Raw genomic sequence first — 140,996 nt, forward strand, 5'->3', positions numbered from 1 at the left:
TTTCACTTTTCACTGTCCCTGCCTACTATACTTTTACTTTCACTACATAATTTGCATATATAAAATAACAAATGGTGCATGCCAACCCTCTTTATTATGATATTATGATGCATGCCAACCCTCTTTATTAATTTGCTTTATCACTTCTTGTGACAATGATGGTTCATCATATATTTGAAGTGTAATTATAAATGGTCCCCTTTTTTTTTTTTCTTTTTCTTTTTCAAAGGTAGATAAATGGCCCCTTTCTTACTTTTGCTTTTCTTCTTCTTCTTTTATTTCTTTTATTTTTTAATTTTTTTTTAATTTTTTTTTTATCACTAGCAGTTATCTCCTTGATGGTCGGCAGGTTGTTGGGTAGGTGCATTATAGTGTCACTTAACACACCAGTTCATAATGCTATGATGCTTTGCTATTAGGGCACACTAAAAAAAACTCATTTCCAGATGAAATAACTTTGTTAGACTAAATACATGTCCGTCGCCTCTTATTTTTCCGGCAACATTTCGTTAGACAAAAGTTATCATGCAAAACTTGTCGCTCAATTATTTGCCTAACGAATAATAAACATTCATCAGACAAGTAGAGTTGGCCTGACGAAATAAAGTCTTTGGGTAAAAGAGCATTGACTGACTTGACCTGATGAAAGAAACTTGCTTGATGACATTACTTCATCGAGTTTTCTAAAAATATAATAATTAAAAACATTTTGCCCAACGAAATATTCATCGGGCCATTATTTGAAAGAAAAAAAAAAACAAGAAATACCTGCTCAACGAAATTGTTCGTTGCGCAAAGTATTTAAACATTTTTCCAAAAAATCAAAATTTAAAAATTTAAATTAGAATTAATTAATTAACTAATTCTAATTATATTAATCTAAAAAGCTAAAATAAATCACAATATTAAAGAAATTTATTTAATTATATTAAAATAAAATATTTATAACAAATGTACGTAAAAATACTAAACTTAGTACAACTACTAGGTGACTGCTGAGGTGGCTGGTTGGATGGTTGCTGAAGGTTCAGAAGATCAGGCTGACATTGATTGGTCTATCCCAACAATGTACCGCATAATGCCCTCCTCTCGCTAGCGTGCATCTTCTCTAACTTCTTCGTCTCGCTGGCGTAGGACCACTAACTCCATCTCCAACTGCTATAGTCTGGAAGACGTCCCGCTTATAGTCTAACAGCTAGATGAAGAAGATCACCGAGGTCTCGAATCCGATGCGCTCCTAGGCTGGGAAGTTCTTTGCTTTTAGTTGGCCAACCCCGTCCATCCACAATTGTAGAGATACCTCTGGATCAGGTGTCAACTCCTCCATTGATGTGTCCGGTTATTGTTGGGTGAGATACTCGTCCTTCTTCTGCAATATAGAAGCCAAAAAAAAAAAAAAAAAGGAGTAATCAATTAAGATTATCAATCATAATTTTAAAAATTTTAAGCCAATGAAGTTTGAAATTAAAATTTGAACGGAATACGTTCATGAATGTTGTTTCCATATTTGGCATGCGTATCTCCCAAGCCTCGACTTCCGGGAAAAGCAAACTCTTATCACGATATTCCTCAACCTGAAAAATGAACGGCTGAGAACTAGATTGATCATGGTGCAGCTTTGCTTCCCGATTAGCCTTATTTGCTGCCAATTTTTTATGTGAATTAAAAAAAAAAATTAATTAAACTTAAAAAAATAAACAGAAATATAAAAAACAGAAATTGAAAATTAAAATTAAAAAAAAAAACATACCAAAAATGTCGGGCTCTAAAAATGACTGCACAACCACTCCCACTGCCCAATCCTCTCCTTAGATTATGGGGGTCGATTTGTAAGAGTCCATCTGGAGATGCACAAGTCTTGTAATAACTTCCACTACTTACACCGCTCAACCCACACCTAATGTATGTACTCATTTGTATCCAACTGCTTCATGTTGATGGAGAAGTTGGTCCGAAATAGACAAAAGAAACAAGTGTATTAGATTAAAAAGTACATTAAATAAGTAAAAGTAAAAGAACTAATTAATTAACGAAACTCCACACACTGAAATCTATCTCATCATGTGCCATGCACCTAATGCACCTAGGGAAGGGTAAGCATCTTCCGTGAAGGGCGACCATGGGGCATTTCGTACAGATGTAGGCACCCATATCGTAAGTCAACAAACTGTTGACTTTCGTGCTCGCTTGATAATGGTGTGAGCTATAATTGACCACGATTCGATTTTGCGAAAAGCGAGTGATCTGGTTGGAGGCCAAGCTTCTATAGATTCCCCGCACTTTGTCTTCCTTCGGGGTTAGGAGTTCTCCATCTCCCTTCGGATCCACGACTGCTTAATCGAGGTCCGCAACGTCAACAGGGTGGACTAGGGCTGGCACATGCTCATGTTATCTCCAACTATGAACATGTTTGACAGATTGTGGCACCCGCCCTGATGCATCAGAAGTATTGAGGCTGGCTGCCGACTCGACAGTGGCCGACTGGATGCCATTGGGTATCTCTACCACTAGGTCACTCTGACCCGAAGCAAAGGCAAAGCGGTGGCCGCTAGTGATCAACCATGATGACATCTATGAAAAGAAAAAAAACAATAATTTGTACAATTTTCAAAATGTCACAATCATGCAACCTTACAAAAAAAAAAAAAAAAAAAACAAAATTAGAAAAAGAGTTAGAGAGACCTTTATAAGAGATGAGAGAGTAGAATGAGACATTAGAGGGAGGGAGTGAGAGAGATAAAGTTTAGGACGTGCCGCGAGGAGGAAGAAGAAAAAGCTTCTCGGTGTTGTAACATATCAGACCTTTCTGTCGGGCAAGGGTTTAAAAGTATGACACGTGTTCCTAAACTCTAAAACATAAAATACACATTCGTACGACAAATTTTTCCCTTAGCACGAAACCTTAACCTGACGAAGGACACTTTGCTTGTCCAACTTATTTCGCCAGGCAAAAGCCTCTAAAGAGACCAAAACATTGATTGTATTTGCCTGACAACAATTTGTATTCCTTCAAGTAAGGACTATTTGCTCGACGAATTACCTTTTATCGGGCAAATAGTAATTTCTGATAGTAGCGTGTTTACTTATGTTTTTTTTTTCTTTTTTTTTATTTCATATAAAAAGAAATTAGTATGAGAAGGAATGATATATGATAAGCAATTCCCTATATTAATGGGATACCTTCATTTTTAATATCTATCACACCCAAAACTTATGGGGCCACCTATTTCTTCATTTATCTGGTTGTTAACTAGTGAATACATGACTGAGAATGATACTCATTCTTTCGAATTTCATTTCTTGCAAGTAAATATGCCATTAAGTTACATGGTTTACTATTCTTGGCCAAGAATAACAATAAATTTATTGTTATATATATATATATATATATATATATATATATATAAACAATGCTTTTATTAGACAGTTTAATATAGGATAGTGTTATTCGAACACCTATTTTTACCTCCCAAACACCCTTGTTAATTTTGTCATTGATCTTCTTCAATTCATTCAATTTGATACCGAAAATTGAGAGGGGTATGTGAGGAGTAAAAATAGGTGTGGATAACACTACCCTTAATATATTGTTTGTTATCTAAGTTGACTCAAATTCTTTTTAATTTTGGATGTTTATTAGACATAATAAGTTTTATTGTGTGATACTCCTGGAACATAGCATGTACAAAATATTTAGCAAGACAGTATTATTCGAATTACAAAATTAAATTGTTAATGATACTCAAAAAGTGTCTCGCCTTTTCAATTTTTTAAGCCTACAAAAGTATGCATTCACGAGACTTGGTTTATGATTACACTTGTTTTATATATAATAACGATTCAAAGGAATCTTAATGACTCCTAATTGAGAGCTTCTTACTTATTCAATCATTCAGTCATTTTGTGCCTTTTAATTGAGAGTTTCTTGCAATGTTCACATCCACCTTCATTCATTCCAACGTACGTCCTTGACGACGATAGTGATTGTGATTACACACACACACACACACACACACACACACACACACACACACACACACACACACATATCGCATACTGGCACACACGAAGGACATGAACTCAATAATATCATTTCAGTTAACATTTTTTGTGTGGCTTAATTAGGTTTTTTGTTCATGCACCGTAGGCTAGATAATTGAGACCGACCAGGCTTCGATGATACAATTCTCAAAGGCTCAAAGTTTTTTTTTTTTTTTTTTCTTCGTCTGGCCGTCCTTATACAGATACATAGAAGAGGAAGATTTACTACGGTTCTTGAAGAGTGATGAAATTCACACCATATTTCCTCTCTTTGAAGGAGCTATTGAAACGGGAAAAATTACAAAGTCGTCCTTTAAAAATTGGGTGGTGAGTTTCAACATAATTCACATTTAGCAATTTCCTCACTCAGCAATATAGCTGTTGTTACCAAAACTTAAAGAAAGAGACATGAAACTGAATCGAATCAAAACGGCACACATTGACCAATTTAGATATCCAAAGCTAATTTTATATATAGCACTACTCGTTTCCTAATAATTTTATAAAATTGGTTGACGGGTTTTATAGGTGCATGCCTATATTGAGCGTAAAGCATTGGCTCACTCCTTGAATGACACCAAGACTGCTGTCCATCAACTTCACAAGTTGGCGAGTGCAATCGTAATTGTGATTATAACTGTGGTGACTCTTTTGGTGATGGGTCTGGCCACAATTAAGGTGATCTTTGTTGTTACTTCTCAACTGCTGCTTGTGGGATTCATGTTCCAGAACATGTGCAAAACTGTGTTCGAGTCTATCATCTTTGTGTTTGTGATGCATCCATTTGATGTTGGTGATCGTTGTGTGGTGGATGGAGTTCAGGTCAGAGATATTATATACTCTACTTTTCGGATTACCTCCGTCAGGAAATTATTCTAATTAATAACCCAAACCTTTTTTCTTTAGTCATCTCCTAAGAAATTTTCTTTTATCATGCGTTCCCTAATTTGGAATTTAGGGGCTCATTTGTTGACGAATGGCCCAATTGAATACATAGGTACGTAAAGAAGATTTTGGGGAATAATTTTGTAATTGGACCGACTGAAAATTTGACCAAAAAAAGCTAGAAAACTTATGGCGATCGAGAACTTTATAGGGTGTAAATACAATATAGTATGTTGATAATCACCTAAAAAAAAGGTTTTATGAGTAGGGGATGGAAAAGAAGCTAATATGAGTATTTCAAAGTTGTAAGATTTTTAAATGACATATTTCAAGTAATTATTTGAAAATTCTTCGCATATGCCTATTGATTAGTTCATGTAGGCCATTCGTAATTCCTCATATCTAACTTTTTATGATCTATTTGTTCATTGCTATGCCTAAATCCGTTGAAATTTACCCCTTAGTGAACAAATTAAGTAGCCCTAGCAATACTAACATATTGCATAAGGAGTATTGCTATTCGTCTTGTTATTTATTCCTCTTGGATGAAATAATAACGTTCAATGCTTATTTTTATGCAGATGGTTGTAGAAGAGATGAACATTTTGTCAACCGTTTTCTTAAGATACGACAATGAAAAAATATTCTACCCCAATTCTGTGCTTCTTACAAAGCCTATTAGTAATTTCAGAAGGAGTCCAGATATGGCTGACAGTATTGATTTCACAATTGATGTCTCTACTCCTGTTGATGATGTTTCTGCACTCAAGAAGGCCATACAATTGTAAGCAACCCGCCTCATCCACCTTTCATATTTCCATTTTTGACTTGTTAAATTGCTTGTATAACCATGAAATGATCAAGCTAATAAAATACAACTGATTATAAAAGCTATTTCTAGTGATACCAATTTTTTTTTTTTTTGAAAAGAAGCTTAGAGTGTTTCATTACTAAGAACATCTAATTCAAACACAATAAGTGCCATGTGGATCGTTTTTATAATAATTGCTTATGTATTGTGTATACCCTTCACTATTAATGAGAATTCCTCTATCCCATGGACGTAGCCAAATATAGGATAAACCACGTACTTTTATGTTTGCTTTCTTGTCTCTATCTCTTTACATATTATCCTCAATGGGTGACCGGAGCAACCAAACTTGACACTTTAGGTTATTCCAAAGTTTCATTGATTTTGTACATCAACAATGATAGATTAGTAATTTTCTCTATATAAAAATATTAGAAAAAAATTAATCTCTTTCACATTTCTTGCTAAATTCTCTCTTCCATATTTTTTTTTTTCACATGTGCAATTGCTACTATTTCCAGCGAAAAGTTACATTATAACACTTGGCACACACTGATAGGTGGCAATAATACTACAATATCACTACATTTTAATATATGTTGAGGAATTATTTTTTGGTTACAAATGCTGCATGGAATTTGTGCAGATATATTGACAGCAAGCCAAAGTATTGGTCCTCAAAACACTCAGTCATAGTGAAGGAGATTGAGAATGTGGACAAGATGAAAATGATGCTGTGTGTTCAACACACTATGAACCATCAAAATTATGGGGAAAAGAGTGCTCGAAGATCAGAGCTCGTGTTTGAACTGAAGAAGATTTTCCAAAATCTTGGCATAAAGTACCATCTTCTTCCTCAAGAAGTAAACCTCCCGCAATTCAACGCAAGCAATGAGAGGTTAACCATACCTTCTTAATCACTACCACTTTCCATGAGGAGCCTGTAAATTTACCGGCACTTCACTATGCTAGATTTGCATGTCGTTTGTATGACAAACTGAATCAAGCAAACATGAGAGATGCAACTAATGGGGTTTTCAAGCGGTTGAAGTTTTAATGTAAAAATTATTTGAATGTTTTTAATATAAAAGGAAGAAGTTGTGTTTTCATTGCACTACAGTAATGCTTATTAATACCATCATGAGGTTGGGAGTTCAGTTTCTTGTGAAGCACACTATGAAGTTGCTGGTGGATATTTATGGTAGTAGGAGATGGTAATTTAGCTACGAGGAGGAGGGATTGGGCTTGATGAAGTTGGCAAATTGGCAAACAAGAGTTGGTGATCAAGTATCAACATAGTAGCAAATGAAAGACAAAACGCAATCCTGTCACCGCCATCCTGGAGTCAAGAAGAACAGAAATTGCTGACTACGAAGATGGATACTACCGGTATTGGAAACAAAGGCTAATGCGCATTATTGGAAACGAAGGCTAATGCGCATATATAGTGCACCAAAATGGTGTGCTGTTGCCCTAGATGCTGACGAAGAAGAAGACCGCTGTACAAAGCCTACATGTTGGATAAGAAGGCTGCACTAACGTGCAAACTGCACAAAAAACGGTGCAATTGTTGTTCGAGTCGTTAACAAACTCACTTAATAAAATGACTGCAAAATTAGTTCAAGCCCCGTACATGGGTCACAGCTAGGGGCCAAATAAATTGCGTACAAGAAACTAGGAGAGCAACGGCAGAAGATGTAAAACAACAGAGAATGTTGCAGAGTATAGACCGTAAGTTTGAGAGATTCGGAGAGAGAAAGAGAGCCTGAGGAAGAAGAAAGAAGTTTCTATATTTCTGTAATGATTTCTTACATATACAATTGAGATATATATCTTTAGACTTGCTTAATGACTAAGCAAACACTCAACTCAACAACCTTATCTACAACTTAACAACCTTATCATTACAAAGTCCCTAATCTATTGCCACACGACACTTAATACAACCATTGATTCCATATTGTTATCATCCCCTCTCAAGCTTAGGAGAGGAAGGTCCAAGTTTGAGATTGCAGCAGTGAGTATGAAACAATGGGGATGAAAAACTTTTAGTCAATATGTCAGCAAACTGTTGATTAGATGAAACAAACTGCATATGCAGAAGCTGTTTAGCCACTATTTCTCTAACAAAGTGCACATCAATCTCAATGTGTTTAGTCCTTTGATGCATGACTGGATAACAAGCAAGAGTAATAACAGACAAATTATCACAAAACAATGTAGAGGGAGTAGGTACAAAGATATGCAAGAAGGCAAAGCTATTGCCTAATCCAATCAATTTCAGCAACAGTAGAAGCAATGACTCTATATTTTGCTTTAGTAGAAAACCTAAAGGCTGTGTCCTGTTTCTTGGAGGACTATGAAGTAGGATTAGACCCCAAAAAACTACCAATTCAGTTGTTGACCTTCTGTCATTAGGGTCCCAAGGACCCTAGCCTAGCCAACATCACTAAATGCATGTCCATCGAAAGCACCTTTAACAAATTGAATACCATAAGTCTGTATACTTTTCAAATGCATAAGGATTCTTTTGATAGCAAGAAAATAAGATTCCAAAGGACAATGCATAAACTAACAGACTTGGTGAACTGAGAATGCAATACATGGCCTGGTGAATATAAGATATTAAAGAACCCCTACAATACTTCTCTACAACTCTTAATTGTTAAAAGGTTTCCCATCATCATTTAACAACCTATTGTATGGCAAACAAGGAGTAGCACATGGATTTGATAGTTTCATTTCAGTCTTTACAAGCAACTTAGAAACATATTTGGCTTGAGAAAGAAACAAATCATCAGAATTCTGAGTAATCTGAATCCTAAGAAAGTAATACAATGGTTCCAAGTCTTTAATATCAGATTCCTTGGTTAGAGCACTAATAACCTCAGTGACTGCAACAATGGCACTACTTGTGATGATAATATCAATGATCAGAACAAACTGTCAAACATATTTCTCAAATAAAGATGAGTTTGCATAAAAGGAAAGAAAGCCCAGAGAAGAAAGAAAGCTAGTAAACCTCTCATTTCAAACCCTTGAGGCTTGTTTTAAACCATAAAAAGACTTATGTAACTTGCAAATATAAGTAGACTTCTGAGAAACCACAAAGCCTAGTGGTTGTCCTATATAAACCTCATTTTGTAATATTCCACGAAGGAACGCATTGATAGTGATTGGCAGAATTTGTACTCCTAAAATTGTGCCCAGGATGCTCATCGGAGTGTGTGCCCAACCGTGAATGCACACTTGCCAGTGGACCTAGGTGGGAGTGAAAGCTTCTCTACGCGCTGAGATGAGAGAAAACAGTATCTCAGGTCCTAGGCGGGAGTGAACACTGCCAGAACGGTCGGTTTGTGGCTAGTTGAGTTGCTACTTATTGGGAGGCTGCTGGAAAGAAACGTAGTCGCCTGCCCTCGTCCTACTTTGGGACCTTTTCAGAGTGCTCTAATTCTTGATGTTCTACAATAGCTGATTCACCAAAGTTATCTGTTACGCAAGGGCGCTTGCCAAATCTGGACCTATCGAGACAGGTTTAGTTCACCATTCGGATGGAAGAGCTTGGATGGCAAGCGTCTCCATGAGTAGTGGAAGTGTAATGGACTCTAGGTGCAAAATTCTTGCCAAGATAGGTTAAATATGTGAAAAAACATGTAGGGTCTATCCAGCCTTAGCCATTCTGGGAACCTAAAATTAGGTTGGTTGAACCGGTCTAGGAAACTGGAACTGGATCAGTTGAACCATTCTGGGAACGGTCTAAAGTGATAACTAGGCAGTTAGAACGGGTCAAGGTGTGGGTATGGGTCAACCCGCCTAGTTGACTATTAGGCTGGGTGCCACGAGCTGGGCCATGTGTCAGTTAGGCCCGTTTAGCCCGTGGGATGGTCCACCTCTCTCCTAGGCTTATGTTGTCTGTGGTGTACTATGGGCCTTGCATGAGGCTCAAGTTTGGGCTGCCTCTCGTGCCTGGGCATTCAGCTTATGGGCTGCAGCTATTGTTGTTTCTCCATCGTGGGTTGCTGGCCTTGGTTTACTACTTAGGCAGTCCTTGTAGCCACTGGATCCACACCCTGAGCAACTGTAGTGGCGGTGTTCCGTGGTGGTAAAGTTGTTGTGTTAAGCCTCACAGAAGGATAGTGTGGGGCCACATTATGATCTCCATTGTCTAGTCTATATCCTTGAACGTAGGATGTTCTATTCGTTGTGGTCTTAATCTTATCTTTGATGACTCATAAGCAAGGAGTTTTTAGCAGTTGTAATCTGCTACTTCCAAGGATGCTGAGCTATGCGTGGGAATATTTGTGTGCTCTGCCAATTTAATGAAGCCAATCTTGTCTTCTTCGGGATAAAGTACACATGTCATCTCTAGGATTTTTGAGATTATTTTTGGCTCCACACCAGTGAATACTTGACAAGTTATCCATTTTTATTTGTTATATTTATCTTTTATTATTTTTATATATCTTTACAAGGCGATTGTACTAGGATTGATGGTCTAAATTGGAAGGAGAGCACATATGTTTTGAGTTTGATTTTTTATTTTTTAAATAAAGATAAATTTACATGGTGAATTTGGTTTATGAATGTAGTTTAGATGGTAAATTTAAGTTTAAAGAAATGTAGATTTTAATTAAAAATAGTACGAGTGAAATGGATAAATTGGATATAGAGCGATGCTATATGGATTCAAATAAAAAAAATTTCTTTTCAAAATGTAAAGAAAAAAAATTGTACATAAAATCACTTTCCTAGTAGAAAAATAAATAAATGAACAAATGACTCTTGAGATTTTGTTTAAATATTATTAAACTTGGATTATTGATCTACCGAGTTCAACTCCAGGAAGCGAAAAATCTTCTTTCTTTTTCTTTTTTCTTTTTTTTTTTTTTTTTTATTTTATATTTTTTTTTTTTTTTTTTTTGAATTTATTGTTCGAAATAGCTCAACAAAACTCCAAGCAGCTCATTTCTGGAAAATCCAAAACCATCCTGACTTAAATTCTCGTTTTTTTTTTTTTTGGCAACTTGGTCCTCTCACTCTGCAGCGACGCCGCCATGGCCGACGCTCTCTCACCGTAACCCGTACCATACACACCACAACTGCACCAAAACAATCCAAACAGTCCAAGCAAACGGAACAGTTGCAAAAGGAAGTCCACCGACGATGACGAAGCTCACGCCGGAGTTCCTCCCAGGTTCAAAATCTCCTGAAGCGCTGAGCAAGCCATCCTGCATCCCGAGCCGAGCACCGCCCCGGCTTACCAAGTGCGTGCGCAAGCTCGTCAAACAACGCAACTGGTTGAAGCCAACGAAGTCCTGAGCGTGTGCTGGAAAGCAGCCGGAAAGACAGGTTGCTGGTGAACAACTGATGTAGCAAACCAAGACTTGGAATTAGATTATGGTTTAAATATTATTTTGGATTAAGTACCTAAAACTCTCCAACTTTTTAGTGTTATTTCAAATTGGTCTCAACAGTTTTAAATATTCCAAATTAATACCCAACTTATTGAAAATGTCACAGCCATTAAGCCCTAGTTAATTTTTCAAACATAGTTTATATTCAAAACTCACCAACAAGGTATATCATGGTCAACATTAATATTAGTTGACTCAAAATCTAAATTTCAAACATAGATTATATAATAAGGAACCCAATGATCAAACGGTATTGAACTGAATAAAAAATGAACTCAAATTGAAGTTACGTCAGGGGACAATCTCCTAACAAAGAAGAGGGTTAAAAATTCATATAGATCTTCAAGGAGCTTGTTTATGCTCATGTGATTTCCTCATTTGCTGATTTTCGGTCGTAAAGCTTTGAGTTCTTCTATGCGGGCATGGCAATCTATACCATTTCCGCAACATCCATGACATTTCTACAACTTTCATGACATTCTTCTTAATGTTGGCTGCTTGAGCTGTAGGGTGGAGTTGTTGGTCTTGCATTGGGTTTGGAGGTGATGACCTGATGGTGGTGGTGGTTGTGGTGATGTTAATTGGTGGAGGCCATGCTTCCATGATCTTCAATTGTTTTTTGAGACATAGTAATCTCTAGTTAATTTAACAAATTTTTAACTGGGGCTTAACGAATGTGACATTTTCAATAGATTGGCTACTTGTTTGAAATGTTTTAAAAAATTGAGACTAATTTGAAATGACACTAAAAAGTTGGGAAGTTTTAGGTACTCAATCCTATAATTCTTAGGGTGAAGTGCCGATTTAGTCCCTGAACTATCACGTCAATGAAAATTAGGTCCCTGAATTATTTTTTTGGTAAAATAAGTACCTAAATTCATTAAAATTGCTAATTTCATCCCTACTATTATATTCAAAGCTATTTTATCCAATTTTTCATCGACTTAAGTCACTTGACACACTTTAGAATGTAATAACATCATTTTCCACCTATAAGCCCTTAACATTTTATATAGGTTGTGAATCTAACGTCTAATTTACCCTCTAAATTGACTCCATACACTATTTCTTTTTGAAAAATTACCAATCTACCCACCAATGTGTATCACATGCAAGTAACGTGACTTAAATTGACGAAAAATTGAATATAGTATCTTCAAATCTAATATTAGGGACGTAATTGACATATTTTTATAGTTCAAGAACTAATTTTTCTAAAAAAGTAATTTAATAACCTAATTTTTACTCATATGATAATTCAAGAATTAAATTAGCAATTCACTCTAATTTTTTTATTACAATCAACATCACTCCTCGTCGGTGTAGCAAACCAAAACTAGGAATTAAGGTATGCTTTGACTTCTGGGTTCGAGTTATATAAAATTGAAATCACAATACAACTTATAAAATTTAAACTGAACTACTCTTTTGGCACGCTTGCGTCGAATTGATTTTTTTTTTTTTATTATTATTGGTAAAACTGTTTTCGTCTCTAATTAAAATTTAAAAACTATTTATATTGATATATAAAAGAAAATAATGAGAAATACAATTTTTTTTTCTTTAATTATACGTAGTGTTTATTGATATGAAAAATTAATAGATCATCGTCTCTTCGCTCTTACTTTTCGTTTATTTTTATTTGATGTTGAATTATTGATGTGACATTGTAGTCACCGTAATAATCATTATCTTTTCGCCCAAACACACAATTAACAAAAGGTTTTGTATCCAGTTATCACATTCGATATGTGGGTGAACCAGGAAGCCATGGAAGATGTCAAATTGTGTCAGGATTGAGTTTAGTCAGTATGACACTTTGGGTTTAGCCGATGCAGTGATATGACTTTCAGATGTCCACAAGATGTGGAGCGTGACATAATTTATCCTTTTATTTTGTTTCTGTTTAATAATTTCCAAGAATTGTCATGGAGTTTGGTTTGATTTCTCTCTATAGGAGAGTGCATAATTTAAATTTTCGTTTTGGTGTGCTAGCTCTTCAGGATCATGGCAGTGATTAGGTGATGCGATCGACCCATGGGCATCGTACTCCTTGTAACACGAAATTTAACAGTTTTATTGATCTGTGTAATCTTGCGATTCCCGATAAGCTCGGACAAGTGCTTGAAGTTTGCTCATTACTCTATGATTAGTGATGCTTTATTGTTATATTTTTAGATCTAGCTTGCAAAGACCCTTTTAGGACCGAGTTTTTCATAATATGTACTTGTAATGCCTTTTTATCAATGAATGACATACCGTAATTTTCTTCACAAAAAAAAAAAAAAAAAAAAAAATTGAAAAAAAAATTTTCATAGCTGTGCAAATTAAATATAACAGTTAAAACATTCATAATACATAATTATTCTTTAGTATCGGAGCATGGTAACTTAATAATTATTTTTTAAATTTACAAGTGCCCACGAGTGCTTGGCAAGTTATCTATCTTTATTTATTGTATTTATTTTTTAATATTTTGTCTTAATAATTACGCTGCCTGACAACGTCAATTACGCTGCTTGGCGAGTTATCTATCTTTATTTGTTGTACTTATCATCCAACCCAAGCGCAAAAAGCTCTGTACTGAGCTCACTGCTGCGCCATGGGACAGGTCCTCGACAGGTTGCGAGGTACCTCTCTGTTCCTTCGACATCGTTAATGTTATTTTCTGTTGGGTTCTAGTTTCGATGGCTTCTCCGTCGCTCCACACTTGTAGAATCTGCAAATGACTTTTAGTTGTGGACTGTAGTCATCTATTAGTTGCTTGGGCGATGGGTTTTCTCAGATGCAGCAGAAAGTTACCGTTTTGAATACGCATGTTTCCATTTATCTTGTTCTTGTACTGGATTTTATGTATGAATTTATAGTATGATATCGTCAGTTTGATATTTCTCGATGCGACATCAAAAAATAGCATTATTATCCATAAGTTTGTAGATATCCATCGGTACAGACAGTCTCACATGTTATGTTACATTACTGGACATGAAGCAACCGTTAATTACATACACGTTTATAAGGTATCTGATAATTTTCTGGATTGCAGATAAGCAATGGAGGCGAAAGCAAATACGCAGGATTACAGATGAGGTGTTTGATCTTTATTTTAAAAGTGACACAGGAAGCGTTAACTTGAATTTTGAAGAACTGTACATCGGTGTACTACTTGTGTTCAAGTGAGGAGCTTTTCGTGGTAAACGTATTCCCATTTTTTTTAACTGATTGACAAATCATGCTGCTAATTTTAACTGATTGTTGTTTAATCTTCCTGTTCTAGTGAACTCAATAAGCGTTTACCCGGCCCGCATATTGATCCACCCTCCAAAGATATTGTCTTAGATATGATGAAGGTACTCTAGTTGTTTAATAAAACATAAGGATGAATTAGAATCAGAATCAGTTTTCTGATACAGGGATTTTCTCGTTGGATACAATCAAACGGTTGAAATGAAATTTGGTAGACTCAAACCATCTACAAGTAAGATAATATCTTTTGAAATTTCAACAGTATATACCCAATAACATCTGTTACGTTTCTTGTGTTGAGGTGTTGTACTGCAAAAGTCAAGTTGTCGTACCAAGTATTAGGCAAATAAGATTTGTGATCCAATTTTTGTTTTAGGTTACGGAAAGCTCGTTATCTGCTCATATTCTTATAAGTTTTTCAATCGAATAGAGTACAATTAGTAATTGGTAATTACTCTCACAAGCGACCTAGCTTTTATTCGTATCTTTGTTGTGTAAATTGCAATTTTAAACTTCAGACTGTTAGATCAATACAACATACTCTTTCTCTTATGCATGGAAAATGATTTGAACATGTTTAGTTGCCGTGATAAAAAAGAAGCAACTTTTTGTCCTTCTTTATGTAGTCTGGTTTAGCAGGATGTGACAGAGTACCGGTTTGTTTGAGGTTCTACATAAATGACCAATTTTTCCTGCTCAGTTTAGACTTCTATGTTTCTTCGTGTTCCGATTACCTAAGTTCACTTTTGTTCCGATTAAGCACTAAAATGTTAGAAATTTTGAAGACAAGTTCATTTGACTGCAAAATTCATCATCATGTTTCAGTAGGCCTATTGGCCGAGGCACTAAATAAAGTCTTCGCCTGGCTAGTTATGTGAAAAGATGGCACCTCTTTCATAAACTGATTCTAATGTCTGCACTCTACTTATATGTAAAATTTCCGTCGAGATATCATCCTGAAAGCATGAGATGATGAGAAGGTCTATTGTTGTTTGTGACTTGTATGTCAGGTCGCAGTTTAGTATCATTCATCTCTTCGACTGACTAAAACAGAACCAAGTCTCTAATTCAGGATTGAAAATGTGTGTGTCAATTTTGTATGTTCAAGTTTCTGCTGTTTGTTGAATACTGTTGTTGCTGCTGTTTGTTAGGTAAGAATCCATGTTGAGAATCTAAGATTCCCGTTCAGAAAACGTAAAGAAACTGTTTGGATATGAGCTCATTATTCTCTTCTAGAAATGTTGAATCAAGGATTTATCTTCAGCGAAACTCGTTTGATTTTTCTAATAATGTTTACCCCTAATATTTGTAGGAAAACGATCTCAATCTTGATGGAGAAATTGACCGCGAAGAGTTTGCAAACTTCATCAAGCAGTTGACAGCGGACACATTCGTTATTGTCAGTCAAGGACTGATCATCACACTGGTTGCAGCACCGGCGTTTGCAATGGCGACAAAGAGGGCTACCGAGGGTGTACCGGGGGTTGGAAAGGTCGTGCAAAGGTTACCCAATTCAGTTTATGCATCCCTTCTGACTTTCACTGTTGTGCTGTTTCAACAAGCGCGTCATGAGTTCAATTAGCCGCAAGTTTGTTCTCAGTTCAAGCCTTCGATGGTCTATTTAAAAGACTTGATTATTTGTGGCTGCACAATAAGATACAAGGAGAATGGTGTTTGAACTTATCGTATATAAATTGTTGTCTTTTGGAAGTTAATCACTTTAGTTCATCCTTGTAGTTCCACTAAATTTCCTTAACACTACTTGACTCGTTCCTCATAGGGTCGGACGATGACAGAGTCATTTCTCTTTACTCGCAACTCATAGTACGATGCATAAAAGAAAAACACACACAACAAAATATTTGCACACATGATTTATCCAGGACAGGGAGGAATGCACCTTATTTGCACACATGATTTATCCAGGACCGGGAGGAATGCACCTTAAAGGGATGGATTGGAGCAAAACCGTTTCCTTAACCCCAAACTCTGCAAGCTCGAGTCTTTTGGCATTGGTCTCATAGCTAGTCAAGCAATCGATTAGTGTTTCAGTTAATTTGTTGCAACCAGATAGCTCAACCAGATAGCTCCTTACCTATTAGAATTTTGGTTAAACCTATGAGAGGAATACTAAGATTTAGGAGGAAACAAACATAGAGAGAAACAATAAATGTTAGGTATAGCTTTCATTTAAACAAATAATATATATGTTGTGATGTTCATAGAAAACAAAATTTTGAAATATTATTAAAACGTCACAGCCAAAACTCCTACAAATAGATGGAATTTTTTTTATTTCAAAATTTGCAATAAACCAGTTGGACAACAAGATATACTTAAATCACAAAACAATGTTTACTCGATGCAGAGCTAGTTTCATATACACGATGAGTGATGTATCCAAGTTACAAGGACTTCCCCTTGTATCCATTTGAGACACTTAAACCTCCTATTACTATCTTCTTGTACGTATGCTCCTTGTGATTCTCTATATTATATTGAGGAACTACAATTTATGATAATTCCATAACTACAGATTATACCCAATTTCTCTTTTTTCAAAACATAACATTTCTTGCATGGAGTTTGTTGCTCAGTTAGTTAAGAACATTTACCCATGCACCCACAATTCTCAGTTCAATTCCCCCCACCCCAATATCTGTTATACCCTAGAGAACAACATAGCACTTCCTATTTTCCGAAGCCAAGTCATATCAAGAAGAATTCAGCTTTCATAGTCTTGCCTTAGGCAAATCAATTTGTTCTGCACAATTGTTTGGATTCAATTTTACACTATCGGCCCGAGCAATCGAGACTGTTGAATAAGCAAAATTTTAGACCATTGAAGGACAAAATGGTTGAAATCATTTTTAATTATTATTGAGAAGTAATATTGTGATTTTAATCATGATATTATCTCTTAGTAATATTTTAAATTATTTAAACCTCATATTTGTCTAAATCCCAATTAATTTGAATGATGGTGGACTATTGGGATATGCATGGCGTCAGATAATGAAGCAAGTAGAACAATCCAGTTTAATTTGGATTTGTTAGCAGTGTACCGTGTGGATTAGAGCAACTCGGCTTGAATTCTGATCAAGTGGCATAGCATGGGATTTGCAAGGCTTGGATAATGGTGAGATAGGAGACCTAAGTAGGCTAGGTTGTTTATGGATGTTGTCAGATGAATTGGATTGATGATGGACTTGGCCTACATGCCTTGTGAAAGGCTATCAATTATATATATATATATATATATATATATATATTTATATAGATAATTGGTGGTTGTCGTATAAGTCTGCATGCCATGTGAAATAGTGAAAGGCAAACTATATATATATATATATAATTAGTGGTTGTTTGGATGAACGTTATTTGTTCAAATCCAAGCCTGCAGATTATTTTGGGATTCGATGTGATAAAACTAAACACAAGGATCGAATTTGGTTGCATTTTTTACTAAGTTCAGAGACTTGGGTGTAGTAAGGCTTATCCGAAGATCAAGTTAGTGGAAGAGTTTTAATAGCTTTGGAGTCTTTATCAGCTTATCAACCAGCACGTACTCGTCCCTATAAATACAAGACGCCTTACAATATTTCAGAGGACCTTCAATTCAACACACAACTGCCCTGTGCAAAACTTGTCAAACATCTTGAGATTTTTTATTTTCTTTTTCTCGCCGACACATCTTCAGTTTGGATAAACAACACTGTGAAGGCAACCAGCGAACACCTTCAGTTTGGATAAACAGCATTGTCGCCGTAAAATCAGCCAACCGAGGAGCACCTTCAGTTTGAATAAACAGCACTGTGTCGAGGCCGACTGGTTACCTATCCAAGTCTCGGTCGAGAAGATTTTTCGAATCCTTATTGACAGAGGTCATCTTATTAGCCTTCTCGGCAAAGTAAGGTGTTACGAGTTACGATTTTTGGCACATTGAACGCCGAATGATTTTATGATTGGATACTCACAAGTGAGTTTTAGAGTTCGGCATTCTGACAGCCGAACCACATTCACCATCAAGACATACATCACCTTTGAATACTTGTGTCCGTACAGTCTGGTGTCCATTCGACATGCTTATACTCTCACGAATATAATCACCATGACCGAATCTGGCGCCGACGATTTGTGAACTTCGTAGAACTATCAGCCTTGTCTTCAGGCTCGAGAATCCAAAGGCCGAGATTTGTTCCTTCCTCAACTGCAGTCGCAAGATAAAGAAGTCAACAACGTGCTCAATGCAACGTCAACAAATTTTACTCCTCGGTCGAGCTCGTCCGACGAGTTGGCACACCTCGCATTCAACCGAAGGACGTAGGTTTTGTAATTTTTAGGGTCAACATTTTGGCACGCCCAGTGGGACTCAGTGCTAAAACTACGAAGTTCATATGATATATCAAGATTCCAATCCGGCTCCACGTAGCCGATTGTACGAGCTCCTAGAGGAATTGAAAAAAGACAACGAGGAGCGAAAAAGATCTTTGGAAGTGGAAAAAATTCTTCATGGCCATACAAAGATGCAAAAGTCATTCGTTTACATGTTGAGAATAAAAGCTCATGTTACCCTGCAAGAGCAATGGGTAAATGAAGACAGGGCTTGATTTAATACCTGGCTCGATGGAAAATATTTTCCTTACGTTTTCGACTACAAATCGATTCCATTTGAGGAATGGTTGATTGAAATGGCCGGGGGGCAATTTTCCGCTTAGGCCGTCATCAGACATCGGCCTAAGAAAATTGTTACTTTGGCCGAAGAATAAAGGCCACCTATTTTTTTGGTCGAGGCTGAAAGTGTGGTAGGCCTAGAAGAAAATGTTCAAATTTCTGTGCCAAAAACTGACTCAGAAAATAATTCGACAGAAAAGTGTTCCAATGATGAACAAGACCAATTCATGGTTTCAGTTGAACAAACCACGCCAATCGATATGATTATTGGTGATAAAGCAGATATGGAGCAATCCCGTTCGGCTCAGTTGTTCGGGTTAAAAGCCGAAATTGGCGAAATTATTATGCCTGGGGGGCATAATAATTGTCCAACACGTTCGGCGGCCGGAAATGAAAAATATTCCGCCGAGTCAACAATATTTGGAGAAAATTATTTTCGGGGCCTAGAGCGAAATCAATTTGAGAATTTTGATGTAAAAAGATCTCGGCTCGGAATAAAACATCGTTGGCCTCCTCCACTTTATGGTTCGGCCACTTTTATTTTCGTTTGCTAATATATATATATATAATGAATAAATTATTTTCTTAACCATCTGGCTATTTGAGCCGATGGTGTATAAGAAAATAGAGGGCAACGATTGATCCATATTTCGTACCTTGTACAAAAATGTCATTGCCAAAGGAATGGAAGATGGAAGCTTTTGGCCCAAAAAAAAAAACAAAAAAACCTTGGTGCAGTGTGCAGTCAGCCGCAGGCCGATGCATGTGCTTATGCATAAGGATCCGGCCAAGATAAACCATTAGGCCGAAGTCGAGGGTAGGTCGAGAAGGCCGAGAAAATTTTAAAAAGTGGATGTCATGATTCCACTTTCCTTGGACGTCATGATTCCATTGTCCCTGACATGGTTCCACTTTCCCTTTATTTTATAATAGTTGAAAGGTGGGCATTGATTTGGTGAAGCAAAAAGATTTGATGTGACTCAAATATGGTACTATCATGACCCATATATATATATATATGTCTTGGTTTTAACAAAGCCATTTGGGAAAAGCTACCTTTATTAGGTGGTAGGCCTTCACGTGGTTCCAATATTTCCATGAGGTTTTATATATAGCTTGCTTCAAAGTGTGATGTGATTTCTGGACAAGAATGGCAGTAGGCTTCACTCTATGGCCATACGGTTGCAGGAGGGGAATCATGATTTGCTTTCAAGTTATGTCAGAATACCATTGGGGAAGAGACAAAAGTTTTAATACTTCGCCGAGAAGGCTAATAAGATGACCTCTGTCAATATGGATTCGAAAACCTTTCTCGACCGAGACTTGGATAGGTAACCAGTCGACCTCGACGCAATGCTGTTTATCCAAACTGAAGGTACTCCTCGGTCAGCTGATTCTACGGCGACAGTGCTGTTTATCCAAACTGAAGGTGTTTGCCGGTTGCCTTCACAATGTTGTTTATCCAAACTGAAGATGTGTCGGCGAGAAAAAGAAAATAAAAAATATCAAGATGTTTGAGAGTTTTTGCGCAGGGCAGTTGTGTGTTGAATTGAAGGTCCTTTGAAATATTGCACGGTGTCTTGTATTTATAAGGACGAGTACGCGTTGGTTGATAAGCTATTAAAACTCTTCCACTGACTTGATCCTCGGATAAGCCTTAAAAAAAACACCCAAGTCTCTGAACTTAGTAAAAAATACAACCAAATTTGATCCTTGTGTTTTGTCTTTTTCACATCGAATACCAAAATAATCTGCAGGCTTGGATTTGAACAAATAACGTTCATCTAAACAACCACCAATTATATATATATATATATATATATATATATATATATATATATATATAGTTTGCCTTTCACTATTTCACATGGCATGCAGACTTATACGGCAACCACCAATTATCTATATATATATATATATAATTGATAGCCTTTCACACGGCATGCAGGCCAAGTCCATCATCAATCCAATTCATCTAACAACATCCATAAACAATCTAGCCTACTTAGGTCTCTTATCTCACCATTATCCAAGCCTTGCAAATCCCATGCTATGCCACGTGATTAGAATCCAAGCCGAGTTGCTCTAATCCACACGGTACACTGCTAACAAATCCAAATTAAATTGGACTGTTCTGCCTGCTTCATTATCTGACGCCGTGCATATCCCAATAGTCCACCATCATTCAAATTAATTGGGAATTAGACAAATATGAGGTTTAAATAATTTAAAATATTACGAAGAGATAATATCATGATTAAAATCACAATATTATTTCTCAATAGTAATTAAAAATTATTTCAACCATTTTGTCCTTCAATGATCTAAAACTATGCTCATTCAACGGCCTCGATTGTTCGGGCAGATACTGTAAAATCGGGTCCAAACATTGCCCCCCAGTTTCCTTGAGCTTCGGCTCGTAAGCCGAATGGTTAAGGAAATTAGTCATCAAATATCCTTCCTCGACAACGCTTAAAAATAAATAGGCCTCATTCCCAGCTTGGCAATTTGCTGAGTATCCGTCATCAACCAACCACCTTGGCTAGCATGTGTACGGACACAACTAATAAAAGTGGCTGAGGAACAACATCGTGGCCGAGGACATCATGGGGTCTTATAGTAGCCGAGGAACATGTAGTTAGCTATATATGTTTGATGGGCATATATATTACTTGGAAAGTATACCTCAACGAGTTGGCCGAGCTGTCTTAAATACGCTAAAGTCATAAGCAAGTTGGTCGAGTTGGAAAGTATATTAATTGCATCCCATCTCATAAGCGCATCTAAAGTCATTTAATTAAGTTTGTTAACCTTACAAACTTACATCTTTGAGTCCATTTAATTTCAACCCATCTCATAAGCCCATCTAAAATCTTTGATTAAGTTTGTTAACCTTATAATTTTGAGCATTAATAGGTCTAACTGTCTTAAATACGATAAATTTTTAGTAGTGCCAGTGGTGTTGCCACTAGTGGAAATCTAACACTTAGATATTTTTTACCTTTTTCTTTTCTTGTCTTTTCTATTTTCTTTGTTTTTTTTTTTTTTTTTTTTTGAATAAACGATATTTACCTACACTAGAGGATGGAGAGTTAGCAAAGTCTCACAATGAACAAGTAATAATGTGGTTCAAATTTGCCTTAAACGAGAATCGAACCTAAGACCTCTCACTTAAGTAGCTTCTTTACTTTATTGTCAATTAACTAAATTTAAGTGTTAAATTTCCACGGATAAAGAACATCCCCTAGCTCAAGTGCCAGAACACTTAAAATTTCTCCTTAAATACAGTGGATCGTGTCTTAATGATTACGCTGCCTGACAATGTGAAAAGAATGCTACAATACCAAAGATCCTCCCTCCTCTTACTCTTATTCTTAACTTATCATCCAATCCAAATCGCAAAAAGCTCTGTAGCTCACTACTGCGCCATGGGACAAGTCCTCGACAGGTTACAAGGTATCCCTATATTCCTTCGACATCGTTAATGTTGTTTTCTTCCCAGTTCTGAATTTTCCCTGTTTTCTGTTGGGCTTTAGTCTGATATGTTATGTTAGATTACCGGACATGAAGCAACCGTTAATTACATATATGTTTATAAGGTATCTGATAAGTTTCTGGATTGCAGGTAAGCAATGGAGGCGAAAGCAAATAAAAAGGATTTCAGAGAAGTTGTTTGAACAATTTAGAAATGATAGAAGAACGGATAACTTGAAAATCAATGATCTGTACATCGGTGTACTACTTGTGTACAAGTGAGGAGCTTTTCATGCTAAACGTATTCCCTTTTTTCAAACTGATTGACAAATCATGCTGCTAATTTTAGCTGATTGTTGTTTAATCTTCCTGTTCTAGTGATATCAATAAGCATTTATCCGGCAAGCATTTTGATCCACCCTCGAAAGATCATGTCAGAGAAATGATGAAGGTACTCTAGTTGTTTAATAAGACATGAAACCATTCACAAGCAAGATAATGTCTCATGAAATTTCAACAGTATATATGCAATTTAGCAGGGGATTTCATATAACATCTGTTATGCTTATTGAGTTAAGGTGCTGTGCTGCAAAAGTCAAGTTGTCGTACCACATATTAGGCAAATAAGATTTGTTATCCAATTTTCGTTTTGCATTAGGGAAAGCTCGTTATCCACACATCAATGATCAATCTAATACAGTTGGTAATTACTCTCACAAGCAACGCAGTTTTGATTCGTATTTTTGGTGTGTAAATTTCAATTTTAAATTTCAGACAGATCAGTAAACCTGCTCTCTCTCTCTCTCTCTCTCTCTTATGCATGGAAAATGAACTGAAACACGTTTAAGATGCTGTGGTCAGAGAGAAGTAAGTCTTTGTCCTTTATGTAGTCTGGTTTAGCAAGATGTGACCAGTTTGTTTGAGGTTCTATATACATGACCAATTTATTCTGCTCCGTGTAGACTTTTAAGTTTCTTCGTCTTCTGCTTACCTATGTTGAAATTTCTGCTGTTTGTTATACAAAGAAATACTGTTGTTGTAGCTGTTTGGTAGGTAAGAATCCTTGTTGAGAATCCGTCCGTGGTGTCCCGTTCAGAAAACCTTGATTCAATCATTTGCCTTCAGCGAAACTCGTTTGATTCGTTTAATAATGTTAACCCTTAATATTTGCAGGAAAGCGATTTAAATCTTGATGGAGAAATTGACCGCGAAGAGTTTGCAAAGTTCATTGAGTACTTGACAGCGGACAATTTGGTTGTTCTCGATCAACTGATCCTCACACTGATTGCAGCACCGGCGGTTGCAATGGCGACAAAGAGGGTTACTGAGGGTGTACCGGGGATCGGAAAGGTCGTGCAAAGGTTACCCGATTCAGTTTATGCATCCCTTGTGACTCTTACTGTTGTGCTATTTCAACAAGCGCACCAAGAGTTCGGTTAGCCACAAGTTTGTTTTAAGCTGAATACTTCTAGGTAGGTCTAGTTTGGTATTGCTGTATTTTAAAAAAAATTATTTTATATTGTGCTGTGAGAATACAAAGATCTAAAATAAAATTATTTAATGTTTGACAAATGATTAAAAATAATATGGTGTTAAATCTAATATGATAAATGTATAGGCAAAGGTTGTACTTTTGTAATATATGTGAGAGTGGACTTGTTATTTAAAAATTTCATTAAATGACAAGTCCACCCTCGCATATATTACAAAACACCTGCATTTTTTAAAGAAACGTAGTAGACCTTACTTCTGTTTTTCTATGCTTTTCTACTAAAAATAACAACATTTTAAAAATAAAAATAAAAACATTTTCTTTTTTATTTTACCAAAGGCATTTGATGTACCAGATTTTATGATAAGCTATTTCTTTTTTCTAAAGCACCGTAACTCCAAACTAGCTCTTAAAAGACTACGTTTTGGGTTAAAAAGTTAGCCTCGTCAGTTGGGTAATTGTAGCTGCACAATAATGTACAAGGAGATTGGTGTTTGAACTTATCATATACAAATAGTTGTCTTTTGGAAGTTAAACCATTTTAGTTCATCGTTGTTACTGCCACTAAATTTTCTTAAAAACACTACTTGACTCCTTCCTCGTAATGTCGGACTATGACGAAGTGGGAGGGGGAGGGAGTGGGTTTAGGGCTGGTTTGAGATTATTGTGTTTTTTTTTTTTTTTTTTTAAAAAGAACTACTTATTAAAAAATCTCGAATGTTAAATGTATTTGGTAAAACAAAAAAAAATGTTTTTTCAAAAAACTATTGTTAACAACAATAGAAAAGCATAAAAAAAAATAAAAATAAAAAAATATAAAAAAATATAAAAAAAAAAAGCAGAAGCATGGTTTACCATAATTTATAAAACAAAATCCCAAAGCATAATAATCGGTGCTTATTTAATAAAATTTTCAAATAACAAGTATACTTCCATATGTTTTACAAAATTAGAATTTTTGCCCCTACATTATTGTATTTGACAATTATTATATTACATTAAATATCATATCATTTTTAATCATTTAACATATTCAAAGCAATTTATATAGCACTTTTACAACAAAAAAAAAATAATATCAATAAATTTAGAACACTTAACAACTTTATTTTACAGCTATTTATTCTCACAACAAAGCAGAAATAGTTTTTTTTTTTTTAAAGCACAGTAATACCAAAATAGCCTTTAGCCTCGTAATTGGATATCAATAATGTGGTTTACATTTTCATGGGAGGATCAAACGACCTCTTTCTTACAAATAAAAGGAAAACTCCTAAATCATAGTATTAAAAATAATTTTTTTTTTTATAAAAAAAAACCTACTAATCCTTCTGGTTGCTTTGTACTGCTTCTGGGTTGGTACAATTGCAGTGCCCTTTTCCTTGATTTTCTCGTGGCAAATCATGGCGTCTGTGTCTCTTCCTCACTCGCTTCCTAACTCGCCGCCGCTCCTCCCTTCAAACCAACCAAGAATTATCGCTCCCTCATTCAATCGATTCCCTCTCCTTCGATGCTCCGCCAATCTCAGAAACTCCAAAAATCACCAAAATTCCAGAGCCAATGGTCGCTTCACTACCACTCGCCTCCCAGGTTCTAATTTTACTGATTCAATTTACTGTTGACTGTCTCAAGTAAGAAAATTTTTAGCTTCTCCTTTCAAAATTTAGTGCAGAAAACACAGAGGTTCGCTTTTTATTTTTCGAAATATAGAAATTTATTTACTTGTTAGGGTTCTATGTTGAATTGTGAGTCTAAATTGATGCATACGGTTTCGAGGACATGAAATATGTTGTATGAATTGGTTTTTTAGGTTTGAAGTGCATGACTGTGACTTTTTTGAATTTGAATTTTCTTAATTTTTCAAGCGTTAATGAATTGGGTTTTGAAAGGTCTTCAAAACCATGCATAGTTCCACTGAAATTTCTACTTGTAGCGGGTTGTCGAGAGCGGATGAGTTGGTTTGTAGAAAATGGCTGTATTTCGGAAAAAGATAACCTTCACGTCATGTCTGCAGTGCTGCACACAGGCGCATGCATATGGAGAAGAGATGCTAGTTGAGTTATATGTGTTCTCAAAGTAGTTATAATCGGATTACAATTTCAGGAATTGAGCACTTTCGGAGACAAGAATTGGGGTTAGGAGTGCTTATGTAAAAAACATTTCTGATCATATGTGCTTCTGTTAGAAGCATGTCAGAATTTAATTAACATCCAGTTGATTCCTGAAAATGCACTTGAAAGCGTTTTGTGAAGAAGCACTGTTGACTGTTTCAAACATAGTCAAAAGTGCTTGTAGCCCTTCTGGAACACTTACTTACCCTGCATTGTGTTGACTGTTTGAAACATAGTCAAAAGTGCTTGTAGCCCTTCTGGAACACTTACTTACCCTGCATTGTGTATCAATAAGACTATAAGGATAGCTCGAAGGTGGGAAAAAAAAAGAAGCTAGATTTTAAGGATATTGTTTTACTTTTCATCAGAAGTGCTAATGTATCTGGCTGATTCTATGACGCCGTATTTCATATGATCTCCTGGTTGTGCAAGTTTTCAATATAGTTGTACTTACATGGGTTATTTTTCTGATACTATTGTAGCAAAGTTAGAAGTGGAATGTTTTGCAAGCATTTCTTCTTCAAGTACCCAAGAAACATCTTCAATTGGTGTCAACCCACAAATCTCAATACCTCCCCCATCCTCAAATGTGTAATGATTTGTTTTCGTCACTTTCTCAGTTTTTATTTATTTTTATAACTAATAATATATTTTATGAGCTTTTGTGGTTGCTTTTTCTTTCGTCCTTGTGCCCAAATGCTCATAACCATTTCATTTTTACACCTTCATTTTTCCTATTATGTTCTAGAGGGTCGCCTCTGTTTTGCATTGGCATTGGTGTTGGGCTTTCAGCACTGTTTTCATTGGTGAGAACATGGATTGTTGCTTGCTCTTTGTTTGATAAAATGAACTTTTATTAGACCATTTCACCTTTGTTGCATGTTTAACAAGTTAATTTTGATGACAGGTGGCTATGAGATTAAAGGTGCGTTCTTTCATGCTACAGTTTATGATCTTTTTTTTTGTTTTTGAATTACTGGATTTTAATATCGTAGGGTGTGTATAAAAGGACAATATTAAGACAATATTTGAGTTGAGTGCCCTTAACATTTTAATGTTTGGGAAAGAACATTTTCAAATTGCATTCCTCAAATGTGCATGCAAGTAATATATATGGGTATATAAGTCATGAGATAGTGATTTGTGGGTACAAACTTGATACATATTCCGTGAACAATAAAATAGGGAATGAATAATCTTGTTTTAACAAATAAAATAAAATTGAATGAGATAATCTTGTTGATTAGCTAGGAATAAGTCATTCAAAATTAAAAAAAAAAAGCGTATCAAAAATAATTTTCCAACAGCCAAGGGTATAAAATAGGGAATAAATAGGTGCTATTTTTAAATACCAAATAAAAATTGCTGACATGTAAAATATTTATTATAAAAGTCTGACGTGGAAATAGTCAAGAGACTAACACCCCCCCCTAAGGTTTATCGCGTTTTCACAAAACCCCTTCGTGTTTGAAACATTACACTAACTACCCTTCAAGTTTTAATTCTCTTTCATATAATCCCTTGAGTCAAAAATATGTTTATAAATTTACTAATTTATTCTAAGTGTCTCAAATATAGTGGATCGTGTCTTAATGATTACGCTGCCTGACAAAGTCAATAGAATGCTCCAATCCTCCTTCCTCTTACTCTCTTATTCTTAATTTATCATCCAATCCAACTCGCAAAAAGCTCTGTTCTGAGCTCACTACTGCGCCATTGGACAGGTCCTCGATAGGTTACAAGGTATCTCTCTATTCCTTTCACATCGCTAATGTTGTTTTCTTCCGGTTCTGAATTTTCCCTGTTTTCTGTTGGGTTTTAGTTTCGATGGCTTCTCCATCCTTCCACACTTATAGGATCTATAAGTAAATTATACATATTCACTGGCACAGATAGTCTGACATGTTATGTTAAATTACCAGAGATGAAACATAACCGTTAATTACATGTATGTTTATAAGGTGTCTGATAATTTTCCGGATTGCAGGTAAGCAATGGAGGCGAAAGCAAATAAGCAGGATTACAGATAAGGTGTTTGATCATTTTAAAAATGAGAGAGGAAGGGCTAACTTGAATTTTGAGGATCTGTATATCGGTGTACTACTTGTGTACAAGTGAGGAGCTTTTCATGCTAAACGTATTCCCTTTTTTTTTTAACTGATTGACAAATCATGCTGCTAATTTTAGCTGATTGTTTTTTAATCTTCCTGTTCTAGTGATATCAATAAGCATTTACCCGGCCGGCATTTTGATCCACCCTCCAAAGATACTGTCAGAGCTATGATGAAGGTACTCTAGTCGTTTAATGAGACATGAGGATGAATTAGAATCACGATCAGTTTTCTAATACAGGGATTTTTTCGTTGGATACAATCAAACGGTTGAAATGAAGTTTGTTAGACTCGAGCCATTTACAAGAAAGATAATATCTTTTGAAATTTCAACGGTATATATCCAATTTAGCAGGGGATTTCATATGACATCTGCTATGTTTCTTGAGTTAAGGTGTTGTGCTGCAAAAGTCAAGTTGTCGTACCAAGTATTAGGCAAATAAGATTTGTTATCCAATTTTCGTTCTAGGTTAGGGAAAGCTCGTTATCCACACATATTAAGTTTTTCAATCTAATAGAGTACAGTAAGTTATTACTCTCACAAGCTATGTACAGTTAGTAATTACTCTCACAAGCTGTGTAGCTTTGATTCATATCTTTGGTGTGTAAATTTCAATTTTGAACTTCAGACGGTTAGATCAATAAACCATACTCTCTCTTATGCATGGAAAATGAACTGAAGCATGTTTAAGTTGCTGTGGTCAGATAGAAGCTACTCTTTGTCCTTCTTTATGTACTCTGGTTTAGCAAGATATGACAGTTTGTTTGAGGTTCTATATACATGACCAATTTATTCTGGTCCGTAGACTTTTAAGTTTCTTCGTCTTCTGATTACCTAAGTTCATTTTTGTTCTGATTAAGCACCTAAATGTTAGAAATTTTGAAGATAAGTCCGTTTGACTGCAAAATTCATCATCTTGTTTCAGTAGGCCTATTGTGCCGGCACTGAAGAAAGTCTTCACCTGGCCAGTTCTCTGAAAAGATTGGCACCTCTTTCATAAACTGATTCTAATGTCTGTAGTCTACTTTATGTATAATTTCCGTTGAGATATCTTCCTGAAGGCATGAGATGATGAGAATGTCTATATTGCATTTGTGACTTGTATGTCAGGTCGGATGTTATAAAATTTTGTGAGTTTACTTTCATTCATGTCTCTTTGTCAACTTTGTATGTTCAAGTTTCTTCTGTTTGTTATATAAAGAATACTGTCATTGCTGCTGTTTGGTAGGTAAGAATCCATGTTGAGAATTTGTCTAAGGTTTCCCGTTTAGAAAACCTATAGAAACCGTTTGGATATGAGCTCGTTATTCTCTTTTAGAAAATGTTGAATCAATGACTTGTCTTCAGCGAAACTCGTTTGATTCATTTAATAACGTTTACCCCTAATATTTGCAGGAAAACGATCTCAATCTTGATGAAGAGATTGACAGTGAAGAGTTTGCAAAGTTCATCAAGCAGTTGACAGCGGAGACATTCGTTTTAGTCAGTCAAGGACTGATCCTCACGCTGGTTGCAGCACCGGTGTTTGCAATGGTGACAAAGAGGGCTACCGAGGGTTTACCAGGTGTTGGAAAGGTTGTGCAGAGATTACCCAATTCAGTTTATGCATCCCTTCTGACTCTTACGGTTCTGTTGTTTCAACAAGTGCGCCAGGAGTTTGATTAGCTGCAAGTTTGTTCTCTATTCAATCCTTCTATGGTTTATTTAAAAGACTTGATTATATATATGTTTTGGGTTAATATATTAGTCCCTTCAGTTGGGTAATTATGGCTGCATAATAATGTACAGGGAGAATGGTGTTTGAACTTATCATATACAAATAGTTGTCTTTTGGAAGTTAACCATTTTAGTTCATCCTTGTCACTGACACTAAACTTTCTTAACACTACTTGGCTCCTTCCTCATAAGGTCGGACTATGAAGGAGTCATTCATGACTCACAACTCATAGTCCGATGCATAAATGAAAAGCACATAAAGAAAATTGTTTGCACACATGATTTATCCGGTAACGGTAGGAATGCCCCCTTAAAGGGATGGATTGGAGCAAAGCCGTTTCCTTAACCCAAAACTCTGCAAGCTTTTTGGCAGTTGGTCCTCTTAGCACTTCCTATTTTCCGCAACCCAAGTCATATCAAGAATTCAGCTTTCCCAGTCTTGCCTTAGCCAAATCAATTTGTTCTGTGTCATTTAGTACTACGGTCTACAGATATTCCTCTTTTAATTGTTGGTGAGAGGTCTTAGTTTTGATTCTCGCCAAAAGTAAATTTGGATCACATTATTGTTAGCTCATTGTGAGGCTCAGTCCATCTTCTTCCACTTTAATGTAGAAAATATCGTTTGTTCAAAAAAAAAAAAAAAATCAATTTGTCCTGCACAATGTTAGCAATGAAAGAGCACTGAGTTCTACAATTGCAACTTTGTGGCTTGTATCTGCTTCACAAGCATCAAGTCTCCTGCACGACGATGGAGGAACGGCTGCCATCTCTAAATCTCTTTTGGGTTTCTTTAATCTTCTTCGCCACTGATCAGTAAAGAGAAGCTGTGTGATGTTCGCATACGTTTGGGGCATGAAGTTGGTTTGGGCTCAGAGACTTGATTGTATTTTGACTTGATTGTATTTCGGTTCATTTAGTAGGCCTTTAAAAAGGCACACTCAATGGCCCTAAACTAGAGGTGTTCGTAAGTGCGTGAGAAATGATAAACTGACACACACAGGCTTTTTAGTCTCTCGTGTATTTTTGTTTACTAATGCGGGATAATTTTGTTTTATTTATTTAATTCGATAACTAAAAATAAAAAAGGAGTATGTGAGAAGATAATAAAAGTGTTAGAAAATCATTTTTGTAAGTGTAATTGTGGTAGTTTACACACATGCATTCAGGGTTCGAAAATTTCCATTTTCTAAATTACTGTAATAATTTCAAACTCTCATCTCCTTCATAATAATATACATTTTGACACACGGGGTTCCTCAAATAAAATTATTTGATCAGTTGTCAAGTGGAATCAAAACAAAATAGTTTAGCAGAAAGAATCATTTAAGGCCACTTCACGACAAAATCTCATAACAAGGGGCATCTCTACACAGCCGGCACCTTGGACCAAAACATGTCACAACTTGGAAGAAAACCAACAGAACCTTCTCTCCTTTGCTTACATCACTGAACCCAATCATCATTTAATTTCACACAAAAACCCTTTACTTTTTCTCTCCACTCACTTTGTCCCCCATTTTTTTCCAAATTCCACACTGAAAGTTGAGCATAAAAGGCCTGCCTAGCACAAGATGGCCCAAACTACCAGCAAAAATGGCAGAAGTGAAACTCCTTAGGACATGGTCAAGCCCTTTTGGCCTGAGAATCGTTTGGGCGCTGCAACTTAAAGGCATCCCTTACGAAACAATCTACGAAGATCTTTCAAACAAAAGCCCTTTACTTCTTCAGTCTAACCCTATTCATAAGAAAATTCCAGTGCTATTGCACAATGGAAATGCAGTTGTTGAGTCACTCATAATTCTTGAATACGTCGACGACACATGGAAGGAGAATCCCTTACTGCCGGAAGATCCTCTTGACCGAGCCACTGCACGCTTTTGGGCCAGATATGGTGATGAGAAGGTAATCTGAACTAGCCTTTCATAATCAGATAGTTTCTTGCACAATAAGTATACGCATCGAGTGAGAGTGCATCAGATAGCTGAACTGAACCATCATTATTTACCTGAAATAGTAAGAAAATGAGCTGTCTGATCAATTTGCAAATTTCCGTAGTAAATTGCAGATATTTGGCTGCATTTTTTCGTTCAGTGGTGTATTATGTACATGACCTTACTCTACTTGCTCATGCCTGAAGCAAATTAAAAGAAAATTGTAGTTCATATCATAATTTAGTTTCGATATTTGATTATTCGGTTTGGTTTGTGATTTTTTATGAAGGTTTTCGCATCTATTTGGGAATCCTTTACCAAGGAAGGGAAAGAGCAAGAGGAAGGTATTGTAAAAGCCAAGGAGAACTTGAAGTACTTGGAAGAAGAGCTAAAGGGAAAGAAATTCTTTGGCGGAGAGAGAGTTGGATTTGCGGATATTGCACTTGGATGGCTTGCATACTATGAGAGTTTGTTGGAAGACATAGCAGGAATGAAAGTGGTAACCAAAGAAGAGTTTCCATTGTTATCAGCATGGGCGTCGACTTTTGCAGATGCTCCTATCATCAAAGATAATTGGCCGTCTAAAGACAAACTTATTGCAAAGCTTCAGGCTATCCGTGACAGTATCTTAAAAGAATGAAATGATCTGGTCGGTGATCATTTCATGAATGGACAATCTATCGGAACCATTTTTAATAAATCCTGCCAAAGTTATTGGTGAGTTTACATAAATATAGCATCAAGAATATACGTAGGGATCGTCCAGAGATCATAGAAAACTAAATGCTTAACAATTGTTTAAGGGCCACAGTAACAGAGTCATTTTATCAAACAGTTAGTAGGCAAACCTGGAATATGAAAACTCAGACTGTCAGACAGTGAGACAGAGCCATCAAAGCGTGAAATACTTCCCAACACCAAAAGATCCTCAATCTGCATTCCAATTGACGCAAACTGGGTGTGGAAGAAGAAAAAAATAAAAAAGAAACAGGAAAAAGCTTCAAAATCCATTCAATTTAATGGGAAAAAATTTGGACAATTTCTCGATTTATGTGTCATCCTTGCGCAGGAGCGCTGCTAATCTTGTTCAGTTCCAATTTTATTGACGCCCCGGGAAGGATAAGCTTTTTTGTGCAGTTTCTGTATATAAAGGACTGACGAGCAGCGCTCTTTGCCGGTGTGGGATAATTGCATCCCCTTATCAGCAGTGGTCTTTTTCACCTCTTTTTTTTTTTTTTTTTTTTTTTAATAAAACGGATCAAATATAATATAATTTATTTATGTTATTAAAAAAAATTACTTCCAAAATCGTTCTCCACCGATTGCTACTCGTATACAACAAATTTAATGATATCACTATTGACGAAAGTTGAGATTCCATCATACACCTATTGGCAATATAGCGAGTAATCCAACTTACTTATAAGCTTATGCAAGGTTTCTCTAACCATCAATGTAAGATTCATTCTCAACAACTTTGAATTGACAATGATACTTTTAAATACAAAACCAAAATGCCTACCGAATACACTAGGATAGATCGATGTAGATGGAGATTGAGATGGAAGGAATTTTAGAGGATGAAATTGAGAGAAAATGAGGGAGGGGCGCCGGATTGAAGGAAGTCAATGGGGGAGAAGGGTGCAGAGCGAAACTGTTGTAATTTCTACAATTGTTGCATTTGTAGCTGAGCAATCTGTTTATAAACATTTGTTGTGCAAAGTTTTTCCCTTCGAAATCTTGCGCGACGATTACCACATTTATCGCGAAGTTCATCCCTAAAAACTTTTTGAGAGGACAATTCATCATGCAAGTTTTAATTATTTTTTAAATTTAATTCGTATTCCTTTGAAATTTATTCAAATAAATACTTAAACCAATTTGTAACCAAATAAATAATTAAACTCAAAATTAAATCCACATACGAATTAAACAAATATTTAAAAATATTGTCCACAAATACATTTACTTAAAAAAAAATTATTATTCGTCCATAACTGAAAAACAAGATAATAACACTCATATTCCGTTGGTTTTTCAGGATTTTGCTGTAGTTCTACATCTCGCTTGACGTCATACTTCCACTCCCAAAAGTGCTATTTGAAGATGTTATCGATGAACTTTAACAGCTTTGAATCAGTTTCATCAATATCCTAATAACCTAGTTATGCAAAAAATAATAAATTAGTAATCACCCTAATGTACTATTTAACAAAAATAATTATTAATTCACTAATTCGAATTTACAAATAACTCTTGCACCATATACTTCTTCAACTCATCCGACACCATTTTCCAAGATGCCCACTCCGTAGAACAATTGGTCCACACTAGCACCGCAATGTCATGTCGCAACATGGCGTGTGACTCCGACACTCCATATCCCGTTAAATCATCATAGGTGATTCGCTTATAGCGGCAATCAACCCCCATGCGCACCTGCACCCCAGCTCTCTTGGTTTTTTTGTCTACTAAAAAATATATAAGTAATTCATCCAAAATTTCTTTTCAACAAAAAATAAAAAATAAACAATTAAATTCCACATAAAATTAAGTATTACCTTTCTGAGAGCCTTCTCCCTCACATCCTTTAGTTGGAAGAGGAGCGGAATCGGCCATCGTCTTCAAAATTAAAACAAGAACTTGGGGTATGAGAGCGTTTGGGGAAAAAGAAAATGGGGGAAAATTTACCAATGTGAGAAAAAGTGAAAGTGAAACAATGCTTTTAAAGAACCTGAAGGACTTTGCACGACAAAGTTTTGTTTGCACAACCTTGTGCTACGACACCTTTGTCATGTAAACTATGCAACAAATACGACGACACTAACCTTTTTAGAGTCCTTTTGCGTGAGGAAATCTGCGTTTTCTTATGGGACTTTGCGCGTTGAATGGTTTGATTCGTCGAGCAAAGATCCCTTTCGACAAAATCTTTTGCCGCATAAAGTTTTTAACATTTTTGGTAGGCAACACGTTTGTGTGCGATGGATTCCATTTTTGTTATGCAAACACACTTTAAGCCACGAAATTTTCGTTGTTGGGCAAAAGTGTCGTCCCACATTTTCTTTGTGTGAAGTCAAGACTTTTAGGTTTAGCTTTCCTTATCAAATATTGTAATTGAACCACACACATACTCAATCTAGTTATAGCTTTCCGCATATTGTAACAGGGAGATCCCTTTAAAGTTATAATAATTATAACCGTTGGATGAAAATTCAACGGCCCACGATGGTTGGTCAGGAGGATCCTCTCCATTGGCTCACGAGAGTATCCAAATCCCTTTAAAAAGCCACATAAATGATAGTTATTCAAGAAGTATTTTTAAAACTATAAAAGAAGTGTGTGGATATCACACCCCTTTAAGATTTTGTCGTGAAGTGGGCTTAAACAATTCCTTCTGCTAACAATGGGCATCTCAACACAGCCGGCACCTTGGACCAAAACAAACGTCCAAACTTGGAAGAAAACCAACAGAACTTTGTCTTCTTTGGTTACATCACAGCTTACATCACTGAACCCAATCGTCATTTAATTTCGGGTATATTATCAATTTCCCCCCTGAACTTGTGACCATTGGCCAATTTCCCCCCTAAACTTTAATTTTGGCCAATTTCCCCCCTCAACTCTCATAATTAGTCAATTCCCCCCCTGAACTTTAATTTGGCCAATTTCCCCCCTCAACTCTCAAAATTAGTCAATTTGCACCCTACTGTTAATTTTTTTTTTTTTTTAATTTTCCATCTATTCTTTTCTTAATTTTCAATCTTTCTAATAGCTTCCAACAAAGTACTAAAATTAACATAAACTCACCTGCATAATATAGGGTAAAATGTACAAAAACATAATACAGTTAGTATGTGACATGGGTTGATTATAAGAAAAAGTTATGAATCGGGTTTAAAGCATGTAGAAGAAGAAATAATAACAAAAAGTAATAATAATCCTAAACTCATGGATCAAACCTATTTCAATAAAATGGGTTATTCTTAATAAGGAGTCGAAAATTATGAATAGACTAGCCATTTTTTTACTAAAGCTCGATTCTCCGCAATTTACTTGAACTTAGCTTTCACTTTTATAAAGAAAATTGTATTCACATACAAAAATTTACACATCAATCCTTTTTGTTATCAATTTTGTATAGTCAAAAATCAAATAAAATTACTCCATACTGATTTATTATGACTAATAATACTATCTATGATAAATTGTAAAATTCTAAATTTTAATCTATTTGTAATAGGATAAAGATATAGGAACATGATTAACATACATCTTATTTAGTTTCTTACACACACTTGTTTAATTATGATCAAATTAAAAATTTAATAGTAGGGTGCAAATTGACTAATTATAAGAGTTGAGGGGGGAAATTGGCTAAATTAAAGTTGAGGGGGGAAATTGACTAATCATGAGAGTTCAGGGGGGAAATTGGCCAAAATTAAAGTTGAGGGGGGAAATTGGCTAATGGTCACAAGTTCAGGGGGGAAATTGATAATATACCCTTTAATTTCACACAAAAACCCTTTACTTTTTCTCTCCACTCACTTTCTCACCCATTTTTTTTCCAAATTCCATACTTTCTCTCTCCCCCAAAGCAACCATATCATTTGTCTTTTGTTTGAGTTTGATTTATTTAATTCAATAACTAAAATAAAGATTGTGTCATAGACACAAAAATAGCGTGTCTTATCATTTCTAAACATTAAACTAACTAGAGTTTGATTTTTTAGAGAAAATTAATTGAAAATGAAAAATCATGTAAAATTACGTGGCAACGAGTGATATATATCATCGACAGGGGAGCAATTCAAATTTTACAATATATAAGGCTTCAATAATAAATACAATGAAGTCTAAGGAGACCATGCGAAATTCCACACTAAAAGTTAAGCATAAAAGGCCTGCCTAGCAGAAGATAGCTCAAACTACCAGCAAAAATGGCAGAAGTTAAACTCCTTAGGACATGGTCAAGCCCTTTTCCTCTGAGAATCGTTTGGGCGCTGCAACTTAAAGGCGTCCCTTACGAAACAATCTACGAAGATCTTTCGAACAAAAGCCCTTTACTTCTTCAGTCTAACCCTGTTCATAAGAAAGTTCCAGTGCTCCTGCACAATGGAAATGCAGTTGTTGAGTCACTCATAATTCTGGAATATGTTGACGAAACATGGAAGGAGAATCCCTTACTGCCGGAAGATCCTCTTGACCGAGCCACTGCACGCTTTTGGGCCAGATATATAGATGATAAGGTAATCTGAACTAGCCCTTCGTAATCAGATAGTTTCTTGCACAACAAGTATACCCATCGAGTGAAAGTGCATCAGATAGCTGAACTGAACCATTATTATTTACCTGAAATAGTAAGAAAATGCGCTGTTGGATCAGTTTGCAAATTTCCGCAGTAAATTGCAAATATTTGGCTGCACTTTTTCGTTCAGTGGTGTATAGCAAATTAAAAGAAAATTGTAGTTCATATCATAATTTAGTTTCGATATTTGATTATTCGGTTTGGTTTGTGATTTTTTATGAAGGTTTTGCCATCTATTTGGGAATCCTTTAGCAAGGAAGGGAAAGAGCAAGAGGAAGGCTTGCATACTATGAGAGTTTGTTTGAAGACATAGCGGGAATGAAAGTGGTAACCAAAGAAGAGTTTCCATTGTTATCAGCATGGGCGGCGACTTTTGCAGATGTTCCTATCATCAAAGACAATTGGCCGTCTAGAGACAAACTTATTGCCAAGTTTCAGGCTATCCGTGACAGTATCTTAAAAGAATGAAATGATCTGGTCTATGATCATTTCATGAATGGATATGTGGGAAAGAGTTAGGTACGGAATGTGGACAATCTATCGGAACCATTTTTAATAAATCCTGCCAAAGTTATTGGTGAGTTTACATAAATATAGCATCAAGAATATACGTAGGGATCGTCCAGAGATCATAGAAAACTAAATGCTTAACAATTGTTTAAGGGCCACATTAACAGAGTCATTTTATCAAACAGTTAGTAGGCAAACCTGGAATATGAAAACTCAGACTGTCAGACGGTGAGATAGAGCCATCAAAGCGTGAAATACTTCCCAACACCAAAAGATCCTCAATCTGCATTCCAATTGACGCAAACTGGGTGTGGAAAAAGAAAAAAATAAAAGAGAAACAGGAAAAAGCTTCAAAATCCATTCAATTTAATGGGAAAAAATTTGAACAATTTCTCGATTTATGTGTCATCCTTGCGCAGGAGCGCTGCTAATCTTGTCAGTTCCAATTTTATCGATGTCCCCGGAAGGATAAGCTTTGCTGTGCAGTTTCTGTATATAAAAGACTGACGAGCAAGCGCTCTTTGCCGGTGTGGGACAATTGCATCCCCTTCTCAGCAGTGGTCTTTTTCACCCTTTTTTTTCTTTTTTTCTTTTTTCTTTTTTTTTTTAAACGGATCAAATATAATATAATATATTTATGTTATTAAAAAAAAAAGTTACTTCCAAAATCGTTCTCCACCGATTACTACTCGTATACAACAAATTTAATGATATCACTATTGACGAAAGTTGAGATTCCATCATACACCTATTGTCAATATAGCGAGTAATCCAACTTACTTATAAGCTTATGCAAGGTTTCTCTAACCATCAATGTAAGATTCATTATCAACAACTTTGAATTGACAATGATACTTTTAAATACAAAACCAAAATGTCTACCGAATACACTAGGATAGATCGATGTAGATGGAGATTGAGATGGAAGGAATATTAGAGGATGAAATTGAGAGAAAATGAGGGAGGGGCGCCGGATTGAAGGAAGTCAATGGGGGAGAAGGGTGCAGAGCGAACTGTTGTAATTTCTACAATTGTTGCATTTGTAGCTGAGCAATCTGTTTATAAACATTTGTTGTGCAAAGTTTTTCCCTTCGAAATCTTGCGCAACGATTACCACATTTATCGCTAAGTTCATCCTTAAAAACTTTTTGAGAGGACAATTCATCATGCAAGTTTTAATTATTTTTTAAATTTAATTCGTATTCCTTTGAAATTTATTCAAATAAATACTTAAACCAATTTGTAACCAAATAAATAATTAAACTCAAAATTAAATCCACATACGAATTAAACAAATATTTAAAAATATTGTCCACAAATACATTTACTTAAAAAAAAATTATTATTCGTCCATAACTGAAAAACAAGATAATAACACTCATATTCCGTTGGTTTTTCAGGATTTTGCTGTAGTTCTACATCTCGCTTGACGTCATACTTCCACTCCCAAAAGTGCTATTTGAAGATGTTATCGATGAACTTTAACAGCTTTGAATCAGTTTCATCAATATCCTAATAACCCAGTTATTTAAAAAATAATAAATTAGTAATCAACCTAATGTACTATTTAACAAAAACAATTATTAATTCACTAATTCGAATTTACAAATAACTCTTGCACCATATACTTCTTCAACTCATCCGACACCATTTTCCAAGATGCCCACTCCGTAGAACAATTGATCCACACTAGCACCGCAATGTCATGTCGCAACATAGCGTGTGACTCCGACACGCCATATCCCGTTAAATCATCATAGGTGATTCGCTTATAGCGGCAATCAACCCCCATGCTTCTACCGGCACCTTGGACCAAAACAAGTCACAACTTGGAAGAAACCCAACGGAACCTTCTCTCCTTTGCTTACATCACAACTTACATCACTGAACCCAATCATCATTTAATTTCACACAAATTCCACACTTTGTCCCCCATTTTTTTCCAAATTCCACACTGAAAGTTAAGCATAAAAGGCCTGCCTAGCAGAAGATAGCTCAAACTACCAGCAAAAATGGCAGAAGTTAAACTCCTTAGGACATGGTCAAGCCCTTTTCCTCTGAGAATCGTTTGGGCGCTGCAACTTAAAGGCGTCCCTTACGAAACAATCTACGAAGATCTTTCGAACAAAAGCCCTTTACTTCTTCAGTCTAACCCTGTTCATAAGAAAGTTCCAGTGCTCCTGCACAATGGAAATGCAATTGTTGAGTCACTCATAATTCTCGAATATGTTGATGAAACATGGAAGGAGAATCCCTTACTGCCGGAAGATCCTCTTGAGCGAGCCACTGCACGCTTTTGGGCCAGATATATAGATGATAAGGTAATCTGAACTAGCCTTTCGTAATCAGATAGTTTCTTGCACAAAAGTATACCCATCGAGTGAAAGTGCATCAGATAGCTGAACTGAGCCATCATTATTTACCTGAAATAGTAAGAAAATGCGCTGTCGGATCAGTTTGCAAATTTCCGCAGTAAATTGCAGATATTTGGCTGCACTTTTTCGTTCAGTGGTGTATTATGTATATGACCTTACTCTACTTGCGCATGCCTGAAACAAATTAAAAGAAAATTGTAGTTCATATCATAATTTAGTTTCGATATTTGATTATTCGGTTTGGTTTGTGATTTTTTATGAAGGTTTCGCCATCTATTTGGGAATCCTTTACCAAGGAAGGGAAAGAGCAAGAGGAAGGTATTGTAAAAGCCAAGGAGAACTTGAAGTACTTGGAAGAAGAGCTAAAGGGAAAGAAATTCTTTGGCGGAGAGAAAGTTGGATTTGTGGATATTGCACTTGGATGGCTTGCAGACTATGAGAGTTTGTTTGAAGACATAGCAGGAATGAAAGTGGTAACCAAAGAAGAATTTCCATTGTTATCAGCATGGGCGGTGACTTTTGCAGATCTTCCCATCATCAAAGACAATAGGCCGTCTAGAGACAAACTTATTGCCAAGTTTCAGGCTATCCGTGACAGTATCTTAAAAGAATGAAATGATCTGGTCTGTGATCATTTCATGAATGGATATGAGGGGAAGAGTTAGGTACGGAATGTGGACAATCTATCAAAACCATTTTTAATAAATCCTGCAAAAGTTATTGGTGAGTTTATATAACTGTAGTATCAAGAATTACAGAGATGATCATGGCTTTTGGAAAAATAAGTAATGTCCGGTTAAAATATATATATCAAAGTGTTTTCTGGGAGATTCTAAAGTAAATGTTTCATGTTTACACGAAACAGAAGCATTACCAAACGAGTCGTAACTACAAGTACTTCGATTAAGCATTTACCAAATAAGTAGAGGAGTCACTGAAGAGAAAAGGAACAAAACAACAGCAATGCTTACCAGATTCCTGCTTAGTAGAAATAAAGGTGAAACTCAAAACGCTGGAATCAAATCTATGGCTAGGAATCGATCTAGCAATCAAATCTATGGTGTCTTGGCTAAAAGAAAAAAAAAAATGTGAGCGAGTTGAAAAATATTGTAAAATATAATCTACTACCTCAACTTTACTAGAGATTTGAGAAATACATTCATTTGTATTCCCAACTATGTACTTGCAAATCTGGAACTAGAAACTCAATGAGATTCGTATACGACATACATTACCTGCAATCGCAATGCATACATCATCTTCTTTGGAGAAATTTTCTATCCTAAATGACTACGACTGTGATTTACAAATGTCTCAAACAACCAAAATGAAAGCTCAAAACTTTAACACCCACGTTACGTAAACTAACTAAAAGAAACATATCTTGGATTTGTTATTGAACTAAAACAAGCAAAACCTAAATGGAGCCTTTCAAGAGCTTCAACCAAGTGAAACTGGTACACAAATACAATGTGCACACGCCCGCACACATATATAAACACAACATATATGTATATGTATATATATATAGAGGGATCGTCCAGAGATCATAGAAAACTAAATGCTTAAGCTTAACAATCGTTTAAGGGCCACAGTAACAAAGTCATTTTATCAAACGGTTAGTAGGCAAACCTGGAATATGAAAACTCAGACTGTCAAACAGTGAGACAGAGCCACCAAAGCGTGAAATACTTCCCAACACCAAAAGATCCTCAATCTGCATTCCAATTGACCCAAACTGGGTGGAAAAAAATACAGAAGGAAAAAGCTTCAAAATCCATTCAATTTCATGGAAAAAATTTGAACCATTTCTCGATTTATGCGTGTCATCCTTGCGCAGGAGCCATGCTAATCTTCTCTGTATCGTTCCAATTTTCTCGGAGGTCCCGAAGGGACATTCTTCGTTGCGCAGTTAGGACTAATAACCAGCGCTGTACCTGGTGTGGGACAATTCTATCCCCCTTCTCAGCAGTCGAGTCAAGTTTACTTCTTTTTGTAATAAAACTGATCCCGGCCCAATCTCCATACAAATAAATTAAATGACAACATAATATACATATAATTTAATTTATTTATGTTATTAGAAAAAATAAAAATAATACCTCCAAAATCTTTACCCACCGATTCCTACTCGTATACAACAGCGCTATAGACAACAAAATCAATGGTGTTAATTTTTACACCTTCATTTTTACACCTCCAAAATAATTTAATTTATTTATGTTATTAGAAAAAATAAAAATAATACCTCCAAAATAATGCTCATAACCATTTGATTTTTACACCTTCATTTTTCCTATTATGTTCTAGAGGGTCGCCTCTGTTTTGCATTGGCATTGGTGTTGGGCTTTCAGCACTGTTTTCATTGGTGAGAACATGGATTGTTGCTTGCTCTTTGTTTGATAAAATGAACTTTTATTAGACCATTTCACCTTTGTTGCATGTTTAACAAGTTAATTTTGATGACAGGTGGCTATGAGATTAAAGGTGCGTTCTTTCATGCTACAGTTTATGATCTTTTTTTTTGTTTTTGAATTACTGGATTTTAATATCGTAGTGTGTGTATAAAAGGACAATATTAAGACAATATTTGAGTTGAGTGCCCTTAACATTTTAATGTTTTGGAAAGAACATTTTCAAATTGCCATCCCCAAATGTGCATGCAAGTAATATATATGGGTATATAAGTCATGAGATAGTGATTTGTGGGTACAAACTTGATACATATTCCGTGAACAATAAAATAGGGAATGAATAATCTTGTTTTAACAAAAATAAAATAAAATTGAATGAGATAATCTTGTTGATTAGCTAGGAATAAGTCATTCAAAATTAAAAAAAAAAAAGCTTATCAAAAATAATTTTCCAACAGCCAAGGCTATAAAATAGGGAATAAATGGATACTATTTTTAAATACCAAATAAAAATTGCTGACATGTAAAATATTTATTATAAAAGTCTGATTTGGAAATAGTCAAGAGACTAACACCCCCCTAAGGTTTATCGCGTTTTCACAAAACCCCCTCATATTTGAAGCATTACACTAACTACCCTTCAAGTTTTAATTCTCTTTCATATAATCCCTTGAGTCAAAAATATGTTTATAAATTTACTAATTTATTCTAAGTGTCTCAAATATAGTGGATCGTGTCTTAATGATTACGCTGCCTGACAAAGTCAATAGAATGCTCCAATCCTCCTTCCTCTTACTCTCTTATTCTTAATTTATCATCCAATCCAACTCGCAAAAAGCTCTGTTCTGAGCTCACTACTGCGCCATTGGACAGGTCCTCGATAGGTTACAAGGTATCTCTCTATTCCTTTCACATCGCTAATGTTGTTTTCTTTCCGGTTCTGAATTTTCCCTGTTTTCTGTTGGGTTTTAGTTTCGATGGCTTCTCCATCCTTCCACACTTATAGGATCTATAAGTAAATTATACATATTCACTGGCACAGATAGTCTGACATGTTATGTTAAATTACCAGAGATGAAACATAACCGTTAATTACATGTATGTTTATAAGGTGTCTGATAATTTTCCGGATTGCAGGTAAGCAATGGAGGCGAAAGCAAATAAGCAGGATTACAGATAAGGTGTTTGTTCATTTTAAAAATGAGAGAGGAAGGGCTAACTTGAATTTTGAGGATCTGTATATCGGTGTACTACTTGTGTACAAGTGAGGAGCTTTTCATGCTAAACGTATTCCCTTTTTTTTAACTGATTGACAAATCATGCTGCTAATTTTAGCTGATTGTTTTTTAATCTTCCTGTTCTAGTGATATCAATAAGCGTTTACCCGGCCGGCATTTTGATCCACCCTCCAAAGATTCTGTCAGAGCTATGATGAAGGTACTCTAGTCGTTTAATAAGACATGAGGATGAATAAGTTTGTTCTCTGTTCAATCCTTCTATGGTTTATTTAAAAGACTTGATTATATATATGTTTTGGGTTAAAAAATTAGTCCCTTCAGTTGGGTAATTATGGCTGCATAATAATGTACAAGGAGAATGGTGTTTGAACTTATCATATATAAATAGTTGTCTTTTGGAAGTTAACCGTTTTAGTTCATCCTTGTCACTGACACTAAACTTTCTTAACACTACTTGGCTCCTTCCTCATAAGGTCGGACTATGAAAGGAGTCATTCATGACTCACAACTCATAGTCCGATGCATAAATGAAAAGCACATAAAGAAAATTGTTTGCACACATGATTTATCCGGTAACGGGAGGAATGCCCCCTTAAAGGGATGGATTGGAGCAAAGCCGTTTCCTTGACCCAAAACTCTGCAAGCTTTTTGGCAGTTGGTCCTCATAGCACTTCCTATTTTCCGCAAGCCAAGTCATATCAAGAATTCAGCTTTCCCAGTCATGCCTTATAGCCAAATCAATTTGTTCTGTGTCATTTAATACTACGGTCTAGAGGTATTCCTCTTTTACTTGTTGGTAAGAGGTCTTAGTTTCGATTCTCGCCGAAAGCAAATTTGGATCACATTATTGTTAGCTCATTGTGAGGCTCAGTCCATCTTCTTCCCTTTAATGTAGAAAATATCGTTTGTTCAAAAAAGAAAAAAAAAAATCAATTTGTCCTGCACAATGTTAGCAATGAAAGAGCACTGAGTTCTACAATTGCAACTTTGTGGCTTGTATCTGCTACACAAGGCCGAGTTTAGCGCCCGCCGCCGTGGGAGAGCACATATTTTCCTTAAACGACGATGGAGGAACGGCTGCCATCTCTAAATCTCTTTTGGGTTTCTTTAATCTTCTTCGCCACTGATCAGTAAAGAGAAGCTGTGTGATGTTCGCATACGTTTGGGCCATGAAGTTGGTTTGGGCTCACAGACTTGATTATATTTTGGCTCGTTTAGTAGGCCTTTAAAAAGGCACACTCAATGGCTCGTTTGGGAATCCTTTACCAAGGAAGGGAAAGAGCAAGAGGAAGGTATTGTAAAAGCCAAGGAGAACTTGAAATACTTGGAAGAAGAGCTAAAGGGAAAGAAATTCTTTGGCGGAGAGAAAGTTGGATTTGTGGATATTGCACTTGGATGGCTTGCATACTTTGAGAGTTTGTTTGAAGACATAGCGGGAATGAAAGTGGTAACCAAAGAAGAGTTTCCATTGTTATCAGCATGGGCGGCGACTTTTGCAGATGTTCCTATCATCAAAGACAATTTGCCGTCTAGAGACAAACTTATTGCCAGGTATCAGGCTATGCGTGACAGTATCTTAAAAGAATGAAATGATCTGGTCTGTGATCATTTCATGAATGCATATGAGGGGAAGAGTTAGGTACGGAATGTGGACAATCTATCGGAACCATTTTTAATAAATCCTGCCAAAGTTATTGGTGAGTTTACATAAATATAGCATCAAGAATATACGTAGGGATCGTCCAGAGATCATAGAAAACTAAAAATTTGGACAATTTCTGGATTTATGTGTCATCCTTGCGCAGGAGCGCTGCTAATCTTGTCAGTTCCAATTTTATCGATGCCCCCGGAAGGATAAGCTTTGCTGTGCAGTTTCTGTATATAAAGGACTGACGAGCAAGCGCTCTTTGCCGGTGTGGGACAATTGCATCCCCTTCTCAGCAGTGGTCTTTTTCACCTTTTTTTTTTTTTTTTTTTTTTTTTTTTTTTTAATAAAACGGATCAAATATAATATAATATATTTATGTTATTAAAAAAAAAATTACTTCCAAAATCGTTCTCCACCGATTGCTACTCGTATACAACAAATTTAATGATATCACTATTGACGAAAGTTGAGATTCCATCATATACCTATTGGCACTATAGCGAGTAATCCAACTTACTTATAAGCTTATGCAAGGTTTCTCTAACCATCAATGTAAGATTCATTCTCAACAACTTTGAATTGACAATGATACTTTTAAATACAAAACCAAAATGCCTACCGAATACACTAGGATAGATCGATGTAGATGGAGATTGAGATTGAGATGGAAGGAATATTAGAGGATGAAATTGAGAGAAAATGAGGGAGGGGCGCCGGATTGAAGGAACTCAATGGGGGAGAAGGGTGCAGAGCGAACTGTTGTAATTTCTACAATTGCTGCATTTGTAGCTGAGCAATTTGTTTATAAACATTTGTTGTGCAAAGTTTTTTCCTTCGAAATCTTGCGCGACGATTACCACATTTATCGCGAAGTTCATCCCTAAAAACTTTTTGAGAGGACAATTCATCATGCAAGTTTTAATTATTTTTTAAATTTAATTCGTATTCCTTTGAAATTTATTCAAATAAATACTTAAACCAATTTGTAACCAAATAAATAATTAAACTCAAAATTAAATCCACATACGAATTAAACAAATATTTAAAAATATTGTCCACAAATACATTTACTTAAAAAAAAATTATTATTCGTCCATAACTGAAAAACAAGATAATAACACTCATATTCCGTTGGTTTTTCAGGATTTTGCTGTAGTTCTACATCTCGCTTGACGTCATACTTCCACTCCCAAAAGTGTTATTTGAAGATGTTATCGATAAACTTTAACAGCTTTGAATCAGTTTCATCAATATCCTAATAACCCAGTTATGCAAAAAATAATAAATTAGTAATCACCCTAATGTACTATTTAACAAAAACAATTATTAATTCACTAATTCGAATTTACAAATAACTCTTGCACCATATACTTCTTCAACTCATCCGACACCATTTTCCAAGATGCCCACTCCGTAGAACAATTGGTCCACACTAGCACCGCAATGTCATGTCGCAACATGGCGTGTGACTCCGACACGCCATATCCCGTTAAATCATCATAGGTGATTCGCTTATAGCGGCAATCAACCCCCATGCGCACCTGCACCCCAGCTCTCTTGGTTTTTTTGTCTACTAAAAAATATATAAGTAATTCATCCAAAATTTCTTTTCAACAAAAAATAAAAAATAAACAATTAAATTCCACATAAAATTTAGTATTACCTTTCTGAGAGCCTTCTCCCTCACATCCTTTAGTTGGAAGAGGAGCGGAATCGGCCATCGTCTCGAAAATTAAAACAAGAACTTGGGGTATGAGAGCGTTTGGGGAAAAAGAAAATGGGGGAAAATTTACCAAAGTGAGAAAAAGTGAAAGTGAAACAATGCTTTTAAAGAACCTGAAGGACTTTGCACGACAAAGTTTTGTTTGCACAACCTTGTGCGACGACACCTTTGTCATGTAAACTACGCAACAAATACGACGACACTAACCTTTTTAGAGTCCTTTTGCGTGACGAAATCTGCATTTTCTTATGGGACTTTGCGCGTTGAATGGTTTGATTCGTCGAGCAAAGATCCCTTTTGACAAAATCTTTTGCTGCATAAAGTTTTTAACATTTTTGGTAGGCAACACGTTTGTGCGCGATGGATTCCATTTTTGTTATGCAAACACACTTTAAGCGACGAAATTTTCGTTGTTGGGCAAAAGTGTCGTCCCACAAGCTATTTTCCGTACTAATGTTGAAACCCTCCGTACTAGAAATACTTGACCAAGGATGTCAGACTCCAGCGGTGGACTGGGTTGTATTGTCCCACGTCGAGGTACAACATAATGACCACTAACATTCTAGAGCATTGAATAGGTTGCTCAAATAGGCTAGTCCGCTTCCTTTAGCTTGGTTGGTTAATTACATCAGGGGCACAATGCAACATTAGTACCATGCATGCACGGCGATTTGTGGCTAAGACCAGTACATCACAACTAACATTGAACTACGTGCAGGAAATCATTACAGAACTAATAACGAAAGCTCTAGGCTCATTGTTTGCCCAGTAAGTAATATGCATTCCGAGGTACATGACCGGTGAGTATAATGGTGAAGTCAACATGGAGACAGAGACTTGCTCCTGCAGACAATATCAACTGAATGGTATTCTCTGTAGGGATGCGTTCGATGTTTGCCCACAAAATGGGCGGAACATGATCCAAATATACTCTCGATATTACACTAGAGCAACCTTGCTGGATGCGTACTGGTAGCCAATTTGTCATGTTAGGCCTCTAGGAGGGAAAGTCTCAAGCCAATAAAGTAATTCCCTGGTTTTTGAGCTGCTAGTATCGAATTATAAAGTTTATTCATGGTGAAATTGTTACGCATGTGGAGAATATTACAAAATTTCATGCTAAATATGAACTATGTTGGAATTCATTAACGTAGTAGACTGATTAATTTGAATTTCTTAATGTTTTAGTTTATGTTATTTTTGTTTCACACAAAGGGGGACACCTAGTGGTAAGCCACAGTTATCCACCCCTTCTGGGCCTGGAGAGACTATGGGGAATTTCACTTTGTCCATGGCTAGGTCAAGCAAACTCATCAACTCGAAGCATCAAACCCGAAACCTTCCACATTTTCTTTGTGTGAAGTCAAGACTTTTAGGTTTAACTTTCCTTATCAAATATTGTAATTGAACCACACACATGCTGAATCTAGTTTTGGCTTTCCGCATATTGTAACAGGGAGATCCCTTTAAAGTTATAATAATTATAACCGTTGGATGAAAATTCAACGGCCCACGATGGTTGGTCAGGAGGATCCTCTCCATTGGCTCAGGAGAGTATCCAAATCCCTTTAAAAAGCCACATAAATGATAGTTATTCTAGAAGTATTTTTAAAACTATAAAACGCCACTTAATACTATGGTCTAGTAATATTCTTCTTCACTTTTTAGTGAAAGGTCTTAGGTTCGATTCTTGCCAAAGGCGAATTTGAACCACATTATTGCTAGCTTATGGTAAGGCTGAGCTCATCCCCTCCCCTTTAGTGTAGAAAATATCATTTGTTGAAAAAAAAATCAATTTGTTCTGCACAATGTTAGCAATGAAAAAGCATTGAGTTCTGCAATTGCAACTTCGTGGCTCGTATTTGCTTCACAAGGCTGAGTTTGGGGCCTGCCATTGTGAAAGAGCACGTATTTTCCTTAAGGTACCATTTGGTACATGGGACGGGATGGAACAGAGTAGGACAAGACTTTCCGTTCCACGTTTGGTGCGCCTAAAACGGGTAGAACGAGCTGTTCTACGGGACGAGTTTTGGGTGAATTTTTGTTCCACCTCACCCCCCTGGAACGACTCATTTCACATCCGTGGAACACAAAATTATAACCTCTCTGTCTCCTTCTTCTTCCTCCTTGTTTCCATCCGAGGGCATCTTTGCTCCCGCTCCGTTCCGTTCCGTCCTGTCCCTTCCCGTCCCGTCTCATTCCATTCCGTCCCGTCCCGTTTGCATACCAAACGATACCTAAACGACGACAGAGGAACGGCTGCATCTCTGAATCTCTTTTGGGTTTCTTTAATCTTCTTTGCCACTGATCGGTAAAGAGAAGCTGTGTGATGTTCGAATTCATTTGGGCCATGAAGTTGGTTTGGGCTCTCAAACTTGATTGTATTTCAACTCGTTTAATAGGCCTTTAAAAAGGCATGCTCAATGGCCCTAAACTAGAGGGGTTCGTAAGTGTGTGAGAAATGATAAACTGGAACATACACGCTTTTTAGTCGCTCATGTATTGTTGTTTAATAATGTGTGTTAATTTTGTTTTATTTATTTAATTCGATAAATAGAAATAAAAAAAGAGTATGTGAGAAAGAGTGTTAGAAAATTATTTTTATAAGTGTAATTGTGGTCCAATATCCTAATTGACAAAGTGTGAATTTACACTAGACCAGTAAACAGATCGCGTTTATTGGGTTTGAGTCGGGTTCAACCCGATCCGTTAATTTAACAGATCATCTAAACTCAATCCGTTAAGCTAATAAGTCACCCATAAAGCTAATAGGTCACCCGTTAACAAATTTTTTTTTTTCCAAACTACCAACCATCTCAGCCTTTCTTTCTTCACCAACAGCAGCAGCAGCATCCACTAAATTATTTTTGCTCCCCTGATCCTGCAAAATTTCTTGTGTCTCTATTGCCTCCTCGAAAACCTCATCTTCGGCGTCATCCTTGAGTCCATTAGACCCTCAACAACCCTCTCCTCAACAACCTCAACTTCCACGCTCTCGTTCTCCCCCACTTCAGAGCAATCTTATCACCATTTTCCATCCCCAAATCCTCAAAATGCAGCCTCAAAACCCTAGATTCACAAAAATCCGAAAAACCCCAATTATCAAACTTTGGAATTAACATACAAAAACCTTTTTAGGACTATTGAAATTACACAAAAGTTCTCAATAACGGGTGGTTAACGGGTTTTGCGGGTTCACCCAAAATAACCCGTTATTTAACAGGTTATTAACAAGTTAACCCTTTAACCATCCGACCCGTTTATCACTCATCCGAATGCTAATTTTAATTGGTCGGGTGAGGTTAATGGGTCGGATTGAAAATGTCAGGCCTAGTTTGCACACATGCGTCCAGAATTTGAAAATTTTCATTTTCTAAATTATTATAATAATTTTGAACCCTCACCATTCCCTTAAAAATAATATACATTTTGAGATAAGGGTCCCTCAAATAAAATTATTTGATCCATTGTCAAGTGGAATCACAACAGAATAGTTTAGCAGAAGGAATCGTTTAAGCCCACTTCACGACAAAATCTCAAATGGGTGTGCTATCCATATACATTTTTTTACTTCTCACATATCCTTTGTTAATTTCTGTCCGTTGATCTTCTTTAATTCATCTGATCCAAAGCCGAAAATTAGAAAGGTGTGTGAAAAGTAAAAAAAAGTGTGTAGATACCACATCCCTTTAAGATTTTGTCGTGAAGTGGGCTTAAACGATTCCTTCTGCTAACAATGGGCATCTCGACACAGCCGGCACCTTTAACCAAAACAAACGTCCAAACTTGGAAGAAAAACAACAGAACCTTCTCTCCTTTGGTTACATCACAGCTTACATCACTGAGCCCAATCGTCATTTAATTTCACACAAAAACCCTTTACTTTTTCTCTCCACTCACTTTCTCCCCCATTTTTTTTCCAAATTCCATACTTTTTCCCTCCCCCTAAGCAACCATATCATTTGTCTTTTGTTTGAGTTTGATTTATTTAATTCAATAACTAAAATAAAGATTGTGTCATAGACACAAAAATAGCGTGTCTTATCATTTCTAACATTAAACTAACTAGAGTTTGATTTTTAAGAGAAAATTAATTGAAAACGAAAAATCATGTAAAATTACGTGGCAACGAGTGATATATATCATCTACAGGGGAGCAATTCAAATTTTACAATATATAAGGCTTCAATAATAAATACAATGAAGTCTAGGGAGACCATCCGAAATTCAACACTGAAAGTTAACCATAAAAGGCCTGCCTAGCACAAGATAGCTCAAACTACCAGCAAAAATGGCAGAAGTTAAACTCCTTAGCACATGGTCAAGCCCTTTTCCTCTGAGAATCATTTGGGCGCTGCAACTTAAAGGCGTCCCTTACGAAACAATCTATGAAGATCTTTCGAACAAAAGCCCTTTACTTCTTCAGTCTAACCCTGTTCATAAGAAAGTTCCAGTGCTCCTGCACAATGGAAATGCAATTGTTGAGTCGCTCATAATTCTCGAATATGTTGACGAAACATGGAAGGAGAATCCCTTACTGCCGGAAGATCCTCTTGAGCGAGCCACTGCACGCTTTTGGGCCAGATATATCGATGATAAGGTAATCTGAACTAGCCTTTCGTAATCAGATAGTTTCTTGCACAAAAGTATACCCATCGAGTGAAAGTGCATCAGATAGCTGAACTGAACCATCATTATTTACCTGAAATAGTAAGAACATGCGCTGTCGGATCAGTTTGCAAATTTCCGCAGTAAATTGCAGATATTTGGCTGCACTTCTTCGTTCAGTGGTGTATTATGTATATGACCTTACTCTACTTGCGCATGCCTGAAACAAATTAAAAGAAAATTGTAGTTCATATCATAATTTAGTTTCGATATTTGATTATTCGGTTTGGTTTGTGATTTTTTATGAAGGTTTCGCCATCTATTTGGGAATCCTTTACCAAGGAAGGGAAAGAGCAAGAGGAAGGTATTGTAAAAGCCAAGGAGAACTTGAAGTACTTGGAAGCAGAGCTAAAGGGAAAGAAATTCTTTGGCGGAGAGAAAGTTGGATTTGTGGATATTGCACTTGGATGGCTTACATACTATGAGAGTTTGTTTGAAGACATAACGGGAATGAAAGTGGTAACCAAAGAAGAGTTTCCATTGTTATCAGCATGGGCGGGGACTTTTGCAGATGCTCCTATCATCAAAGATAATTGGCCGCCTAAAGACAAACTTATTGCCAAGCTTCAGGCTATCCGTGACAGTATCTTAAAAGAATGAAATGATCTGGTCTGTGATCATTTCATGAATGGATATGAGGGAAAGAGTTAGGTACGGAATGTGGACAATCTATCGGAACCATTTTTAATAAATCCTGCCAAAGTTATTGGTGAGTTTACATAAATATAGCATCAAGAATATACGTAGGGATCGTCGAGAGATCATAGAAAACTAAATGCTTAACAATTGTTTAAGGGCCACAGTAACAGAGTCATTTTATCAAACAGTTAGTAGGCAAACCTGGAATATGAAAACTCAGACCGTCAGACAGTGAGACAGAGCCATCAAAGCGTGAAATACTTCCCAACACCAAAAGATCCTCAACCTGCATTCCAATTGACGCAAACTGGGTGTGGAAAAAGAAAAAAATAAAAAAGAAATAGGAAAAAGCTTCAAAATCCATTCAATTTAATGGGAAAAAATTTGGCCAATTTCTCGATTTATGTGTCATCCTTGCGCAGGAGCGCTGCTAATCTTGTCAGTTCCAATTTTATCGATGTCCCGGAAGGATAAGCTTTGCTGTGCAGTTTCTGTATATAAAAGACTGACGAGCAAGCGCTCTTTGCCGGTGTGGGACAATTACATCCCCTTCTCAGCAGTGGTCTTTTTCACCCTTTTTTTTCTTTTTTCTTTTTTTTTTTAAACGGATCAAATATAATATAATATATTTATGTTATTAAAAAAAAAAATTACTTCCAAAATCGTTCTCCACCGATTGCTACTCGTATACAACAAATTTAATGATATCACTATTGACGAAAGTTGAGATTCCATCATACACCTATTGGCAATATAGCGAGTAATCCAACTTAGTTATAAGCTTATGCAAGGTTACTCTAACCATCAATGTAAGATTCATTCTCAACAACTTTGAATTGACAATGATGCTTTTAAATACAAAACCAAAATGCCTACCGAATACACTAGGATAGATCGATGTAGATGGAGATTGAGATGGAAGGAATATTAGAGGATGAAATTGAGAGAAAATGAGGGAGGGGCGCCGGATTGAGGGAAGTCAATGGGGGAGAAGGGTGCAGAGCGAACTGTTGTAATTTCTACAATTGCTGCATTTGTAGCTGAGCAATCTGTTTATAAACATTTGTTGTGCAAAGTTTTTCCCTTCGAAATCTTGCGCGACGATTACCACATTTATCGCGAAGTTCATCCCTAAAAACTTTTTGAGAGGACAATTCATCATGCAAGTTTTAATTATTTTTTAAATTTAATTCGTATTCCTTTGAAATTTATTCAAATAAATACTTAAACCAATTTGTAACCAAATAAATAATTAAACTCAAAATTAAATCCGCATACGAATTAAACAAATATTTAAAAATATTGTCCACAAATACATTTACTTAAAAAAAAATCATTATTCGTCTATAACTGAAAAACAAGATAATAACACTCATATTCCGTTGGTTTTTCAGGATTTTGCTGTAGTTCTACATCTCGCTTGACGTCATACTTCCACTCCCAAAAGTTCTATTTGAAGATGTTATCGATGAACTTTAACAACTTTGAATCAGTTTCATCAATATCCTAATAACCCAGTTATGCAAAAAATAATAAATTAGTAATCACCCTAATGTACTATTTAACAAAAACAATTATTAATTCACTAATTCGAATTTACAAATAACTCTTGCACCATATACTTCTTCAACTCATCCGACACCATTTTCCAAGATGCCCACTCCGTAGAATAATTGGTCCACACTAGCACCGCAATGTCATGTCGCAACATGGCGTGTGACTCCGACACGCCATATCCCGTTAAATCATCATAGGTGATTCGCTTATAGCGGCAATCAACCCCCATGCGCACCTGCACCCCAGCTCTCTTGGTTTTTTTGTCTACTAAAAAATATATAAGTAATTCATCCAAAATTTCTTTTCAACAAAAAATAAAAAATAAACAATTAAATTCCACATAAAATTTAGTATTACCTTTCTGAGAGCCTTCTCCCTCACATCCTTTAGTTGGAAGAGGAGCGGAATTGGCCATCGTCTCGAAAATTAAAACAAGAACTTGGGGTATGAGAGCGTTTGGGGAAAAAGAAAATGGGGGAAAATTTACCAATGTGAGAAAAAGTGAAAGTGAAACAATGCTTTTAAAGAACCTGAAGGACTTTGCACGACAAAGTTTTGTTTGCACAACCTTGTGCAACGACACCTTTGTCATGTAAACCACGCAACAAATACGACGACACTAACCTTTTTAGAGTCCTTTTGCGTGACGAAATCTGCGTTTTCTTATGGGACTTTGCGCCTTGAATGGTTTGATTCGTCGAGCAAAGATCCCTTTCGATAAAATCTTTTGCCGCATAAAGTTTTTAACATTTTTGGTAGGCAACACGTTTGTGCGCGATGGATTCCATTTTTGTTATGCAAACACACTTGAAGCGACGAAATTTTCGTTGTTGGGCAAAAGTGTCGTCCCACAAGCTATTTTCCGTACTAATGTTGAAACCCTCCGTACTAGAAATACTTGACCAAGGATGTCAGACTCCAGCGGTGGACTGGGTTGTATTGTCCCACGTCGAGGTACAACATAATGACCACTAACATTCTAGAGCATTGAATAGGTTGCTCAAATAGGCTAGTCCGCTTCCTTTAGCTTGGTTGGTTAATTACATCAGGGGCACAACGCAACATTGGTACCATGCATGCACGGCGATTTGTGGCTAAGACCAGTACATCACAACTAACGTTGAACTACGTGCAGGAAATCATTACAGAACTAATAACGAAAGCTCTAGGCTCATTGTTTGCCCAGTAAGTAATATGCATTCCGAGGTACATGACCGGATGAGTATAATGGTGAAGTCAACATGGAGACAGAGACTTGCTCATGCAGACAATATCAACTGAATGGTATTCTCTGTAGGGATGCGTTCGATGTTTGCCCACAAAATGGGCGGAACATGATCCAAATATACTCTCGATATTACACCAGAGCAACCTTGTTGGATGCATACTGGTAGCCAATTTGTCATGTTAGGCCTCTAGGAGGGAAAGTCTCAAGCCAATAAAGTAATTCCCTGGTTTTTGAGCTGCTAGTATCGAATTATAAAGTTTATTCATGGTGAAATTGTTACGCATGTGGAGAATATTACAAAATTTCATGCTAAATATGAACTATGTTGGAATTCATTAACGTAGTAGACTGATTAATTTGAATTTCTTAATGTTTTAGTTTACGTTATTTTTGTTTCACAAAAAGGGGGACAACTGGTGGTAAGCCACAGTTATCCACCCCTTCTGGGCCTGGAGAGGCTATGGGAAATTTCACTCTGTCCATGGCTAGGTCAAGCAAACTCATCAACTCGAAGCATCAAACCCGAAACCTCCCACATTTTCTTTGTGTGAAGTCAAGACTTTTAGGTTTAGCTTTCCTTATCAAATATTGTAATTGAACCACACACATGCTCAATCTAGTTTTAGCTTTCCGCATATTGTAACAGGGAGATCCCTTTAAAGTTATAATAATTATAACCGTTGGATGAAAATTCAACGGCCCACGATGGTTGGTCAGGAGGATCCTCTCCATTGGCTCAAGAGAGTATCCAAATCCCTTTAAAAAGCCACATAAATGATAGTTATTCAAGAAGTATTTTTAAAACAAGTGTATGGATATCACACCCCTTTAAAATTTTGTCGTGAAGTGGGCTTAAAAGATTCCTTCTGCTAACAATGGGCATCTCAACACAGCCGGCACCTTGGACCAAAACAAACGTCCAAACTTGGAAGAAAACCAACAGAACCTTCTCTCATTTGGTTACATCACAGCTTACATCACTGAACCCAATCGTCATTTAATTTCACACAAAAACCCTTTACTTTTTCTCTCCACTCACTTGCTCCCCCATTTTTTTTCCAAATTCCATACTTTCTCTCTCCCCCTAAGCAACCATATCATTTGTCTTTTGTTTGAGTTTGATTTATTTAATTCAATAACTAAAATAAAGATTGTGTCATAGACACAAAAATAGCGTGTCTTATCATTTCTAAACATTAAACTAACTAGAGTTTGATTTTTTAGAGAAAATTAATTGAAAATGAAAAATCATGTAAAATTACGTGGCAACGAGTGATATATATCATCTACAGGGGAGCAATTCAAATTTTACAATATATAAGGCTTCAATAATAAATACAATGAAGTCTAAGGAGACCATGCGAAATTCCACACTAAAAGTTAAGCATAAAAGGCCTGCCTAGCAGAAGATAGCTCAAACTACCAGCAAAAATGGCAGAAGTTAAACTCCTTAGGACATGGTCAAGCCCTTTTCCTCTGAGAATCGTTTGGGCGCTGCAACTTAAAGGCGTCCCTTACGAAACAATCTACGAAGATCTTTCGAACAAAAGCCCTTTACTTCTTCAGTCAAACCCTGTTCATAAGAAAGTTCCAGTGCTCCTGCACAATGGAAATGCAATTGTTGAGTCACTCATAATTCTCGAATATGTTGACGAAACATGGAAGGAGAATCCCTTACTGCCGGAAGATCCTCTTGAGCGAGCCACTGCACGCTTTTGGGCCAGATATATGGATGATAAGGTAATCTGAACTAGCCTTTCGTAATCAGATAGTTTCTTGCACAAAAGTATACCCATCGAGTGAAAGTGCATCAGATAGCTGAACTGAGCCATCATTATTTACCTGAAATAGTAAGAAAATGCGCTGTTGGATCAGTTTGCAAATTTCCGCAGTAAATTGCAGATATTTGGCTGCACTTTTTCGTTCAGTGGTGTATTATGTACATGACCTCACTCTACTTGCGCATGCCTGAAGCAAATTAAAAGAAAATTGTAGTTCATATCATAATAGTTTCGATATTTGATTATTCGGTTTGGTTTGTGATTTTTTATGAAGGTTTTGCCATCTATTTGGGAATCCTTTACCAAGGAAGGGAAAGAGCAAGAGGAAGGTATTGTAAAAGCCAAGGAGAACTTGAAGTACTTGGAAGAAGAGCTAAGGGGAAAGAAATTCTTTGGAGGGGAGAAAGTTGGATTTGCGGATATTGCACTTGGATGGCTTGCATACTATGAGAGTTTGTTTGAAGACATAGCAGGAATGAAAGTGGTAACCAAAGAAGAATTTCCATTGTTAGCAGCATGGGCGGTGACTTTTGCAGATCTTCCTATCATCAAAGACAATTGGCCGTCTAGAGACAAACTTATTGCCAAGTTTCAGGCTATCCGTGACAGTATCTTAAAAGAATGAAATGAATGGATATGAGGGGAAGAGTTCGGTACAGAATGTGGACAATCTATCAAAACCATTTTTAATAAATCCAGCCAAAGTTATTGGTGAGTTTATATAACTGTAGTATCAAGAATTACAGAGATGATCATGGATTTTGGAAAAATAAGTAATGTCTGGTTAAAATATATATATATATATATATATATATCAAAGTGTTTTCTGGGAGATTCTAAAGTAAATGTTTCATGTTTACACGAAACAGAAGCATTACCAAACGAGTCGTAACTACACTTACTTCGATTAAGCATTTACCAAATAAGTAGAGGAATCACTGAAGAGAAACGGAACAAAACAACATCACTGCTTACCTTATAGATGCGCATTAATGAAAACTGAAGAGAGATTATTCGTCGAGATTAATTTCTTTAAAATATGTCTACTATAGTTACTATACCTTAACCCATTAGGTTCCACAATACTATGATGACACTTGATTTTTGACTAAGAGAAAACCCTGCTTAGTAGAAATAAAGGTGAAACTCAATACGCTAGAATCAAATCTATGGCTAGGAATCGATCTAGCAATCAAATCTATGGTGTCTTGGCTAAAAGAAAAAAAAAATATGAGAGAGTTGAAAAATATTGTAAAATATAATCTACTACCTCAACTTTACTAGAGATTTGAGAAATCATTCATTTGTATTCCCAACTATGTACTTGCAAATCTGGAACTAGAAACTCAATGAGATTCGTATACGACATACATTACCTGCAATCGCAATACATACATCATCTTCTTTGGAGAAATTGTCTATCCTAAATGACTACGACTGTGATTTACAAATGTCTCAAACAACCAAAATGAAAGTTCGAAACTTTTAACATCCACGTTACGTAAACTAACTAAAAGAATCATATCTTGGATTTGTTATTGAACTAAAACAAGCAAAACCCAAATGGAGTCTTTCAAGAGCTTCAACCAACTGAAAGTGGTACACAAATACAATGTGCACACGCCCGCACACATATATAAACACAACATATATATATATATATATATATATATATATATAGAGGGATCGTCCAGAGATCATAGAAAACTAAATGCTTAAGCTTAACAATCGTTTAAGGGCCACAGTAACAAAGTCATTTTATCAAACAGTTAGTAGGCAAACCTGGAATATGAAAACTCAGACTGTCAGACAGTGAGACAGAGCCACCAAAGCGCGAAATACTTCTCAACACCAAAAGATCCTCAATCTGCATTCCAATTGACCCAAACTGGGTGGAAAAATATACAGAAGGAAAAAGCTTCAAAATCCATTCAATTTCATGGAAAAAATTTGAACCATTTCTCGATTTATGCGTGTCATCCTTGCGCAGGAGCCATGCTAATCTTCTCTGTATCGTTCCAATTTTATCGAACGTCCGAAGGGACATTCTTCGTTGCGCAGTTATGACTAATAACCAACGCTGTACCCGGTGTGGGACAGTTGTATCCCCCCTTCTCAGCAGTCGAGTCAAGTTTCCTTCTTTTTGTAATAAAACTGATCCCGGCCCAATCTCCAAACAAATAAATTAAATGACAATATAATATACATATATTTTAATTTATTTATGTTATTAGAAAAAATAAAAATAATACCTCCAAAATCTTTACCCACCGATCCCTACTCGTATACAATAGCGCTATAGACAACAAAATTAATGGTGTTAATATGAATTGACAATGATACTTTTAAATACAAAATCAAATTGTCTACCTAATACACCGGAATAGATCGATGTATGAAGAGAATATGGAGATTGAGATGGAGGGAGTATTAGAGGATGAAATTAAGAGAAAAGGAGGGAGGGACGCCGTATTGAAGGAAAGCGATGGGAGAGAAGGGTGCAGAGGCTGCTGTTGTAAATTTCTACAGTTTCTGCCTTTGTAGCTAAGCAATTTGTTTATAAACACGACGATCTTTGCACGGCGAAGGATTCGTACTGCAAAGTTTTTCTCTTTGAAATCTTGCGCAACGATTACCACATTCCTCGCACGAATTTCGTCCTATAAACTTTTTGTGACGATGAATCGTCGCGCAAGTTTTTAATTATTATTAAATTTAATTCGTATTCCTTTAAAGTTTATTAAAAAAAAAAACTTAAACCAAATTATATTAACCAAATAAACAATTAAACGTAAATTTAAATCCAAATACAAATTAAACAAATATTTAAAAATACCACCCACAAAACATTTACCTAAAAACATTATTGTTCATCCATAACTATTGAAAAACAAAATAATAACACTTTTACTCTGCTATTCTTTTAGGACTTCGATGTAGTTCTACATCTCGCTCAACGTCATACTTTCACTCCCAAAAGTGCCCCTTGAAGATGTTATCGATGAACTGTAACAACTTTGGGTCGGTTTCATCAATATCCTAATAACCCTGTTAAGCAAAAAATTGACAGTTAGTAATCACTCTAATATACTATTTAACATAAACAATTATGAATTCACTAATTCGAACTTACAGGCGCCATATACTTCTTCAGCTCCTCGAGCACCATTTTGAAAGACGCCCACTCTGCAAAATAATTGGTCCATACTAGCACCCCAAATGTCATGTTGAAGCATGCCGTACGACTCTGACATGCCAAATCTCTGGTAACACAATCTTTATACTTGAATTCTGTTACCCAATGCTTGAGTCTAAAACTAATCACTAACTTGACCGTCGGAAAACCTCATAGATGGCCATGTGGTAGCATATCAAGATACTTTTTAGGAAATTTGGGAGAGGAAAGCGCAAGCCTAAATCCAAAAACCAAAGATAGATCCTGGTGCATGGACGCTATGGGACAAATGATGCGGGAAGTTCAGTATAGATGTCTAGCCTGATTCCCACCAAACCTTGCACTGACCTTGGACATCCCGATGGCCCTTGATGAAGACCTGACCTTCTTCCCGGCTGGGAACCTTTATTAGCAGAAGGTTATAAGGCGAAACTTTGGACGATTTAGAGGTTTTGCTTGAAGACGCCATTGATGGAAAATGAAAGGATTTAGAGGTTTTGCTCAAAGTTCCACTGCAACATCAAATGATAGAAGCAAAACTTGTGTTAAAAGTCATATGATGTGTGCATTTGCAGACATCAAGATTTTACGTGCGCAAGAAAAGGAATCACTCCATTAAAAAGAGAGGAACTACTGATACTACAAGTACATTAACCGAACCACTAATTTTAAATGACATCATATGCTCGAGTAAGCAAAAGACTAGAAGACGAAAAGAAGAGGGTTATATACCGGTTTCAACGTCAGTGTTAGGGCCCTTTTAAACCTGGTTCCAGAATGAGGATAGTCAAACACTCTTGTAGTGACCAATACTTATTGTGACCTTCACCCAGTTTGTGGTGTAGCACTACACCAGCTCCTTCAGATGTCGCCACTGTTAAAAATTATCCTCAAACTACAAAAACCTAATTCACCAAATAACCAAAAAGTACCCACTTTTGAATTCTTACCTTCAAAAATCAAACTCATTAAAAGTTAAAAGTTATCTACCCTTTTGGGCTTTGCAGTTTCTAAATTATAATTCTTGGAATCTTTCAGCCTAAATAAACAAAAGGGTAGATAAAGCAAAGACCAAGAATAGGCGTGGGTTTAAAAAACCAAGAACAGGTTAAAAGAAAGGCTTCACGGATGGTGGACAGCTGGATAGAAAGGTTAAACAGAGGAGGAGGAACAAATGAAGCGGTGTGGAAGAAAGAGGCAATGTATTATTTAAAAGTAAATTTATAAAATTACCCTTGTATTATCTTATGCATTCATTTTTGCTATTTTGATTTTTTTTGGCGTAGGGGCATTTTGGTCCAATTATTTTATCGAAGTGTACGACCCCAAACTTTTTGTCAGCATGCACACTGTTCATCACACTGCTAGCTTTATACATAATAAGATAAGAAGAGATTTGTTCTAGCAGAAAATACCTTTTCTTATCAAGGGGAAAAAAAAAAAAACCTGTAGATAAATATTGTCACTTGGCGTAAAAAAAATAGAACGTAGAGATAGACTCTTGTGTTTCAGGCTCTTCTTCTTGAGTTAAACACCAGAAAACCCTACAAAAATTCATTGGGTTTTACACTTTCTACTGCTTCTGGGTTGGTACAATTGCAGTGCCCTTTTCCTTGATTTTCTAGGAGCAAATCATGACGTCACTATCTCTTCCTCACTCGCTTCCTCGCTCGCCGCCGCTCCTCTCTTCAAACCAACCAAGAATTATCGCTCCCTCGTTCAATCAATTCCCTCTCTTTCGATGCTCCGCCAATCTCAGAAACTCCAAAAATCACCAGAATTCCAGAGCCAATGGTCGCGATGGTCGCTCCACTGCCACTCACCTCCCAGGTTCTAAATTCTACTGATTCAATTTACTGTTGACTGTCTCAAGTACGAACATTTTTAGCTTCTCCTTGCAAAATTTAGTGCAGAAAACACGGGTTCGCTTTATTATTTTGAACTACAGAGATTTATTTACTTGTTAGGGTTCTGTGTTGAATTGTGAGTCTCAAGTGATGCATACGGTTTCGAGGACGTGAACTCTGTTGTATGATTTGTTTTTGTTTTGTTTTTTTTTTTTTTTTCTTTTCAGGTTTGAAGTGTATGACTACAACTTTTTAAAATTTGAATTTTCTTAATATTCAAGCTTAAATGGATTGGGTAGTGAAAACTGAAAAGGTATTCAAAGCCATGCATAGAGGCTATAAGAAAGACAGTCGCAACCACTGAAAATTCTTCTTGTAGCGGGTTGGAGAGAGCGGATGAGTTGGTTTGTAGATAGTGGCTGTATTTGGGAAAAGATAACCTTCACATCCTGTCTGCAGTGCTGCACGCAGACGCATGCATATGGAGAGGAGATGCTAGTTGACTTTATATGTGTTCCCAAAGTAGTTATAATAGGATTACAACTTCAGGAATTGGGCACTTTTGGAGACAAGGATTGGGGTTAGGAGTGCTTATATAAAAAACACTTCTGATCATAAGTGATCAAGCATGTCAGAATTTAATAAACATCCAGGTGATTCTGGAAATGCACTTGAAAGCGTTTTGTGAAGAAGCACTATTGACTGTTACAAACACAGTCCAAAGTGCTTGTATCCCTTCTGTATCACTACTCTACTTACCCTACATTGTGTATCTATAAGACTATAATGATAGTTCTTGAGGGTGAAAAAAAAGAAGCTAGCTTTTAGGGATATTGTTTTATTTTTCATCAGAAGTGCTAATGTATCTTGCTGATTCTATGATGCCGTATTTCATATGATCTCCCGGTTGTGCAAGGTTTCAATTTAGTTGTACTGACACCGGTTATTTTATGATACTATTGTAGCAAAGTTAGAGGTGGAACGTTTTGCGAGCATTTCTTCTTCGAGTACCCAAGAAACATCTTCAGTTGGTGTCAACCCACAAATCTCTGTATCTCCCCCACCCACAAATGTGTAATGATTTGTTTTCTTCACTTCCTCAGTTTTTTATATATTTTATAGCTAATCATGTATTTTATGAGCTTTTCGGTTGCTTCCTGTTTCCTCCTTGTGCCTAAACGTTCATAACCATTTCATATTTACACCTTTATTTACCTTTTATGTTCTAGAGGGTCGCCTTTGTTTTGGATTGGTGTTGGTGTTGGGCTTTCAGCACTATTTTCATGGGTGAGAACATGGATTGTTACATGCTCTTTGTTTGAGTTTGATAAAATGAATTTTTATTAGACCATTTCACCTTTGCTGCTTGTTTGACAAGTTAATTTTAATGACAGGTGGCTACGAGATTAAAGGTGCGTCCTTTCCTCCTACAAGTTATGGATCCTTTTTTTTTTCAATTACAGGATTTTAATATTATTGGGTGTGTAAAAAGACAATATTTGAGTTGAGTGCCCTTAACATGTTTAATGTTTGTGAAAGAACGTTTTTCAAATTGCCATCATCATATGTATGCGAGTACATATGTTAAAATGAATAAGAGTTTGTTTATTGTGTCACCCACAAAATCTAGCCTCACACTCTTTTGATATTTGAGTTTTGTTTTAATTTAAACTTGCCTTCAATATTCTTTCAGAACTATGCAATGCAACAGGCTTTTAAGACTTTGATGGGTCAAATGAATCCACAAGATAGTCAGTTCAACAATGCTGGATTTTCTCCTGGGTCACCTTTTCCATTTCCTTCAGCTTCAGGATCAGGGCCTTTTGGCTCACCTTTTCCACCTACTTCTCAACATTCGACGGTAGATGTATCTGCAACCAGAGTAGATGCAGCACCATCCGCACCAGCAGCACCAGCCTCATCAGCCACAGAAGCCACACCAACCACACCAATCACGTCGACTACACCATCCACCCCCACCACTGATGTCAAAAGTGACTCCGAACTAAATAAAAAGTCAAACAGATTTGGTAAGCCCTTACCATGCTCTCATTTATATTTCATAGAGAATTTATATGGTTTAATTTTCTGAATCTGAAATTTGTTTCTGCTCTACAAAGGAAATTGTCTCTGACCTAGAATATTTTATGTTATTAATAATCCTTATGGCCTTCAATGTACATATCTTCTTGTTTTTCTGTTGCTTCTTTTTATTTTCCTTTCTCTTGGGATCCAAATCTATGGTCTAAATTCCCTTTTCAATGTTCCAATATATTTGTTGTAGTAAATTTCAGTTACCAAAGTAGCCATGAAAGTAAAACAGGGAATTCACTTCTATAGTGGCTGGGACTTTATTTTATTTTATTTTCTAAATATATGTGGGCATTCTAAAGTATCATTTATTGACTGCTGCAAGAACATGAGCTATCTATATCTGAGGTATCATATGATATACTGATTTTTGTGAGACATCATGTTAAGCGTTGAAACCTTTTGTTTTGGGCGATAAATTAAGTCATTACTGAGAAATTATCATACTTATAAAGATATATGTCTGTGTCTTTAATTGTTCAACAAAGTAGTCACAAATTGGGAAAGAAAGGTAAGTTGCTAATGGTTTGGGCAACACAACACTTGATCCATCTGTTAAAGGTGTGGTTTTCATTGTTGGGGTTCTGGTAGTGGACGGTTGGATCATTGAACTGCATTGCATGGTGGCTCAGTGAGATCCCTTTTGATTCTCCTCACAAGAGATTCCTATTAATGGAGGCACTCAATCTATATATGCTCCTCACAGGTGATCACTGTAATAAGGGGACTACATACATACATACATATATATATATTAATTTATATGAAAAAAAAAATGCATAGATAACTTAGATGAATAGTTATGTAACATGTATTTGTTCTATTAATCTAAGGCGTGCAAGGCTTATCTTGTAATATGTTAGTAGTTGTGTTATTTTTGTTTATATGAATCCATGGTATGATGTTTCTGTTGCACAGCTAGGAGTAATAAATGGACGCCATTTGATTATAAATAGAGCTGATCTGATTTCAAGGCAGATTGCTGTTTATGGGTGGTTTTCAAAAAGTATGATTGACAAACAATCAAGGCTAAATGTGTGATTGCAATGATGTTTTTTCTTAGGAAGAAACAAATTTTTACTACAAAGAAACAATAAAAATGCAAGAGCGGACAAGAAGTCCGCAAGAGCACAGACAAAACAGAGAGCACAGACAAAACAGGATAAATAGCAACATCTCCCTGAACACTTAGAAACTATGAAAACAACACAAAACTAACTAATAGTTCCAGTTACGCCAAATTTCTGAAAAAAGACAAATCTAGTTACCGATGCCCACAGAGATAATCATAACCAAACTTTATCCCAAAGATCCTCCCTTCCACTGACTTTGTAGTCTAAAAAGTTAGCTTGTTTCTTTCCATCCAAATGACCCAAAAGATGGCTAAAATTATTCATCCCCATAAGACATTGATTTCTTCCCCCTTCGTGATAATTTATGTTTCTCTGCCATAAAAGAATAAAAATCCCTGGGTAAAACGCACCAATCAGGTTGTAGACATGAACTAGGTCTCCGTTTTTGGAGCCATAGATTTAAAGCCACCGGACAGTGAAGAAACAAATGATCAACTGACTCTGAACTTTTCTTGCGTATAACGCACCAATCAGGTTGTAGACATGAACTAGGTCTCCGTTTTTGGAGCATGTCACAAGTATTAACCTTCCCATGAGCCACTAACTAAGTAAAAACCTTCACTCATTAGGTACTTCAGATTCCAAACCAGGCCATAAGCCTGGAAAACCCTATCTGCACCATTAGGAAATCGCAATAAGATTTAACAGAGAAGCTTCCTGAAGAATCAAGTATCCAATTTCTTGCGTCAACCCTTGAAGGGTGAATGCGAGCCTGATTCAAACTTGTCAAGAAAGATGACAACTCGTCTAATTCCACATCACGCAAATTCCTTCGAAAGCCAATGTCCCAATTCATAGAACAATTTCCATGATGTTTGAACTCACAAAATCTTTTTTGAAATGATCTTGGGGGCTTGAATTGCAACAGAGGCCTTAGATATGTCATAGGCAGTTGCAAGCGTTGCAGAGCTTGTGATATGCATCCTGCTTGTGCATTCATGTCTGCATGCGTGCATGTGTTTATTTTTGTGAAATTGTGGGTGTTTGTGCGTTGCCTGCATACAAATGTGGTGGTTGGTCATATGACCTGTCTTATTTATATTAACACATACAGGAATATTGTCAATACCTTAAGCTTTTACTGTAGTGAATAGATTGAAAATTTCTATAATAAATTAAGGCCATCAATTCTTCTACTGATTTTTTACAAGATAGTCTTATTTGGACAATGAAATGTTTTCTTATGAAAGGTTCTTGTTGAAGATGCTAAATTTATGTTCTACTCACAGCTTTTGTAGATGTTACTCCAGAAGAAACAGAACAGAAGAGTCCTTTCGAAAGTAGCTTCAAAGATGTTTCTGAAGTAAGTTCATCTAAGGGTACCCAGAATGATGTGGAAGTCTGTATCTACTGTCGGTATTCCTCAAGATGATGTGTTTTTAGTTAATGTTCAAATTTAACTATTTCCAAACTTCATAAAGGTTTCTCAAAATGGAGCTGCTTTTAAGCAGGGGGCAGATTCTTTCACCAGTTCCCAATCTACTGGTATGTAAAGAGTCATTTGACACTTTTGCAGTCTCTCAGAATTCCAGCCCATGCTTTGCTATAGATTTAATCTCAAATTTTTTGGTTGCTTCGTTGTGACAAAGACCATCTTTATCTGAAGACTATTGAACTGCTTATGCTAAATTTCGCGTGCTCCACATGGGAGAATGGTTCTAGAGTTCTAGTTATGTAAAGACTCATGCATGGAGCTGATCAAGGATTGGGCTGGCCTGACCTAAAGGCAAGGCCCAACCCTGGGAAATTAGGGCTGCCCCAAAAAAAAAAAAAAAAGACCTAGAATGAGGCACAACTTTTTTATACATTTGTTTGTCAATGTTGACACCAAAACTTGTATATAGATAAATTGAAAAATAAATAGCTAATAGATACACCTCTCTCAAGGAAATTGTCTGAAACTACTGACTGAAAATATGCCATTTAAATTAAAGAGTTGCATCGGTCTGTTAAGATAGTGCTTACTTATGTGGAAACATTCGTTTAGTCTTTTGCCAGCTGAGAGGATTGCACAACTGTGTCATAAATGGATATGAATAATCTTGATTGCATTACTGTGTAAATCTAATCAATATGGCTTGAAGTGGCTACGATTTGCATTTTTGGAATCCAATCAGACAGCTTAATTATGTTTTTATTTATTAATGGATAGGAAAAGCAAAGCCTGCGATGTCAGTGGAAGCGTTGGAGAAAATGTTGGAAGATCCGACAGTGCAGAAGATGGTTTATCCGTAATATACCTTCTTATCCTATGTGCTTGCTACTTGTGAAAAATGATTTTGTTCTAGTGTCTCATCATGGTTGAATCTAGCAAATTAGCCACGTATCACTTAAATACCTTTGTGAATTTTGGAAATTAATTGGTATTTTGATTGGGTTGGAATAAGATTTTATCAAATTTTCAATGTATGCAATTTAAATCCAGCTTGAACATATTTATTTTTGGTTATTAAATTCCTTTACCAATTAATTTTTAAAGCTTGTCAAAACTATTCTGTCATTTGGACGAGGATAACTTATTAACTAATTTAAACTAAAAAGTTTTTGGTTGTTCAGGAATCAGTAAAAAATTTAACCTTCATAGGAAGATGGTCGTCCTTCGGCAAAGACCTCACCTTGTTTTCATTATCAAATTTCTTGTTCATTCCTTTCATTCATTTCTTGGAATGTTTATCTGATGATAAAAGCTGATCTCAAGAGTTTCCTTTTTAAGTCTACATCATATGTTGTAATAATCTTCCAGTTGTCGGTATTCTTGCTTCCCCTCTCCCCTCAATTTGAATTTTTTTAATTTGATGCCGTCTCATGAATGTTAGACTTAACATCAACATACTCCTCTAGATGAACTATAACATGTTTTTCTAATAAAGATTAATTTTCTTCATATCCTTGTAGCTATTTACCTGAGGAGATGAGGAATCCTACCACTTTCAAATGTAAGTCCATCCTTCAGTAACTTTGCTTTTCCTAAGATTATGGGTATTTAAGTTCTAGCCTTGATATGGCTCATAACGATAAATATTGTTTTCATTTTGATAGTTATGTTCACACCTGGTAAGGCTAATAGCAGTCCTATGCCTGTTTGAAGAAATGTCTATGTTTATGTTGCCCTATGTCGTAGCTGATCTAATAATATCTGATCTTTCTTTTCAAATCTACCTAGAACCTTTTCCTTCTTTTTTTAATACTCTTTTTTTCGTTGTAATAACGTGTACTTGTGGGTGGTTGTTTCCACCATTCCATTTCTTTTTTCGTTGGCATTGAGTTCATTTTGTGTCTCTTGAGTCTTTACCTGTAGCTTTTGATCATTAGTCTGATTATGATGGTCATCATTTGATAGGGATGCTACAAAATCCACAGTATCGCCAACAGCTAGAGGACATGCTGTAAGTTGTTTGTCTTGGCTCTATTTACATTTGATATTGCTGGGAGCTTTTATTCTCATATTTGTACTCTGAGCATTTTTTGCTTTATATGTTGATGTAGCGAAACAATATTTTTGGTCTCTGAAGTTTGACCCAAATTTTGATTTTGTTCTCATATTCTCAACCAAATCCCTCCATTTTTTAAAAGTGGATTAATGTTTACTGAAACAGAAAACAAAAATAATGGTGCAAAATCATTCTCACATCTGCTACAGCTGCACTAACTTGCCTGAAATAAAGTCATAAGGCGGCTAATTAAAGTCATAGGGCACATGTGCATTGCTTGTTCTGACATCCTGTGATACTTTAATTTCTCACGAAGCGGAAATTGTATCAAGTCGGCATTCATGTAACAAACTTTGACCATAGTTGACACACCATTGCTTCAATATAAAAGAGACTTGATTTAGTCAGTGATCTTAATTACATGTATATCTGAACGACCATGCTTTTTAGTCAAGTATGTTATAGGATGTAATGTTCCAGAATTTTGAACCCTTGTATCTGTGGAATTAATACCGAAGAAATAATGTCCACTAAACCCAGTGTGATGCTTATGTTAAACAAGATATTCTAATCTTTGTCCAATTTAATTTCTCTTTTCTTTTTCATGCTTGATGTTTGTTTCAGAAATAATATGGGAGGAAGCAGTGAATGGGACAATCGTATGATGGATTCATTGAAAAATTTTGATCTTAGCAGTCCTGAGGTTAAGCAGCAGTTTGGTAAGTGTGAAGTACCAAGTCTTGTTGGATTTCAGTACATTCTAATTAAATTTTAATCGCTCTAGTGAATGGCATTCAATTACAAATTTAATTTCTGGCTACTTCTTCATTTTCCTGATCAAATTTGATAATTCCATAAATCTGGAAGTTAGATCAGTTCCATCTTGGTAGAATTATGTGTTAGTGACTAGGTTGATTGGATAATTTTAGCATAAACCAAGTTTAAGATTGAGTCATTTACATCATTCTTGAACTTTTTATTATTTGTTCGTTTCTTATTATTTTATTTTTCCTTTTGAAATGTTCTCAGTTCTCAATTGTGTATGCTTTCTTTGGGTTTCAATTGATGTAAAACTTAATTTCATGTTTCGAGCTGTTCTTCACTTTCAACACCATTTTTAATGACTTTCCTTAATATGTTGATATTTATAAATTTTTCCGGCACTCATTGGCTTCAAAACAATTTCCCTCTCATTTAAGAAGATAATCTGGCTAAAAAACATGAGTAGATTTATTTTTCTCCCATGGTGTGGGAAATCTTGGTGTAAAAGCTTAAGGAGAACAGATAATTCATGCAGCATGTATTTTCTTTAATTCTTCTATGTTTATATTTTGCAGACCAAATAGGGCTTTCACCTGAGGAAGTAATTTCAAAAATAATGGCCAATCCTGAAGTTGCTATGGCATTTCAAAACCCAAGAGTTCAAGCAGCAATCATGGATGTATGTATTTCCAATGTACTTGGGTTTAATTTAGAATGTCACTTGTCACCCACATTTCTGTTTATCCGCGTACTTTGTCCTTGGGTAAAACTATGTTGAAGAACGATGTTTAAAAACACAAATTTTTTTGCCAAAATATACAACAACAACAACAAAGCCTTTTCCCACTAAATGGGGTCGACTGTATGAATCCTAGAACGCCATTGCGCCTGGTTCTGTGCCACGTCTTTCGTTAGATACAAGTACTCTAAGTCTTTTCTTAGAGTCTCTTCCAAAGTCTTCCTAGGTCTTCCTCTACCCCTTCGGCCATGAACCTCTATCTTGTAATCGCATATTCTAACAGGAGCGTCAGTAGGCCTTCGTTTCACATGTTCAAACCACCGTAACGATTTTCTCTCATCTTTCCTTCAAATTCGGCTACTTCCACTTTACCTCGGATATCCTCATTCCTAATCTTATCCTTTCTCGTGTGTCCACACATCCAACGAAGCATTCTCATCTCTGCCACACCCATTTTATGTACGTGTTGATGCTTCAACGCCCATCATTCTCATGTTTTGCCAAAATATGAAGATAAAAATGCGAAGAATTATAGTGTTACTGGCCATTGGTGGCCTCACTCTTTGGAAGGTCAGTCCGACTGTCGTCCCACCATGCGGCAGAGTCCTAACCAGTATCATGGTCTAAGTTAAGAAATAGACTTTATGGGAATGGTAGGGGTGGAAAGAGTAAGTTAATACTTTTAAAGTTGGTAGAGGTGGAAAACCGGGTGGGTGGGCAACTGGGAATGGTGGGAGGTAATAACATTACTCTTATATGGCACATACCAAACCTCTTAAATTATTATCTTTCTTTTGCAGTGTTCACAGAACCCGCTGAGCATTGCAAAATATCAAAACGATAAGGAGGTACGTTAGAACTTCTTTACTTCAACTATGATTTCTGATTTGCCTAATTATGTGGTTTCTAGTTGTGCTTATTATTTATTACCTTTCTTATATTATAATTTATCCTATCGGTAATGATTTATAGGATTATTATCCAGTATTTTCTATTCTCTTCTTCCTCATAACTTTAACTGGATAATATCTATCTAACAGAATGTAATTAAGAGCTTTTGGATACGTCGTAGGAGTACTTTATTAAGACTTTTATTTAGATCAATAAATTTCTTCCATGAGACGTCATATGAGCATACACTGTTGGTTAATTTGTTGAGATACAAATTCATTAGGCAATATTTCAGCAAGTCATATAAAATATTAGCAGAAAGCCCACCAAAGTAAGCATGAGTGATCTTTACAACTGTGGAACAGTACAATTTTTTAATAATACAATGGGATATTTTGATGTAGATCAGGCAGTAGTATCTGTTCTTATCTGTTTTTGTTGAGAATCGATGGAAAATGGTTTTTACGCAGCATGCCTTAAGTAAAGTAATGTTTGAGTGATCATGTTTTGGGATAAACAATGTACTTCAGAGGGCATTATGTGGTTTTATCAGGCTGGGATGTGGCGTTGATTGCTGTTATGAGTATATTATGTATTAATGTAATGACATTTTCCTGCTTTCTGTTGTCTCAGGTTATGGATGTTTTCAACAAGATATCGGAACTCTTCCCCGGGGTGTCTGGTTCGCCTTAATTTCTATTTATGGACGCTAGCTTCTCGACTTAAACATGCTCTCTATTTATTACGGATGAGTAAGGGAATTTGAGCTTTTCCAATCCTGCGAAACTGAACATGCTTCTCGTACTTGTGCCCATGCATAGCGCGCGATGGGCTCATTTTGCTGCCGTATTTGGAAGTATGAGTTGACATCCTTGTAGCGTATTGGACGAACTGAAAGCTTCATGTCCCTTCCTGTAAAAACGAAATGTATATTGGTGTCTGGGATCATCTGTCTAGCAGGCTTTTGTAATGTTGGTTTTGGTAGCTTTGCTCAAGATTTTATGTAGTGAACTGAGAACAATTCGGAATAAAAATTGGTGGGTTTTGCATGGAGACTGTAGAACATTTTGACGTTATGTTTATTTATTTATTTATTTTTTATGAGTACGATATTCATTCATTGAAAAAAGGGCATTACAAATACATATCATGAAGAATTCAGCCTCAAAAGGGTCTTTGCAAACTAGATCTAAAAATAGTACAATAAAGCATATTGATTGCAAAGCAATGAGTAGACATCGAGCACTCTTTCGAGCTCATAGGGAGCCGCATGATTACATAGATCAATAAACCGTTAGACTTTGTGTTACAAGTAGATCATGTGAGAACAAAATCTCAAACCATAAAATTGGAATAGGGAGCACGATGCCCATGGGTCTATCCCATCATCTGATCACCATCACAATCGCAGAACACCAAATGAGTAGTAGATCCAACAAATCAAACGGCAGAAGCACACCAAAATGAAAACTTAAAATTAAGCCTCTCTTATAAAGAGCAATCAAACTAGCAAACTCTCCTATAGAGAGAAATCGAACCAAACTCTTAAGACAATTCCTATAAATTATTAAATAGAAACAAAATAAAAAGATAAAATCATGTCGCCACTCCACATCCTTCGAACATCCGAAAGGCATACCACTACACCGGCTAAACCCAAAGTGTCGTACCGACTAAACTCAATCCCAACACAATTCGACATCTTCCATGGATTCCCGCTTCAACCTCATATCTGCGGTGATAACTGGATCAAAGGCTTATGTGAACTGTGTACGTGTGTCAAAAGACCGATTATCACGGTGATTACAATATTTTCACGATGACAATTCAAAACCAAATAAAGTAACGAAAAGTGAGAAAGAAGAGATGAAGAATGATTTTTAAGTAGATTGACGCCGACACCAAAGCCAAAGACAGGAGTTGGCGGCAAAGAATTTTTCCTTTAGTTTTTCTCTAGACGGCTTGGGTTTTTTAAATTCTTCAGAATATAGGATGTAGGAATATGTCAAATAGACTTCTAACAATTTGAATGAAAATTTGTTGGTTTTATTCAAGTGATATTACCCAAACAAAGGACTTCGATTACGAAAAAAAATGTTTTTAATTACTTGAGATATGCTCCTTGCATAATCTTTTTTTTTTTTGTTGAAACCTTGCATAATATATTCATTTCTTAATGATGGTATATTATTTTTAATGGAATTGTTAATTATAGTATTAACAATTTGAATAAAAGATTTATTTGTCTTAAACAAGTGATATCGAACGGATTACCTCAGTTGCTAAGATGAATACTCTCAGTTACTTAATAAGTTCCCTAGCATAAAAAGTGTTTTTGCTAAGTTGATCATTAAAGGTTAGCTTACAGAATAGACAGTTTTGATCGTCAAGCAACATTGTAATTTGGATCGCGAAAAAGAGTGACAAGGTAGACCGTAGAAGGAGAAGATTCAAATAAGAAGGTTTCCTGACATTGGGTCAAGATACGGAACTTCAAAGACTTGGTTCTGGTTTTATACCCTATGACCTTCAGAATTTAGCCCTGACTTTCCAAAATAGTAATGTTGAGTTGCCAGATTTCTGGAAAAAAAAAAAGGAATCCACAACGACAAAATCTTACCATCCAATTGAACTGATTAATGGCTGAAAAGAATTCAGTTTTACCATCAGGGTGTTCAACTATGGCTGTCAAGACTGTCGGTCAACAACGGCATTACCGCCAAATTTTGAACTTTTTTAGAAGCTTTCCACTCGTGTCTGCAATCTCAGGTTCTGCAGTAGTTAGCCTCCGTAGAGATGAGCTGGAGAGATTGTTCATATGGATGCCTGGACCCGAGAATCGCATAAATCCTCTCGAGAATTTCACATTATCTGCGAGCCACACATCCTCGTGTTGCCTCTGCAATCAGAGCCACTTGATAAATAAACAAGATGAATTTTCAAAGTTCTGTTTATTGAAGGAAAGCAGTAATCCTTAATATTTTCAAAACTGAAGCCACACATTGTGCAACAGATTAAAAAAAAACAATACCAAATCTTGCAATTTAAAATTGTAATCTCTTGAATCGTACATAAGCCGAAATTTACACAATAAATCAAAATCGTTAAATTAATTATTAGTTAGAATTAAGAACTTTTTTTGTTAAATGTACGCAACTAAATCTATGAATAAGCAAGAAAAAGAAACGAAAATCTCTTGAAAAGGACAATCTAACCTCGGATCAGTGAATTCGTGTCTGCTCTAAATTCAGAACCCTCTCCTTCGGGCATTGGACCTACACCATATGGAGCCATATGGTGAGACAAAAAGCAGACTTAATGATGCTATGTAAATTAAACAAAAGAGAGACAAGTGTAAATCAGGCTTTATTATCATAGAAGCATAACTGATGAACCTAAAGCTTATATAGCATTCAACAAGATACCATCAACATTAAGGAACATGAAAATATAAAAATGCAATATCTCATTCTTAAATAGCGTTTGTTCATATGAGTCTTCTACGCGGGAGAAATGTACTTTGAAGTTTTCGGATTTGCTAATTCGATGAACATACAAAAGAAAGATTTGGAAAAGGAAAGAAATGCAAAAGTTTCCCACAAAGCCAAAGGGTTATTCATCAGTCATTACCTTCCATGGCAAGTCCTCCCCTTTTCTAATATATCACGTCTTTTTTCTCATCCATCTCCGAAGTCATGGTGGGAGAAGTTGCAAATCAGCATAATCTTCCTTTCCCAACAAACCCAAATGTAGCCCCGACAAACGTTTTGACCTCTATATAATTTTAAGAGGGACTATCCTCAGCCATTCTTTTGAATCTCCATCCAGCTAAATCCAGGATCTTTTGTGAGTCCTTTAGCTTGCATGCATTTCCGGATTCTTCTCACTTGATCCCACTTCCCTAAAGCTGCATATGCATTTGAGACCAAAACATGATACCCCGTATCATTAGAATTCAATTGAATTATCTGTTCTGAGACACGTGCAACTATATCTGTATCTCCACTAGCTCGACAAGCACTAAGTAAAGATCCCCATATACTCGCATCTGCCTTCATTGGCATTGAATGGATAAAGTCCTCTGCTTGAGCTAATAAGCCACACCGTGAGAGGAGGTCAACTACACAAGCAAAGTGTTCGATCCTAGGTTCAAGTTTGTAGTTCTTCATCCGGTTGAAGTAAGCCAGACCTTCTTCTACTAAACCTGAATGGCTACAAGAAAATATGACAGCAAGGAAAGCAAGATGATCAGGAAGGACACCTGTTGCTTCCATTTCTGCAAAAGTTCTTACTGCTTTCACTCCATCACCATATATCCCATAGGCAGAGCACATGGAGGTCCATGTCACCACATCCTTCTTTCTCATATGCTCAAATACTCGTATGGAGTTTTCCAAACTACCACAGCTAGAATACATTTCTATTAGTGCATTCCCAACAGGGACATCTGAATTAAATCCTAACCTTAAAATGCACCCATGGATCTCTTTTCCTTGTTGCTTTGCGGCAAGCAAGGAACATACAGGCAAGATACCTAACATGGTGGCTGCATCGGGCATCACTCCCTCATTCCTCATTCTACGAATCATTCTTAACCCTAAACTACAATCGTCATAGTGAATGCAAGCAGCAATTATGGTATTCCATGTTACTACATCACGAACTTCCATAATCTCAAATACCAGTAGCGAATCCTTTATTTTGCCACATTTAGCATATATATCTACAAGAGCATTGTTGACGATAACATCTAAATCGAATCCCAATTTTACCGTATCACAGTGGATCATTTTCCCCTTGTCCACATCTGCTAGCTGAGTAGAAATTGACAGGATCATCACATAACTCACAGAGTCGGGTTTCACGCTACTCTTCATCGCCTTAAAAAGGTTGAACCCTTCATCAGAATAACCATTAAGAAAATAACCATTGATCAATGAATTCCACGACACAGCATCCCTACATTCCATATGATCAAATACTTCTTGGGAAGCTAATAAGTTTCCACATTTTGCATACATATCAATAAGTATGTTATTTGCCATAGTATCAAATTGAAAAGCACTTCTTTTCATGTAGTCATGAACATATCTTGCAAGCCTCAGATCCCGTAAATGAGCACAAGCACGGAGAACAGAAGTGATTGTTAGCAAATCAGGTGTAAATTCATTCACCATTTGCTTAAACAAATTTATTGAGTCTTTAAACAACCCCAACTGAGAGTACCCACAAATCACAGTGTTCCAACTAACCGAGTCCCTAACTACCATCTTCTCGAAAAGACTTTGAGCATCTTTTAACCAACCAAATTTGAAGTACATTGAAAGAAGTCCATTGCTTACTAAAACATCAGCATGGACCCCAATCTTCTCAATCAAAGCATGAACTATCTGACCCTCTTTAACATCAACCAAGCCTCCGCACGCAGGCAAAACACCAGATATGGAAAAAGAATCCGGTAACAACCCATCCATTCTCAGCCTACGAAAAATTTCCAAAGCTTCCTCCCAATATCCATTCGAACTGTAGCCCGAAATCACAGTATTCCACGACACAATATCCCTTTCAGGCATTTGCTCAAACAGTTGCCGTGCTTTGCCAAGTTCTCCAAATCTACAATACATGTCTATCACTGCATTACCAATGTACAAGTCTGATCCAAAACCCATTTCGGAAACACGCTGATGAACAATCATGCCCATTTCCAGATCACATAACGCAGCACAGGCATTGATCACCGAAGGAAATGTATACCTATCAGGTCGAACATTCAATTTATCCATTTCAGTGTAGTGGTCAAGAGCTTTTGAGTAAAACCCACTGTGGATAAGCGCTCTGATGATTGAATTCCATAGGTAGGCATTGCTTTTGGGAAGAGCTTGGTGGAAAACTGAGAGGGAGGAAATGGGGTCTCTGAGCTGAGCATATTTGCTTATGAGTTTGCCGGAGAAGAAGACGGAATGGTGTAATCCTGAAGTGACAATCTGTGAGTGGACTTTGTGTAATTCAGTGCAGTTTTTAGCAGAGGAAAGAGCTTTTGAGAATAACGGATACACAACTTCTTTGGTACGGCAACTTATACTGCTCAAGTTTCCAGTTTTCATGAATACGGATCGAAATGACGGCTCCAAGTTTGGCCCCGCGTCGATGTTTTGAAATAACAAGTAAAATTTTACAACGCGAGGATGTGTCCCACAATGGGGTCTCCAGGTTAATATCCCACGCGCTATTTACACCTCGTTTGATACGTCTATCTCCAACTAAGGGGTTATGTTTAGTCCGAATCATAGTTATGTAAGAAATTATTTTTAAATAAATAATGACAAATCATATTTATATATCATCTTTAACCATATAGATTATTTTTTAACCCCTCAATAATTTATTATTTTTAAATTTGTCCTTTAACTTTATTGATTAATTGAATTAAACTACTATATTAAAATAAGTTTATCAGGACATATTTTGAGTGTTACTTGTTACTAAATGAATAAGGTTATCCGGATATATTTTGAGTGTCATTTGAATAAATATTGAAAAATTTAAATTTAGATTATTGGAAGAGGTAAAAGAAGAGTGTGTACAAAAAGAGTGTTTGAGGTGAATAAAATGTAAAGAATTTGATTAAAATGAGGTAAGATAATATGAAATAATTAAAATGATGTGAAAAATGGTGTAGAAATGACTTAAGTATTTATAAAAAAAAATTAGATTTTAAAAATTTTTCATTTTTAAATTTCATCCTTAAAAATAAATAAAAAAACCCAACAAATGGGCTGCAAGGCGGGCTCAATATGCCCAGCCCGATGGCTGAATTGCTCTAATTTGCCTTAGTGAGATCCATTTGGTTTTAGCCCAACTTTCCATTAGAGTTGGGTTTTGTTAAAAAAAACAAAAAAGGTTAAAATTGGCCTATGACCCTATAGCCATCTCCATTGGAGATAGCCTCTTCTTTAAATTCAGACTAGCTTAGATAGGAGTAGTTTTCCACGTTTGGTTGAGTAAGGATTTTTTTTTTTTTTTTAACAAACATATTATCTACATTAAGGGGTGGGGAAGTAGGCTAAGCCTCATAATGGGCCAATGAATGTGGTTCAAATTCACCTTTAGCGAGAATTGATCATAAGACCTCTCACTTACAAATAAAGAGGAATACTACTAGACTTTAGAACTAAGTGGCGTGAGTAAGGATTATACTTGGAGCAACTTTTCTCCATTAAATTGCCCTTTTAATTGGGTGGTTTAATTCCCACACCTAAGAAAAACAGCTCCGGCCCATCCAAATCAATGGGGCGATTCAATAGGCCCACCCACCCCAGACCTATCGACCGGTCCATTTTTGTCCGCTTTAGTGTAGGAATGGATCCAGGATTTTAAACTCGGAGGGTCCCAATAATAAAGATCAAAAAATTTATAGACAATATTGAAAATTTAAATATAATACATTTCATTCAAAAATCATATGCAAAACAATATTACAAATTATAAAATCATAATTCAAACGTCCATTATGATGTTTCATAAGTTACTTTGGAGTACCTAAGTTATTGATCATCTAATGTGGACCACTAAATTTAAAACACCGGTAAAATGAAACTCTCCCCAAACTCCCACTATCTTTCTAACCAAACACACCATTTTTTTCTTTTACTAGTTTCTAAACATCCACCTTCTCTCTCACTAAGAACACAGCTGTCATACCTCCACCAACCACCTCCCTCCCCTTTCTCTCGAAGCCATGGCGACTCTACCCTCAAATTTCACCAACCCATGACAGATCATATCCATCTCACTAACCTTATGAAGGAAATTTCACCTATAAGAAAAATTACTAAGGTGGTTGAAATAATTTGGGGAAATTTGGGCTTATGTACTACCATGAATTCCATGATGAAGAAGTCTAACAATGACTACGGAGTGCTGCCATGGCTTCCACGATAAAAATAGGAGGATTTTGGGGCAGGTTCGACAGATGACAAAGAAAGGTTGGAGGAGAAGTGGGTGGCACCAACGGATGAGACCATGGCAGAAGCAAGGATGAGGAAGGCAAGAAGGGTCCCTATTTTCTTTCTTCTCCGTGCGTGGTCATTTTCTCCGAGAAGAAGACAGCCATTGCAACCTGCAACCTACAACCTGCATAGACCTCATGTTCGAGTACGAGGGGTCCTCGGAAAATTTCTAGCAGCGGTTTAGGATCGCTGACGGGTCTTGGGACCTCCCAGGTCCCTATGTAGATCCGCCTCTAAGTGGATCTAATGTTAGCATGAGGTCAACCACATTTAATTTTTTTATTTATTCATTTATTTATTATTGCGTCAAGCGTGTGGACTTCACGAGTGAGTGAGGGAGTATGAGCTGACCAGAAAGTGGTAGTAGGACATGTGCTACAAAAGCACTCAGACTTCTGCACATGTGGCTGTTGGATGAATCTGACTTTTTTAATTCAGAAAAAATAAAAATAAATGAAAAACATTTGAAAAAAGGGTTTGAGCCCACGTGGCATAATCTGGGTTGTTCGATTGCAGAAAAATGTAAAAAAAGAAAAAAAATGAAAGCATCTGAAAAAAAAAATGACTCACTTGGATTAAAGATCTCATTAGCATGGTATTAGCAATCTCTTTTTTTCACATGGATTTTTAACAACCCCTCTAGTATCGTCTTCTTCCTCTTTGCAACAACAGCCGCCTCTAACTAGCAGCAGCAGCAACGACTTGGTCGAGTCGATAATCATCGACAAGCACCAGACGTTGTCGTCGATCTGGTCACCGGACGGTAGTGCTTCCATGACAATGATCATGTTCAGGTGAAAAAGCTCACCCATTGGATTCTAACAGAACCCACCATGGGGTTTTAATTACAATTTTTTCACCATGAGGATCACATTGAAAGTGTCGTCTCACCACAGGGACCAAGAAAAAATTTGGCCAAAACGAAAATCTAAAAAACAAAATCCGGTGAGAAAAATAGAATATAAATGACAATTGATAGTGAAATATAAATCTAGGTTTTATTAATTATACTGTCAAATTTTGGAGTTGACCCATTCACAAAAGTTGTGAAAGTTATCATTACAAGTGATTGCATATATATATATATATATATATATTTTTTTTTTTACATTTTCACACTTCTACGTTAGTTATTATTATTTTTTTCACTCAAACAAAAAATATTATTCATGAAGGTTTAGAGGATTTTAAAATTTAAACGACAACGTAACCATCGTCTAAGCATAGAGGATGTAATCATGAGCATTTGTATATATTTTTTTCATATTTTTCATACTTGCATATTAATTATTATGAATTTTTATTTATTTTGGGTCCCAATAAAAACAGTATTCATGAATGTTTGTAGTGTTTTAAAATTTCAAGCGACGATGTACCCATCATCAAAATGTAGATGATGCCATCACGTGTTTGCATATTTTTCACATTTTTCACAATTGTAAATTAATCATTATGAAATTTTTAATGTGTTTTGAAAATTTTTATACACCTTTATGGGAGATTAAATAATATGGCTATTTTGGTAATGTTTTTTAGTAGTTTAAATTAATCAAACTAACTTTTCTCTTAACGGGTTGAAACGGACGACCCGCGAGCAAACCGACGGGTTATCCACGGGTAAACCAATGGGTTCTTAATGTTTGACCCAATAACGACTCAATTAATTAATGTGTTAACTTGAAACTCGTTATTTTCGTGTCATTTTCGGTTGAGTTAACATATCGTGTAAGAAATCTCCAGGTCTAGAATATCAACACAAAGAGAAGAAGAAAACTCAATAAGAAATTTCAACTTATTGAGTTAGAGAAATATTCCCCGTTGGAAACAAGAGTTGTTATACCAAATACAATGCAATCTCCAAAATTCAGTTTCTTCAAATTCCTCCAGCCACACCACAAATTCAGAAAGCTTTTCCTAAATTCTTCATCATACTTGTGAGAATTATCTACCATAACTCATATGAGCCAATTCCTTACCAATAAAATCAAACACTAAGTACCACTACAAAATTTGTGACATCCCTAGATCAAGCAACATATTTTGGTCTTTTTTGACACTTTTGCATATCACATTAGATGATTAATTCTTGTAAAGAATGTATCCCATAGATTGCAACCCTGTTCACTTGTGTAATTCTTCTTTCATTGAATTTCAAGAGTTTCCGTGTTCATACCCTCATCCTTGTATGTAAATATATTGTCGTATAAAAAAAAATGAAAATTCATCTTTCCATTCATTTATATTCTGATTCCAAATATGTAAAACGTGTCCCAAGTGTTTGAGATTTCACATCACAAGATAACAAAATACCCATATGTTCAGAATTGCTAGGTCCTCATTTTGAGGACCGATGAGGTTCTTTTGTATTTGAGCTCTCAGATAATATTATGGTAGATTAAACTATCAACTTAAACAATCTTTGTTACACCGAAACACAATAATTTTCCAAAGAGATTAAGCTATCAACTTAAACAATCTTTGTTACACCAAAACACAACTTTACGCATGAAATTGGATACGTAAAGTTATTAAAGTTTATACAACTGGATTTGCTGGGTTAGATATTCGATGAGGCAATTAAGTTTTGTAGATAAAAGGGGTTTAGATAACGTGAAACTATCTTCTCTCTTCCTATTCTTTTTGGTCATATAAATTTGTATTTGTTTCCTTGTAAAAAAATTTATTTAAGTTGATAGCTTAGTACTGAAAGTTTAAGCTGATAGCTTAGGATTGCACCTCTACCCATATGTTACCTGTTAACCTTTATCTGTAGGTCTAAGTTACCATGTGTTCGTTTTTAAGGTTATTTCCAATGGAGAATGCTAAAGGTTTAAAAAACCAAGAAAGATCTGATCTGCTTAAAAACTCATCTCTAACCGATGATTGGACTATAACTCTATCGAACCTACTAAGCTATTTTTTGGTTAAAGAAGCATCAAGCTCGCCATATGTAGTCCCCTCCTAGTCCTTTTTGTAGGGTCAGCTCTTCAGTTGTAATAATTGATTCAATTTCAAATCTTTCAACCATTAGATTTGAAATCATCTAACGATAATTTAATTAAACTAACTAATAAATTTAAAGTCTAAACTTTAAATTAATAGTTATTAACCGTTCGGTTCGGTGGGAGATGGTTGAGCATGGCTATAATTCTGGAAGTTTCTCATTCCCTTCTCTCTTCTCATTTCACACATTATTTTTGTCTTATTATCTCTTTAAAAAAATGAGCATAAGATGTTGATATGATTTATGGCTAGTTTGGTATTGCTATACTTTGAAAAAAAACTGCTTCTGCTGTGCTGTAAGAATAAGCAGCTGTGAAATAAAGCAGCAGAGTGTTTGGTAAATTTTTTTGTAAAAGTGCTTTTGAAAAAAAAAACCAGTATTATAATGTTTGGTAAACTTTTATGTAAAACAGATGTGAAAAAAAGCCATTTTTTCAAAGTTGGGTTTTGCAGCTTCTTGTTTTTGGCTTTTTTTGACCCAAAATTGTGAAAAAAAGCTGAAGCTGAATGTTTACCAAACACAAAAACAACTCCCAACTTTTTTTGATACCAGCTTTTTTTCAGAACAACCTCGCTACTAAACCAGGCCTTAACGTAACCGTTGGCGGATGAGAGAAAAGAGAGATTAGGAGGGAGAGATCATTCTGGACGGGGTTTTGCCATAAGTTTGGAGATGAACTGACTACTAAACCTTCTCCGTCGACCGCTTTCTCTCTCTGAATCCTCTCCCGCCTACTGCCTCTCTCTCTCAACGTTACAACCACCAGATTCCGCCATTTACAGCCACCAGAATCCTCCTGTTCCTCTCAACCTCTCATCTGAACTCATCCTCTTCTTCCATTGAAGGTTTCTATTGAAGCTCGAACTCTTGGAGTCGTCATCCACTCCCTGATAGCCCATCGTTCGCTACGCTCACTTCCTGTCGCCGCCGTTGGTGTTGGTCCGCCCGATCACTGAGGTAAACTTCAGATTTCATGATTTTTTTTTCTACTTTCCGTGATTCTTAAAATATCAGGAACAAGATTTGGCTGAAATATCTTGCAACTATGTGCCGTTAGTGTAATTTTTGATAAAATATCTTAGAATTTAGGAACAAGCATGGAAATTTAGATTAAATAATAGTATCTATAACGTTTTTTAATCTGGATGATCATTTTTTGTAATGAATTAATCGTCTGTTCGAATCGTTCTGCCCATTTTGGGAGATTCTCGTTGCAATCCAATGTCTGTTGAACTGCTATTCTCATTTTCCTCTGTTTTTCACGGAAAAGTATTTTCGTTCTATTGTTTTGTTTCAATGTTGATGAATGCTATTTGCTTTTTTCAGGATCAACCTGCTACAAATGAGGATATAATTCAATGAGACCAGACCACACTTCAAATTTCAGTATACGGTCAGTCTATTGCAGGTCCAAGTTTTCGGTTCTTAGTTTCCGGTTCAACTCTATGGCCTACCAACTGTTTGGTACTGGTTCTTGGTTTGGGACTAACCAAGCCAAACTGGAATGAACTTTAAATCAGTAGACAGGCCCTTTCAGCTCCCAAGCATCCCACATCTTTTTTAATTCTGCGAACCCATTGGCTAATTTTGAGAAATGTAGGTCCGAGAATTCGCCCAACCTTCACAAAACACTCACTCTCTTTCACTCTCATAGACCTCATTCTTTAGCATATTTCCATCAAATGACCTGGAACTTGGTCTTAAAAGTATGCAATCACAAGAACCCTTGTAGTAGTACAAGCCAAGAACTGTTTTCATCAGCTTCTTTATCAGATTCTCTTTTGGTGGAAAATATTTTATTAGGTCTGAAGCAAGGTGCCCTCACCGCTTTGCGCAGCTTTCTGTTTCGGTTAAACCCGTCTCTTATTGTTGTTGTTCTTTCTTGCTGCCGCGAAAATTTGCAACTGGGTCTGAAGTTTATTGATTTGATTCTGTTAAATAGTCCTGATTTTAAGCATTCGTCACTGTCTTTGAGTGCAATGATTCACATGTTGGTGCGTGGTCGAACAGCGTCGGATGCACAAGCTCTGATTCTTAGAATGGTTAGAAAGAGTGGCATTTCGCGTGTTGAAGTAGCAGACTCTTTGGTTTCAACTTATAGCAGTTGCGGCTCAAGTTCTTTGGTATTTGATCTGTTTGTTAGAACTTATGTGCAGGCTAAGAAGTTGAGAGAAGGATTTGAGGCGTTTCAGGTGTTTAGAAGCGAGGGAGTTTGTGTTTCAATAAATGCTTGCAATAGTCTTCTTGGTGGGCTTGTGAAGGTTGGGTGGATTGATTTGGCATGGGTCATATATGGGGAAGTTGTTAGCAGTGGGATTTAGTTAAATGTTTATACACTAAATATAATGGTCAATGCCTTATGCAAAGCTCGCAAAATTGATAGCGTTAAATTCTTCTTATCAGATATGGAAGAGAAGGGGGTGTTTTCAGATATTGTGACATATAATACTCTAATGAATGCATATTGTCGTGAAGGGCTTCTCGAAGAAGCTTTTCAGTTAAAAAACTCTTATGTCTTCTAAGGGGTTGAAACCTGAGCTTTTCACGTACAATGCTATCATAAATGGCTTATGTAAAGTAGGAAATTATGCGAGAGCAAAGGAACTTTTGTATGAAATGTTGCAAGGTGGTTGAATCCTGATACTACTATGTATAATCCAATGCTTGTTGAGAGCCGTAGAAAAGATGATATTTTAGAGGCTGAGGAAATCTTCCATGAAATGTCACATAGGTGTTGTTCCTGATATAGTTAGTTTCAGTTCACTCATTGGGTTTTTTTCGAGGAATAAAAATATTGATCGTGCATTAGTATATTTTCGAGATATGAAAAGGGCAGGCTTGGTTCCAGATAATGTGATCTACACTATCCTTATAGATGGATATTGTCGAAAGGGAATGGTGTTAGAGGTTTTGAAGTTGCATGATGAAATGCTTGAGCAAGGTTGTGCTATTGATGTGGTAACGTTCAATAAAATTTTAAATGGACTGTGTTGGGAGAGGATGCTTTCTGATACAGATGAGTTTTTTCAATGTAATGGTGGAAAGGGGTGTCATTCCTGGTTTTTATACTTTCACAACACTCATTTATGGTTATTGCAAGCATGGGAATATGACTAAATCTCTTAATCTGTTTGATGCAATGACGAAAAGAAATATTAAGCCTGATATAGTCACATACAACACATTGTTTGATGGCTTCTGCAAACTAGGTGGAATGGATAAAGCTAAGGAGTTATGGGGTGACATGGTTTCAAGAAGGATACTACCCAATCACATTTCATATGGCATTCTAATCAATGGATTTTGTAGCATGGGGAACGTGCATGAGGCGTTGAGTTTATGGGACCAGATGATTGAAGAAGGTATCAAACCCACTCTAGTTACTTGTAACGCTGTTATTAAAGGTTATTGCCGCTCTGGTGACACAACAAAGGCGGATGAGTTTTTATAGTCAAAATGATTTCAAGAGGAATTGTCCCTGACAGTATTGCTTACAACACTTTGATTAATGGTTATTTAAAAGAAGTGAATCTGGACAAAGCTTTTTCCTCAGTTAAGGAGATGGAAAAGCAAGGGATATTGTCGGATCAGTTTACATACAATATAATTCTAAATGGGTTCTGTTGGCAAGGTCTAATGCACAAAGCTGAGCTAGTATTGCGGAAGTTGATTGAGAAAGGTGTAAAACCTGATAGATCCACTTATATGTCAATGATAAACGGACATGTGACCAAGGACAATTTGAAGGAGGCATTTCGGTTCCATGATGAAATGCTTCAAAGGGGATTTGTGCCAGATGATGAATTCTAGTTTGCTCTTAGCAGCTGAAGGTGGGATTTTCTCTTAATTCTCATTGCACTCTTCATTTTAATTAGCTACTACTAAAAGTTGTGATCTAATGATCTTATGTTTATATATAATGATTATTCGTGGGTTTCATTTACTTCTTAGGTTGTCTTTGGTGCAAGTAATTCTCACTACACATGAACCATGTGCAGCAATGCATTGACAAACTCCTACTCCATGTCCATAGTGTGATTTTCAATCTTTAACTGGCAGTGTCCCTTGGATTTTTTATGACATTTATGTACCAGTACATCTTTTGCCATCTCCATCCATCTCGTGCCTGAGGACCGCCCCTTCTATGTCTTCCTTGATGGATTCTTGTTCATATGTCCATTGTTTGAATTACTATTGAATATGTGGTTTTGATATACTGTGGAATACAGGGATAGGGAAGTGTCCTGATGCAGATGATCTTGCTCTTGAGTGGACAGATGAGGTACATATCTTTACGGTTTAATTTATCCACAGCCACTCAACTTTCTGGTGTCTACGTGTATGCAAACTTTTAGTTCTGAATCGCAGTCAAGAATCCTAGTTCAAAGTGCGAACTATCCACCAATTCCAGTTGAACAGCCCGAAGACGTGAAACCATTTGCTCCTATGGTGGTTACTGTAAGTTTTTGCTCTGAACTTTATCATATGACTGGATGTGCATCTAGATGTAGCATCACTTGATCTTGTTCTTTACTTTTCAATTTTCCAAAGGCAATGAACAATTGTAAAAATGCTGCTTTGTGAAACTTTTGCTTTTGTTAAAACACGTGCTAATTCCTTCGTAAAGAGTAACTCTAATTTTTATCGTCACAGTGCTCTAAATCTTTGTTCAAATTAACTTGGGGTGTCTTTAGGCTAGTTGATTGCGATGAATTCTATGATCCTCCAAGCAAAGTTTTGTATTTTGTAGGGAACAATTGATTATGATGGTCTGGGCCAGTTAGGTGGCGGGACAATGCAGAAGATAAGGATGAAGAATCCGAAGATCCTTAAGATTACAGAGGTTTAGCAAATGGGAGCTCTAATCGTTGCCTGTTTTTCGTGATAGTGTTTGAAAGCATGTAGGCAATTTAGTTTGAGCTTGTGAAATTTTCTCGGTTATCTACAAACTACTGTAGATTAAATTAGCTTAAATGGAAGGAGGCCAATTGAGTGGTTTTGGGGGTAATACGATTTGTAGGAATTCTTAGTGAATCAGCTTAAATGTTCGTTGTTAATTTTAGCCAAATTTCTTAATTCCGTCAATCGTACCAAATTTCTTAATTTTAGCCAAATTTTCCATACTAATCGAGAGACGATTTGTGCATGAATTAATCCTTGTACGTGCCAAAGCTAAAAACTGAAAACCAGAAAGCAAATGCCATTAAATTCAAGTAGTCTATTTGTGCTTATTGGGTACACTAAACGTTCCTTTGCACATCAACATTGCTACTAGCTATATTAACTCTCTGAATTTTCATCTGCAATCAAAACAATTTCTGTAGATGTTGTTGTTGTCCTCGATGCAGCTGATGCGGTACTTGAACTGCCGCCAGTAACCACCTCTGGCACTTGTTGTGGGTATAAGAAAAGCTTTGGAGGCATTTGAAGGCTCTCAATTTCTCCTTCAAGCATCTCTACAACTTTATTCATAGAAGGACGGTCGCTAGGCTTCATTTGTATGCACCACGACGCGACAATGATCATCTTCTTAATGATTTTCTTTTCCTCCTCTGTAGCGTCTCCGATTGTAAGGTCCTTCCCTCCACTCAGCTGGTCGAAAACCCATGTCGGAAAGTATATTTGGCTCGAGTGTTCTATATTTGCGTTTAAGTTCTTTCTTTTTCCAGCCATTTCCATCAGTAGCATCCCAAAACTATAGACATCAGCTTTGTACGAAACACCTCCAATGTTTTTGTAGAATAACTCTGGAGCCATGTATCCGATGGTTCCTCTCGCTGCAGTCAAAGACACAATGCTATTATCCAATGGGCATAGCCTTGCTAACCCAAAATCTGAAACCTTCGGAAGAAAGTTCTCATCGAGAAGAATGTTGTGAGGCTTGATGTCGAAGTGCAAAATTTGCATGTCACATCCTCGATGCAAATATTCAATACCACGAGCCACTCCTAGTGAGATTTCAAACATTTTCTCGCAACTTAAGGAGATAACTCCTTGTTGAGAAAATATGTGCTTATCAAGAGACCCATTAGGCATGAAGTCATATACAAGAGCACGCTTTGAACCCTCCACACAAAAACCAACAAGTTGCACCACGTTAACATGGTGAATCCTTCCGATGGTAGCAACTTCATTGATAAAATCCTGCCCGTTGGCTTTCGACTTGCCCAACATCTTGATGGCTACAAGACGGCCACTGCGAAGCTTTGCCTTGTACACAGAACCAAAGCCACCTTCCCCTAACTTGTCCTTAAAACCTCTGGCCATCTTTCTTATGTCCGAGTAAGAGTACCTTACTGGCATGAGCTGATTATTCTGCAGAAAGTCTTCTATATTTTCATACATGGACAAGTGCCTCCTTTTGCATTTGTATATTATTAATGCAATTAAACAGGGAAAGCCAAATAAAAATTTGACTAATTGGAATAGTTCTGCACGTTTCAAAAACATTGGAGTCACCAAATAGATTGATTGCTGTAATATCATCAAACTTGTTCCTTTAGTGCAACAATATTTTTCATTAATTAAGCAACTGTTTGGTAATCCTTTAGTTTTAATTTTTAATCTAAAAAGAGAGCGGAAAAAAAGGCGAGGGGAAATTGTAGAAAGAAGATATGGGGATGGGGCTGGGGGATGATGGAGAAATGGAGAATTTATGAAACAAAACATTATTGGAAAACTCTTTGAGATTGTTTCAAAGACAATAACCATTTCTCTATCCACCTCGATCCTCCCTGTCCTTTTCACATCTTTCTCATATATATTCTTCCATATTCCCCAGCAACCCTTAACTAAAACATAATAATAAGAATGAAAACAAAAACAAAGTGATCATCAAACATTCATTTTTGAATGATGAGTATATGAAGCTAGAAAAAGTTGCATGATAGCTGAGTACGAGTAGTTCACACTACCTAGGAGAGAGGCCACAGTCATCGGATACACGTAAAGGGGGTAAGACCTCAAGTCGTCCGTAGGGATAAACTGACCATAGCGGATGGAATAATACATCTGGTACAAAACCGTTGCTGCAGCAAAGCGATGAATATCGATCATAGTTTCCAAATGTAATTTAAGTTTAATAAACATCAAGGTGACCACAAATAAAGAAACTAACTACACATGTATTATATAGAAGCTGCGTTAGAGAGTAAACCACTTGCCTAGTGCCACTAGTATGGCCTGTAAGATCTTGTTGTACCAATGTTCTGCATTGCAAAAGAAGAAGAATTATCATTAAGGATCATATATATTATTTTTCCTCTAAAGGATCATATATTATTTACTATTAAGAGAAAAAAAAAGGTTGAAAATTAATATCATGGGAGAATGCTAGCTACCTTTCTGTTTGTACTTTCACTTATTACCTTCTACTTTTTTGTAAGATCTTACAATATTACTTGATATTCCAAACTGCCTATTTTCTAAATATTACTAGAAAAAATAACAATATATGAATTCAATAAAAGGTGAACCATGTGCTTTAGTTAAACAAAAAATCATGATACCGTTAATCGAACAGTGAAATGATTTCTAAATTCTGATTAATGGGGTAGTTTGCAGTATTAGTTTACAGTGGTATACAAAATAAACAGTTTTGATTATCAAGTAATATGTAAAATCTTAAAAATAAAGCAAAAAGGTAAAAAGAGAAACTACAAAAAGAAAGGTTGCGATCCTTCCTTAATAAATTTAGCCTCGAATACGTACTTAATAGAAATAAAAGTTTCTCTCCCATTCATCTGGTCAATATTTATATGACCTAATTTATTCTAGAGTTGTAAAACCTAAATCTCCATAGACAGACAGACTCCCGGTAATTGAAGACTGATTATTTGCTGAATTAATTTGGTTACGCTAGCCTTGTGAATAAGATAAATAATAGACACTACCTTTTCCGGTTTCGTAGGGAAAGCACTCAATTTTGCTCACGTTGAGCACACACGAATACTCTGTGCAGTTTAAGGTGCTACAAGCCTGGTCAAACCATGAAAGCTCGAAGCCATGCGCTATTTCACTATATATGCCTTCACAGGACGTCAAGTGTTCATGCATGTCTTCTACGGATAACGAAGGTGAGACCATAAGCATCTGCGTTATTTCACAGGACTCCCCCAAATCCAATGAACTTATGGAGCCTTTCCAGCCAAGGATGGAATAAGAAAACATTCTTAAACCATTGGACAAAGAAGAATTGGAAGAGTAGGTGCCGTCCTTGACGCATGGAGCTGTTTCTACAAGGCCAGGAGAATGCATCGGTTTTGGACAGTTCATAAAAATTATAGGCCGTGTCGTGGAACTATTACTTGTGTCCGGGCTATTTGAACTCCACGTCAGTCGGACTAGATAAGTGCTGTAAGGATCCCGATTACTAAAGTTGGATGGGGTTAAGGAGTAACGTGGGATGGAGTAGTAGTTATCTTTCTTTTGAACAGCAGCATCCACAACACGGATTGTAAAGTTATTGTAATTGATCGCCTTGGCGTAAAACTTTCGGTTATACAAGTACAGGACTGTAACATTTTCCTCACAAGTTAGCTCATACGTTCGGTTGCCGCAGTGTTGAGGGTCTCCTTTTAACCGAAATGGAGAGCGTATGTCAATATTGCCACAAGAAAGAGTACAATCAGAATTATTTTCAGGTATCGATGTTTGGGAACAAATAAAGGGAAGAAGAAAGAGTAGAAGAAGGGCTCCATACGGAACTAGTAAGAGACTTCCTCTACACATGGTAAAAGAGAATATAGATGTATCAAAATTATGGAAGAGGGCAAAAAAGCTTAATGGGAGCAAGGGTTTTTGGCTTGTGGCAAGAAGAGGGCAAACTCAGATATAAATTGGCCGCTTGGAGCCCATTATTTATGACAAACGAAGCAAAGACAAACCCACGAGACGAGTAAAACTAGGATAACACTGACAAGCTGACCACTTATGTGGTCCAATAAAATTGTTCCACCTGTCAAGTGAAACTCAATCAAACACTTGCTTTTTCTTGCAACCAATCACCCTGTCGTCTTCCTCAACCCTTCTTTCTCCAGCAACCCCCGCACTCCGTTACTTCTCCGGCGACCTACTCTCACTCCCGACCACTCCCAATCCCTCTTTTCTCCGGCGACGTCAGTTTCAATCCCTCGCCGGCGTCCAGATCTGAGCTCGGTAAAATTGGGTTATGGAAATCCGCGAAATTGGAGGTTCTGGAAGACAAGAGGTTTGGAACTTTGACGTTCAAAGGAATTGCAGACTTTGAGAGAGAGATGCTGGGGAGGGAAGGCGGTGAAAAGGTGGGGTATCGGTCGACGACGACTAACGAGGAAATCTGGAGGTTGGTTATGGGTTATGGGTTATGAGTTTAGGATGGTGTTTGGTTATGGCCTTAAAGATGTTTGTGATGCTTTAAAATTAAAGAAAACTAATAAAAATGATTTGAAAATTTTGAGTTTTAATGATAAAGATAAAATAAAGGGTAAAATGAATAATAACATTATTGACTTTTTAGTGTAAAAATATGATTTTTTTGTTAAAGTAAACTTTACTATGAGTTTTTTTATTTTTTTGTTAAAATCCCCTTGAAATTACTGATATCTTTATATTATTGGACCATGTCAGTGGTCAGTACACTTGTGGTCCTCATATGTCAGGACCCAAGTATTAACCCCGGTGGGTACACCTGTGGCCCAATTTGTACACTTGTGGTCCTGATAGGCATGGAGATGGTCGCCGGAGAAGGAGAAGGCTTGGGCTGGCCCAATAAATTATAACATGTAGCATTTTAACTCTCTTTAAATATATATATATATATATATATATATATATATATTTCCCACACACTCTCTTTTCTTTTTCTGCACTCTTTCTTATTTTTAAAGGCCAGAAATGTACATATATGTGTGTACGTAGGAGAAGAAAAATCGTGTGTAAAAATCACTTACCCCTCTTTCTTTTATTGAATGAAAAAAAAAACATTTTAATAAACAAATTTTTCAATATAACAACCATAGTTATTGCAAAAACTTTAACAATACATTAAAGACGTATTCAAAAGAATCAAAACACAAGTCTCATCAATACTAATTCCAACAAACAACAACAACCAACACTAAACTAAAGAGGAAAAATTTGCACAACCAAACTATACCGACAACTTCAAATTCTAGGAGGGTAATGCTAGAGAGAATAAATTAATTTGTAGAATAAATTTTGTAAACTCAATGACATGGAAGTTGATAATTGGATTATTACTAAAGTGTAGATTAACGTGCTTATTTTTTTTTATTGATGAAACATTGTTTAGTTTGTAAATTTAGTTTACAAATTTAATCTACCTAGCATTACTAAATGTAGAATGACCAATATTGAAGCCACAGAACCCACCTCATCTAACTCAGAATAACATGTATAATAATGGGTTGATCTGGCCCATTTGGGGAAGAAACAGTTTCCAGCATCCCAGTTTCTCGTTATAGCGAGTAACAGTTAAATAAAAGCGACTAAAAGTTTTTATTTGATAACGATGGTCAATAACCCATAAGCAAATCACGACCAAGTCCTTCAAATTGAAGTTAAAAACAAAATTGGTGGAAGATTTAAAAAATTTAGAAAAACGTTTTTGGGGTAGGAAATGGAACGAAGGGGTGAATATAAAAAGAGATTATTATTTACCCAAAACATAGGGGACTTCTGCAATCCTATTATCTTATATACAATCATATATATGAATTACCAAGATACCAAACTTCTACAATCAATATTCTCATTGGATAGAATGCTTCTGATCAATTTCTTGTGCTGGTTTCTCACGATAGCAGATGCTGGTATTGTAAGCAAAGTGTATGGCGACAGAGTAGTCCCTGAAAACTGCACAGAAGTAAGTTACTGTAAACACCACGGTCCAGCCATCCGATTCCCATTTCGACTTAAAGGACAGCCATTCCAGTGCGGTTACCATGGCTTTGATCTATCATGCACCAACGGCAGGAAAACCGTGCTTGAGATGCCATCCTCATCTAACAAGCTCATCGTTGAAACGATTAACTACGCTTCTCAAGAAATCGGAGTATATTTCCAAAATGATTGCCCGCCTAAAGATATTTTCAATTTCAGCTTATCTTCCTCAATCTTTCAATTTGTGCATGGACGGTTTGATGCTAATTATACTTTATTCAGTTGTCCGTCACCACCACTTGAAACAGACGGATATCGTCTTATCAAACTGTGCCCTTCCGGCCTTGACAATCTTGAAAACCAAACTAACTACTATGCTGTCGACGGCCGGTATTCCATTGATGATACGACCCTAGTGTCTTGTACCAAGCTGCGTGACTACACATCAGTTCCAGATATTTCATCAGTGAGCGAATTCCGCCTTATGATGCTGCAGTGGTCCAAACCATCATGTGGACGTTGCGAAGAGATGGGCAAGACTTGCAGACTGAAGAGAACCATTGGTCAATATAATTTCACAGATAATCAGACTGCAGAAACTGAATGCGTGAGCGAAGGTATCCTTTAATCTCCCATTTAACTTGACTTCTTGCAGTACTTTGCCGGCAAATATTTCCCTCATTTTCACATTGACAAGGTTTTAATTAGCTAGTTTGTGCAGATAATTTATGCAACAAATTTGGACTCAAAGAATATATTCGAACTTTTTATATTAAATGAAAACAAAGATTTATGCAAACAATTCTTCAAGTATTTTATTCTTTTGATAACAAAAGTACTAATTATTGACTTAATGGACCTGCTTTTACAGATAGTACCCGTGGAAGGACAAGCTTAGAGATATCTGGTAAGTTGTTCACATAAGCAATATTTTTACAAGATTGAATTTGAACTGCTAAGAGTTAGCTAGGTTAATTATTGCACACTTGTGCGATCCATAATCATAAATATTCTTAGATGGAGAGCTAAATCTAAGACAGTTTGGATTATTGAACCTCATGCGAGTGTTATATTTTAGGCTGCTAGTCGGAACTTGCTTCAGCAGGCACCAATTTTCATCACTTGTTTTTCAAGTTTTGGATCCCATCCTTGAAAGGGTTCTTCTTTTAAGGTACAAGAAAACCTTACGAGTTCAAAACTCAGTGCCAGCATCCGGATAAAAGACACGTTAACTTCCGCACAAAAGAACCCCATATATGTATAAGTATTAATATAAATTCAATTCTGATTTCTGGGGGCTTTATCAATTGGACGCAATTGTGATTTATTTTAATTTAATTTAGAAATGAGTTGGTTTTTAACGCAGAGTTTCGACTGTATCCGCAGGTATTTTCACACTTTCTGTGGTTGTAACAGTCGTGGGGACTCTCATTTACCGTGTTTATAGCTCCAACAAAATAGAGAAAACAAATCAGTTGAGGATTGAAAGATTTTTGGACGATTACATAGCACACAAGCCAAGTAGATATTCCTACGCTGATATTAAAAGGATAACAAATCAATTCAATGAAAAGTTAGGTCAAGGAGCCTATGGAACAGTGTACAAAGGACAGCTTTCCTCCGACTTACTTGTGGCTGTGAAAATCCTCAACAATTCTAATGAAAAAGGAGAAGATTTTATCAATGAAGTCCGAACAATGGGTCGAGTCCACCATGTCAATGTGGTTCGCTTGGTTGGTTTTTGTGCTGATGGGTACACAACAGCTCTTGTGTATGAATATCTACCAAATGGTTCACTACAGAATATCTTATCATCAGCAGATAGTAAAAGCGCTTTCCTTGGTTGGGATAAGGTGCATGAGATTGCTTTAGGTATAGCCAAAGGAATTGAATATCTTCATCAAGGGTGTGACCTCCGAATCCTCCATTTCGATATCAAACCACACAACATTTTGCTAGACCAGAATTTCACCCCAAAGGTTTCCGATTTTGGTCTCGCCAAGTTGTGCTCTAAAGATCAAAGTGCAGTATCCATGACTACCATCAGAGGGACCATTGGCTACATTGCGCCGGAAGTGTTCTCTAGGAACTTTGGAAATGTGTCCTACAAGTCAGATGTCTATAGCTTTGGAATGTTGCTGCTGGAAATGGTCGGGGGAAGAAAGAACTTTAAGTTCATGGAAGAGGACTCCACCAGCAGCCAAGTCTACTTCCCAGAATGGATTTACAACCTTTTAGAACAAGGGGACGACCTACGGATTCACATTGAGGACGGAGGAGATGCTGAAACTGCAAAGAAGCTAGCTATTGTGGGTCTATGGTGCGTCCAATGGCACCCCATAGATCGCCCTTCCATGAAAGTTGTTATTCAAATGTTAGAAGGAGAAGGTGACAATCTAACTGTACCTGCTAATCCTTTCCGGTCTACTTCGAATTGACTGAATACAACTATACTTTGTTTGAAATGAAAGCGTTCAAGAGTTGTACAACTACCACTCATAAAATTTGATACGAGAGGTCAAATGCTGTCATATTAAGAAAGTTAAATATTAGGTTTATCTTATATCGTTGGATGTTTAATATTTTATGTAACATATAGGGTTTGTCTATTTAAAGGAGAGTAGTTTTTGTGTTATATATATATATATATATATATATATTCATTCTTCTTTTCAGTAGAGCATCGAAGTTACGACCATTTATATATATATGTATTCATTCTTCTTTTCAGTAAAGCATTGAAGTTACGACCATTTTTTTTCTTCTTTTCAATCTTTTAATTTGTTTTCTTTATTGACTTTATATCAAAGTGTTTCATGAAAAAGCTTTTAGGCTTTCGAGAAACAATCTCAAGTAGGCTCGTAGTATCGTCACTCTTTTCAGTCACTAAAATAAATATCAGATTTTGAAACTTCTTTTCTCTTAAATTTGCTAATAACTAAAATTACTTGTTAATCACTAGCATCTATGTATCGTTGTTATACTAAAAGTATCTATAATAGACTCTATAAATAAGCTGCCAACTAAAATTTATGAACAAATTATAAAAGATTTATCTCCATTCACACACTCCCTATATCTTGCTCTTAGGATAACAAAACCGCTACGAATTCTAAATATGCGGACAAATAAATGAACTTCTAATGGCATGGCTGTAGTTATATTTATACAGAGCTTCTACATTACTCTCTAGTAGTTTTTGTCTAAATTTCAAAAAACGTGATTTAAGATGCTTTATCTTAAAATTCCATTACAAATTTCTCGTACTGTTGCAGTTTCTCTAGGAGTGCAGAGAACATTTTTTTTTTTTTTTTTTTTTTTTTTTACAATAAAGTCTAGCTCCTCATTGAACCATGCAATACAAGTTTAGATCACACATATCTAATTCCAAGATAAAATTATTTATTATGAGTTGTAATTTTTTTATTTTTTAAGTTTCAGACGTGAGATTGCATTTTTTAACAATCACATCCTGAGCAAATAAATTTTGATTACTCAATTTAAAAACAAAAAATTATTACCTTCAACTTTACACGAGTGACATTTTACAACTATAAATTCTCAGTCAACTACAATTTATGCTTTCTTCGCATCTCAATACGTAATGTGAGCTCAATGGCAATTTTGAAAAATTGTACAGCAAAAAGTTTCTTTTGGTTATGGGCTTGAAATTCAAAGTTATCAAGGATTATTTGATGAGAATAAACTTCATATAAGTTTCACTAATGTTGACCTCAATGGCAATTTCGAAGAATTGTACAACAAATTTTTTCTTTTGGTTATGGAGTTGAAATTCAAAGTCATCATTGATAATTTGATGAGAACAAATTTCATGGAAGTTTCACTGATGTTGGCCTCAACGGCAATTTCGAAGAATTGTATAGCAAATTTTTTCTTTTGGTTATGGAGTTGAAATTCAAAGTCATCATTGATATTTGAAGAGAATAAATTTCATGGAAGTTTCACTAATGTTGGCCTCAACGGCAATTTCAAAGAATTTCAGAGCAAAATTTTTCTTTTGGTTTGGAGTTGAAATTCGAAGTCATCATTGATAATTTCAATGACAATAAATTTCATAAAAGTTTCACTAATGTTGACCTCAATGGCAATTTCGAAGAACTGTATAGCAAATTTTTTCTTTTGGTTATGGAGTTGAAATTCAAAGTCATCATTGATCATTTGATGAGAATAAATTTCATGAAATGTTGATGATACACCTTGATTTAGAATGTCCATCTGGACTTTAAGTAGAGCTATGCTAGTGACATCCGGAAGGTGACGAAGCCAAAAAGTGTGGTGATGTGGAAAATATGAATAAATTTAAACCTTAAATTCACTAAATGCAAGAAAGCGCATGTGAGCGGGATTGAACTCACTTCACACGTGATGTCAGAGCATAAGTAAAGTACAGTAAAAACGGAATAAGAATTATACCATCAAATGTACTCTCCTATATCAACATTTGCCAAGAATCCTCGTCAACACGAAAGTTTTGCCACTAAAACCTAGATGGGCGAAAAACAAGGGTGAGTGGACCTGAAAATAAAGCTTTGTAAAACCTGTTTTGAAAACGTAATAACCCATCGCTGTAACACAAGTATAGTTTTCAAATATATATAAAATACACACACACACACACACACACACACACACACTATATTACATATAAAATGACAACACGTGTGAATTGAGTTCAATCACGCTCACATGCGCAATCTTGCATTGAGTCACTTTTAGGTTTAAATTTATCCATATTTTCCACATCACTACACTTTTTGGCTTCGTCACTTTCTGGGTGTCAGCCAACACAGCTCGACTCAAAGTTCAGGTTGACATTCCAAATTGGAGTGTGTCAATTTACCTCAATGGCGATTTCGAAGAATTGTATAGCAAATTTTTTTTCTTTTGGTTATAGAGTTGAAATTCAAAGTCGTCATTGATAATTTGATGAGAATAAATTTCATGGAAGTTTCCCTGATGTTGACCTCAACGGCAAGTTCGAAGAATTGTATAGCAAATTTTTTTCTTTTGTTTATGGAGTTGAAATTCAAAGTCATTGTTGATAATTTGATGAGAGGAAATTTCATGGAAGTTTCACTGATATTGACCTCAGTGGCAATTTCGAAAATTTGTATAGCAAAATTTTTCTTCTGGTTATGGAGTTGAAATTCAAAGTTATCATTAATAATGTGATGAGAATAAATTTCATGGAAGTTTCAAGGATATTGACCTAGCTAGAAAGGAAATGGATAACAAACATAAGATGGAGACATGATTTTTGACCTGAATTTTTTGGATGCAGGTTTGATAGTATTAACAAAGTTTGAATCGGCTCCTATGATGTAGGGCTGGAAAAATTCTCCAAAAATCTCAAACCAAACCAAACCAAAAAAATCCCGATCTCATATAGAAAAATTCTCAAACCGATAATACAGATATTTTTAAGATCCATACTGAATCGATCCTGAACCTTTCAGTACGGAAATCGGGATTACATATTAAATGGTTTGGGAATCCCGAACCGAACCGAAAAAAAAAAAATATATATATATATTTATTTTGGTTGCATGCATGTTGAATGTTGAATTTAAGTAGTTTGATAGTAAACTATATTAGAAATAGAAGTATGAAATTAAGTAGTATTGAACTTTGCAACATCAATTTGACTTGATATTAATAAATTGGTATTTCAACTGGTATGAAGTTTCAAATTGGTATGAGGTAAAAAGCCTAACTTTCAATTTATATGAAATTAAGGAACATAATTTAGCCCAAAATTTAGCTCATAGCCCAAAAATTTCAAATTTTAACCAAAATATCCAAAAGTCCAACACCAAAAATCAAATCTCAATCCATCCCGAAATACTGAAATTTTTTTGGGAATCCCGAAAATTGGGAATACCTAAATTTCTGTTTGGGATTGATATTCAAATTCCAGTCCCAAAAATTTTCGGTTTAGTATTCGGATCCATTTTCGATTTGAGATGCCATACCAAACTACCCCTACAATGATACAATGTACTAGAAAATCAGTTTTAAAGAATGTATTATGAAATTGCCGTCCAAACTGACGTTATCAAATTCTTTTATCTGCCACTTATTCATTGATGGATTTGACTTTTATACAAGTAATATTGTTTATAGAAATGAATATTTAGTCAATCTGATGGTTTACTTATGTAATGGATTAGATTGTTTTGCCAGCCAATTGTTTTTTAGACAATGGCATCATGTTGGACGCACGACCTTCCGATTTTAAAGCATGAATGCTTTCATGTCCCGCGTTGTTGTTTGATTCAGTGAGACAATCAGAAATAAAGAATCTGTGTGAAAAGCTGAAAAGGAGGGTGGAAATTATCTACCTTACTTTATATACTTTGAAAATAGGAAGCTATTGAAAACCCTAAGTGGAAATTTAATTCTTTCTTCATTTTCCCTTTTTTTCACCCTAGAAAAATACTATGCTCTTTTAATTGACGGTTAATTATTTAAAAAGTATACTGTTCCTGTTTGATACTTGCATTGACGAAGATTAAAATATAATTATAGTTGTTGGAATCAAATTCGTGCACTACCGTGAGGGGTAATGCACAAACTCGAGTAACTTGTAAAAGAAAAAACAACCGTAAGTAGTCAATGATTGAGGGGTGGGGAGGGGGTGCTGGTCAAAAGTTTTCCGACTGTCGAGTTAGTAAGCAGTATTATGAGGTTCAAGCAGTAGGCAAGAGAATAAGTGACCAGATAATTGCGTTACCAGACATGAACCCTAGAAGTGTGTATTTATACTAGTTGAAGTCAAAACCTTTTAAGATATAGAATCTGTATTAAACCGAGAGAATCCCAGAAAACATCTAAAAAGTTGATATAGCATCCCATAGAGTATGATTACTTGCAATGTATGCCAATCTTTAGATTGTAAAGACTCCAAGAATATAGTAAACCTATTGATTCCCTGCTGGATTAAGTTTCCATGTCTTGTGAAACAAGCATGGCCAATCTCAGCGAAGTCCCAGACTTTGCCCATTGCTTTGGAACAAGATGATGGTGGCATTGTTGCTCCGTCTTTGCATCTCTTCTGGGAAGTTATTGAGTCTATAACCGGACTTCTAAGGTATTTATATTCCGATCCGCCTTACTTTGATCTTTGAAAATCATGGTCCCACAATTGCCCTAACTATGAAACTTTGACAAGAATATCCTTCGGAACGACTTCCTCATTTTCTTCTTCTTCAGCGGCCTCATATGAGCTTTAGCCTCAACCCACTCCAGGTTAAGGATAGGATGGACAGAACAAAGGTCCATGACGTCATCCCTCATGTGCGCTCTTTCTTTATCCGCCGTACTAAACCATTTCTAACTCTGATATGGGATAGGGATAAAGTGGAAAGCTTTATCAATAAGCTTAGGATGGCATGGTCTAAGGTCATTGGCCTCTATTTCCAATTAACTTCGCTTTTTGGTTTATGGGAAACCCTTGGCTCGAATATATCTCCTTCATAATTCCTTTCCACCAGGAGAATATCCTTGTACCAGTCTTTATCTTGACCAAGTAGTTTGGTAAAGTAAGTAGGCCACTGAAGAGCAGATCAAGTCTGGAAATAGTGCCAGGTGTTGGTGCTATTTTGAAAAGCGTAAAGAACGAGAAACTCAGGAAAGCCCAGTTCAGCTTTATACAACTCATTTAGGTGTTGAAAGGTGGTAACAATGTGTACCAATGAAGGGGTAAGTAAAACACAAGAATCTTCCTTCATAGAGGCAACAAAGGAAACCTTAGCCCCAAATGAAGATAGTAGGGGTGGATTCTGGTGCAAAGACGATTGGGATCTTTAGAATCGGGAAGTTCGCTCGCCACCTTGTCATTATTTTTCCACCAGACTCAGCACCTGTTGAGAAAATGGCTATGACTTACAAGGAAGGCTTATCATTCTCCTTTATTAAGAACCCTAACCATGGGAGGCTCAGGAGAGGCGTCAGAACCAGTATGAATAACAGGATGACAGATGAACTGGCGGCCATAATTTTACCAAAATTAGGATTTGCTAAGGAAAAATAATAGTGAAGATTATGAAATCAAAGGGAGAAATCATAGTGTTCTCTGTTAAATTAAAGGGTTATGCGAAAAAGTGAAGATTAAGATGTGATGGAACTGAAAAGAGAAATTTCAAATTATCCAACCGTTGAATACATATCAGTTCCTTTTGAGATAAACAAATCTAACAGTTGTGTCTATAGAGCAGACTATTAGAGGAAATTTCTTGTTTTTCGTGCATAAGCAACAAATGCAACGCATCATTGTGGGACCATGATTTTTTAGGGCCGAAGTAAGGTTAATTCGAATGCTGTTACCTCAAGAGTCCGGTAATGAACTCACCAAATTTGGCCGGAACTGTATCAGATGGAGCAGGGTGCCACCATCATCCTACTCCGTGACAATAGCCGAAGTCCAATCAACTTCGCTGGATGACCATGCATGTTCCCCAAGATATGCAATTTGATCCGGATATGGATACAACCAAATCCTATAAGTTTTGCAATCTCTACAATTTAGGGATGGGCGTGCACCGCAAGTAATCACACTCCTAATAGGATTCAATATCTACTTACTAGATATCCTTTAGGATTCTCCCGATTTAGAACAATGATTCCATCCTAAAAATGTCTCTTTCCCACGGTATAAATACACCCATCTAAGGTTCAGCTTGGGTAACACAATCTATACACTTGACCCACTACTTGAATCTAAAATCATTCACTAACTTAACCGTCAAAGAGTATTTGGCCGGCACACACCTTACATGGATTTATGCTCAACCGCTGCTGAAGGAGGTGCGCAAATTTGGTTCCAACAATTGGTGCTTTCATAGAGAGTAAACCCATATTCCTCTTGACCAAACCACTCCACCAGTAAACAAGTCAGCTAAAGAAAGTTTAGTTAATGCCTATGTCAACCCGTCCGACGAAGAAGGCCTACCCTCTGATGCATCAATTATCCTTAGGGAAAAGGGCTCGTTGCAGGAACGCCTAGAGCTAGCAATGACCCCCAAGGGATGACGACCACCCCTGGGGAAGGAGGAAATCTAGTCAGATGACTTCCCCTTCTATGGATGAGATTTGGGAAACTCTAACTAAGATCATCACTTTTGTCAAAAAGCTACAGAAGAACTAGACTACCACTCATGCTAACAGTCATTCCAACTTCGTGAACATGGAAGAACGGATAAAGAATTTGGAGAACTTGAGTGGGACAATGCCTCCTACCCAAATCCTTGTCTTTGGATTTGGAAGCATAAGCACCATCACTCCAGAAGGCGATCCCATAACATCTCCAACCATTCAGGCAACATCAAATGACACGCCCTGATCCCGATATTCCTTTATTACCAGGATGGGCATATGTTGGCCGATACTTGAGGGTGACAAAGCCATTTTGGACATGCCTATGAATAAAATATGTAATTAGAAAGAAAAATGACAATACAGGAACGTATTCAGAGCATACACAAATTTGGAATAATATGAAATAATTATTAGAAAAAGGCATGAGCGAAGGAAAAATTCATACACTAAGGAGACTCGAATATACCTATGTAGACTTGCCCTGACGTCAATATCATGTGCCTCGATTCTACCTCCTGAGGAGGCGCAAAGCAAGAAAAGGTGAGTGAACCAAAGTTTATAATAATAATAATACTAATAGTAAGAAAACCATTTTATTTATAAACATACTAACCCCCCCTGTTTTGAAAACATGTATAATACTACACAATAAGTTTGTTGAAAGCCCTAGCATGCCATGAAAACATTCGTAAACAAGTACGAGTAAAAGCATGCTAAAAAATGGTGCTATCATCACCTGAAGGCAAATCCATAAATCTCATAAATAATGTACTCTCTCTAGAGGTATTATAGTCGCCTGAAGGCAGTACGTGTCTATCACTCGAAGGTGAAGCTCAATAACCTAACCATCACCCGAAGATGAAGTTGTATAACATGTCCATCACCCAAAGGTGAAGCTGAATAAAAAAGAGCATACATACACACATAGGCTAGCCGTGGCTAGTGAAGCTGTTCGATACTGCTTTCAGCAGTGAAGTTGGGGGTATATATATATATATATATATATATCACTACTTCTCCACTGTGTCCTATGCCCATATACATCATACCCATGGTGTGTGTATCTGCCGTATAATAACCCTCTAAATAAGTACCGAAAACATATCTCAAAACTCGTATCAAATCCGAAGCTCACAAGCTCAAAATCTCATCTCGTAAATCCATGATGAATCATACTCGTAATCCGTAATATAAATCATATTCGAAATCCATATATGCAAATCCAATAATTCATATCCATTCATAAAACGTAATCTCGATAAATCATGAATATTTCATAAACCATAATTATAGAAATCCATAAGCAAATTATAAAACACACTTAAATCATGAAATATGAAATGCATGCTAGGCTAATATTTATAAAAACATAGTGGTCTACTCACAGATATTTCGTTGTCCGGAAACCGCTAGAGCTAGTGAGGATGATGTCGCTTCCTGCCACGTGCCTAAACACAATTTGGGACCATTTAGTAAAACTATATCTAAACGATAGAATTTGGGAAAACGGACGACGAATTCGGATCCAAAACGTAAAAAAAAAAATAATCTAAGGAGGGACCTAGGTTTCTCCCCATGCGCCACTGCATGAGCCACCACGATGTTGTGGCCTGGAAGGCCAAGCCCTGCAGCACACAACGGCTGGCCGCCCCGACTTGCTAGAAAATTCAACAATTCTAAAAATTCCCAAGTTTTACAAGAATGAAGATCTCAATGAGAGGAACAACTTTCATACCTAGGCTGAAGTCCAATTCGGCCAAGAAACACCCCAATTCACCCTCGATATGTCAGAAACCTTAGAATTAGGTGCTCTCCAATTCGTCAAATCTTCAACTTCATCGCCCCCTAACTTTTTTGGGCTTTGTTCCTGGCCTCAAGAGAAGTTTAATGGTAGTGGTGATTCAAGGAAAATGTTTCACAAATGGTAGATCGCCGCCGAGAATCACTCGGACTTGTCGGTGGGTTCCAGGCAAAACCAAGGCCAAAACTCGTCGGGTTTGGTTGGAGATGGAAGGGAAAGTGGCGGGGAAATGATTTGGTAATGATGGATATCCTTGATTTTTCCCATCTATCCTTTCTCTTATTTCCTTCTTCTGATTAGGCCCCCCTTCAATCTCACATTTCCCTCATTTTCTTTCATGAACTCTCTATCCTGGCCACACACGTGGCATCAGATTGATGTTCCAATAAAATCTGGAGCCTTCTAGATTTATGGCCAAATGACCATTTTGCCCTTAACTTCAAATTACGTTCAGTTTGCTCCCATACGTTCGTAGCGACGAGTACTATAAGGATATGCCAATAAAACGGATCTTACGTGACATGACAAGGCTATCAACAAAAACATCGCATTTGCCTTGAAGGGCATTTTTCGTAAATTCACGTTTTAAAAATTATAACAACAGTAAATTTTGGGGACGCGTCATTAAAGCAAATGTCATAAATCCCATACGAAATCCCACTGGCAATAGTCGGATCCTAGGTGCAAACATAGAAGAAGGAACCCAAAATCTGTAAAATCCCCTTCAAAACACTTCGGGGGATTGATGAGGGAACCTCGTCGTTTAAGGTTTGATGAACCCGAGGCTTCTGGGAACCAAGAATAACGGTACTCTCTTAACGAAGATAACTATCCAAGTCTCATTCAGCCTCGCACTCCGAATAGGCTAATGGTTTGGGCTAAGACACATTTTTTTAGTAACAATCGAATGAATGCCTCTGCCAGAAAAACTCTCTCAACTGAGGTTCAAGTCATTCCACGATGATTCTGATCTTGACTACCATATCATACACTACAGAAATGACATGGCATTGTACAACAACGACGACGACGCCTGGATGTGCAAAATGTTCCAATCCACCTTGGAATGACTCACCATGAGGTGGTATTTGGAGCTATCAGCCAGGTCCATTTACTACTTTGAAACTCTAACTGACTTATTTATGAACAACTATTTTGTGTACCATGATGTCAAAAAATGCCATAAAGCTATCTTTAGGCTACTCACTTAGACTAGAGATGAAAGTCTTAGAGCCTACTTGAAGCACTTTCTGGCAGAGTTGTCTTAGAGCTTATTTGAAACGCTTTCGTGAATATGGCATTCAAGCGAAGCCTCTATATCCATTCACTTCTCTCCTAGAGGCTGAACAAGAAAAAAAATGACTACGCTACTCTAGTTAAATGCTTCTATATCGCAGACTATCTGACCAAGTGGGAAGATAAGAGCTAAATGACAACCATTGAACCCAATTAATCTAGGAAAACTGACAGAAGAATGGAGGATAAAAGGATGGATAGAGACACTCCCTTACCCTATTCGCGGCAAGTCATGAAAAGAGGACGCTGGGACAAGCAAGTGCGGTCAAAACCTAAATAGTATACTGCCCTGAATAACATCCTCCATATCATAAAGTATAAACCCTTCCTCTGATGCCTGAAACCTTTCCCAGAGTATTTAGCCTAGAAAAAAAATATTGTTATTTTCATAAGATTACTGCTTACACCACCAAAGGTTGTCGAGTGCTGAGGGATAATATCAAAGAGATGCTGGATCAAGGGCACTGCTGGAAATTTGTTAGGGACAAGGCAAGGAATGGAAATTTAGCTAAACCTAAGAACATAGACCGGTCAGACAAACACAACGACAATGAAGATCGATAGCCTGTAAAAAAATTGACCCTCAACATAAACTTCATTTGCGAAGGCCGAACACATGCAATAGAAGGGGTCACGAGAAATCTGACACCAACCACCATGAAGTGGATGCCCTGTCGTCACGTCCATATCGAATGAAAGAAAAAAGTAACACAAACTACACACGATTTGATTTCTTTCCCGGGATATGTAGGCAATCCTCTCTTGACCCAATCATAACACCGTCATCTGCACGAAGACAAGTTCACTAATAAGTCAACTCTTAACGCCCCACCATAGGCTTATCGTCAAAAGTGATCCCTGATGTAATTTTTACATCATATCATCTTTTCCTTAGAACTAGAATAATGATTTGATTCTCCATCCTTGAGATACGTAGGGAATCATTCTCATAAATCCATTGGAAAATAAAAAATACGCATGTCAAAACGGATTTAATCACACCCTTTTGTAGACTAACTTTACTTGGATCATGAATCAAAAGCATCTGTTTATCTTAAATATGTGTTCTTTCTCTATTTTTTGGGTGATGCAGGGAGTACCTTACTCATTCAAAACAAGGCACAAATTTTGAAAACTTTGCAACAATGTAAGTCTAAAAACGTTCAAAGTTACACTATCAGATGAGCCTCCTTTAGCCCAATCTGGAATGGTTAGCAACTTGGGAGACTTGAACCGTAATAAGTGCAGTAACGATTGGTGGGCTACGGGCATGGGCATATGGTGCCTTGACCTAGAAGTCCAATGCACCATCCGACCTTTGAAAAGTTTATGCAACTAGCAAGGTATGGGCTATAACGTTCAAACTTGAGCTCTACGCCATTCAAAGCAATAGTCAAAAGGGCGACCCGGAACTCATCGGAATGTGGCTCTGAAATCCAACCCTGAGTACGACTACTTTTATTCCAGACCAACTTACTAAGTTAAGTAACCTACAACACCAAATGTTAGCAGGTTCGAAAGGGGCATCCAGACTAGGAAATCCCCAAGAGGAATTTATTCCGACGGAGCTCCGATATATAGAAATGTTATGGTTAAGCTAACCAAAGTAGTTTGATCGGAAATGCTCAGGTTTGATGCTTAGGGTCTGACAAAAGGATTGAAAAATTGTTTTCGACCGATAAGCAGGTAAACTCTTCTCCAATGCACTTTCGCCTAAAGATTCACTGGAGACAAACAGGTAACATGAGCTAAAAGGTACAGATCCCTCGAGCATCACTTTGCAACAAGATTCGAAGAATCCCTAGAAAAGAACTGATAAAAGTAAATACATGAGAGGACATTCCTGATAAAAGAAATACCATCCTTTCAGATCTAGCAACAAAAGTGGAAACATGGCAAAGGGTTCTCTATGGGCCTTAACACCTGGTATTAGAGTAAGATGGTACTCTGAATATCATGATGGGTACCCTTACAAGCATTGAGTTTGAAAGATGATGTTTTTTAAGATTAATATCATCAAGGGGGCTATTATACTCTATCCCGGGCCCACATACTCACCCATGCTTCGCTTTACTACTTATTGTTCCAAAGTTAGCTTACTCTGGAAAGTTATCTGAATCAGGGACATGGCTAGAAAAATACAAGGTACAAGAAAAGAGCACCCTCAGATAAAGTTAAAAAGATTCAAAGCCCAGACATGGGGCAAAGTGTTCAGTGAATGGGACACTCCCCCATTCTGGCCTGGAAAAACATGAGAAAAATAACTATTTCCCAGAGTTCGTTACGTTATAAGGATCAACTAAATAGGAACCAACAAGAAGAGTATTAGCAGTAGCAGTAACCTTCTTTTTCATTTGTCCTTCAAATTCTGAAGAAGATTCACTATGTTTTGATAAGGCGAGCATCGATGCATCAATTGCAAGTGAGGAAGGCACTGGCAAATCAGCGTTTCATATCTCCTTCAACAAGCAAACAATGTCCCACTTATCGCGATGGTCCTAACCACTATAGCCATCAAGATAACCCTGAGTGTACTCAAGGATGATGTCTTTCTGGTATTGTCGTTGTAGCTCCATGACCTCTTCCTCGTTCTGCTGAGAAGACTCTGCTTAGATTTTCTCTATACGACACATTTAATCCTGAACTGCGTCCAATTTCAACTGGAGGATAGACCTGTCTACTTCTCATAAACTCCGCTCCGATGTCAATGCCCTCTACGTTTCTTCTAAACGCGTCTTAAGGGTCTCCCTTTCAGCATTCTAAGCTTGTTTATCAACTAGTAACATCTTGAGCCTAGGACTTCTGTTTTGCAGGTCCCTTCAGCTTTGATCATGCTACCTAACTCACTCTTATTAGCATCCTTAAGTTGGGAGTTCTCATTTGTTTGGGCCCGGATCAGAACTTTAACCCAGGTATTAGCTTAGGAAAGGTATAGTGAGGCAGGAATAAGAAAAACAGAGCACATAGACAACTAGCGATATAAAAGATTGAGAAGACTAACCAAATATCTGCTTTGATAGCATCTCTCCCTCAGATCTTCCGTAATTTAGATTTCCTTAGAATCGACAAAAACTATAGATGAGCACATCAAAGCCTGAGCATATCCTGCATCTTGAAAACCATTTGCATCTAGGGGAAGTGGCTCCAAACCGATAGCGGTCCTCATCACTAAGTGAGGCACCTCGATAGATATTCCCTTACAAATACCAGACAAAATCAATGATGCATCGGGCACTGGGGTATTCAGTTCCCTAACAAGACTATGATTACCAGCAGGGGCAGCTATACAACCAAGAATCAAAAGTACAGATTGGCGCACTTAATTTTTCAACAGTCGTTGTGCCAATGTTAACCCCTCCACAATAAAGGATTTACATTTTCCTTTACCTGGGTTTGTAGGGATTTGCTACAAATTCTCTTCAATAATGGGGACAGGGTTCATATTTTTTATCCTTTATCTAAACAGATGCTAGGATCGCCCACTGACTTGGTATTTTTCTTGGATGCTTTGACCAGGACCACCTTCGAAGCCTCCTTTTCAGTCCCCCTCTTCCTTTTCTTTTTCTCTGCTTCAGGGGCATATTTGTAACGTTTTGAAGACTTCAAAGCATCTTGGGTCCCAACCCATGCAAGGTTAGAATGAGATGTTTAGAGCAAAGATCGTTGATGTCATCCCTTCTCTGAACAATGTCTCTCTTTGACGCCCTAAGCCACTTCTAACTCCGATGCCGAGAGAGAATGAGTTTGAACGCCTTATTTATAAGCTCAATGCGACACTGACTAGGATATCGGTCATCCATCTTATAAGGAATGTCACTTTCGGGTTTATAAGGAACTTTCGGCAGAGATATATCACCCTTCCAATCCCTTCTACCAAAAGGATATCTATGTACCAATCTTTGTCGTGAAACAAGATATCAGTGATGTAGGCAAGCCATCAAATGGTGGATTGGGATTGAAAGAAGTAGGGAGTGCTAGAACTCCTCCAGAGTTGCTAGAAAGTACGAAATTTAGACAAGCCCAGCTCAACATGATACAATCATCCAGGCTGTCGAAACAAAAGATAATGCGAATGAAAGTTAGGGTGAGATTGTAGAGACTGACTTTGAAAATGAACAAGGATCTAATTTTATAGCCATGATAGAAGGCACCCTAGTCCTAAATCAAGGTAACAAGGGTGGATTCTAGTACATGGGCCATCGGGAAACATGGAGTTAGGAAGTTATGCTACCATATTACCATTATCTTCCCACCAAGCCCAACATCCATTAAGAAGATAACTACGACTTGTAGGAAAGACTTCTTCTTCACCTTTGTTACGAACCTTAACCAGAATGACAGATTAAATAGTTAGGTTAGAAGAGCTGGTCGCCATTAAATTCGATCGAGTAAGAGAAGGTTAACATCGACGAGTGAAGAGTGGAAGCGTTTTCTAAACAAAATTTGGGAATTTGAAGAAAAGTGAAATTGGTGATGCGGAAGTTATTTAACATATGATATTTTGAATCATCATACCATTAAATACAGACCATTTCACCTCGAGATCAATGGACCCAACGGTTATCAAAGGCAATTTCTCATTTTTCGTGCGCACATGACGGAAACGACGCATCATCATATCGAGGTTAGAAGCAAGGAATTCAAGGTGACTCATTTAGTATTGAAGACGCTTCAAAAGCCATATCACTTGTGAAAGAATTTAAAGACTAAATGGTATGTAATCCAACTTACTTCGAAAGGCATGGTCTTTGACAATAATCCATCCTCAAAGGGAACAAGTTGCCTCTTAGATGGATTGTTAGTGGCAATTGTAAGAATGTGATTTTCCAAGGCCAGAGTAAGATTGATCTGAATATTGTTACCTAAAAAATCTGATCATGGACTCACTAACTCAAGGCGGAGCTGTATCAGACGAAGCAGAGTGGCACCATCATCCTGCTCCGGGGCAATAGACAGAGTCCAAATGACTCCACTGGATGACCATGCTTATTCCGCACGAGACGCGATTTGATCTGAATATGGACACAATCAAATCCTATAAGTCTTAAAGTCCCTACAATCTAGGGATAGACATACACTACAAGTAATCACACTCCTAAAGGGATGCAATATTTACTTACTAAATATCCTCTAGGATCCTCCTGGCTTAGAATGAGTATTCTATCATAAAAAGGTTTCTCTCCCATGATATAAATACACCCAACTAGGGTTTAACTACGTAACATAATCTATACACTTGAATTCTCTTGCCCATTGCTTGATTCTAAAATCATTTACTAACTTGATTGTCGGAGAGCCTTTGGTGGCACACCCTCTGGGTTAATGTTTGCTTATGGTTGTTTCACTGTTTTCCAGGTTGTTCTATACTACAAGGATTTTTGCTCAACCATCGTTCACGAAGGTGCACATATTTGGTTCCAACAATCATCATTACCAAACTTTGGCATGGAGCTCGAGACTACTCATCCAAGTTCAGCAAGCCTCCACTTCAATATCAAAGGTTACATCGTTCTAAAGACTAAACAGTACGTATTCCAACTTACTCCAAAAGGTACAGTTTTTGGATAACAATCCAACTCAAGAAGAACGAGTTGCCTCTTAAATGGATAATTTGGGGCGATTGTGGGACCATAATTTTGTAGGTCGGAGTAAGGCTAATCTGAATACTATTACCTCAGAAGTCCGATCATGGACTCACTAACTCTGAGCCGAGCTGTATCAAACGGAGCAGGGTGCCACCATCACTCGACTCTAGGGTAATAGGCAATAGATGTAGTCCTCGCAACTCTACTGGATGATCATGCTTGATCTGCAAGACACACAATTTGATCCAAATATAGACACAATCAGATCTTATAAGTCTTAGAGTTCCTATAATCTAAAGATTGGTGTGCACTGCAAATAATCACAACTCATAAGAGGATGCAATGTCTACTTACTAGATATCCTCTAGGATTCTCTCGGCTTAGAAGGAGAATTCTGTCCTAAAAAGGTCTATCTCCTTACAGAATAAATTCACCCATTTAGGGTTTGTCTATGGTAACGTAATCTAAACACTTTAATTCTTCTAGCCATTGCTAAATTCTAAAATTATTCTCTAACTTGATTATCGGAAAGCCTTTGGCCGACACACCACCCCTTCTCTCCGAGTCTTAGGCTTGCTTATGGTTGTTTACTATTTTGCACGTTGCTCGAGTTTATGCTCAACCACCACTCCCGGAGGAACGCAAATTGGTTCCAACATGTAATACTAAATCAGTGTCTACATACCACATTGTCACATAAGTATTACTTCAAATCATAAAAACATATTTGTCTTTCAAGTATTACATACCTTAAATATTCATAACAATGAATGTAGAGTGTGAAAAAAATGTTAAAAATATATACAATCACTTGTAATGACAAGCTTATAACTTTCGGGATGGGGTTGTCTTCGATATTCAACCCATAATGCATGAACTCTAGATTTATAATTAATCGTCAATTATGGTTTATGCTCTATTATTCTCATTGGATTTCATTGGAAAGTTGACATCACGGTAAGAAACTATATAACATTAACTCATATTTCAGTAAAACGTAAACAATGGAACATGATATCAATTATCCGAACCGCATTGTTCTGCATCCACTTAAAGATCATGTTTTTAAAAAACAAAATTTGAAAAACAAAATTTGATGAGAAGAATAGAGCGTAAATGACAATCGATAGATAACTATAAATCTCGGGTTTATGGATTATGATGTCGAATTTCAGACTTCACCCCTTCACGAAAGTTATAAAATGTGTCATTACGAGTGAAGTGATTGTATATATTTTTTTTACATTTTTCACACTTCCACATTAATTATTATCAAATTTTATTAATTTTGCACTTAAATAAAAAACACTATTCATGTGGGTTTAGAAGGTTTTAAAAACCAAAAAGTAATGTAACCATCATCTATATGTAGATGATGCAATCACAAGCGTTTGTATATTCTTTTACCTTTTTCACACTTGAATATCAATTATTATGAATTTTTATTTATTTTGGACTAAAAAAAAATACTATTCATGAGGATTCGTAAGGTTTTAAAAATCCAAACGAACATTGACTTTCATCGTCTCTATTTTCTACTTCATCTAATTCTACGAGGAATCGCTTTAAGTAAGCCTTAAGACTTTCATCCTTATTTTGAGCATCCATGCTAAATATGGCTTCATAGCAAACATCGTGGTACACTAAATAGATGTTTGTGAAGATGGCTAGGATTTTGAAGCAATTGATAGAATGGGCTAGTAACTCCAAGAACCATACATCTTGAACATCTAAGCGCTGATGTTGTTGTACAGCGCGAAAGTACCTAAATTTGGGTTGAGAGAATTTCTCAGGCGGAGCTACCGACTCATTTGTAGAGGAAAACGGGCTTCTAGCTGTGGCGACAATCTTGCTAGAGATGCAAGGTTAAATTTCCCTCAGGGTATCCCTAGCTTTGTCACGATTCAGGGTTCAGATATGTATCTAAAATTAATAGCAGGTGAAATAACCTGCACTTAAAAATCTATATATGTGATTGCCTGACTAATCAGCAACACCAGTCAACTAAGATCATATTTGTTAGTTTAACAACAACGAAATCAATCAATTTAAAGACTTGAATTACTAAAATGTTCATAGTTAACTAAGATCCAGTTTAGTACAAATTCAAACACTGATAAACTTAGTTGCAAGGATAGGTCATGGTGATCTCATCTCATACACAAATATTGAGATATAAAAGCCAAGAAAAACAATAATCGACACATGGTGTTTTGGGCCGGAAAAACTTATATATAGGTTTAAAAATTGAGACTCACCACTGGAAAGACAGTTGCAGGAAAAGGCATCAAATTTAGAGAAAGTTATGGCCGAGCAAGGTGAATTGTCGGAATGTATGCGTTGTGAGGAAATGATGGCAAACAAGTTGGGTACCTAAGTAGTCCGCCTTGAGGCTGAGTCCATACAATTTCGACAGAATAGATGATGCTAAGTGCGCATTCGCAGCAGAGCGCAACTTGTGGGATGCATATTATGCCCTTCTCTAATCAAAACTAGATGAAGTCCAGTAGAAGGCAATGCTTCAGAGCTGTTAGAACCAAATTTGCGCACCGTCGCGGATGGTGAAGGATAAGCTACTTGCAAAACAAAGAATTACTGTGAGTAAGCCTAAGACCAGGGGTGGTGTGCCAGCCAAAGGCGGTCGGTCAAGTTAGTAAAGAGTTTTAGACTCAAGCAGTGGGCAAGAGAATTAGAGTACAGAGTTTGCGTTACCAGAGACGAACCCTAGATGGGTGTATTTATACTGTAGGAAAATACCTTTTTAGGATAGATTCCTTGTTTTAAGCCTGAAGAATCCTAGAAGATATCTAGAAATAGATATTGCGGTGCACACCAATTCCTAGATTGTAGGAACTTTAAGACTTATGAAGGATCTGATTATGTCCATATACGGATTAGTCATGCATTTTGCTAAACAAGCATTGTCATCCAACAGAGTCGCTCGGACTTCGCCTATTGCCCCAGAACAGGGTGATAGGGACATTGCTACTCCATCTGATCCAACTCCGCTCAGAGTTAATGAGTCCATAACCAAACTTTAAGTTATCAACATTCGAATCAGCCTTACTTCGGCCCTAGAAAATCATGGTCACACAATTGCCCTTAACTATGTATCTTAAAGGTAACCTGTTCCCCTTGAGGATGGATTGTTATCCAAAGACGATGCCTTTCGAAGTAAGCTGAAATACATACCTTTTGGTCTTTTAACTTAGTACGATGATCTTATTCTTTGTGATGTGATGGAGACGTCTCAAATTCAAACGTGCAGTGTCGAGTTCCATGCCATAAAGTTTGTGATGATGAAACTTTGCTCTGTTGTGTGTGCACGAAAAACAAGAAATTGCCTCCGATATTCTTCACTAATTTTAAGTATCAAATTCATTGATCCCAAAGTGAGTCAGTTCGTATTCAACTGCTATATTGTTCCATTGTGTGACGCGTATATAAGCTCAGATCTTTTCCTTTCGTTTCACTTGAACCCTCAAATCACTCATTGAAAACAGGCTCCAACTTTCTTCACATATCAATTAAAAAAATTCTCCAAATCCTTTCATCTTTCATCAATGGTGTCTTCACGCAAAACCTCCAAATCGTCTAAAATCTCACTTTACAACCTTTCGTTGATGAAGGACCATCTGAACCTTCTACGTTAGTCAAAGTCTGGTGGGAACCTGGCCAAGTCATCTACCTGAACTTCCCACATGTACTAGGATTTATCCTTCCGTCTTGGATTTAGGCTTACGCTTCTTTCTTCCTAATCTCTTGAAAGGCGTTCTGATATGCTACCATATGGCTATCTGCAATTTCTTCAGCGGCCTTTAGACCTATTACCTATTTCGAGTTGCTAAATCAGTGGTATAGAGCCGAGCTAGGTATTCAAGAATTCACAGTGTTGCATAACATCAGGAAAAGTTTTAACAACCACTACTACTTTACAGCAAGACCCAACCTCATCTGGGAGCCGTACATTTTAGACGTCCTTTGGCAAAATAGGGATTGGTTTAAGGACATTATGGTAGTTGATGGAGATTAGGAAGGGGACATAGAAGGAATTACAGTTAGGGCTATCCCTTCTCCCAATCCACAGTTCAACAATGAACTAGAGGACATCAGGACGTGTTAGCGAAATTAATCAATTGGGCAATGCAGATTCTTGCTGAGCAACACAACTGGAAGTGGTTACTATCTCATGGCCATTTCACTGATCGTGGAAAGGATCCTGCCTCATTTTTAGGTGTTCATCCACAGTCATCCTTGATTATTGCCTTGAACATTTTGATTATTTTCGACAACACTTTTTTTGTTTCTTTTTTGTTTCACAGTTTAGATATTTAAACGATCACCAATTTGATTGAATTTTTTAGGTGATGGCCTTTGTATGAAAACTTTAAACAAAATGAATGATTCAAATAATGAAATTAAATAGTAAAGTGGACGCAAATGAGTTATTCGTGCCGAAGTGACTTACTAAATAGTTACTGCTTGAACACCCTATATATATCTATATCTATATATATATATATATATATATATATATATATATATATAAACCCAACGAGAATTAATTTGAGTACTTAACTTGTAGAAGTTAATGAATAAACTAAAACTACATATACTTTGATGGTTTTTTCTTTTTGGATTTCTTTATTGACCTCTGTATGATTGGAAGTTTCAAGTCTTCAACAAATACAAAAGATTTCTTCGAAATTTTACTAATCTTGACTTGGAAATTTGTTTATGGTCTTTCAACAATATTAAAGTATCATCATGATTTAGAGAATGTTTTTGTCAATGTAGTGTAGGATCATTTGTTTAGATTTTTATTTTGTAATGAGACCACAATCACACTTGGGCCTTAATTAATAAAACTATTGTTACGATTAGATAGATAGTATTACTTTACGACTTTGATTTTTCAATCCTATCATTTTCAAATTGACTTGGTGCTTCTTTAATTTCATCCATTTACTTGTTAATCAGTCCTTTATATATCAGATGTTGATGGGCTTGTTTGTGTCTAACTTTCTTTTTCAATCATTAATTCTTTTTCTTTGATCTAGCTAGTATCTACATCCATCATCCCTTAACATAGTTTTCTTCTCTTTCAAACATGAACTTAATGAATTATTGTTCCCAAATTTATGCGAAACTTTGACCACATTATTGTGAGGCATAATAGACAAATGAATTAGAATTATTATATAAAAAAAAGTTTAAAAACTTTGACCACTTATTGATAGCACATTATTGATAGCTCGTTTGTTCAAAAAAAAAAAAAATGATAAGCTCGAAAGTATTTATGCATCTGATTATGGTCAACTAAATAGACAAATACAATGTTTCACGAAAACACAAATGTTGATTATAATCAAACAATTTAGTGTTTAGGGTTCAAACATTTTTAAGCTATTTATATGAACGCTTCATTTTTAAGTGTTCATCCACAGTCATCCTTGATTATTGCCTTGAACATTTTGATTGTTTTCGACAACACTTTTTTTGTTTCACAGTTTAGATATTTAAACGATCTACAATTTGATTGAGTTTGTTAGGAGATGAGCTTTGTATGAAAACTTTAAATAAAACGAACGATTCAAATAATGAAACTAAAGAGTAAAGTGGACCTAAATGAGTTATTCGTGTTGGAGTCACTTACTATATAGTTACCGCTTGAGCACCCTATATATATAACCCAAGGAGAATTAATTTTAGTACTTAACTTGTAGAAGTTAATGAATAAACTAAAACTACATATACTTTGATGGTTTTTCCTTTTTGGATTCTTTGTTGACCTCCGTATGATTGAAAGTTTCAAATCTTTAATAAATACAAAAGATTTCTTGGAAATTTCACTAATCTTGACTTGGAATTGTTTATGGTCTTTCAATATTAAAGTATCATCATGATTTAGACAATGTTTTTGTCATTGTAGTGTAGGATCATTTGTTTAGATTTTTATTTTGTAATAAGACCACAATCACACTTGAGCCTTAATTAAAAAAACTATTGTTATGATTAGATAGATAGTATTACTTTACTACTTTGATTTTTCAATCCTATCATTTTCAAATTGACTTGGTGCTTCTTTAATTTCATCCATTTACTTGTTAATCAGTCCTTTATATATCAGATGTTGATGGGCTTGTTTGTGTCTAACTTTCTTTTTCAATCATTAGTTCTTTTTCTTTGATCTAGCTAGTATCTACATCCATCATCCCTTAACATAGTTTTCTTCTCTTTCAAACATGAACTTAATGAATTATTGTTCCCAAATTTATGCGAAACTTTGACCACATTATTGTGAGGGATAATAGAAAAATGAATTAGAATTATTATATAAAAAAAAGTTTAATAACTTATCCAATAAAAAAAATAAAATAAAAAAGAGTAGAATTACTTCCTATGAAATCAATAGAAAAAGTTTCACAATAATGTGAAAAGCATAGTTGTTGTTATATGGAAATCTCCATATCAATGAAAACAAAATCTAAAGTAGAAATTGTTCTAGTATTAAATTTACAAAGTATCGTAAATTCAGTAAGTGCAAATCGAGATTGTTCTTCTATTAAATAAGTAAATGATGATACTTAGTACTACAATCTAGTGGTATTCCTCTTCACTTGTAATTGAGAGGTCTTAGGTTCGATTCTCGCCAAAGGTGAGTTTGAACCACATTATTGATAGCCCATTGTGAGATTAAGCTCACCCTCTCCCGCTTAAGGTAGATAATATCGTTTGTTCAAAAAAAAAAAAAATGATAAGCTCGAAAGTATTTATGCATCTGATTATGGTCAACTAAATAGACAAATACAATGTTTCACGAAAACACAAATGTTGATTATAATCAAACAATTTAGTGTTTAGGGTTCAAACATTTTTAAGCTATTTATATGAACGCTTCATTTTTAAGTGTTCATCCACAGTCATCCTTGATTATTGCCTTGAACATTTTGATTGTTTTCGACAACACTTTTTTTGTTTCACAGTTTAGATATTTAAACGATCTACAATTTGATTGATTTTTTTAGGAGATGAGCTTTGTATGAAAACTTTAAACAAAACGAACGATTCAAATAATGAAACTAAAGAGTAAAGTGGACCTAAATGAGTTATTCGTGTTGGAGTCACTTACTATATAGTTACCGCTTGAGCACCCTATATATATAACCCAAGGAGAATTAATTTTAGTACTTAACTTGTAGAAGTTAATGAATAAACTAAAACCACATATACTTTGATGGTTTTTTGTTTTTGGATTCTTTGTTGACCTCCGTATGATTGAAAGTTTCAAGTCTTTAATAAATACAAAAGATTTCTTGGAAATTTCACTAATCTTGACTTGTAATTGTTTATGGTCTTTCAATATTAAAGTATCATCATGATTAAGAAAATGTCTTTGTCATTGCAATGTAGGATCATTTGTTTAGATTTTCATTTTGTAATGAGACCACAATCACATTTGGGCCTTAATTAATAAAACTATTGTTATGATTAGAGAAGGTTAGTATTATTTTACTACTTTGATTTTTAGTTCTATCATTTTCAGTTTGACTTTGGTGCTCCTTTTAATTTCATTCATTTACTTGTTAATCAGTTATGTATCTGTCAGATGTTAATGGGTTTGTTTGTGTCTAACTTTCTTTTTCAGTCATTAGTTCTTTTATTATTTCGAAATAGCTAGTATCTACATCCATCATCCCTTTACATAGTTTTCTTCTCTTTCAAACATGAACTTAATTAATTATTGTTTCCAAATTTATGTGAAACTTTGACCACATTACTGTGAGGCATGATAGAAAAATGAATTAGAATTATTATATAAAAAAAAGTTTAATAACTTATCCAATAATAAATTAAAAAAAAAGTACAATTACTTCCTAGGAAATCAATAGAAAAAATCTCACAATAATGTGAAAACCATAGTTGTTGTTATATGGAAATCTGCATATCAATGAAAACAAAATCTAAAATAGAAATTGTTCTAGTATTAAATTTATAAAGTATCATAAATTCAGTAAGTGCAAATCGAGATTGTTCTAATATTAAATAAGTAAATGATGCCACTTAGTACTACGGTCTAGTGGTATTCCTATTCACTTGTAAGTGAGAGGTCTTAGGTTCGATTCTCACCAAAGTTGAGTTTGAACCACATTATTGCCAGCCCATTATGAGGCTAAGCTCACCCTCCCCCCCTCTTTAGTGTAGATAATATCGTTTGTTAAAAAATAAAAAATAAATAAATGATAAGCTCGAAAATATTTATGCATCTGATTATGATAAACTAAATAGACAAATACAATGTTCCACGTATACACAAATGTTGATTATAATCAAACAACTTAGTGTTTAGAGTTCAAAATTTTTAAGCTATTTATATGAAATCTTCATTTTTATGTGTTCATCCACGGTCATCCTTGATCATTGCCTTGAATATTTTGATAGTTTTCAACAACACTTTTTTTGTTTTTTTCTTTTTGTTTCACAGTTTAGATATTTAAACGATCTCCAATTTGATTGAATTTTTTAGGAGATGACCTTTGTATGAAAACTTTAAACAAAATGAATGATTCAAATAATGAAATTAAATAGTAAAGTGGACGCAAATGAGTTATTCGTGCCGAAGTAACTTACTAAACAATTACCACTTGAGTACCCTCTATATATAGTTTTCAACAACACTTTTTTTGTTTTTTTCCTTTTTGTTTCACAGTTTAGATATTTAAACGATCTCCAATTTGATTTAATTTTTTAGGAGATGACCTTTGTATGAAAACTTTAAACAAAATGAACGATTCAAATAATGAAATTAAATAGTAAAATGGACGCAAATGAGTTATTCATGTCGAAGTAACTTACTAAACAATTACCGCTTGAAACCGAAGGAGAATTAAATTGAGTACTTAACTTGTAGAAGTTAATGAATAAACTAAAACTACATATACTTTGATGGTTTTTTCTTTTTGGGATGTCTTTATTAACCTCAGTATGATTTGAAGTTTCAAGCCTTCTACAAATACAAAAGATTTCTTGGAAATTTCACTAATTTTGACTTGAAAATTTGTTTATAGTCTTTCAACAATATTAAAGTATCGTCATGATTTAGATAATGTCTTTGTCGTTGTAATGTAGGACCATTTGATTAGATTTTCATTTTGTGATGAGACCACAATCTCACTGGGGCCTTAATTAATAAAACTATTGTTATGATTAGAGAATGTTACTATTATTTTACTAATTTGAATTTTCAGTTCTATCATTTTCGTATTGACTTGGTGTTCCTTCTGATTCATTTGTTTACTTGTTAATCAGTTCTTTATATATCAGATGTTGATGGGTTTGTTTGTGTCTAACTTTCTTTTTCAATCATTAGTTCTTTTTTACTTCCATCTAGCTTGTATCTACCTCCATCATCACTTAACATAGTTTATTTTCTTTTAAATAGAAGTTAATGAACTATTGTTTCCAAATTCACGTGAAACTTTGACTACATTATTGTAAAAATAGAGATTTGATTGCATTACTTCAAATGGTGATTGTATTAAATAATTGATTATAATATGTAAAAAATTTAATAACTTATCCAATAATAAAAAATAAAAAAAATAGTTGAATCACTTCAAATGAAATCAATAGAAAGGTTGAAAAGTCTTCCATAACTACGTGAACAATAAGGAACTTTCGTTGACACCCAAAAAATATCTAGGAACTGAGTAATGCTATGAGATCACATAAATATACCACATTGATGTATCATCTCATATGACAAGTGATGTGTACATGCAACTTCAATTAATTCATCTCTTTGGATGTTGTTGCATGTGGGCTCCCTAGTATTACACGTGAGATAAATCATGGTTTTTTAGCCAAAATAGCCCTGAGATTGTCATAACTCCTCACTTTGGTCCCTAAGATTGTCTACCGTTAATCATTTTGGTTCTTTTATGAAAAAAATCTCCGTTAAATTGTAGAAACCCCCAATTCAAGTAAAGGGGTTGATTTGATAAAAATACACTCAATTTAAAGCGGACAATCTAAGGGACGACATCAATCAATTTTAAATTTTGGAAATCAAAGTGATGAGGTGCTAATCTCAGTGATCATTTTGGCTAAAAAGCCTAAACTCATTAAATGACAAGACATGTATAAATCACTTACCACATTAGATGGTACAAAAGTGTGGTTCCCTAGCATTTTCCCTAAAAACAATGGGCTCATTTGGAATTGCTTCTAAACCATCTTTTTAATCAAAAGAACTTCTAGTAAAAGCGCTTATGTTAGATTTTACATTGAAATTTTAAATAAAAATGCAAGTGTTTTTTTTTTTAACCTAAAAGCACTTTTTAACTTTTTACCCGAACATGATCTAAAAGATTTTCGATCAGAGCTTTCAGTTATTTTCAAAGCACTTCTAAACATGCCCCCTATATACTTGTGGTTATTTGAATATTTCCATATCAAGAAAAACAAAATCTAAACCAGAAGAGTAAAGTGTAGCAAATATCCCTCAACTTTAATCAAATTAGAGCAATGGTCCATCAACTAAAAATTCATTATCATTGGTCCCTCAACTCATCAAAACGTGTAGCTATGGTATTTTTTGTCAACTCCGTCATAATTCTGTCAAAATGAGTTATGTTGGAATGACCATTACTACAATTAGGTTAAAGTTGAGGGACCATTGCTCTAATTGGGTTAAAGTTGAGGAACCATTTCTCCAATTGAATTAAAGTTGAGGGACCTTTGATACAATTTTTCTTATTTGATTTTCCATATTTGTCCCTTGATTTAGCCTCACGTGCATGGCACGTGACTCATTTTGACAGAAGTTCTAACAGAGTTGGCAAAAATAACCATAGTTGGACGTTTTGATGAGTTGAAGGACCAATGTTAATAGATTTTTAGTTGAGAAATCATTGCTTCAATTAGGTTAAAGTTAAGGGACCATTACTATAATTTACTCAAACCAGAACTATAATCATTGGAAGTCTCAAATAAATCACAATTATACTTTCCCCCCCTCAATGGCAAGCACCATCCTTATGTTGGGCCTGATTATTGTTCAAGTTGGGCCTGATCCCAAGCCTTATTTTGGCTATGAAATCTATGTACTTTTTTTTTTCCTTTTTTTGAGAAAAATGAAATCTATATAGTTGAATATGCTTTTTCATTCTTTTTGGATTGAATATATATTCATTCAATCCATCAAATGTTCCAGTTGGGGATGATTCCTCTCATTTCTTATTTATCAGTTTGGCTATGAGGAGAGAGAGAAAGCACGAAGGAATTGGGGAATCAACCCTAAATAGAGGTGTCGTTCGCGTTGTTATAGGGTTAAAAACTAGGAAGTTAAAAGAAAGGGTCTAATTACAACGATGACTTTCATGTAGTCATATTGCAAACCAAACGAACATGGATAAAGATCGTCCCACAAAACAGTGCCGGTAATATGAATACAGAATCAATACTGCATTGTACTTCACTTTCATTTGACACGAAAAAACTACATTTTCCCAACATACATTTGCAGTCCAAAAAGAAAGCGAAAAGCCTGAATTCATGGCCCTCCCCTAAACAATTACTACAATTTCATCATAAACTCACCTCCTCACCTTGCTCACGAGCAATGGAAGCCGAGAGAATCCCAAGGTCGCGATTTAGGAATGTCAAAGCAGATTCACACTCTGAGATTATTCTTGTGACAGATGAAGGCTCACCAGCAACCGAGTCAGATGATCCAACACACAAGAGCTGCGTATGAGTCTCTAAGATTCTTCAAGTTCCCCAGGAACTGCAATAAATGCAAGAATTATAAGAAGAGGCCTAGTTACAAGATTCATGGTCGTACTAATAATACTTGTTCAAATCTGGCATCACTCGGTAATGTGATCTACAATGCTCCATCCATACCCAAGTAATCCCACCTCGCCTATTTCACTCCAGGCCCAATTACACCTACAACTACACGCACACATCCAGACACACAAAGGGCAATGGGGAAGTAAAACCATGTTTGGAGGAAGAGAGAACGGGATGAGAGAATCCCAACAGACAATTTGGTTATGGTTCTCTCCTATTATTCGGTTGACTTGTCTGATGAAAAGAGAAGGGAAGCCAAGAAATCCAGAAATGGTTGAACTACAATATTGCCCCTTGCATAATATACAAAAATTTTGGTATCCAATTTGAAAGTTTCATAGATTATAAGGTGCAAATAAATAACTAGACATTTAGTCTCCCCATGTTAGAGGATAGTGCTTGACTGAGCTCTAGAGGAATGCTTTCCCAGCTCAAGGGAAAACTACCTTTCTCACTCTCTTCCATTTCCTCCCTCCTACCCCAAAACAAAGAAAAGCTAATTCCCCTTTCCTCTCCCCCACCCCTACTTCTTTCCTTCACTTTTTTCTCCCTTAAGACAGATAAAAGGTGAACTTGACTGAATGAACACTGAGCACTGAGTATGTGCTACAAGCAAACAACTACTTTTGTACTTAGTTTTCCATGCTTTGTACTTAGTTTTAGTTTTCCATGCTTTGTACTTAGTTTTCCATGCTAAGTTAATAGGGGCACTATGGATGCTTGAACCAAGGAAAGTCCATGTAAACAAACCACAGCATCCGCAAAGGGACAGCAAACACAACGCACAAATGTAAAGGGAGAGAAAAAACAGGTCATCATAAATTTAGCAGATCAAGGTTGATAAAAAAATGTTTGATACTTCAAAAGAATAACCAAAGATCAAGATTACATGTAAAACCAAATGAACGATCATCGAAAGGCCAAGGATCAAGATCCCTATGTTTGATACTTCAAAAGACAAAAGATCCCCATGAAACCCCTATAAAGAACAAAGCTAAATGTGGCATGTACAAGCTACTTTCAACAATTTTAATCCAGAACCCTTCCAACACACACCCCAGATACCTACCCATCATCAGCCACACCATGAAGCTACGATGCTTATGTTCATTACCTCATATGAAAGAACACACCTGTCCTTGTGAAATTCAATAGTAGAAGAAATTTAGTTGCATAGATTGAAGTATTGACTAACTACAGAGATACTTCATCGATACATATTACATAATTACGTAGAACAAGAAAATGTCATTTTCTAGACAGGTAGAAACTCCTATTGATTTAGTGGAAAATGAAGTCTCCATGAGGTCTTAATATTATATAAAACCATCACTCACATTAGTAGGTATATGAACTAGCGAATTGCCATTCAAACTTTAGCTGATAAACCTTATAATGTGCTAGGAAAAAAAAATGTAAACATTGGCAAATGAGATACCTTCAAAAGCATCTTGTATGCCTTCAACAATCGATTGGCAGCCGGCCAAACCCATGGAGCTGGGGTACCTCCATCATGTGTGTCCAGGGATGTATTTCCTACAAAAGGCACGACATTTCAAGGTTGCAGATAAGCGTATATACTTCATATGCGCACACAGGGCAAAACAAATAACAAAAGTATTAAGGATTCATGCACATCAAAATAAATGTCACCATTCCAAGTGGAGTACTAGCTAAATAATGAACTTTTCTATTATCCGGGAGCTAAAACTGAAGCGTAAACTTTCTCCTAAGCCAACCAAGCCAGGTATGTGAAAATGGAATCCACCACAAAGCATATGGTTCATCATGGTGCACATGTACCGCCGGTGCCTCACCTTTTTAGCAGATATATAATTCTGAGGAACATGTCAAAATCTTTAAATTTGGTACAGCATGAAAAGAAAAGAAAAGAAAAGGGACATCAGATTGTCAAAAAGCAGAGTATATTAAAAGACAGAGCAGCTCCAACCTTAGTGTAAATTGTATTGAATGATTTTGCAGTTTCTAGAAAAGACTCCAAATGTTCACGCAATCTTGATTCCACCTCTTCATAATCCTCATCTGAGTTGTAGGCATACTACATGCAATAGCATAGAGTCAGAGTAAGAAAAAGAAGGAATTAACTGCACAAGTAGAACTAGAGGGGGAATTTATAAATAATTAAGATGTACACTGACAACACAAATTTTGAAGGAGCATTCAATGCCAGAAATATTGTGGACTTATAGGCATTGGGAATGATTAAAAAACAGAAGAAAAAAATAATTCAAAATGCATATGGCAATAAAGAAAAACTAAGGTACCACTTTTTTTTATTTTAATAACTGCCATATTAATGAACCTTTCAACATCCTTTGGCACTAGCGAAGGCATTACTATGCGTCTGTTCTTTGCAAAGCAGCATAGGATAGGTGAAGATGAAAATGAAATGGAAAGGTAGGGAGGTGGTGTCTTTAGGTGTCAAACGCAGTTAAAGAAACCGAGAACTTTCATGAACACAATGATAGAGTCTAATGACATTAGAATGGCTGGAAAGGAGAAGCAGTGGGATACTGTTTTAAAATGACAAGGTTCATTTTCTGGTTTAAGTTGGATGATTTAGCTAAATTACGTTGATATGAACAGTTGGCATAATTTATACAGCACAAAGAGCACTACGTGAAGTTGATCAAATAGCTAAATGGTTCCAGGAAACAAATCATTAAAAAAAAAAAAAAAAAAAAAAAGCAATTATTGTCAAAAGGCAAGAAGATCTAAGTTACAGAACAGAAACAAACCTTTGAAGCCAAATCGTCAACCTTTTGTTGAAGACTTGAGAATATCTTTGATTGTTCTGAAAGCTTTTTCTCCAATTCAAAAACATCAGGCCTGCAATGAACTATCATTAAACAAACAGGATATTATTGTATCTACTGAAACTAGTTGTTCAAACTTAAATGATGAAATCATCTCTTTTGAGAATTTTATCCTAATTAATTTGGGTTGGCTTTTAAAGAGGTTCCCTCTTGTTTGACAATAAAATTTCAGTGAAGCAATTATTCTTTTTAATTTGGGAGTAAACAATAATCAGAAACAACTTTTCTTACAATGCATCTGCGAGGATTTTTCTTTTTTTCTTTTCTTTTTTTCTTTTACTGAAGCAATTATCATTCATGTTGTTACTTCGGGGAAGTAATTGAAAATAGTTATCCTTACAATGGATATATGGACTGAATCTGAACATCTGCAGGGAACAATTTGCATTCTTTAGAGAATATTTGAGCTTGTTTTTCAGCTATGGAATCAATTAGTTGTATGTCCTTTGCTACCTGCTCATCAATACTGCAGAAATTACAGGTCATAATCTCAGCCTAAAATGATTTTCGAAATCAGAAAACAAATCACACATTGTAGAAGATCTAAGACTTCTTTTATCAAACAATAATACCTTGCCAAACCATGTAATACTTAGTATCATCCTACCTCCATTCTTGATTATCAGCATAAATACTTACCTCCACAAGATCTACAATTAGATGAAGCATTTTAGTGCGATCTTCACAGCTTCCTCGCCCCTGTAACAAAAAGCTTTGCCTTCAATAAAAGTGGAGGAAACTCACACAACAAAGAATTGCTAAATTTTGCGTCAAGTGCAGAATGTATGATGCCCTACATATGTTCATCTTGTCTAGACTGCCAACTTGGTGCATAATGTGCATCTTGCAAACAATCTTCATCTCATATTTAATTATATGATTCTAGTCTATTCTATCAAATGAAAAGTTTGTTGTGATCTGTCAATACAAATTTTTCTCAAATTGACAATTTCAATGTAGGTGGATCAAAGGAGATTCATATTTCACTACCCTGAAAGCATATCTGGGGGACTAATGTATGGAATTTGAATGTAAGGGGAGCTCCATGAAAATAACAGATTTGTTTTTATAACAGGATACAATCCTTACTGTATTATACACCCAAATCAATTCAGATAACACAGCAATTAAAAAGTCGACATTATTTAAGAAAGGAGTATCATTCAAAATTTTACTCACTGAGTACTCAATAGAAACATGAATATAGTAATTGATAACAGATCGACTCATGGTACAATTATCATAGAGATTGGTTGCCCAAGAAGAACAAAGCAACAAACAATGACTTTCAAACAAGAAATGAAATAAAAAGACAAAACAAGTAAAAGTGCACTCAATTTGTAAAGCTTTCTAAAGAAAAATCGACCATATCAGACAGAATAAATACTCCTAAATCAAGACAAATCCATAACTAACTTGGATGGCTTCGGTGTTTATAGTAGTAGTAATACCCAAAAACTTTGCAATCTCTGCCAAATCTACAAAACAAAAGGTCAACATTTATTAGCTAAACAATCAAAGAAAAAATTGTCCCATCAAATGACTAAAAACCGTGAAAACTAGCAGGTGCAACATATCTAACATCACATACAAAGAAGATTAGACTTTGGGAAGGTAAGCAATCAACAGATAGACCAACCAGCTGGCTTTAAAAAAAAAAGAATAAACCCAAAAGGAAGCAGCAAGAGAAGGATGCTCCACAAAGTTATCTTAAAAAGTCCTAATAAAGAGAGAGTTGGGTGCATAGAGTAACGAGTTCGATAATTTATTAAGTTATCTCAAGTGCAAGCAATATCATACCGATTCTTGCTTCTTTAAAGTCACATTGCACTAAGATTGTGCAATGACAACTGTAGTATGCATCTATCTTTTATACAATAGAACAGTAATCGTGTTCTTGTCTTTGTCCACTAAACAATCTTATTCTAGATCTAATTTTTCTTTCGAAGTGTGATTTCCTTTAGCATAATTTGAGAGATAAGAACTTTCGTCATATCAGTTTAGCGTGGCCATGTAGAACATATATGTAGTGATGATACCAAAAAGTTGTTTTCAGTTTGGCAACTACAACACAGAAGTTCTTTAAAGTCTTAACACAGTTTGTCAATCTTAATTATCCATCAGGAAAATTTCAGAAGTTTGCAAGTAAGACTAGTTAACAAAAATTGCAGCCACATTTTCGTTTAAAATTAACATTACAACACATTACTATAACTTAGATCAACCATTTGATGGAATTCAAAAACCAATAGAAAGTCTACATTTCATTAAATTCCCAACAAATTCAGCAAACCGTATTCGACATTCTACAAAATAGGGTTTACACTGGATTCGAGCAGTCTCTTCGTCGTGATCCATGGCGTCCCCTTGAAGATTTTGTTGGGAGAACGGCGACTTGTCCACCAGCAATCTGCAATTACACAACACAAACAGCAACAATCAAACATGCGACACACAGTAAGAACCACAAAAGGTCAAAGAAGAAGTAAATGGCATGTCGTGTACCGGAAGAAGAGCCACTCGAGAAGGGCGTAGCGTTCCATGCCGGCAAAGAGGAGGGACTGAGCAACCGCATTGGCCCTCGGATAATTCAGCATCGCCAACTTCCTCTGTATCTCTTCCATTTGTCTTGTCGCCATTTGCGAACTCCTTACACTTCGACTGAGATCCAAAATCGGCACAAAATGTTTTGGTGATTTTGGGGTTTTAGTTGGGATGTTTGAATCAATCAACAATTTGAGATTTTCGTTTTTGATTTGATAATTTATTTTGAATTGTTTAATTTGCTAATGATGGAGGGACTTTTTTTCTTTTGCCACGGAATTTTCGAAACGAAAATGATTCGGCCAAGATAAAACAAACTGAAAACACAATCATGAGGCCCAAAGCCCAATCTAATCTAAATCCACACAGGAAGCGTTTTCTTGACACTCAAATATATTCAACACAAATTAAGTGTGCCAAAATTATTCATTTTGTTTACCAAATTAAAAAAAATTATTCATTTTATATATACAAAGTGTTGCAGTCATATTTAGAATAGGAATATGATTGTGTAAATCATAGCGTATCTAGAAATATCTTTGAATATTCCCTTTAGTAGTTCATATCCTATTAGAGTTGTAATCCTAAAAAGGGTAAAGATTTAACATATCCTACTACTATAAATAAAAGCATAATGGGGTGATACAACATATACCTCACAATTAAATCTCTCTCTTCTTTTTCTTATTGCCGCCGGCCACCCTCTCTCTATTCCCTTAGAATAGTTCAGTCAAATAGGTCTACGACATGTTGTCAGCACACTCTTGCCAGAAGCTAAGGAATTGAAGGATCGTAGGAGGGGGCTATCTTCTTCAAAATTCAAAGGGTTTTATTTGTTTTCTGCCAATCAGGTACGCTTAAAATAAAGTAAAATATTTGAAATGACCATGAAACATGAAAACATTCCCCATGATGCATATATATATGTTTCATGCATTATGCAATTATATTGTTATGTGGAATTTGTGAGTCAAAGCATATAAATCAATTATAAGCAATTTAGGATTTTTCAAACCCTAGAGATGTTTTTGGGGGGAAGGGGGGAGAGGAAAAATCTAGGATTATACGGCACGGCAGCTGCACCGCCGTGGCACCACTGCGCTGACCTGTAGCCCAGCTGCATAGAGCATATCATGGAATAGTGTCGTTTTGACACCTTAGACCACACAACAGCAGCCATTCGGGCTTTGATGTTCACACATAGAGGCACCAGGCCTTCGGCCTGGTTGGCTTACACTGGCCTAAAGTTTTTCAGCCTAAACCAAGAAGCCTGTAACTCTTCTTGGCTCTATCCCGCGTGTCCCTGGCCTATCTTCAGCAGCCCACTGTCCCCAACCCAAAAACCCGAAACCCAACTTCAATTGGGCTTCCCCACACCAACCCACATGCCATCACACGCTAGGCATGCACCCGTGCATGGTTTTTAAGCCCAAAGCTAGCAGCTTTTGCTGCTGGGCTCCTTAGACCACACAACCTAGAGGCTTGCAGCCCTCCCGTGACCCAATAAGCTTGCAGCCGAACTGCATGGCCTATTCTCGTGTTATTTTTCGACCCAATGCCAATTTTTGGCATCCCCGCGTTCTAAATCATGCCCAAATAATTTTTAGGGCACTTTTGGTTTACACTAATTCTAATTTAATTATCACTTGGTTTATGACCAACTGAAGCAAATATGTCCCGTTTGTCATTATTTTGCTTCTATGATCGACCTCGTTTGGTCCTGATCCATTAAATAAATTAAAAGTGACCTACAGTCTATTAATCTGATAATTAATTCAAAATTATTGACTTGAATATCACTTTTGGACATTAATGATTCAATAATTTATTTTTATACTTTGAACCGTTGACATCCTTTCGTAGTCCCGAAGCTCTCACACTTGAGTTCCCGAAGCAACTTAAATCCACTACACTTAAATCAACATATTGCATTATGTGTTTTTGCAGGAACCTCTCATTTATGAACTAATCGTTCATAAAACTAAATTGAATGAGTAGTTTCATATTTAGTGCTTTTGAAACCCGAAGTTTTCATTCAAAACTTACCACATGAAAGCTATAGCTTTCATGCTTAAATTAAACCAATGCATGTCTATAGAACTCGAATGTTCTATGATGTATGTCTATGGATTAGCATATGACTAACCACATTTTGTTGTACCCTCTGTTTTAGGGACATATCGAACTTAAACAAGCTTGATTTCATCGCTCTGGAAGAATCTGGAAGAAACTACCTGAAGTATATTCAAGGTGTGAAGCTCCATCTTACTGCACAGGTTATTAAAGCCACCATCGAGGCACCTACCGACGACAAACCCATCGATGAAGCTCAAAAAGCTACGGTAATGATCTTCATTCGAAAACACATCAATGATGCGTTGCAGATCGACTACCTCGATGAGGAGGACCCACACACCCTCTGACATGCTTTGGCCAACCATTTTGATCATCAGAAAGATATTTACTTGCCTGAAGCTAGACATGACTGGCAGCATCTACACTTCCAAGACTTTAAGTCCGTGAATGAATACAACTATGAAGTTTGTAGAATCCAATCATTACTTTAAGTTCTATAAAGTGGACTAAACCGAATTAGATCTCCTGAGGAAGACCTATTCGACCTTATATGCCACCAATATTGTCCTGCAGCAATAATATAGGGCACATAAGTTCACCAAATTTTTGGATTTGATCTCTATTTTGCTTATCATTGAAAAATAGAACCAACTTTTAATGAAAAATCATCAAGCTCGACCCACTAGCTTGAACACCGTGCTTGATGTGCATGTGACCAATTCTAGCAACCATAAACGACGAAAAAATAGTCATGGTCGTGGTAATGGGCGGCATGCCCAACCATGGGCCCAAGGTCAATAGAGTCAAAGCCCACCTAAGGGAAGAAATAAGTTTGATAATACCATACGAAACTGAACAGACAATAATATATATATATATATATGTTTTATTAATTATTATTATAAAATATTTGTGACTGTTGGATTTGATTGGAATTGAATTTGAACCATTCATAAAAACTAAAACACTACTCACTCATAAGTCCTTCCCAATTCCATTTCTTTCTCTTGACTTCGATTGCATCTCTGTTTCTTCTCTAGCTACACCAAACTACACCACACTACACACACCTCTAAATTTATCTTCTTGGGTGACTCTGACTCCCTCTCCCTATTTCTTCTCAACTCCAACTTCCTTTGACATGACTCAATCTAGATATCCGTATGGAAATCTAAATCAAGTCGTGTTGGGCGACGGCTGTAAAGTGATGCATGCCTAAACATGCATAAAGGATATAAAAATATAAGTTCAAAGTAGGGCCTACAAAAATTTGGCATAGTTGGCCTTGAAATATGATTAAAACCAACATGCATAAAGAGTAGTTCACAGTTATTCAACAACAAAACATCCTCAAATGGACATACCTAATGGGTCTTAGACCCTCCATTACAGCATGTTCATAGTTTAGTGCATAAGTATTAATGTGCATGCGGAAACCAAAGTATTCAAAAGAAAGTCTACATGTTCCATGCGTAGATGGATTTGCTACATAAGTTCTACAAAAAGGATAAGTCTCCCTCATTTTTGGGAGTATGTCAGAGCTACCGGGTAATTTTTAGAAGTATGTCAAAGCTACCTGCTAATCCTCGACGTCTACCCAATCATCGAAGTGAAAACAAGAAGTTAGTGGACAAAAAAGGAAGCTTAAAGTTTTATAAGAACCCCTTTTTCTTTATAAAAACCCATTTTATGAAAACAAGTCCACTCACAGGGACCTCGGTATGTTCTCATCTTGAGGAGGATGCTCTATGAAGTGTAGACTTTATGGAAGAGCTTGCACCTACACAAGCCATTTTTACTTAATACAGTGATAGCTCAATATGGACAGATTCCAACAAATGTGTAAATTTCAAACCTGCACGAAAATGAAACTTAGAATAGGGAATATCTACTTACATATTTTGGAAGTCCATGAAGGGAGGGGTACTCCTCCTTCTTGGGTCAAGACTTGACTCTAGCAACGACAAAGAACCACCGAAAACCATCTAAATTTCTAGGCTCCAATATCTGTGTATACTTTATTTTAATGTGTAAGTATGGTATCAAATGAAGAGGGCTTCGATATGAATCTATAGCCTCCAACCTTGAGCAATTTGGTTACCGTATGAGAAAGTTAGCTATAAGCCCCATCCCCTCCTCCCAAAAAAAAAAAAAAATTCAATTATTGAGCTAAAAAAAGCTTTGGGGAGAAAATAATCCTTTGGGCCAGTTCCCCTCAAAAATTAAGCCACATGCAACAACACGCCAGACAAAAATAGGTGGGGCCATATGAACAACTTTGTTGGCCACTATATAATAGAGCCAACGACTCCTTGGCTAATCATCTGTCCAAATAATATGACGATTGGTTGATCCAACAGTCATATTTCAAACCTTTTTTTTTCATACTTCTAATCCAAATGCTGTGATCAAATGAGATCAAATCTAACAGTAAAAAAAACCATCCAATGACGCAAATTTAAATCTAATGCCTAAAATAATTTAAAAATTATTTAACTCAAATTTCACCTGAAAAACTCTATAAATACCTAGGTTGTGTGATTTTCATTATCTATAGAACTTAAATTTTTTTTTTATTGTTCATAAAAACAAATAGTATAATCTACATAAATTTTATTTTAAAAAGTTATCTAAAACTTAGGCTAAAATCATTCTTTAATAATTTCGAGCTAAAATTTTAAGTCATAACCATTGAAGAAGAAATGTTGTTTTTGACTTATTGTCACATTCCGATTGGGATTGTAACATCCCACATCGCCCATGGAAGTGGATCCTGTAAGCCTTATATGTATATGCCCACCTCTGTTTAGCACGAGACCTTTTGGGAGCTTACTGGCTTCAGGTTTCGTAGGAACTCTGAAGTTAAGTAAGTTCGTGCAAGAGCAATGCCATGATGGGTGACCCACTGGGAAGTTCTCGTGTGAGTTCCCAGAAAAAAAAACCGTGAGGACGTGGTTGGGGCCCAAAGTGGACAATATCGTGCTTATGGTGGAGTCGATCCCGGGATGTGGTGAAGGCCCGGGCCGAGATGCGATAATTTGGTATCAAAGCCAATCTCTGCCCGGAAGTGTGTCAACGATGATGTCGGACCCCTAAGGGGGTGGATTGTAACATCCCACATCGCCCAAGGAAATGGATCTTGTAAGCCTTATGTGTATATGCGCACCTTCATTTAGTACGAAGCCTTTTGGGAGCTCACTGGTTTCGGGTTCCGTAGGTTCGCGCGAGAGCAATCTCATGATGGGTGATCCACTGGGAAGTTCTCATATGAGTTCCGAGAAACAAAACTGTGTGGGTGTGGTCGGGGCCCAAAGCGGACAATATCGTGCTACAGTGAAGTTGAGCCCGGGATGTGGTGAGGGCCCGAGCCGGGATATGGCAGTTATGGTTTAAAATTTTCTAGCTTAAATGTTTTAGTTTTATCTCATATGTAACGACCTATCCCCAAAAATTATAGTTTTTATAATTTTAAAACATAAATTTACGAAAATGCCCTTCGAGGCAAATACGTTGACTTTTGTTGACCACCTTGTCATGTCACGTAAGATTTGTTTTCTTGACGTATCCTCATAGTACTCGTCGCTACGGATGCATGGGTGCAAACAGATTTGAATTCAAAGCTAAAACCAAGCTTCTACGAAATTTTAAACGTAAGGTAATTTCACAAGTGGAGATTTTTTATCCCACCCTTGGACCACTCACAGGCTGCCATGTGGCAGATTTCTCCCCAATTTTCTGGAGGTTTCTTTGGTTGGCCTGTGACTTCCCCTCCCTCTATTACTTATCCCCTTTTTTGTCATTCAAACATACACACATCACATTTTTCCCCATTTTAGCTGACAGCACCTCACCCTCTATCTCCCTTATCATCTTTTTCTCAGCCGTGACCATTCCCTCACCCTAGCTCTCATTCCTCCTTCTTTGTGCAGCCAAAACAAACACATAAAACCACCCTCTCAGCTCTGATTTCTCTCTCCCTGTGCAACCATTAACCACCACCACAACCACTTTATCATTCCGGCGAGCACACCCTTAAGAAACCATCATTCTAGGTCTTAAAATGAGCAAGGAAAACTCTTCTTCTCCTTCACATAGCACGGAACAGTTACTGTGCATCTATTTCCGATGATGTATCGCCGTCTCCGGCAAAGGTGAGCTTCAAAACTCCTTCTATCTTCCTCCCTTGTAGGCTAGATCACTTTATTGATGATTAAAAGTGACTTTGGTGTAGGTTTTAACACGAAAATCAGCTCAGGGAGCATTTTCTAGAAATCTGGAAATTCAAAACCGTGACTGTTTGGCCATATTCCAGACACTTTTCCAGCCAACCCTGTATTCCGTCGAGCCATTCAAGGGTATAAATCTCTTCTCCACATTTCGAACTACATTTTGGCTTTTGAATAACTCAATTTGGGCATGTATCAAGCTCGGAATGAGCTCTCAAATTGGACAAAAAATGTGAAACAAATTCCAGAAAATTCGAAGTGGCAAGTATGAGTTTTACTAAATGGTTCCTAATTGTGTTTGGGCACATTGTCAGGAAGTGATGTAATTCTCGCTAGCTCGAGTGGTTTTCGGGCAACAAAATATCTGTGAGTAGACCCCTTCATAACTTATATATTTTTATAAAATATTAGCCTAGCATGTATTGCATATTTTATGAGTGGAGCATGATTTATAATATGTTTTTACAGATTTTCATACTTATGATATATTTAAATTACTTTTTCGAAATAATTATGATTTAGCGGATTTATATATTACTAAAGGTTATGAATCATAGGATTTTCGGTTATGAAATTCTATGGATTCACGTATATGTTTATTATGGATTATGAATATGATTTGCTATGGATTTATGAGACGAAGTTTGAGCCTTTGAGCATTGATGTTTAATACGAGATTTTGAGATATGTTTTTGGTACTTACCTAGCAGGTTATCATACGACACATCCGCACACCACGGGTATTATTTCTATGGCCATAGGATATAGATGATAAAGGAGTGAGTTATGATGTATGTTATACCCCCAGCTTCACCACCAAAAGCAGTTTCGGACAGCTTTACTAGCCACGGCTAGTGTTGATGCGGATGTTATGCTATTTGATTCAGCTTCACCTTTGGATGATGGATAGGTTATTCAGCTTCACCTTCGGGTGATGGATAGGTTATACAGCTTCACCTTCGGGTGATGGACAGGTACTGCCTTTGGGCGACTATGATACCCCTAGTTGAGTACCTTACTGATCAGATTTACGGATTTGCCTTTAGGCGTTATTACCACTTCAGGCGTTATTGCCTTCGACTCAAAGTCTTCACCTCGACTGTTGGGGGCATGCTCCAAGTCAAGTGAAATTGAAGGATGGACTCATGTCACTCCGAAGAAACTGCACGAGAAACATATGTCTTCTCCACAGGTGCACCAATCAGAAAGGAGGGAAAGTAGCTTTCGCCAACCTCCAAAACAATGTGAAAGTGTTGGAGATAATGAAATTTCGACACAAAGATCGTCCATCCCCATCACAATGTGCGACCTCTTCCCAGAAGACTTCTTCAATTACTCGGTCAAGGCTCATTCCTATGACGATTGCGAGGAACGCCTCTCCCAGAACACCAGACAATCCTTATGCCAACAAGCTCGAGAAGACACCACTGAAGAGGAGAACCAAGATGTTTTCCACATCACGGTTCAAGAAGGTAAAGAAGACGAAATCCCCGAGGAAGATGTCACTGCTGCACCACCACAGCTCCAAGATGGGGGGCAAGCCACGGTCGATGATCTCAAGGAACTCAACTTAGGTACAAGCAAGGAACCAAAGCCTATCTTCGTAAGTGCATTATTAAGTACAGATGAGATAGAGGAGTATTATCAGCTGTTGTTAGAGTACAAAGACGTCTTTGCCTGGACCTACAAAGAAATGCCCGACCTGGACCCTATCATCGCTGTTCATCATCTTGCGGTCAGGCCTGGAACACGACCGATAAAGCAAACTCAAAGACGCTATCGATCTGAGCTTATCCCACAAATCGAGGTCGAGATCGACAAGCTAATCGAAGCAGGCTTTATTCGAGAAGTGCAATACCCCAAGTGGATCTCCAACATCGTCATTGTCCTTAAGAAATCAGGACAAATACGTGTTTGCGTAGACTTCCGGGACCTCAACGATGTTTGCCCAAAGGATGACTTCCCCTTGCCAATCATTGAAATCATGGTGGATGCAACCACTGGCCATGAGGCATTATCATTCATGGATGGCTCTTCTGGGTACAATCAAATTCGCATGGCCCTCGAAGACGAGGAACTAACAGCCTTTCGTACTCCAAAAGGTATCTACTGCTACAAGGTGATGCCCTTTGGTCTAAAGAACGCTGGAGCTACGTATCAACGCGCAATGCAGAAAATCTTCAATGACATGCTACACAAAAACGTAGAATGTTACGTAGATGATGTGGTGGTTAAGACGAAGAAATGATTAGACCACTTGAAGGATCTGCGAATAGTGTTCGAAAGGCTGCGAAAATACAACTCAAGATGAACCTGTTAAAGTGTGCGTTTGGCGTCACCTCTGGAAAATTCCTCGACTTCATCGTCAAGCACCGTGGTATTGAAGTAGACCAATCAAAGATCAAGGCCATTCAAAGCATGCCCGAGCCAAGAAACCTGCACGAGCTGAAAAGTCTACAAGGACGGCTAGCCTTCATCAGACGCTTCATCAAGACCCTGCCACGCTTGCCATGCACACTCTCCTTTTTCCTCATCCTTTGCTCTGGCCACCATGATCAAAATCGGACTTCAGTGACCGCTGTCAAACGACTAGCCGATCATGAAGCTCGACGCTTTGCACTACCTCCAAGCTCGATTCCAGCTCTCTGTCCGTGTTCGTCCTCCTCTGCGAGCCCTCTCCTTCTACCGATCAGCTTCAACAGCACGTACACCCCTTCCTCCTCTGTCTTCTCTCGAACTCGGCCTGGGTTTTCACCCACAAACCTAGCCTTGCAAAGCACCATATATATAAAAAAAAAAAAAAAAAAAAAGATAATAAAATAAAATAAAAGGGAATGATGATGGACAACACCATGCAAGAAAAAAAAAATAAATAAAATAAAAGGGAATGATGATGGACGACATCAAGTGAAAAAAAAAAAAAAAAAAAAAGAGGTAGCAATGATGATGTTGGGAAGCAATGATGATGTTGGGAAACAATGATGATGTGGGAAGCAATGATGAAGGTAAAGAATAAAAAAAGAGGTAGCAATGATGATGTTGGGAAGCATCTTTCAAAGACAGCACCAGCTGCCAATTGTTTAAATTCGCAAATTGGAAGATGCAAGGCAGTGAGCAAATGCAGTGGCCATGCAGTGCCCTATATGTGTGTGTGTGTTTGTGTGTACAAGTTGTAATTTTGTAGAGTTTGAAACTCACACGGTGCCAGGCGCACCGAGAGCAATTATTAAAAAAAAAAAAAAAAAAAAAAAAAAAAAAAAAAAAAGGACACGCCAGTCTGGAAAGAAGAAGAAATGGTGGAATCTTGGTGGATCAGTACCACCGAAAGCAAAGAAAAGAAAGAAATAATAAAAAAAGGGATCTTGGTGCACCGGCACCATGTGAAAAAAAAAAAAATATATATATATATATATGTATATATATGTGCTCTATTATATTTAGCACAATACGCTGAATAAAATAAAGCACGTCCATTGATCTCCGAGAAATTACAAGTGCGTACAAAAAAAAAACAAAAAAAAAAAAAAAAAGATGGAGCTTTCACAAAGGTTGTTCACGTGAAGCCCCACTACTTGGCAAAACTCCAGGAGCGGGAGGCATCGAAGATAGATCATTCGAGCCCTCAATACTTGGTGGAACGCTAGATGACGCAGGAAAAAGGTGCCTCTGGAAGAAAGCCGCAAGCCTGTGATGGTCACTTTGAATTCGACCTTCAGATTCTTGCAGCTCATCAAGCTTCCTCTTCATGCTCGTCGAATAATTATTTGCAAGCACGTGCAAACCTCTATTCTCGCGCTTAAGCTGTTGGATCTCTTGTTTAAGATTTTCCACCTCCGCCATCAATGATTCAACTTGACGGGATCGAGCAAGTAGGCGTTGGCCCATGTTGGACACGGAGCCCGCACACTGAACACTGAGAGCTAGGGACTCTTGAACGGCCAACTCATCGGACCGTCCTGAAAGCAGCCTACTATCTCTAGGAGTGAGGAGGTTCCTAGCTACTATTGTAGCTGTTGTTGCATCCTTCATCACGGAGTCTTCACCTGTAAGAGGGCCACTAGAAGATAAGAAGGACGGGCACCATACATTACCCTGACGCGGCGCACCCGTATCACTGCTGAGACTCAAATCTAAGCAAATGTTAGATGGGTTAGCCATTTTCAAAGGTGTTAAAAGAGAAGGGTTGGATGGAGTAAAATCTCAAAGGGCCGTTAAAACAAAATACATCGGAGACGATTTTTACGAATGGGCAATCTTCAAAGTGTGCATGTTGGAGGTGATCGATACCTCTATAAAAGAAGAGGCAACACAACCACCGATTCAAAAAAAATTGAAGAGACACCACTCTTCAAATCTTAAAAGCCGGATTTTCCTGCGTAAAGTTCGGCAACGCTCTTCAAACACAATCTCAGCTTTTCAGATAACACGTGCAACTTTGTCAAAGATCTCTAACAAAGTTGAAAACGCTTGGAGGTCATTATCCCAACTACCACACAATTTTTTGCCTCTATAAAAAAAGAAGGAGGAACAGGGTTGTTCATTCAGAAATCGAAGAGGCGCTTGCTCAGAAATCAAAGAGGCGTTTGTTCAGAAATCGAAGAGATGCTTGCTCAAAAATCGAAGAAGCGTTTGTTCAGAAATTGAAGAGACGCTTGCTCAAAAATCGAAGAAGCGTTTGTTCAGAAATCAAAGAGGTAACACCCTCCGAACCTCAAAAGCTGGGCCGCTTATTCAAGGATCGAAGAGTCATCACTCTTTGAATTTCAAAAAGACGGATTTGCTGGATCAGAACTTGTCAGTACCTTTCACATGTAATCTCAACTTTGCAGACATTACAAGCAACTTTGTCAAAGATTTCTGACAAAGTTGAGAACACGTGAATCTTACTGTTTCAATTACCCAACAGTTGTCGACAATGGTAAAGGAACAATACCACCACTTGCTATTAGGAAATCCCTATATATGTCGACCTTCATCTTTTATGGCAAGGCAGACCTGCAAAAAATGCCCAACTCTTCCTCACCTCTGAGGGCGCATTCCCAGCAAAGCTTCTCGAAATACTCAATTTTTTCTTCTTCTCCAAAGAAGATAGCAGATGCCTGGAGTACAGATGAGGCAGGAGGAAACGGTAAATCGAAGCATGTGGAGACAAGCACAACAAATATATGTGCTGATTCATTCGCTGCTTCTTCAAAAGCAAAAGTATCTCATATCATCAAGGGCGAAAGCAAAGGTATCTCATATCATGCTTTTTCCCTGTCTTTTCCTTTGCCCTTGTTCTCACCTGCCAAGACAAGGACAGAGAAAGCAATATGTCGGAACCTCCACTCAAACTTGCGCTGCCACCAAGAAGTGATGGTCTATTCAAATGCAAGGTTTGCATTCCACTCCTGTATCAGAGGACAAATACTACAAGAGAAGATGCCAAACTTGCATAAGGAAATACCACTTCTGCAAAGGGAGCAAGTAAGGCAAGTGAAAATGATACATCGAAGCATGTGGAGACAAGCACAACAAATATATGTGCTGATTCATTCGCTGCTTCTTCAAAAAGCAAAAGTATCTCATATCATGCTTTCTCCATGTCCTTCCCTTTGTCCTTGTTCTTACTTGCATGGCAAAGAGAAAGAGAGCAATCAGCCGGCACTTGGAGTTAGTCTTCCGATCTGGAACCGACTACCTAGAACCTTTGCCTGGTTGCTTACCTAGCGTTGCTCTTGAGTAGTCATCTTCAACGGTTGATACACTTCCAGAGAAAGGACCACATCTGCTTGGAGAACAGCTAAGACGAGTGACAATGAAACATCAATCTTGTGGATCGTCAGCAAACGCAACAACTGCATATGCTGAGTCATCCTCTAACCCTCTTCAAATATGAATTGGAAAGATTGAACAAAGAAACAGGTCATCACCTCCACCTCGTGCTTGCCTGCCATGTGTCTGAATCCTGAAACTGCTCATGGTCCTATTTTCACTCAAGATCAAGCCTCAATGGCCCTTGAAGAAATCACAAGTCCGATTCAAAATCAAGTGTTCACCACCCTTGAATCAAATTCAACTCCAGATAAAAGGAGTAAGTTCAGACCTTCGGAGGAGACCAAAAGAATCCTCCAGCCCAGCTCAAGATTAAGCCTGTGGAAAATCAACGATTGGAGGAAACCAGAAAATCTTCCAGTTGAACTCAAGATCAAGCCTCGATGGCCCTTGAAGAAATTTCCAGCCCAATTCAAGATACAGCCTCGACGGCCCTTGGGTTGACATCTACATTAAGGGACTTCAAAACGCATCTTCTACACGTGACAAGCACATGTCTACGACGCGCCTTAAAGTGGGGGCATTTGTAGACGTCAAAATTTCGGTGAAATGAATGTTGACCAATAATTAAAATTTCAACGCTCACGTGTCACATAAATTTTACATGTAGCGTGTGACTCAACGAAAAATCGAAATAAATTGGAAAGGTCATCAAATAGGACACGTGTCAATACCTGGCAGAAATGATTTATTTCATCTGATTATTTAAATCCAAAAATCAAGTTTTGGAATTCTATAAATAGGAAGCCAAGGCATTCATTTTAGGAGAAAAAAAAAAAGAAGGGAATTTACATCACACCAAAACCTTGAAGCTTTGAAACTCTAAAGCTCTCAAGAAAATCCCGAAGGATCAAGAAAACACTCTTCATTCTTCGTCAAATCCTCCTT

The 140,996-nt window shown here is 36.5% G+C and overlaps 13 protein-coding genes, 5 long non-coding RNA genes, 3 other non-coding genes and 6 pseudogenes across 31 annotated transcripts in view; 14 read left to right on the forward strand and 13 right to left on the reverse strand.

Moving 5' to 3' along the window:
• The window catches only part of LOC137746610 (mechanosensitive ion channel protein 10-like), an 8,218-nt gene extending 1,364 nt beyond the window's left edge, over positions 1-6,854 (forward strand). Inside the window, exons 2-5 of one of the 2 annotated variants that reach the window (XM_088683330.1) lie at positions 4,245-4,368; positions 4,570-4,863; positions 5,508-5,710; positions 6,384-6,854. In XM_088683330.1, the coding sequence (XP_088539456.1) occupies positions 4,245-4,368; positions 4,570-4,863; positions 5,508-5,710; positions 6,384-6,654 (892 nt within the window). In that variant the 3' untranslated portion in view covers positions 6,655-6,854. The remainder of the gene's footprint in view (positions 1-4,244; positions 4,369-4,569; positions 4,864-5,507; positions 5,711-6,383) is intronic. The other variant, XM_088683335.1, reaches the window with a different exon arrangement.
• Positions 6,855-13,656: 6,802 nt separating this feature from the next.
• Positions 13,657-16,112, forward strand: LOC137746615 (uncharacterized). 2 transcript variants are annotated; one of them, XM_088700758.1, is made up of 4 exons: positions 13,657-13,781; positions 14,198-14,327; positions 14,429-14,501; positions 15,710-16,112. In XM_088700758.1, exons 1-4 carry the CDS (start codon positions 13,754-13,756, stop codon positions 15,977-15,979), a joined length of 501 nt encoding a protein of 166 aa, XP_088556884.1. In that variant the 5' UTR covers positions 13,657-13,753; the 3' UTR covers positions 15,980-16,112. The 2 variants fall into 2 exon arrangements, with proteins under 2 accessions (XP_088556884.1, XP_088556879.1); XM_088700753.1 differs by lacking the exon at positions 13,657-13,781 and having other exon boundaries at positions 14,137-14,327.
• Positions 16,113-22,401: 6,289 nt separating this feature from the next.
• On the forward strand, positions 22,402-24,101 carry LOC137747970 (uncharacterized). Of its 2 annotated transcripts, XM_068488090.2 has the most exons (4): positions 22,402-22,527; positions 22,697-22,823; positions 22,924-22,996; positions 23,719-24,101. In XM_068488090.2, exons 1-4 carry the CDS (start codon positions 22,404-22,406, stop codon positions 23,983-23,985), a joined length of 591 nt encoding a protein of 196 aa, XP_068344191.2. In that variant the 5' UTR covers positions 22,402-22,403; the 3' UTR covers positions 23,986-24,101. The 2 variants fall into 2 exon arrangements, with proteins under 2 accessions (XP_068344191.2, XP_088539509.1); XM_088683383.1 differs by lacking the exon at positions 22,402-22,527 and having other exon boundaries at positions 22,564-22,823.
• Positions 24,102-25,367: 1,266 nt separating this feature from the next.
• LOC137746539 (uncharacterized) lies at positions 25,368-30,101 on the forward strand. Of its 3 annotated transcripts, XM_068486558.2 has the most exons (8): positions 25,368-25,627; positions 26,631-26,739; positions 26,897-26,954; positions 27,056-27,073; positions 27,873-27,891; positions 28,136-28,262; positions 28,365-28,437; positions 29,656-30,101. In XM_068486558.2, exons 1-8 carry the CDS (start codon positions 25,441-25,443, stop codon positions 29,923-29,925), a joined length of 861 nt encoding a protein of 286 aa, XP_068342659.2. In that variant the 5' UTR covers positions 25,368-25,440; the 3' UTR covers positions 29,926-30,101. The 3 variants fall into 3 exon arrangements, with proteins under 3 accessions (XP_068342659.2, XP_088539481.1, XP_088539484.1); XM_088683355.1 differs by lacking the exon at positions 27,873-27,891 and having other exon boundaries at positions 25,373-25,627; XM_088683358.1 differs by lacking the exons at positions 26,631-26,739; positions 26,897-26,954 and having other exon boundaries at positions 25,416-25,627.
• A 1,036-nt stretch (positions 30,102-31,137) lies between these two features.
• Positions 31,138-33,425, reverse strand: LOC148698421 (uncharacterized). The gene is made up of 2 exons (XR_015955247.1): positions 32,756-33,425; positions 31,138-31,981 (listed from the first exon to the last, which is right to left on the reverse strand). It is a non-coding gene; the product is annotated as an uncharacterized LOC148698421 (long non-coding RNA).
• Positions 31,570-32,639, forward strand: LOC137746444 (glutathione transferase GST 23). The gene is made up of 2 exons (XM_068486459.2): positions 31,570-31,878; positions 32,197-32,639. Exons 1-2 carry the CDS (start codon positions 31,570-31,572, stop codon positions 32,545-32,547), a joined length of 660 nt encoding a protein of 219 aa, XP_068342560.2. The 3' UTR covers positions 32,548-32,639.
• Positions 32,933-33,032, reverse strand: LOC148698422 (U6 spliceosomal RNA). Its single transcript, XR_015960262.1, has one exon. It is a non-coding gene; the product is annotated as a U6 spliceosomal RNA (small nuclear RNA).
• Positions 33,426-36,702: 3,277 nt separating the features above from the next.
• Positions 36,703-38,305, reverse strand: LOC148698423 (uncharacterized). The gene is made up of 2 exons (XR_015955248.1): positions 37,921-38,305; positions 36,703-37,256 (listed from the first exon to the last, which is right to left on the reverse strand). It is a non-coding gene; the product is annotated as an uncharacterized LOC148698423 (long non-coding RNA).
• On the forward strand, positions 36,845-37,804 carry LOC137746442 (putative glutathione S-transferase). Its single transcript, XM_068486456.2, is given in 3 exon segments — positions 36,845-37,153; positions 37,436-37,487; positions 37,490-37,804. Coding segments are annotated over 3 exon segments (552 nt in total). The 3' UTR covers positions 37,681-37,804.
• On the reverse strand, positions 38,098-38,192 carry LOC148698424 (U6 spliceosomal RNA; annotated as a pseudogene).
• Positions 38,306-39,734: 1,429 nt separating the features above from the next.
• LOC137746443 (putative glutathione S-transferase) lies at positions 39,735-40,834 on the forward strand. Its single transcript, XM_068486458.2, has 2 exons — positions 39,735-40,043; positions 40,361-40,834. Exons 1-2 carry the CDS (start codon positions 39,735-39,737, stop codon positions 40,709-40,711), a joined length of 660 nt encoding a protein of 219 aa, XP_068342559.2. The 3' UTR covers positions 40,712-40,834.
• A 1,057-nt stretch (positions 40,835-41,891) lies between these two features.
• Positions 41,892-41,993, reverse strand: LOC137749090 (U6 spliceosomal RNA). Its single transcript, XR_011070165.2, has one exon. It is a non-coding gene; the product is annotated as a U6 spliceosomal RNA (small nuclear RNA).
• A 363-nt stretch (positions 41,994-42,356) lies between these two features.
• LOC148698425 (uncharacterized) lies at positions 42,357-44,163 on the forward strand. The gene is made up of 5 exons (XR_015955244.1): positions 42,357-42,465; positions 42,567-42,584; positions 43,385-43,403; positions 43,649-43,775; positions 43,876-44,163. It is a non-coding gene; the product is annotated as an uncharacterized LOC148698425 (long non-coding RNA).
• Positions 44,164-44,814: 651 nt separating this feature from the next.
• LOC148698426 (glutathione transferase GST 23 pseudogene) lies at positions 44,815-45,337 on the forward strand (annotated as a pseudogene).
• A 173-nt stretch (positions 45,338-45,510) lies between these two features.
• On the reverse strand, positions 45,511-45,603 carry LOC148698427 (U6 spliceosomal RNA; annotated as a pseudogene).
• Positions 45,604-51,401: 5,798 nt separating this feature from the next.
• LOC148698428 (uncharacterized) lies at positions 51,402-52,957 on the reverse strand. The gene is made up of 2 exons (XR_015955246.1): positions 52,629-52,957; positions 51,402-51,948 (listed from the first exon to the last, which is right to left on the reverse strand). It is a non-coding gene; the product is annotated as an uncharacterized LOC148698428 (long non-coding RNA).
• LOC148698429 (putative glutathione S-transferase) lies at positions 51,412-52,512 on the forward strand. Its single transcript, XM_088683361.1, has 2 exons — positions 51,412-51,720; positions 52,038-52,512. The coding sequence occupies exons 1-2, from the start codon at positions 51,412-51,414 to the stop codon at positions 52,386-52,388; spliced, it is 660 nt and encodes a 219-aa protein (XP_088539487.1). The 3' UTR covers positions 52,389-52,512.
• On the reverse strand, positions 52,806-52,898 carry LOC137749094 (U6 spliceosomal RNA; annotated as a pseudogene).
• Positions 52,958-56,446: 3,489 nt separating the features above from the next.
• On the reverse strand, positions 56,447-59,232 carry LOC148698430 (uncharacterized). The gene is made up of 2 exons (XR_015955245.1): positions 58,776-59,232; positions 56,447-57,054 (listed from the first exon to the last, which is right to left on the reverse strand). It is a non-coding gene; the product is annotated as an uncharacterized LOC148698430 (long non-coding RNA).
• LOC148698431 (putative glutathione S-transferase) lies at positions 56,644-57,825 on the forward strand. The gene is made up of 2 exons (XM_088683365.1): positions 56,644-56,952; positions 57,268-57,825. Exons 1-2 carry the CDS (start codon positions 56,644-56,646, stop codon positions 57,616-57,618), a joined length of 660 nt encoding a protein of 219 aa, XP_088539491.1. The 3' UTR covers positions 57,619-57,825.
• Positions 58,938-59,038, reverse strand: LOC148698432 (U6 spliceosomal RNA). Its single transcript, XR_015960263.1, has one exon. It is a non-coding gene; the product is annotated as a U6 spliceosomal RNA (small nuclear RNA).
• A 2,334-nt stretch (positions 59,233-61,566) lies between the features above and the next one.
• LOC137746538 (protein TIC 40, chloroplastic) lies at positions 61,567-72,111 on the forward strand. Of its 4 annotated transcripts, none has more exons than XM_088683337.1 (14): positions 61,567-61,998; positions 62,981-63,089; positions 63,245-63,302; positions 63,410-63,448; positions 63,709-64,045; positions 66,469-66,542; positions 66,661-66,724; positions 67,392-67,470; positions 68,135-68,175; positions 68,580-68,625; positions 69,295-69,389; positions 70,008-70,111; positions 70,972-71,019; positions 71,696-72,111. In XM_088683337.1, exons 1-14 carry the CDS (start codon positions 61,803-61,805, stop codon positions 71,753-71,755), a joined length of 1,350 nt encoding a protein of 449 aa, XP_088539463.1. In that variant the 5' UTR covers positions 61,567-61,802; the 3' UTR covers positions 71,756-72,111. The 4 variants fall into 4 exon arrangements, with proteins under 4 accessions (XP_088539463.1, XP_068342658.2, XP_088539468.1 ...); XM_068486557.2 differs by having other exon boundaries at positions 63,410-63,427; XM_088683342.1 differs by lacking the exon at positions 63,245-63,302 and having other exon boundaries at positions 61,627-61,998.
• A 1,328-nt stretch (positions 72,112-73,439) lies between these two features.
• LOC137748946 (Tetratricopeptide repeat (TPR)-like superfamily protein) lies at positions 73,440-77,235 on the reverse strand. Its single transcript, XM_068489135.2, has 3 exons — positions 74,693-77,235; positions 74,278-74,337; positions 73,440-73,961 (listed from the first exon to the last, which is right to left on the reverse strand). Exon 1 carries the CDS (start codon positions 77,164-77,166, stop codon positions 74,863-74,865), a length of 2,304 nt encoding a protein of 767 aa, XP_068345236.2. The 5' UTR covers positions 77,167-77,235; the 3' UTR covers positions 73,440-73,961; positions 74,278-74,337; positions 74,693-74,862.
• A 6,413-nt stretch (positions 77,236-83,648) lies between these two features.
• Positions 83,649-87,160, forward strand: LOC148698433 (uncharacterized; annotated as a pseudogene). Its single transcript, XR_015955249.1, has 2 exons — positions 83,649-86,533; positions 86,826-87,160. The product of XR_015955249.1 is annotated as an uncharacterized LOC148698433 (transcript).
• Positions 87,161-87,248: 88 nt separating this feature from the next.
• On the reverse strand, positions 87,249-91,413 carry LOC137748987 (LEAF RUST 10 DISEASE-RESISTANCE LOCUS RECEPTOR-LIKE PROTEIN KINASE-like 2.4). Its single transcript, XM_088683409.1, has 4 exons — positions 89,968-91,413; positions 89,239-89,283; positions 89,021-89,103; positions 87,249-88,549 (listed from the first exon to the last, which is right to left on the reverse strand). The coding sequence occupies exons 1-4, from the start codon at positions 90,803-90,805 to the stop codon at positions 87,356-87,358; spliced, it is 2,160 nt and encodes a 719-aa protein (XP_088539535.1). The 5' UTR covers positions 90,806-91,413; the 3' UTR covers positions 87,249-87,355.
• A 1,256-nt stretch (positions 91,414-92,669) lies between these two features.
• Positions 92,670-95,610, forward strand: LOC137748986 (rust resistance kinase Lr10). Its single transcript, XM_068489168.2, has 3 exons — positions 92,670-93,573; positions 93,828-93,863; positions 94,343-95,610. The coding sequence occupies exons 1-3, from the start codon at positions 92,694-92,696 to the stop codon at positions 95,392-95,394; spliced, it is 1,968 nt and encodes a 655-aa protein (XP_068345269.2). The 5' UTR covers positions 92,670-92,693; the 3' UTR covers positions 95,395-95,610.
• Positions 95,611-122,062: 26,452 nt separating this feature from the next.
• Positions 122,063-128,227, reverse strand: LOC148698434 (AUGMIN subunit 7-like; annotated as a pseudogene). Its single transcript, XR_015955250.1, has 9 exons — positions 127,954-128,227; positions 127,773-127,858; positions 126,865-126,926; positions 126,088-126,147; positions 125,789-125,901; positions 125,371-125,461; positions 124,563-124,670; positions 124,050-124,147; positions 122,063-122,543 (listed from the first exon to the last, which is right to left on the reverse strand). The product of XR_015955250.1 is annotated as an AUGMIN subunit 7-like (transcript).
• Between the last annotated feature and the right edge of the window lie 12,769 nt (positions 128,228-140,996).

The sequence above is a fragment of the Pyrus communis genome, chromosome 2, assembly GCF_041283825.1.
Source record: "Pyrus communis isolate YQ-2024b chromosome 2, ASM4128382v1, whole genome shotgun sequence".
In the NCBI taxonomy this organism is placed as follows: Eukaryota; Viridiplantae; Streptophyta; class Magnoliopsida; order Rosales; family Rosaceae; genus Pyrus; species Pyrus communis.

Excerpts from the sequence above, each read along its gene's own strand:
- LOC137748987 (XM_088683409.1), bottom strand. The coding sequence starts at position 90,805 with ATGTGTAGAGGAAGTCTCTTACTAGTTCCGTATGGAGCCCTTCTTCTA. Across the intron at positions 89,104-89,238 it reads GGCCATACTAGTGGCACTAG|CAACGGTTTTGTACCAGATG; the intron begins GCAAGTGGTTTA and ends GCTTTGCTGCAG. Across the intron at positions 88,550-89,020 it reads TGAGGTCTTACCCCCTTTAC|CAATCAATCTATTTGGTGAC; the intron begins GTGTATCCGATG and ends ATGATATTACAG.
- LOC137746444 (XM_068486459.2), top strand. The coding sequence starts at position 31,570 with ATGGCAGAAGTGAAACTCCTTAGGACATGGTCAAGCCCTTTTGGCCTG. Across the intron at positions 31,879-32,196 it reads CCAGATATGGTGATGAGAAG|GTTTTCGCATCTATTTGGGA; the intron begins GTAATCTGAACT and ends TTTTTTATGAAG.
- LOC137748986 (XM_068489168.2), top strand. The coding sequence starts at position 92,694 with ATGGAACGAAGGGGTGAATATAAAAAGAGATTATTATTTACCCAAAAC. Across the intron at positions 93,574-93,827 it reads AACTGAATGCGTGAGCGAAG|ATAGTACCCGTGGAAGGACA; the intron begins GTATCCTTTAAT and ends CTGCTTTTACAG. Across the intron at positions 93,864-94,342 it reads GACAAGCTTAGAGATATCTG|GTATTTTCACACTTTCTGTG; the intron begins GTAAGTTGTTCA and ends CTGTATCCGCAG.
- LOC137748946 (XM_068489135.2), bottom strand. The coding sequence starts at position 77,166 with ATGAAAACTGGAAACTTGAGCAGTATAAGTTGCCGTACCAAAGAAGTT.
- LOC137746443 (XM_068486458.2), top strand. The coding sequence starts at position 39,735 with ATGGCAGAAGTTAAACTCCTTAGGACATGGTCAAGCCCTTTTCCTCTG. Across the intron at positions 40,044-40,360 it reads CCAGATATATAGATGATAAG|GTTTCGCCATCTATTTGGGA; the intron begins GTAATCTGAACT and ends TTTTTTATGAAG.
- LOC148698431 (XM_088683365.1), top strand. The coding sequence starts at position 56,644 with ATGGCAGAAGTTAAACTCCTTAGGACATGGTCAAGCCCTTTTCCTCTG. Across the intron at positions 56,953-57,267 it reads CCAGATATATGGATGATAAG|GTTTTGCCATCTATTTGGGA; the intron begins GTAATCTGAACT and ends TTTTTTATGAAG.
- LOC137746539 (XM_068486558.2), top strand. The coding sequence starts at position 25,441 with ATGGCGTCTGTGTCTCTTCCTCACTCGCTTCCTAACTCGCCGCCGCTC. Across the intron at positions 25,628-26,630 it reads CACTACCACTCGCCTCCCAG|CAAAGTTAGAAGTGGAATGT; the intron begins GTTCTAATTTTA and ends ATACTATTGTAG. Across the intron at positions 28,438-29,655 it reads CTGTCAGAGCTATGATGAAG|GAAAACGATCTCAATCTTGA; the intron begins GTACTCTAGTCG and ends TAATATTTGCAG.
- LOC148698429 (XM_088683361.1), top strand. The coding sequence starts at position 51,412 with ATGGCAGAAGTTAAACTCCTTAGCACATGGTCAAGCCCTTTTCCTCTG. Across the intron at positions 51,721-52,037 it reads CCAGATATATCGATGATAAG|GTTTCGCCATCTATTTGGGA; the intron begins GTAATCTGAACT and ends TTTTTTATGAAG.
- LOC137747970 (XM_068488090.2), top strand. The coding sequence starts at position 22,404 with ATGCTACAATACCAAAGATCCTCCCTCCTCTTACTCTTATTCTTAACT. Across the intron at positions 22,528-22,696 it reads AGTCCTCGACAGGTTACAAG|GTAAGCAATGGAGGCGAAAG; the intron begins GTATCCCTATAT and ends TCTGGATTGCAG. Across the intron at positions 22,997-23,718 it reads ATGTCAGAGAAATGATGAAG|GAAAGCGATTTAAATCTTGA; the intron begins GTACTCTAGTTG and ends TAATATTTGCAG.
- LOC137746615 (XM_088700753.1), top strand. The coding sequence starts at position 14,137 with ATGAAGCAACCGTTAATTACATACACGTTTATAAGGTATCTGATAATT. Across the intron at positions 14,328-14,428 it reads GGTGTACTACTTGTGTTCAA|TGAACTCAATAAGCGTTTAC; the intron begins GTGAGGAGCTTT and ends TTCCTGTTCTAG. Across the intron at positions 14,502-15,709 it reads TTGTCTTAGATATGATGAAG|GAAAACGATCTCAATCTTGA; the intron begins GTACTCTAGTTG and ends TAATATTTGTAG.
- LOC137746538 (XM_088683337.1), top strand. The coding sequence starts at position 61,803 with ATGACGTCACTATCTCTTCCTCACTCGCTTCCTCGCTCGCCGCCGCTC. Across the intron at positions 64,046-66,468 it reads TAAAAAGTCAAACAGATTTG|CTTTTGTAGATGTTACTCCA; the intron begins GTAAGCCCTTAC and ends TTCTACTCACAG. Across the intron at positions 71,020-71,695 it reads AATATCAAAACGATAAGGAG|GTTATGGATGTTTTCAACAA; the intron begins GTACGTTAGAAC and ends CTGTTGTCTCAG.